The sequence below is a fragment of the Eriocheir sinensis genome, chromosome 56 (assembly GCF_024679095.1).
Source record: "Eriocheir sinensis breed Jianghai 21 chromosome 56, ASM2467909v1, whole genome shotgun sequence".
Classification (NCBI taxonomy): domain Eukaryota; kingdom Metazoa; phylum Arthropoda; class Malacostraca; order Decapoda; family Varunidae; genus Eriocheir; species Eriocheir sinensis.
Window position 1 is genome coordinate 6,942,247 of NC_066564.1, and position 140,000 is coordinate 7,082,246.

The 140,000-nt window shown below is 42.5% G+C and overlaps 5 protein-coding genes and 1 long non-coding RNA gene across 7 annotated transcripts; 1 reads left to right on the plus strand and 5 right to left on the minus strand.

The window, feature by feature from the left end:
- Positions 1 to 5,647: 5,647 nt before the first annotated feature.
- Positions 5,648 to 19,718, minus strand: LOC126984220 (uncharacterized). 2 transcript variants are annotated; one of them, XM_050837750.1, is made up of 7 exons: positions 19,596 to 19,718; positions 17,424 to 17,597; positions 15,969 to 16,114; positions 15,058 to 15,148; positions 14,723 to 14,856; positions 12,015 to 12,134; positions 5,648 to 7,157 (listed from the first exon to the last, which is right to left on the minus strand). In XM_050837750.1, exons 2-6 carry the CDS (start codon positions 17,577 to 17,579, stop codon positions 12,059 to 12,061), a joined length of 603 nt encoding a protein of 200 aa, XP_050693707.1. In that variant the 5' UTR covers positions 17,580 to 17,597; positions 19,596 to 19,718; the 3' UTR covers positions 5,648 to 7,157; positions 12,015 to 12,058. The 2 variants fall into 2 exon arrangements, with proteins under 2 accessions (XP_050693707.1, XP_050693706.1); XM_050837749.1 differs by lacking the exon at positions 5,648 to 7,157 and adding an exon at positions 10,049 to 11,297.
- A 3,035-nt stretch (positions 19,719 to 22,753) lies between these two features.
- LOC126984221 (mediator of DNA damage checkpoint protein 1-like) lies at positions 22,754 to 33,810 on the minus strand. The gene is made up of 5 exons (XM_050837751.1): positions 30,854 to 33,810; positions 29,091 to 29,202; positions 28,508 to 28,660; positions 26,578 to 26,733; positions 22,754 to 24,473 (listed from the first exon to the last, which is right to left on the minus strand). The coding sequence occupies exons 1-5, from the start codon at positions 33,263 to 33,265 to the stop codon at positions 24,271 to 24,273; spliced, it is 3,036 nt and encodes a 1,011-aa protein (XP_050693708.1). The 5' UTR covers positions 33,266 to 33,810; the 3' UTR covers positions 22,754 to 24,270.
- Positions 33,810 to 43,141, minus strand: LOC126984121 (uncharacterized). The gene is made up of 8 exons (XM_050837506.1): positions 42,731 to 43,141; positions 41,848 to 41,955; positions 40,373 to 40,474; positions 40,109 to 40,201; positions 38,924 to 39,016; positions 37,560 to 37,680; positions 36,625 to 36,776; positions 33,810 to 35,585 (listed from the first exon to the last, which is right to left on the minus strand). Exons 2-8 carry the CDS (start codon positions 41,932 to 41,934, stop codon positions 33,810 to 33,812), a joined length of 2,424 nt encoding a protein of 807 aa, XP_050693463.1. The 5' UTR covers positions 41,935 to 41,955; positions 42,731 to 43,141.
- A 16-nt stretch (positions 43,142 to 43,157) lies between these two features.
- LOC126984222 (alpha-1,3/1,6-mannosyltransferase ALG2-like) lies at positions 43,158 to 48,621 on the plus strand. Its single transcript, XM_050837752.1, has 3 exons — positions 43,158 to 43,279; positions 43,902 to 44,147; positions 45,857 to 48,621. The coding sequence occupies exon 3, from the start codon at positions 45,897 to 45,899 to the stop codon at positions 47,133 to 47,135; it is 1,239 nt and encodes a 412-aa protein (XP_050693709.1). The 5' UTR covers positions 43,158 to 43,279; positions 43,902 to 44,147; positions 45,857 to 45,896; the 3' UTR covers positions 47,136 to 48,621.
- A 1,564-nt stretch (positions 48,622 to 50,185) lies between these two features.
- On the minus strand, positions 50,186 to 114,593 carry LOC126984122 (collagen alpha-2(IV) chain-like). Its single transcript, XM_050837507.1, has 27 exons — positions 114,471 to 114,593; positions 109,072 to 109,141; positions 104,959 to 106,742; positions 95,531 to 95,665; positions 94,250 to 94,357; positions 91,645 to 91,869; positions 90,849 to 91,007; positions 87,763 to 87,897; positions 85,124 to 85,288; positions 83,139 to 83,331; positions 81,067 to 81,161; positions 79,502 to 79,688; positions 77,746 to 77,939; positions 75,873 to 76,077; positions 75,418 to 75,638; positions 70,625 to 70,784; positions 68,737 to 68,859; positions 65,455 to 65,607; positions 64,937 to 65,062; positions 64,551 to 64,774; positions 63,775 to 64,032; positions 62,087 to 62,228; positions 57,629 to 58,623; positions 55,367 to 55,568; positions 53,915 to 54,086; positions 52,156 to 52,270; positions 50,186 to 51,979 (listed from the first exon to the last, which is right to left on the minus strand). Exons 1-27 carry the CDS (start codon positions 114,591 to 114,593, stop codon positions 51,725 to 51,727), a joined length of 6,924 nt encoding a protein of 2,307 aa, XP_050693464.1. The 3' UTR covers positions 50,186 to 51,724.
- Positions 97,292 to 104,952, minus strand: LOC126984223 (uncharacterized). Its single transcript, XR_007736500.1, has 2 exons — positions 101,108 to 104,952; positions 97,292 to 100,945 (listed from the first exon to the last, which is right to left on the minus strand). It is a non-coding gene; the product is annotated as an uncharacterized LOC126984223 (long non-coding RNA).
- Positions 114,594 to 140,000: the final 25,407 nt, after the last annotated feature.

Below are 140,000 nucleotides of genomic sequence, written 5' to 3' on the forward strand. Positions count from 1 at the left end.
CACCATTGCCTGAACGTCTGGTTGGTGGCGTCGGCTTGCAGGATGGGCGGACTCTGAGCCACAGGTTTGCCCGTGAGGGGCCCGGCGGTAGGCGTAGGAGACGTAGTCATGATGACACGTGGTGTAGCGGCAGTAGTGGCAACCGTGGCGGCAGCTGGAGTAAAGTGACTGTACCGGCGGCTGCGGCAGTGGGTAGAGTTGCGACTGCACCCGCAGTGACAGGTGTCGTAGTGACTGTAGCAACAGCTGTCATGGCAGGTGGGGTCGGCGCGAGACCGGTGACTGCAGGGTGATATGTTGGGGCGAGAGGGGTGAGTATTGATAAGGGGCCAGGTGAGTAGGTTGGGGACGGCAGGTGTTCAACGGGCACTGCCTGAGCCGAGACCATCTGTAGCAACGCCATGAAACGCTCGTTGTCTTCCCTGCGTCTCGTTTCCTCGGCTTCCCTTCTTGACTCCTCCGCTCGTCGCCTTTCCTCTTCTTTTTGTCGTCGTCGCAAGTCCTCCTCTCTCCGTTTGTCTTCGTCCTCTTGCCTTCTACGCAGGTCAGCAGACAGACGAGACTCCTCCAAGTACTTGATAAGTTGTAGAATATCGTCCTCCCGTGCACGAGGAGGCGGGTGGGGTTGTGGCAGGAAGGAGTGGGGCAGGTGGGGGGTGAGTGTCGGTGGCCCGACGAGGAAGCCGCCTCGCGCCCCGCAGGGACTGCCAAGGTCGTGTGATGACTCAATGGCTCCCTGCTGTTGTTCGCTGTCTTCGCCCTCCGACGAAGGACGCGAATCCGACATGGTGATCTGTGAGGACCCGTAAACCGGCAGGAAGTGTCCCCACAAATACAGGGAAAACCCTCCTCCAAGATTTATCCCCTAGTATCACTAGGGGAAACGGGCCCTTATCCGAAGACGGCCCGTTAAGAGGGCAAAAATGCTTCCTCCCTGCGCGGGGGAGCACGGACTTAGCCTAATGGTGGCCCGTAGCAGAATGCCGACAGATCGACTCTATCGGCGATCGAAATCTAGTCGACCGAGTCGGTCCGTCGACGAGGACTGGCGTGTCTCTGAAGGAAAACCCGTGGGACTCGTGGGAGGCTGGGTTTTATAGAAAGTGACAGCGCGTGTGTGTGTGTGTGTGTGTGTGTGTGTGTGTGGCGGTATCTGGCAGTTCACTCGTCACGGCCCGCGGGCCGCGTCGGTGCCTCCGATGCCTCGCCAGAGTCGCCGCCTGCGCCTCCGACGCCTCGGTGGGCTGCAGTTACCCGATGCGCGCTGAACGAGGGGAATGTAATGCGCTGGGCTCTGTCTCCCGCCCAGGGTGAGGCGCCCCCTGGTGGCGGCGTGAAGAGACACGAGTACGCAAAGCACTGCACACACTGTCACAAGTCACTGCACACTGTGGGTCCCGGGGAAGGGCGTGAAAAGGCAGCGGAGTCTTGGCCGTGGTGTCGATGGGTGACGGCAGGGAGGCGTCGGTCCATGGGTGGCGGGCCCGGCGTCGTTCCTTGCCTCCAAATCCTACTCACTGCGCCATGTGGGGTGTGGTAACTGTCGGGACAGGACAACCATGGAGTTGTAGGGTCGTAACAGAAACACGTGCAGATTGTGGTTTCTATATTGGGCCAGGAACAATCGGACAAACGGCGGTCACCCCGGAGCGTGTGACCACCTACGGGACGCCGACCAGACTGAGGACAACAGGGTTGCCAGACGTATAAGAATGGAGGTATAATACGATACATGGTGCACCGTGCAGTACATTACATTACATATCCACAAAGTCCAGGGCCATGATGTTCAAGGCCGCCCCCCCGGATGCCCAACTCCTCGCCTCATACAAGACGTCAGGCTGGCCTGGACCCCCGCCTACCAGTACTTAGGGGTGTAGCTCGACAAGGGCCTGTCCTTCATTAAGCAGGCCACATATCTGAGGGAGAGGACTCAAGCGAGGCTCAGCGTCATGAGGGCCATGACGAGATCGCACGCAGGCGCCACGTTCCCAGTCCTGCGTCTGTTCTACGTGCAGGCTGTGCGGACACTCATTGATTACAGTGCGCCCCGGCCTGTACTCATTGCGCTGTCCCCCACACAGCGGAAGAGGATCGAAGTCATCCAAAAAAAGGCCATGAGGACCATGCTCGGGGCGCCGGGCTGGGCCAGCACCTGTGTAATGCCTTGTGCCCCTGGCCAGCAGGGTCCAGCAGATCGTTAAATTTTAATTGCCTGCCGCGTGGCCAAGGTCCTCCACCAAGACAGGGAGTCGGTGGCACGAGTGGAGCTCTGCAGAGTCTTGCCACAAAGGCGGGGCCTGTTCACCGGCAAAACCTGGCTGTTGAAGGTGGCTGAGGCTGCCAGCCCCCTAACCCATCTTGACCACCTGCGGCGGGAGGGGCCTGACCATTCAGCCGCCGACTACGTCGCTCCACCTCCGTGGCAGCCCCCCACCGCCGAGATCATCATAAGAGACCTGCCTTCCAGCAAGGCGCTGTGCACACAGGGGGAACCCGTACAGCACGCGCTCATGCATATGGTGGTGGATCAGGCCAACGTGGGGAGCTGTGCCGTCTACTACACGGTCTACACCGACGGCTCAGTCGATCCAGCGTTGTCACCGGAATAGAGACGCTGTCGTGGAGGACGCCAGACCACTGCTCCACCTTGCAAACCGAGCTGCTGCTCATCAAGCATGCCCTGGAGCACGTCCTGCAGCACCGGGAGGGGCCTGTCGTGCTGCACACCGACTCCCGCTCCTCCCTGCAGGTCCTGCAGCAAAGGCGTCCACCAGCTGACAACGTGCGGCTCGTCACCACCATCCTAGGCCTCACCCAGAGCATCGCCGCACAGGGGCGGCACATCAAACTCAACTGGGTGCCCTGCCACGTGAGCCCGCGCGGGAACGAGGCAGCTGACGCGGCGGCCCGTGCAGCTACCAGCATGCCAGCCGTAACCAGCAATATCCTGCCCACCCTGCAGCAGGACAAAGTGCAGGCCAGACGCGCTGCCTCCAGCTCCGCAGAGGAACTGCACAGTGAGCTTGAGCGGTACTCGCGGCAGGGAGCCTGGTACGCCAGGATCACCGACCACCAGCCTCTTAATTCATCCCGGCCGGGTGCTGGCTAGGGCGGAACAGGTCATGCTGCACCGCCTTCGGCTTGGCTACCGCACGCTCCAGATGAGAAACGACTTCGTGGGCTGGCAGTGTGAGCACTGCGAACCAGTCGTCCCTCGTTCCCTGGTCCATACCTGCTGTGTGTGACAGCGAGACAGGGAGAGAGGCAGAGGTGGGCGGAGGTTGAGAGGCAGCCGGCGAATCAGCGAGGAGAGCGACGCGTGGCAGGAAAACCGTGCTACTTCTCATAAATATGCGGCCCTGACACTCCCCCAGCGGCGGGCCGTTGCCCGCTCATCGACATATTCGTATTAAATTGCACTATGTAAGATGTAAAAATAAATAAAGAAAAAGAGGGAGAGCAGAGCAATATGATTATAATAGTAGGCTATTGAAGGGACGCACGGATTGACTCCACCGTCACGGCCGGCTTATGTTCACAGGCGATTTTGACCCTATGTATGTTTTTACCTCGGGACGTCCCCTACACCATCAGAAGCAGAAAAGCATGCAGATTTAGGATCTGTGCTTATAAAAGTAATGCGACGAAAACCAGCTGAGTGCTAAGGAGTTAAAGGGAAATAAGTGCTAGAAAATGTGTACTCCCTACTTCATATAACTCTGATTTTCGTATGTGTATTCTTACATTATTGTTACAATTTTATGCTAGTGTAATGCAGAATTTTCTCAGGAAGATGATAGTGGTCTCAGTCTTTCTTAAAAATGGATGTTGGGGTCAGGAAACAGGGTGAGATTGAAGTGTGTGAAGTCATTAGTTTTGGATGAACTGGGCACACCCACAGCCCCAGGCCGGCTTCACTTGGAGGGCCTTGGCAAGCAGTCTAGTATGTAGTCTGGAGATTCGACAGTCGAAGGAGTTGATTTATGGTACAGCCGTAAGAGAGGATGACCAGAGTCAGTTAAGAAAGCAAGACCAACAGTGGGATGCCCCTTGTGAAACCCATACTGGTGATCAGATAGGTCAGAAATTAATAAATGCTAATAAATCTATTGTTAAAGATTGATTCAAAAGCTTTAGATAGACTGGAAAGTAAAGCTACTGGATGGTAGTTTGAGGGATTGGAACAGTCACCTTTCTTGGGCACAGGCTGTATGTAGGCATACTTTCAGCAGGAAGAAAAGCGAGGTAGATGTTGAAAGGCAAGTTACGTCCCGACTCCACCTGCTCCACAGGTCAAGCAAGGGGCCAAATGCCTATGGATCACCTCTGCCTAACGAAAATAAAGTACTTCAGACATGATGTACACAGCAAAAACAATGAGTCTGTAGAGCTAATGGCTTCTGTCCATTTCAGAAAGGATTGTTAATTTCATCTTCTGCTCTGCCCAGGTTGATATAATGCTTTAGAACGAATATAATGTAACATGCAGGTTAAACCAAGACTGTATGAAGGATTTTTTGCATGTCTAGGGCAGATGGGGAGGGGGGGGGGGGTTCACAACCATCCATCACCTGCTGCAGTGAAGCACAGAAAGCTACTTTCTTCTGCCCTGTGAAGAATTAAGTTAACTTCAATGAATCTTGGCTGGGTAGGCAGTGGCTGAGTGGTTAGCATGCGGGCCCCGCATTCATCACACCATGGACAACATCGATTCGAATCTCCATGTTACCACCTGAGATTTTTCAGTCACCGCCGAGTGGCCTAAGACCACCCATCAACTCGGACCCTAGAAGAAACCGTCCAAGTGAATCAAAAATGAGTTCCGGGGGGCAGCATGAGCCAAGCATAACTGGCGCCACTATAAAAATTGCCTGTGCCATGATGGGCTTGGGCCGACCACCAGGCCCCTGAAGAAAGCCTACCGGCACTATAGGCAGATGTAAAAAAAATATAAAAAATAAAAGAATTTATTGGACAAAACATTCACACTATTGTAGGTATGGGCCAAAGAGCTTTTCTCAGAAACAGAAATATCAATTATTGAGGATAACTTTTGTGACACTACAACCAATTCCATCATTGTGGATAGACAGACACACATGCACATAAACACACACAAACATTAAAAAAAAAAAATAAAAAAAAAATCTGCCTTTACATGAATTATACTCTTCTTTTAAATTTACCGGTCATCTGAGAACATAAACAACTCACTAATACAGCTAGTATATAAGGAAATAAAATGGATCTTGTAAAAAGACAAATTTTAAATCACCACATGATAGATCTGCAATATAGTAGGGAGTAAAGTCCAGTAACAAAGATGGAAACTAAAATGTTTTAAATCTCACAAGTAGACAACTTTACATCAATGAAGCTTCTGATGCATGCCAGTAATAGGTTTTGATTGTTTACATTCACATTGGTGCTATTTTTCTTGGATTTTCTATCAGCATGAGGCTGAAATTAATAGTTAATAATTAATAGTAAACAATCTGTAGGTAATGGGAAAAACTTGCAGAAAAAGTAGTGGATTGTGAGGTACGTTTGGTATAGTTATAGTTACCTAATTTGCTGGGAGAGAGGGAGGTCAGTGTACAACCCTTGCAAATAGCAGAGATCAACTGTAATAAAAACAATAACAGTAATAATAATAAGCTTTATTGATAACAGTGCAATGACAAAAACTTACAAATTTAGGTGCCTCGTTTAAAATGAGTGAATGAGTTTAAAATGTGTGGCTATAAGCATGATAATCCTGTAGAGAATGTTTGTGTGTGTGTTTGTGTGTGTGTGTGTGTGTGTGTGTGTGTGTGTGTGTGTGTGTGTGTGTGTGTGTGTGTGTGTGTGTGTGTGTGTGTGTGTGTGTGTGTGTGTGTAAAATTCATGCAGCAGAGACCCTAGCCACAACCTACGCTATGCCTCCAGCACCCATAAAGTAATATTCAGAGCCACACAGTACTTCCATGGAACCTCTAGGAGGCCTACAGCCACTCTAATAAGGCACACTTAACATTCTGCACTGACACCTGTATAAAGTCAGTTTGTGGAATGTTTTTCAGTGAGACAGCCTTGAGTGTGTGGGAGAACAATGTGGTGGGAAATTAGCGTCTTACTTTCCTGAAGATGAAGTACATGTGCAAGGACACTCACTTAGGGACGGAGGACAGGCAGTAAACTTTCGACAAAATAGGCACTGACATACATTCAGGCATGATAATGTGCACACACACACACACACTCTCTCTCACACACACACACACACACACACACACTCTCTCTCTCTCACCCACCCACCCACTCACACCCACACACACACAGTGGATTCATTACCTCTACTAATGATGACACAAACTTAATATCAATGAAGTCAAAATGGTGAAATACTCTCCCTACTCTAATTATTAGATATCTAAAATTATTTAAAGACTAGTTATGAAATTAGGCCTCAAAATAGTTTTTGGGTGAATAGTAGAATCTCTTGGCATGGAATGAAACTTATATTAGGAATCTCCATCAACAGGAATGAATGCTCACTTATGAAGTTACGTGCAGTGCTATGAGAAATCCCTTCTTCAATCACACACTGAACCAATGACTGAAGCTTTTCTGTCTTGCCAAAAGATAAACTTATCTTCTAAACATTTTGAAGCCTGTTATGTTAAAGCAATGGCAATTAATCAAGATCAAAAATAGTCACACAATTACATATGCACTTCTCTTTGTTATACTTCCTTGTTTCCTATACCCTGACACATACATTAATAGCTAATGCAACTAGAGTTCCATAAAACTCATCATCATAAGCTTTGTTTCCAATACGACGGTTGAGTTTTTCAATTCAATTATTTTCAGGGTAAAATTATCAGCCTAATTGAAAATAATTCAACTCCACAGAAACATGTGCAAAGAATTCTGCGAATATAAAAGGTGTGCCACGCATACACGAAAATATAAATGTATGCATGCACACATGCACTCATGTACTCACATACGCACACACGCACATAAACACACAGAGTATAAAAGAAAATCAATCAATAATCATTCCATTTGCCCACCAACTTAAGTTTCCTTTGTTTTCTTAAGCTAATATCATTACTCGGCCAGATCCTCTGTTTAAGTTCAGGTCCCACTTGCCTTAACAGCTGATCCTGAAAAGTGCAATTATTCACAACAGTGGAATGTATATCAGTATCCTCTCTACTCCAATAAGGAGTAAAACAACACTCACTCTTTGCAGCACATATGAGGGTGCTTCATACATATATAAAAATACATAAATATCAGTATCTACATAACAGAATTGAAATATTAAAATACTTTCCATTTATGATATATATTGTACATCATATTTTGAAACTATATATATATATATATATATATATATATATATATATATATATATATATATATATATATATATATATATATATATATATATATATATATATATATATATATATATATATATATATATATATATATATATATATAGTCACTTTAGTTTCACTTTAAAATAAAGTCACTTGTGGAATGGAAAGGAAATGCAAACTACATACAAGAAACTCTCACCATATAATGGACGGTTTTCCTGGAAAAGCTTCCAAGGTATATTTCTAAATGGCAAGTATGTTACTGTAGTGAAGTTTCAGTATCAATAGACTCCAGAATTTAAATAAACAAATTATACTTTGCAAAAAATTATGTGAATAAATGGACTCTTTAGAAGGAAAAAAAAATGCTTTGGCAACTTAGCAATATGCCACATCTATTTGCACAGTTGGGGTTTTAGTGGCTCTGTGGACACAGTGCTCAGCTCTTGATCAAAAGGTTGTAAGTTTAAACATGGCTCAAGGCAGCTTCTTTGGCAAGCGAGATAGCACTCTATTGTAACACTCGCAGAGCTATATGGTCTTGGATACCTAGCTCAGGAGGAGTTTTAATTTAATTACTTATTTTGTTGCACAGTACAACAAACAACATTTTGACTGTTATAAAATTCAAACTGCACCCTGGTGGTAAGGTGATCACAGATCTGAATCCTGGACCAGTTAGACAACTTGCTCTGGTCCTTTAACAATGTAAGCCATATTTTTAACAAGTTGAAGATATGCAGCCTTACTTTGTGACTAGCCTGACTTGCAGGTTTAGATAAAAAAAAGTTGCACTAAGGCATTTTTTTCTTAGTAATCTATAGCTCTGACACTTTGCTCTAGAAACTCCCCTTAAAAGGGGATGGACATGACAGAGTAGTTTCAGGGTACCTCTTTATACTCTCCTCCTTTGCAAAACTCATCCTCCTCCCTCCTTTCTCCTTCTTGTATTCTTTAATTCTATTAATCCACCTTAATGGCAGTCTTCTTCCCATCCTATTTGACTCATAAACCCTTTTCTCAAAATCACCATATTGAATCCTCAGCGTTTATCTCCATTTGTATAAACCTTCACCTATATACACCAACTCAAGGAGAGCAAATTACATGAAGTTGAATGATACAAGTCATTTACTTTGAACTTCTGGGTACCTCCCAAAGTGCTTATCTTCATTTTGAACCATGGAGAAGAGTTGTAACAGGAAAATGATTGAGATAAAAATTGTGGCAGAGGGTGTTAAAATAATAACTAGTTAGATGCAATCTTGGGATCATATGGTGAAGGTTTCCTGTGTTTAATTTTAAAGTCGGGTTCTTATGGGCCAAAAAAAAGCCTTTCGCTCCACCAGACATGATGCAAGTGTGGACATGGTCTTATCTTACGTAATTTAGGGCAATGATTTCAGAAATCACCCGTCCAAGCATCCTTCTCCTGTCAGTGATGCGCTATTCGACAATATATGCATGGATAGCCTTGGCCCACTAAAAAAATATAAAATGTTAAGCATTGTGCAGCATTGGCAACATTATTCAAGCTGGGGAGGAATCACAAGTGACCTGTGACATCAAGATCAATATCAAGACCAAGTGTAAACCATGTCATCGCAGTCCATTCCTTTTGCCATATGGCGATAGACAGTGAGTTTGAGGTTTCCTCATCTGAAGAAGACGTGGGAGCACTCTCAGACTCTGGTTCGGACAAGGATTGTGTGCCAGATGAGGAGGATATAGTCTATATTGAGCCGGCTTTGTAACACGAGATTCTACTGTCCTGAAAATTCTGAAAATCCCACACTTATACCCCATGAAATGGTGCTCTCTGGAATATTCTACACCTGTGTGCAACAAAAATGGGCTACCTGGCCTCTATCACTTGTCACATCCTCCATAAACCATCGATCACGTACAGGGGCCGTTTCCAGCCACACCATGGTAACACTTCGTGGAGTTCTCCTGTGAAAAGTAGGTTTTTTTCTTCTTTTTTCCACTTTTCCCATCACATGGAGCATTTAAAAGCAAAAAAAAAAAAAAAAAAAAACACATATATATATATATATATATATATATATATATATATATATATATATATATATATATATATATATATATATATATATATATATATATATATATATATATATATGTAGGGTACGCGGTGGGGTAGTGTGCGGGCTCCACATTCACTGCGTGATGGACGGCGCGTGTTCGAATCCCCTCGCTACCACCTGGGATTTTTCAGTCACCACCGAGTGGCCTAAGACTACCCACATGCTGTCCTGAAGACCACCCATTAACCCAGACTCTAAAGGAACTGTCCAAGTGAATCAAGAAGGAGTTCCGGGGGGCAACATGAGCCAAGAAAAGATGGCGCCACTATAGAAATTGCCTGCGCCATGACAGGCTGGGGCCGATTACAATCCAGGCCCCTCAAGAAAGCCTACCGGCGCTATAGGCTTACACGTAAAAAAATTAAAAATATATATATATATATATATATATATATATATATATATATATATATATATATATATATATAATTGTTATGAATATGTATATATGATTAAAATGCTACTTATATAACGCTTGTATGATTTTCCGTTAGAAATTGCATTTTTTTCCAATTAATGAAAAAAACATGTACATTAATATGTTCCGACAGAACAATAATATTCTTTTTTATTGATAGTGGCTGTGAATAACTTTCAAATGATACCAATATATAGACTGCATGACTTGCCGTTCAAAAGTTGTAACATTTTTTGCAAAAAATTAAATACATATACATTTATTGCCGAATAGTGCATCACTGACAAGAGAAAAATGCTTGGACGGGTTATTTTTTAAATCAGCGGCCAAAATTACATAAGATTAGGCCATGTCCACACTTGCATCACGCCTGGTGGAGCGAATGTCCCGTAAGAACCCTACTATTACATAAAGATGCATTTTTGAATGCTGTAATAAAAGAATGAGTGCTAAATCAGTTGTGCAAAAGAATACCAACACACTTGTAACCCTCATGAATGAAACACGAGCAATACTACTCTCCATAAACACAATGAAGATTCTCTGCATCAAGAACCTGAGCATCACGGATGTCTGCTGAGCATGTAATGTCTCATGGGACCTGCTGACCCTGTTGCAATGCTTGCCTAAACAACAAACAAATGCAATGACAGCCATGGCATTTTTTTTAATGAAAACCACTTCAAGTAACAATCAAAACTTTTCACATTTAAAGTATATATATTTATGAAACATTCCACCAGTGGTAAACATTAATGCTCAGCTTTGGTACTAAGAACCTTAATTGCATAAATGTTGGAGAAGGCATTGTACCATATTATTTTCTTGTCATGGATGATGCTGGAGTCAGTACTGAGAGATTGCACTACCAACATGTCACAGGCACAGATCGACAAAAAAAAACTGGCCCAGCTTTTGATCGACAGAAAAAAAAAAAAAAAAAAAAAAAAAAAGGCCCAGCTTTTATCTTGACAGCAGTTCCTGTGAAGTTCTGGTAATAAAAAATATATTGAAAATGTAATGGAATTGATAAATATACTGTAATACATTATAAATATAGGGTTCATATGATCTACCATGAACGTTCATACTTCTAAGTTTATGTTTCATACTGAATCGACATATGCATAACTAGTTCTGAGCATAATTCATAAACATTACCAACACTGCACATTTCCAACTTATAATAATAACGATAAAGCATGAGAAAAGTGTCGTGCATTTCTCTGAACAGAGAGGAAATGCATAGCATTCACAAAATTGGCTGAGAAGATGCCAAGCCTTGGTCTGAGATGAGGAATGTAGTGAAGGCCAGCAAATTCTCTTGCAGCATGGCAAAGAAGTCTTGTCCCCTGGCAGCCCTCCTCCGCAACAAGCTCACCATACAACGAGCTGGACATACAATACACAGGGTGAAATTGGGTTACTGTGAGGCGAACCAAAAGCTACATTGAAAAGTGTCATGCAAAAAACAATGAAGACATCATACCAATTTTATGCAAAGCCAAGGGTTGCCTCCAATGGGATGGCCTCTTTCTAAAACTAGAATTCCACTCCAATCCATCAGGCCCATAAGCCTACTGAGGATTGAGGCTAGAGGGGGCATAGAAAAGATCGCCCTTAAGAATTTTAATACCAGACAAAGTGGAATCAGAAGGGATATGAGTGGGAGGAATATGCCCTGAATCGTCCAGTGGAATTTTTAGAAGTTTGACCAAGGAGTTCAGCCTTAGAGAAAGATGTGACAGTTGTGCTGTGGGAAAGATCCATAAGTAAATTTGTTGGAGATATTTCTAGTTAGATAACAGAAGTCTCCAGAAAAATTAGAGAAGGTAAGATTATGATATTTTCTATTGATGGAAGAATTTTTGGTAAGTCGGAGAATAGATTTGGCACGATTTCGGGCAAAATCGTAAAAATCATGATTAGCAGGAGTGCGAAGGCTCCAGAACCTTTTGTGAGCTGCCTCTCTATCTTTGACAGCACAAGAGCAAGCATGACTGAACCAATGCTATTTTTGCAACTATACCATATTACTCGATTTTCCTTCTCTCCTTTCTTTCTATCTTGTAGAAGTGTGTGAAAATCCATGTGCACAAGCTATCTTACCCAAGGCGAGGGGGTGGTGTTAGGCACTGAGGGGACGGGAGAGTCTAGCACTCCTCATGGGGCTTGAGAGGAGTCAGCACAATGCGGGGGTCCTCCTCCAGAATACGTTCTGTGTCCTCTCTGAAATATGAAATTTCAGGCATATCATCCAATAACTTTCATACTGTACCCATAAACTGAGCCCTTAATCCCAAGGTCACAAGTGTCAATTTAAAAGTGAAAAAACTCATTTTACTCACTTATTAGTTTTGGCCTGTAAAATAAATTTAACACCTCCAGCTACACCTCCATGTGACATTAGCCTTGTTGCTGTATACTCTATTTTGACCATGGTGGGGTTCTTGTGACCTTTTGATTCTAGAGGACTTAATTATCAAATAACTTCAACATAAACATGCTCATAAATGACCACCACCCACATCGGTAACCAAAGTCCTTCCTTACTATACATATTCAAAATGAACACTTGACTTCTTTCATTGAACAAGTCAACCATGTGTCCATTTAAAACCAACAGTAGTCAGCCACTGCAGTATTTTAGTTACCCTCAACCAGTCTCCAATCCTTACCCCCAATCACCCCACCTTATAGGTGGTATACACCAGCTTTTGGGCAGCAACATGGATGACAAACACATTATTTATGTTGTCAAGGCAGCTTCCTATGTCTTCATGTGTTACACAAATTTAATTCTGTGGGCCCTCCATTCCTGAGCCTCTCTCCAGTTACAAGATCTTCAGCCTACCCAAACTCATTTTCACATCCCTTAACTGGTCTAGCAGCCAGACAGCCAAACAACTGCAACACATGGAACATGTACTAAAGGGTACTCTTAAAACACTTTTCAGTCAGTTGTACACTAGTTGCCTGCCATCCTCCAAACCAGTCTAGCCACCCTTATGGCATTTGTTTTTGGCACCACTAATTTACCCAAATAGTTTGAAATTCATACTCATGTAATGACTAAGATATACTTTACACTCCTTGACGAAGTTTTTAGAGGTGCAATTTTTTAACAAAATTTTGTTAGTTTCATTATTTTAAGATCTAAGTAAAGGGCGACAAGTCTCAGGTCTCCCTGATGACAGGCGCCACCGCCCGGGAGTAACTCATGTACATCACTCTTCAGACCCAAATACTCAAAGTGCACACTGTTGGCAGTAGAAAGATGGAGGAATTCAACGATTTGTTCCAAAGGGGATGACTACAGATCACCTGTGCTTTATCCTTTGTATATGCCCCTTATCCAGCGGCAGACGAATTCTCTGTGGCAAGAGTTATGTTTATAGTTCGCATGTATGAGTTCTGAGCCAACTCTAATTTTCTCCCTGTTTTAGCTTGATGTCAATTATAATATTCCAAAATTATATATTTCCTCGCCCGCACATGATGATTATGTTAAGAGATGGTACAAGAAACGCACAAACATATGAAAAAAATAGCTCTGCTCCGGGATTAAAATCATAGCCACGAATTAGAGTCGGACAACGCTGCCTAGGGGTCAAAAAGATGCGAAATGTCATCAGAGAAGGCAGCATCTTCCCTTCTTTCCCTTGCCTTATGGCATTTTCAGGTTGTTTTTAATGTGAAATGACAAGAAAATAAATATTTCTTTATACAACACCAACTTTCTGGGTCTCAAAGAGCATTATATTCTATATTTTAATCTTCAAAACATTCCTACGGGAACTCGACTGGTGTGGTGGTGTGTGGTACTACTTGCTGATTGGCCGATGAAAAGTGTTTGCGATCGTTGGCTGGCAAGAGCATTTTGGGCAAACATATCCCGTAGCATGTTTGACCCCGTTCTCGTCTGTATGCCGTCGTTTGAGTTGACGGTGACACTACTGAAAACGCCTATAAGGAAGTGTAAAATTTCAAACTTGAATCTACTTCAATGTTTGTTGAACACATATATAAAGTAAGAATGTTAAAAGATAAGCGCAAAATGGAAAAAAACAGGCACTTGTAAATATCGAATAATAACCTAACTTTTTAATATATTGTTAATATAATCCAAATATTGTTTGTGTTTATCAATCAAACAAAGTTAAACAGTTTTACAAAGAAGGTCTTGTGGGTTAGTTTAGTTAGCTATCAGATAGTTTAGATAGCTAGCGGGTAGTCTACTTCACTAAAGGCAACTGAGTCAGTTAGGCGGGTCCCTCCACTCTGCCAAGGTGCTCTATGTATCCACAACTGCCTGTACTCGTTTTCACTAGAATAGAATCTATTTAAGAGACTTGTGTGTTTCCGTCATCCCTCAAGTCATACACAGACCCTACAGGTCTGTCTTACCTTAATGATTCCTGTCTACTAAGGAAACGTAGCGTGTCTTACGTGTGTTGTCAGGTTAGGTGTACAATCGTCCACTAGTTTGTTTAGGTACAAGCATTAAGTCACTTAATTTTCTTCCTGACTGATGTCATTTTATATGAAGTAGTGGTAAGTACTACCGTTATACACTTACTTTAGAAAAGAGTTGCCGTTGTTGCTGTAAAAGCGATCGTGACCTTGTTAACGTTTGCGGAGAGGTTTGCAGTTTAATATAAGTGCCATTGCTGCATTAAAACTTCAATAGCCAATGACCCAAAGCTGAACCTTGACCTTATAAGATGCAGGGTGATTTTCAGGGACATTTTTTTGGAAAAAAAAGGGCACCTTATAAGCTGTCAAATATGGTATACAGTAATGCAAGAAATACTCACCCAAGGTCAACCTTCTCCTCCATGAGTCTCTGTTCCTCTGACACATCCGTGTAAGGTGGTGGAGGAGTGTTGCCCACACCAGGCTGGGTGGGGGGGCAGTACTGGGCTGACACTGGCTCCCCTGCCATTACCAACTGAAGAACAGATTTATATTTTATCTACTTCCATAGTTTTCAAGAAAATTATATGGTATACATATGCAAATGACAGCCGTGGCTGTGCTCCTTGAAACGTAAGGCAACAGACAGTCAAAATGCACATGAAGTCAGAAATAATCCTAAATTTATTCATAACAGATAAATTCATCCAATACCAAGAAAAAAAGATGAACATACCTGCCCATTAACCATCATCTGGTTCTCATGTAAGCGTTTCCTGATGAGAGCAATCTTGCCCGGACAACATGGAACATAATACCCCATGTTCCTGTGTGAGGAGGCAGCTGTTAAAACCATATAAGAACAGAGCATGTCTTATATAAAGCTCCAATCAACCCTAATCAGCCATGATATAATGTCAAGGCAGTTACGTTTACATAAAGGCTACTTTGTAAGTATTCATTCCTTTAAATATTAACTTGCTTGAAGGCAATGATTAAATGCTGCATTTCAGGGACCATCAAGTACAGTACAAATGAAATTTACTCAAAGGAGCCGTTATCAATAACTCCCGTCAGTCGTCACATGCAAAATTATACATAGTTTTATGTAACGACTGCCTCAGTATTTCAGTATTACTATCGTTAACCAAGTGGTATGGAAGGCTTGTAAGTCAGACAAGTATCTGGACCACTAAGAATATTCAAGAACATATTTATCTTCAGGAGAAAACACTAACAAAAGGGTATGAATATGTGAAAATCACCTTGGGAATCTAGCTGGTCTCGCAGGATTCAAAAGTTACTTTCTTCTTAAGAACACCATATTGCAGAAAAATTTTCCTCTTTCCTGGAGCCCTCAATCAGACCCAATTCCCTATAACTTGAAATAATGATAAACATTCTCTAATGGAAGCCAAAAATATCTGTCATAGCACCGTATCAACCTCTACTCCAGTCACTTGCCATTTTCACAAAGGACTTTCAAAGCAGCTGTTATGAAGAGAGCAATACTGTCTAAACAGGGTCCTCTACATACAGCATCACTGAAAGTCCCCCTATTTTTTTGTCTCTTGCTTAGCAATTTCCTGACTTATTCCATAAGGCTATTGCACTTTCCCTAACCCTTCTCAACAGCCCACAACTGACCTCATGTAGAATATGATGGCCAGAATTGCCGCCACCTCCATTAATACCCCAAGGCACAGGATGATGATATAGGCAGTACTGTTCACCTCCTTTAGAGACCCCACCTCCAGGGACTGGTACGAGGTGGCCCCCACGATGATCATTACCTGACAAAGAGACTTGCATTATGCAAAATACTGCTTATAGGAGAGCAATGAGTGACATCTATAATAATAATAAAATACAGAGGCATCAGAGCCATTGCTTGAATATGTTACATACCTTATTTCCTGCCATATAAGACACACCAGCATATAAGACGCACCTATAACTTGGCAAGATATATTTAGAAAAAAAAAAATCCACATTTTCCGTGAACTAATGTGTATGAAGTATTATATGTGGCCATATTACTTACAATTATGACTATGATACTGTATGCTGCTTTATGCCCTTCTCTGTGTTCAATGTGTTCCACTGTTGGTTGAAGAATTACAGTGCTCTTACCACAATATTGTTCCGTGTAATAGCCGCTTTAACCATCACCGCCAAGGTACCCGGCACACTGGTGACTGGTGTGCCACGACGGTGTTGTGTGTTGTTTCGTGTTCACACCGCACCTTGGCTCCCACGTGTGGTGCATCTTCTTCTTGTGACCTGTATGGTCATGTACTCCTCTTCTCTTCTGTTTATTCACACTTTCCTTTTCTATTGTATCACACTGTTCATTATTTAATTAAATCAATCATAATTTGTACCTTCGGCATATACTGCGCAGGGGTAACTTTTTGGCATTTTCCGAGTGAAGAAAAGTGCGCATTACATGCCCCAAAACACGGTATATATCATTCTGGGGACATCTGGGAACTATTGTGTCAAATGGAGGTGTTTTGGGTGTTGGTTTCATACCAGTAACAATAACCCCAAGGCCTACCAAAACCTAACCATCGGCATATAAGACGCAGGGTGATAATTCAAATCTTCTTTTTTGAAAAAAGTGCGTTTATATGGCGGGAAATACAGTATATACAAACTTACATGAAATGCTTATTAGCCATTCTTCTTGCAGTAGTGGGGAACTAAGAAGTAGGAACTGTAAGAACTAAGCAAAAGGTAGAATCTAGAGCAAATTTTGGTTTGCCCACCTACGTGCAGTGTATAAAGGTTGTGTAAAGAAGTACTTGCAGTTTTGGCCATTTATGGGGATGTAAAGAACATAACCTCCACAAAAAATGGGGAAACACTGTAGTTTGGTATGAACAGTTAAAGACTTTCTCTTTAAAAGAGCATTCTGAACTATGCTCTGGTGTTAAATGAGACACAATGAGGAAATAGACTATGAGGACATGGGAGGGTCTTCAACAGGTTTGCAGCCCCCTCATCCTCCATACATACTTCACTGAGTGGCTTTCACCATTTGCTGCAGGTGTCTGGGTGCCTAAGCCTTAGAACAAAAAACAAAAATTTAGTACTCACAAGCCCCATCACAGCAAACATGACAGAGATGACGAGCACCAGTGTTCGAGACCACATGCTTCCTGAGGAGCTCTGAGCAAGAAATGAGGGTACCCAGTTCTTGCCACGGTCATGGGCCAACGTGGTGGTGGTTGGCTGGTACACTTGGTCTCTCATAGTGCTGTTCTCCACTCTCTGCAATAGGATATACAATTAGCAATGGTCAGTAGTGGGCAGAGTTCCACTGATCTGCTAACTGATAATTAGCGGAACTAACCTTTTTGCTAGCAAATTAGCGATTTAGCTAATTTTTCTCCATAATTAAAATAAAAATAAAAAGTTATTTGCATAACATTTAAATACTATTTCCTCTTTCTTTTGACCTAGAGAATCAGCAAAGGTGAAAGTCAGGTAATTATGGAGAATCACTATTGTTTGTCACAAATATAAATCCTGCTTGGGTAGGTCCGAGCCTGTCCACAGCGCTGCCACATCACCCCCCAATAAATCATTCTCGTTCACCTATTTCAACTTAGACATGTCCTCAGCAAATGAATCTCATTGAATAAAATTTTAAGAAAATCATCTGTATAAGTCGTCTGTGAAATCAGATTATGATTTGGGCTGACTGTTTGGCTGGAATTCCATGATTCTCAAAAAATTCCAACTTCTGGTTCCCACTCCTTTGAACACTCCTGTGAACAAGATATTGGTTAATCTGCATTCTAGAACATCAGGTAAATCAGTGGAGGTGTCAAGAGTACACTCAGCATGCACACGATGAGCAGAAACTAAGGGAAGACCGCCAAAACAGACTGGCAGTGGTTAGTCCAAGACACTCTGAAGGTCCCCAAGGAATTATGGTCTTAACCCCTTCACTACAGTCGGGCCCAAACTGCGCCCTGTGCCGTATCCGGGATTGCCACGCGCGCCAAATTTCAAATGTCGCTATTGAATATAACGAAGTTTTCAGCCATAAACTCAACATAATCATCATGTATCATATATGAAAACATGCAAAATTAGATGGTGCACATAAAGAAACTCACTACAGCCAGGCCAAAACAGCACCCTGCGCCGTATCCGAAATCGCCGGGCACGTCAAATTTCAAATGTCGCTATTGAATATAACAAGTTTTCAGCCATAAACTCAACACAATTATCATGTATTATATATGAAAACATGCAGAATTAAATGCTGCACATAGAGAAATATAAATTAATTGATAATTTTGAGATGTAAGCATAAATATAGATAAAATAACTCGTATATTGGCTAAAGCGAGCCAGGACACAGTATGCGTGTCCACACCACGCTAACCGGATCGTTGGCAACACTGCACTTGCGTTACTCATCATGTCAGCCCTAGCTCAGTGTGTGACGAGCCGTCAGGAGGGGGTGCTATTAGTTGCGCTTCAGTTACGTAACTTATTATTCTAATTTCAACATATTTTTTAGATCATTTCCGATGCTCAATAGATTAATCTGAATACAATGAAGTATAAACAATATAGAATATATGTCCATTGTGCTTCACAGACCACACCTACTAATCCTACATATTAACCCATGACAGGTGTGTGGAGGGTAGAGATAGTCATATAACAGGTGTGTGGAGGGTAGTCATATAATAGGTGTGGAGGGTAGTCAAATAACAGGTGTGTGGAGGGTAGTCAAATAACAGGTGTGTGGAGGGTAGAGATAGTCATATAACAGGTGTGTGGAGGGTAGTCAAATAACAGGTGTGTGGAGGGTAGTCATATAATAGGTGTGGAGGGTAGTCAAATAACAGGTGTGTGGAGGGTAGTCATATAACAGGTGTGGAGGGTAGAGGTAGTCATATAACAGGTGTGTGGACAGTGGAGGGTACATTCAGACAAGGCAGTTGGTGCATAGACTACAAAGTTGGTGCATTCGGTCTGTGGCTAGATTCACAAAGGCTTAGTGGGTAGTTCTGGTCCCTTAGTGCGTAGTTTTGCGAACATTGCGCTACATAAAGCCCGCGCGGTAAAGCCTTCAGGAGACGGTGCACACGTCCAACCTCCTCCCCAAGTAGTAGGAAGAGATGTGCCACTACCAATGAGGCGCCCAGTGCTTCCCACGTGGCCCACAGCGGCACTGGACGAAGCCTCTACTGAAGAACTATTTAACTCTGATTCCTAAGGCCAGGTGAGGGCATTGGCTAGGCTCACGTGTGGGGTGGAGCGCAGGGAGGAGCAGGTGTGGCGACAAAGGCGTCAAGTGAGTCACCTCTGTTTACACGCCGCAGCGCCGCCACCGACGCCCGAGGGAACTACTGATAGGCTCTTCCTCTTCTTTTGACCTGTAGAGCTTTGTACAGTCTTAATTCTTTATATTCTTCTTTTGACCTGGAGAGCTTTGTACAGTCTTAATTCTTTATATTCTTCTTTTGACCTGGAGAGCTTTGTACAGTCTTAATTCTTTATATTCTTCTTTTGACCTGGAGAGCTTTGTACAGTCTTAATTCTTTATATTCTTCTTTTGACCTGGAGAGCTTTGTACAGTCTTAATTCTTTATATTCTTCTTTTGACCTGGAGAGCTTTGTACAGTCTTAATTCTTTATATTCTTCTTTTGACCTGTAGAGCTTTGTACAGTCTTAATTCTTTATATTCTTCTTTTGACCTGGAGAGCTTTGTATAGGTCTTCTTTTTGTCTCGCTTCTTTTGACCTGTAGCAGGGCCTGAAAGCTCATCAACGGTAAACGGTATCGCTCTGTACAGGGGTCTTCTAAATATATCTCTTGTATCGCTTTGTATAAGTTTTCTTTTATATCTCTCTTCTTTTGACCTGTAGCGTTTTGTACAGGTCTTCTTTATGTCTCTTCTTTTGACCTGTATCGCTTTGTATAAGTTTTCTTTTATATCTCTCTTCTTTTGACCTGTAGCGTTTTGTACAGGTCTTCTTTATGTCTCTTCTTTTGACCTGTATCGCTTTGTACAGGTCTTCTATATGTCTCTCTTCTTTTGACCTGTAGCGCTTTGTACAGGTCTTTATGTCTCTTCTTTTGGCCTGCATCGCTCTGTACAGGTCTTCTTTATGTCTCTGTTCTTTTGACTGTAGCGCTTTGTATAGGTCATTATGTCTCTTGACCTGTAGCACTTTGTACAGGTCTTCTTTATATCTCTCTTCTTTTGACCTGTAGCACTTTGTACAGGTCTTCTTTATATATATCTCTTCTTTTGACCTGTAGCGCTTTGAACAGGTCTTCTTTACATCTCTGAAACTTCATAATCAATTTGAGACCTGAGTGTAGAATTCCTGTATTGGCTATTTATTTTCTGGGAATTTTCAAGCAACTGGATTGCCTGAGGGGCATGACATCCAAAAATAGATCTAGCTTCCTTGTATAATTTCGAGGCTGCTCCCCTATTACGTCTTGAAACAGTTGGTGGTTTAGTTTTCCATGGTGGCTCCATTGTGGGAAAGCATTTATGTGGTATATGTTCTAATGTGGCATTGGTTATAGTCTTAGTAAACTCAACGTACATCTCCTCAACTGACAGATGTGCAAATAATAAATCCCAGTCAATAATTCCCAGCCAATCATTAATTGCCCAGAAACTACCCATGTGCCACTCCAATCTATGTTTATTATATGGTCTCTTCACTAAATTCTGGAAAATATAGCTAAAGCAAACAGGTGAGTGACCACATTTTGGAAAGGGAGGCAACACTTCCACATTACCAATTCTATCTTCCTCGCTAGTTAGGACATTACCAAGAATGTTTCCAGAACTTAAATATGTTGGCTGCTTAATCCGTTGAGTCAGGCCTAAGAGGGTGAAACAGTCAAGAAATCTAAAGTCAGTGGGAGAAGACCTAGAATTATCCCCATCCCATTTCAAAGTTGGAAGAATAAAATCTCCCATCAAAATTATCTCCTTACTATTACAAAGACAAAATATCCCTAGTGAGATCATCATCCAGAGCTGTTGTGTTAGAAGGAGGGCGGTATACCATCATAATATGTACATTTAAGTCTCTCAAGTGAACAGCAATTACGTTAGGACAAATGTAATTGTGAACTGTTCATTTCAAAGAGTTAGAAACAAAAAGACACACACCATGCTTGTTGATTGTACTATTTGAATCACATCTGATACCCTTTAACTGATACATAAGAATCAGGTACATTATTGCCTAACCAGGTTTCACTTATATCAATAATATCCAAAGCTTTTTTTCTGATATAAGGTCCTTTACAAAATTAAGTTTATTATGCAAGCAATTTACATTGACATGGCCTATACTGAAACTAGTAAAGGACTTAGAGGACAATTTGATTATAAATTTGAGGACCGAGAGATCTGGCCCTGAGACTCGCCATGGTTATCTAATAGATTGTGTTTCACTTAAAACATCTCATGCCCAAAACCCATGTGAGCATGTACAAAAAAATATAAACCACAAAACAAGAGTGAAGCTAACCCAACGTAACGTCTGAGATGGAGGGTGAACGAGTCAGTCATGTCCACGAGGGTATACAAGCCGCCGAGGCTCACACCCCATTCCTGTTGCAAGCATAGTATCCGCTGTTCCTGTTTTCTTCTTTGCAGCACCATCCCTTTTAACCATCTTTCTGGGGGCCATTGTTAAAGCACAAAGAACGCACACCATAGTGTTGAAAACACAAAGATCGCACACCAAAGCACGAGTGCAATCAGACACAAGCGCACGGGTGCTATCTCTACGAATTGACAACGTGGTCTGAGACCAGGGTTGGCAACTTGCCACCCTTTCCTTAAAATATGAAACACCATTTGTTCCGTATTTAGTTGTCTGAATGGTTAAGCAGATGAAGTTCTGTATTTCAAAACTGTAGTCAGCGCATTTTTCGTTGAACCACAAAGGAAGAAAAAGGAATGGTGATCAATACAATCTTGTTACTGTAATATTTTATACAAGAATACTGTGTGTAACATTTTCTATATGATATACAGGCAAAATATCCTTAATATCTTATCAACCTATGAGCTAAATATATCAAGTGTGCTTCAATATTTACATCATCAAGGAGTTTTCTGTTATTCTCATCATGTTTAGTTAACCCTTTCACTCCGGCCAGGCAAAAACCCGCCCTGCCCCGTATCCGAGATGGCCGTGCGCGCCAAATTTCAAATGTTGCTTCTGATTATAACAAGTTTTAAGCCATAAACTCAACATAATCATCATGTATTATATATAAAAATATGCAAAATTGAATGGTGCACATAAAGAACCATAAATTAATTGATAATTTTGAGATGTATGCATATATATACAGAGAAGTTTGTGTTATGTGTAGATGACGTGTGTCTGCTGAATTTCCTTCTGTTAGTGTAAGAAAGAGAGAGAGAGTCAAAAGATTGACACCTCACCGATACGAAGGGAGAGGGAGAGAGATTTACATAGATTTACATAGAAAATCAGACCACACAGACCCCATGGTCCAGACTAGGTGGTCTGTCCTTAAACCTAAGTGATTCTACATTAATTAGATGGCTCCAAAATGTTGCATTTCATCTCTAGTTAATATTAAGTTCAAGGAAGTGACGGTCGAGCTTGCTTTTAAAGGAGTCAATCGTGTTACACTGGACCACTGAAGGTGGGAGCTTATTCCATTCTCGCACTACAATGTTGGTGAAGAAAAATTTGGTGCAGTCTGAATTTACTTGTCTACATTTGAGTTTTATGCCATTGTTCCTGGTTCACAAAGTATAATTTTGTTACCCATATTGTTTTCTCTAAAACCATCCATGTCCCAGAAAACGTATCCCTGCTATGGCATACTAAAATTAAACAGGACTTATATACACGTCTCCCGTATGTGGCGCGAAGCAAGTAGGACGTATAGACAAGTCCACCAGATGGGAGCGGTTGGCCAAAGTTAGCGACCAGGAGGTGAATAAACGTTCCCCGGGGTGAAAGGGTTAAAAACTAAAGGTAAAGGTAAAATTGGAGGCATGCAATATAGCTGCGAGATGCTCATCTGTCCCATTGGCCCTTGAGCCTGTGGTGGGTGATGGTTCATTACTCTAGGATGTAGGGCCAGTGTAACATCCAGGTTACCACAGTTTACCTTCCCCAGGTTTCCCCAGGTAACCATTTCACTGTTTCTTTACTTTTGCTTTTACCGAGTTGTGACTACAGTCACTGCTGCATTTGATGGTGTCAATTAAAATTGTCTATCTTGTATAAGGGGTGAGATAAGGTAAATACATAGTTTCAAAATATTAATCACCAAGAGCATGTGTGAGTGACTGTCGCCTCCACGAGAGCCAAGAGAGGAAGCCAGCCAATCAGGGTGAGAGCCGAGAGGGGAGGCCAGCCAATGTGGTGTAGTAAATGCTGCTTAGGTGCCAGAGGAAGACTTGGTTTGAACAGACTATAGCTATTAATCTATGGCCCAGGATTGAATCCTGGCCCAGGCAGTCGGTGTGCAGCTCACCCAGCTGTTCATCCTCCCTTTTGGGCTGGTCGATAAATGGGCGCCTGGGGAAACCTGGGGAAGGTAAACTGTGGTATCCTGGATGTCACACTGGCCCTGTGTTCTGGGGTTATAGCTTCTTACTCAACACAGGCCAATGCAACAGAGATGAGCACTGTGGCCATGCCCATCTATAGCATATGACCCCAACTTTACCTTATCTTCTTCATTGATAACATTTACTACTGAACTGTAGCAAAACTCATCATCATTATATGATGATATAAAACGTAGACAAAAAAGCACTAGCTTGAACTAACAATAAAATCATCAGCAACATCATTATGGAGCATTAACAGTAGTCACCAGGCACATAGTAAACACTTACATTAACTTAAAGATGCAAGGTCACATAGAACCAGTAACAATGCAGCTGCTTTATTCTAACACAAACTCATCCAGAAGTAGTTCATGTCTCAACAAGCCTGTCAAGATGAACTCCACCCCAAGAATTGGTATTCCTAAGGATGTGAATGCTGGCCACAGCTTCCTGTCTTCTGGGCAGGATATTATTCTTATTTGTGGCTCATACTTCTTGGGCGCAGCATGAAGGTAGTCTCCACCAGCACACTCTATGATGTCTGCAAACCAAAGAAGACTGAGAATTGACAAGGCTAGTCAGACAATACTTTTTTTATTAAAGTTTTAAAGCCAAATATTCTCTCCTATCATAAATTTATCCACTTATTATTATTATTATTATTATTATTATTATTATTATTATTTTACATTTTAAATATGAAGGTCTTACTTAAACAGTAACCTCTATCTCATTTATCACATTTACTGACATACAAGGGTTATCTCATTTATCACATATACTGACATACAAGAGGAGCAGGTTATCTCATTTTTCACATTTACCGACATACCTCATTTACTGACATACAAAGGGTGCAGGAAGAAACTTTCATATTTCAAGCAATTTTCAAATTAAAAACTTATGTCAACATTTACTTAAAAAAAAAAAAAAAAAAAAAAATCAGGTGGGACATATCACCATAGGCAGTTGACAAAGACACGGTACCATGTCGCAATTCATCCACCCTTTGTTTGTAAACAAATCCCGCGCATGCGCATATTGGATGGGATGTCTTAGGATGCGTGGAAGGCAGATGACACCACACCGGGCTTAAGTTGGATAAGTTCAGGTTCAACAAAGACATAGGCAAGAATTGGTTTACCAACAATGGTGGATGAGTGGAACAGACGTAGAAGTCATGTGGTGAGCGCCTACACGATAGATACATTCAAGAAGAGGTTAGATAAGTTCTTGGATGGGAGGGGAATGGGGCGTTAGTTTGGTGCCGTGGTCTGGGCAGCATGTTGCGCTGTCTCGAGAGACATCCTTCCTCCTCCTCCTCCTCTTGTTGTGGGGTCCGGGAGCCCAACGGGTGGGAGGGGGTCAAAGGAAGGCAAAGCCCTCCCCCCGGTTAAGAAGGTGGGGGGGTCGAGGCGGGGCGAAGCCCCCCCTTTTAGCTTGGGTCTTGTTGGTTTCCCGAAAAGGAACTGACGCTGCCGCCATTAGAGGGTGGGAACACTGCAGCAGAAAATGCATAACTGACAACTGGGGCAGGCCACTTGGTTACTGGAGTGAGCAGAAGTCCATTACTGCAGCCCACACCACACTGTCATGGCGTCGTGTAACAAGTCCCGCCAAGCAAATAAAGCGACTCTGCACCTGCGCGTCTCGTTCACGATACCTTACCAGGATTAAATAAATTAACGATCAATAATTATCACTTAATTTTAAAAATAAAGACGTTTATTGAAGTAACTATTTAGCAACGTGTATAAAAATAATTGTAAGAAGTCCGCAGTCACTTGTTGCCATGACAACGTTGACCACTTTCTTTTCTGTGATCGGTGATCGGAAGTTAGTTTGTGAAGTTCTGATCGCCACAGTCCGATTACCTTTTACAAAGATGATCCAATCTTTGCATTCCGATCGCCAATTGCTGTTCCAATCAGATCGGAAGATCGGACTGATGATCGAAGTGCCCAGCTTTGTCCGTGTTACACACGGACAAAAAACAAAGGAGGCTCGCTTTCTGTCAAGATGCCTGGCGCTAAAATGTTTTTGATGAATTTTGTCAAAGGCAACACTGATGCACCCAAAGCAGGTACTCAGCATATAATGTAATGCTAAGGATGAATATACCCCATACAAATTTCCCGCACTTTATAGTCAACAAGGAGCTACATCTAGCAGGATTTGGGAGTGTTAGCGCAGGCGATCACTCTCGGTCGCCAAGGCTGGCGAACACCGTCACTGGTGAAGAATGGGTGTTTAAAGTACAGCCTTCCTTACCAACACGATCGCCAAGCATAACTTCCCCAGGCATTCGTCGACCTTGGCAGATGATTTTAAAGTACAGCCCTAAGAATTAGCCTTTCTAAGTAGGATTCCTGGGTATTTCCTAAGAACAATTATAAATATGGGCCTCTTAGTTTATTAAGTATTATATATGGTCCAACACATATATAATAAATGGGGTAAGATAAAAACTTTTTGTAGCAGTAAGCATCCATCACAAAAAAAGGAAGCTGCATAAAATGGGATATGGAGCCACTGGAAAATCATTGATAACCTGAGCCTTCTTTGCCTGACACAAGTTAATCATAGTATTTTATAAACATAAACATGCCATTCTGTGTGCAAAGAAATAAACAGAAGAGTATTACCTCTCATTTGGCAAGGGGGTGGCTGCACTGACGGTGTGGCATGCAAGGATAGGCCTTCAAACAGCAAGAAATTGCAGGCAGACCTAATGGTGGCCTCCAAACAAAACCCATACTTCTCCTCAGCTTCAGGGTCTTTCAGGAGAAACTGCCAGGGATCTGATGGAGTAAACACACACTCAGATGTAGCATATCCAATTAATTTTGTCAGAAACTGTTACTGTACAGTAAAGCTACCTTAGACAATCAATACAAATTATGGAAAAAAAGGTGGTGAGTGATTTTTAAAAAATATTTATTCATTCATTTATTTTTAAGGTTTGGCCTATGGTGCTGGTGGGCTTTCTTGATGGGGCCTGCTGTTTGGCCCCAGCCCATTAGTGTTGCAGGCAAGTTCATCATGGCACCATTTTGCTAGGCTCATGCTGTTACCTGGAGCTCCACTTGATTCTTTTTAGAGAGTTCAGTAGAGACCAGGTTGATACATGTTCAAAAAGATAGCCTGTGGGTAGTCTTAGGCCACTCAGCAATAACTAAAAATTGTCAGCTTGTAGAGGTGGACAGGACTTGAACCCTGGTCCTGCAGGACACTGTGCCCGACCACTGACCACTCACCCACTGCCTCCCCACACACAAAAGGAAAACGTATGAAAGACTAAATATAATACAATAAAGCATCAGAAATTTAATAATCATTTAATACTGACAAAGAGAACTTTGCATGATGAGTTGCAGGGGTTCCATAGGCTTTAAGGAGTGCCTGTAAGGCTTCTTTAAAGGGATCATTTGGGGAAATTTTGGTTGATTTTACAAAACAATACAGTTGATCCATGCTATTTGTGGCCTAGTCATTCACTCACAAATTTGTGTATTCACATATTTATGGGGGAAATTAATGAAAAATATCACATAATAATATAGCTTGCATTTTTTCCCTCAAAGATGGTTGTAGGGCAGAGTAAAAAAATGCCAGCAAATCACTGCTCCCAAAGGCTTGGTCAATTTAGGTTGGAGAAGTCTTTTGATATGCCTTTCTTGAAGTGTGCAAATTGTAAGAAGAAAGAAATACACATGAGAGAAGCTTTTCTTAGTAGTTCATGGAGCTTATTTTGCATGTTTCCAGTGAAAAATGTCAACTACAGTCAAGCCTTGGTTATGAGTTTAATTCGTTCCGGAATTTTACTCGCACACCAAAACACTTGTAAACCAAAACGAGCTTCCCCACTGAAATTAATGTAAATCTCATTGATGCGTCTCATATCTCAAAAAAATATGTATATAAAAATTATTTTACATGTTATTTTTTACAGAATTAAAGTAATTTTAGTAACAAATAGCAATGGTAAAAAATATGAAACACAAATCAGTGTGTTCCAGTTATTAGGGAGACTCCCGCAACCGCTAACTAAGCTCGAGGTGAAGGCTTCACCCGCAATTTCCCTATTCTTGAGGCACCGGAACTACGTTCAACCACCAATGTGAAGCTAAACCGACGTATCGTCTGAGATGGAGGGTGAATGAAAAACAGTAAGTATTTTGAACTGTTCAAAGAACAAAATGACAAATAATAGGGGTTGTGTGTACGGTACATGAGGTTGCATAGTATAACCTTTGGTTGTATTTATGAAAAGGTGTTTATAAGTCCAAAATATATTTATCTGCGAAGCACAACAAAAACGGTATATACAAGCCGTGGACGAGACGAGTGACGAACGTATTAATGTCGCGACTGCCAGCTTCTTACTGGCTACAACTGGCAGAGAGAAATGCAAGCTTTACAAAATTGTATTGTCACATTCCGTGCATAACAACAATAAATAACAATTTACTGTAAATCGTATCCTCTTCAAATGACAGCATAAAGCTACTCAGCTCCAGAACTCACCTGAAACATCTAAATTCTAAACAAACCAAAATAAGGAGAGTTTCTTACCTACAAAGTTGCCAGCCGTTTTGGACATTGTGAGCCAGTTAGGACTCACTATGGTGCGTCCTCTCCCAATGGCAGAGAGCAGCTTGCAAGTCCGTTTGAGCTTGGTAGTAACCAGCACAGTGCAGTCTAGAGGTGTCTCCACCACTTTCCCTCCTTATTATGGAAGAGAGATGCAACTTCAGGAAAAAAGGAAAAATCATTTAAAATCCACATTATAACTTGAAAAGGACCATCCATCAATCATCGAAAAATATATAAATGGAAGAAGAAATACATCCGGGTGGGTTATAGCGCATCGTCCTCTTTTGTGATTATTGTAGCTCCATTTGTTTAATGTCACTGCAGACTAGTTAGTATTATGCAATAAGGTCACCACAATAAGAGTAAGCATCATGGGTAAAGGAACAGGTAATGGTTGAAGATATTTTTATGCTGATTAAGAATAATGAGTGGGCTTCTAAATAATTGCAGTAGTTACAAAAATGTGAAAACTGCTACTCTTTTACAAACCAGTCTAATATGAATATACAAAGAAATATAAATAACAAGTGTTATTACTATCATTGTCTTGGCTACTTCTTACCCAAGTCCGTGACAATTTTGTGGTCAGCCGGGTCATGATAACCAGTGAAAAGCACGCGGGGCTTAGAGCTGGCCTGACGCTGCCTTTTTGATGGTGACCACAGCTCAACATCCTACAGAGAACACAAAAGGCAGAGACTGCATTGAGTTTCATTCTTTATACATTTCAGTTTTGTAGTGAAAGGAGACAGAATAAGACATAATAACATGATGTTTCATGCAGGTAGAGGAAACAATAAAATTACATTGTGCTCTAGGTAACAAACTACTATTACTACAGCATTATCAAAATCCCAATTTTCATGCAATAACCTGTTCTTCATTCATATATATATATATATATATATATATATATATATATATATATATATATATATATATATATATATATATATATATATATATATATATATATATATACGGAGTATGAAATGGGAGATGGAATTCAATGTGAAATGTCATGTAATGGAAATTGGAAAGAGTGAAGGGAGACCAAAATGGACATATAAAATGGGAGATGGAGAAATTTTAAAGAAAGTTCAAGAGAGAGATCTGGGAGTGACAATACAAGATAATCAACAGCCTGAGAGTAATGTAAATAGGATATTCGGTGATACATATAACATGGTGAGAAATATAGGATTAGCATTCCACTACATGGATAAGGATATGATGAAAAGTTAATAACCACCATGATTAGAACAAAATTGGAATATGCGGAGGCAGTGTGGTCTCCCCATAAGAAGAAACACAAAAAACTAGAAAGAATACAAAGGATGGCAACAAAAATGGTTCCAGAACTGGAGGAATTGACATATGAAGATTGAAGGAAATGGACCTACCAACACTGGAGCAAAGAAGAGAAAGGGGAGACCTAATACAAATTTATAAATTATTGAGTAAAATGGAAGAAGTAGACAATGAGGAATTACTACTAAGAGAAGGAATAAACACCAGGAACACAAGAGGACAGAGTAAAAAATTGAGGAAGGGAAGATGTTTGAGAGACATATAGAGGTTTGGATGTAGTATCGGCGAAGAGTGTGCAAAACTTTAAGGACAAGTTGGACAAATACAGATACGGAGACAGGACCACACGAGCATAAGCCCAGGCCCTGTAAAACTACAACTAGGTACATACATACATGCACACACACACACACACACACGTACACACTGAAAAACTTTGTGAAGGGGGAAGGAGGAGTAGGTCGTTGAGTGGGAGGAGGAAGAGGAAAAGCAGCAGCAGTAGGATGTGGAAAAGTAGGAAGAGGAACAGGGAGCAGGGCGCGGCAAGGGTGATAATGTAGGCGCGGCAATGGAGGAGTGGGAGGAACTACAGAAGGGAGGGAAAGGGTGAGAGAAAGCCGAGTACTGGGAGAGCTGTCGACCATATACCTTTAATACAGTCTTTCCAATGGTTTCTACTTTGTGAATTAGCACTTTATGAAGCTATTTGTCAACCATATTCTCAAAAAGTAGGAAAATCACCTGTACCAAAATTAGATGATGAAAATGCCAAAGGGAGTGCATTAAAGTTAGATAGAATGGGATGTGGTGGTTTGGAGATCACCCATTGGCTGAACTAAGAGATGTGGAATGAATAAGTAGGAGGAAATAGGATGGAGGTGATATTATGAAAGTATATCCACATGAAGAATTGGAGACTTTTGCCACGGCCATCTCCTGACTGGTAGCATCTGGAGGGAACAGGAGTCAAGTTTTAGACAGACCTAAATTGAGGGAGTAGAAAATTTGGCTTACCTTGTTGCTTCTTGTAGCTCTTGATGAAAAGCTGTTGTTGCTGCTCAAGGAACCAACATCTGAGACATCAGAGCTGCTCCTTTTTGCCCTTAATCCAGAGGACATATTTTGATTTGATTTCCTTTTGCTGTATGATGCACTTGGTTTCTTAGCTCTTGATTCTATTATGCCACTTTCAGAAACCCCGGGAATGTCATCATCACTTTCTTCCTTTGGTATAACCTCTAATTTGATCTTCTTGGTAGATATGGAAGGTGCTTGTTGGGCAGACCTGCTTGTGGAGGGTCTTGATCGACTACTTTTCTTGGGAGGTGCATCAGTCTCAGGCAACGCAAGACAAAGTGGAGCAAGAGACTCTGAAGGTTCTTCTTCAGAAACCTCTGGCTCCTCCTTTACCTTCACTTTCAAAGTTAATTTCTTGAGGGTACCAACAGGTATGCCTACCTCTTCCTGCTCTTCTGGTTGTGTGGTAAGTTGGACCCTTTGGGAACGCCGCTGCTGTCCTGGGGCATTGCAAGAACCCCTTTTGCCTCCCCGTGTTTTAGATGTTCCTGCTCCTTGGGTGTTTTCCCTCAGCACTCTTTCCATGGGTTCTGAAGAGGGTAGACCTTTCTTAGACCTTAAATTTAATCTCTCAGGAGAATACCTTGCAGGTTTGCGTCGTGTTCTTCTGGAACGGTTGCTCTCTTCCTCAGAAAAGTCATCATCAGGCTCCTCTTTGATAGGAATTTGGGGGCATGCAAGAGCTTCTACTTCTTCTTTCTCTTGTTTGATTGTGATAGGGGTGGTCATCTGTATAGGCTCATCCTCACTAGGTACCTCAACTTTTATTTTCATCACAGGTGGTTTGGTTGATGGCCTTCCTCTCCTGCGCCTTGTAGTGGGAAGCGTGATACTTGTGTCAGTAATAGCAGCTATGGATGGCTGAGGCTGAGCACTGTCAGCAACTACTGATTCTGCCTCTGGATCTTTCACATCCAGTTTTGACTGAGAGGTGACTCTTTGAGGTTGAGTCCTTTGTCTAGTTTTCCTTTTATGTGTTGGTGATGATGTGGTATCAACAGTTATGGATGTGGTAGTGGCAGTAGCAGTGGCCATAGCTGTGGCAGGGATTACAGTGGTGGTAGATTTGGCAGTGGTGATGGAAACTGTAGTGATGACTTCAGCAGTACTACATTTTTTGTTGTTATTGGTAGTGCTAGCAGGATCATCTTTATTTATGCTCCTTTTGCCATACCTTCTGGTGCGAATGGAAACTATGGCTGAATCAGTAACAGGGGTGGAGGTTGAGGTTGTCTCTCTTACACTTTTAATTTTCCTTCCCGGCCTCCTGGTGTTAGGAACAGGAGCAATGCATGGAAGAGAGTCCTGAGTGTGGGTTGGGGTGGGAGTAGAAGTCAAAGTGCTAGTGTTAGAGGTGGTAGTTGGGGACAAGGGCTTAAGAGGGGAATGTGAGGTTGGAGTTATGGAAGGATTACAGGCTTGAGCAGAAATAAGTGTGGTGTGAGGGCTAGACACTGAGGCAGAAGGGGATGAGACAGAGACAGCAGCAGTGGAGCGAGAAACTCTTCTGCCTCTTCTATTTTGTGAAGGGATGCCTCGAGGAGAACAAAGTCTAGCAGATGTCCTCCTGGTGACATTCTCCTCAGACTCATCGTCACTCATCCCCTCGTGGTGCTTTGCTCTTTCTTTATGTGGTGTTATTGCAAGGATGTCTTTACTACTCTCCTTGCTGTCTTGAGAACTAGACTTAGATGTTGTCTGCTCTGAAACCTGAGTTTCAACACTTTCAGCTTTTTCTTTGTGTGGTGTTACTACAAGGATGTCTTCACTACTCTCCTTGCTGCCCCGAGAACTGAGTTTGGTAGATGTTATACGTTCTTGAAACTCGGTATCAGAAGGCAGATCGAACAACCTGAGTGATAGATTGCAAGAGCCTTCCTCTGACTCACTCTCACTAAGCAAACCAGACTTTCTTCTTTTTTGTTTAAATGGTGTCTTTAAATGACCATCTCCAGCAGGATCTTTGGTCTGAAGTGACTGTGATGGTGCTGCTTTCCCACCAGTTTTACGACTCCTCAAGACCACAGCCTCTGTGGGTGTGTCTTCAAGGTCAGAGCTGTCATCCGAGTGATAGTTTTCCTCTCTTAGCTTATGATCGTTTCCCATATCTTTACCATGAATAGAATCTGCCTCATCTTCTTCATTAAATAAGCTTTCAGATGCATCAGAGGCTGCATCATTTTCATGACACTTTCCCTCGCCTGGGTCAGCCAAAGAAATTTTGTTGGTGCTCAGACAGGCAGTTGACTCTAAGTGTCCCCATGCCTCTATAATGCTACTACTGGGCCTTGGGGCATCAGCACAGAGGTCTGAGTAAGGCTGGGTGGAGGGGATGTCAGCATCATCCATATCACTCAGAATGATTGGAGAACTTGGAGGATCATCTGTATTTGAGACACTATCAGCAGATAATGGACAAGTTTCAGATTGAAGTTTATCCTTAACATAGCCTGAAGCCTTATAAGAAAACACTTGTGTTGGTGCATCAACGTCAGTGTCACTTGGTGCATCACTGGTGAACACTTGTGTTGGTGCATCTGGGTCAGCATTGCTTGCTGGTTCACTGGTGAACACTTGTGTTGGTGCATCAATCTCAGTGTCACTTGGTGCATCACTGGTGAACACTTGTGTTGGTACATCTGGGTCAACAATGCTTGCTGGTTCACTGGTGAATACTTGTGTTGGTACATCTGGGTCAACATTGCTTGCTGGTTCACTGGTGAACACTTGTGTTGGTGCATCAATCTCAGTGTCACTTGGTGCATCACTGGTGAATACTTGTGTTGGTACATCTGGGTCAACATTGCTTGCTGGTTCACTGGTGAACACTTGTGTTGGTACATCTGGGTCAACATTGCTTGCTGGTTCACTGGTGAACACTTGTGTTGGTGCATCAATCATCACTGGTGAATACTTGTGTTGGTACATCTGGGTCAACATTGCTTGCTGGTTCACTGGTGAACACTTGTGTTGGTACATCTGGGTCAACATTGCTTGCTGGTTCACTGGTGAACACTTGTGTTGGTACATCTGGGTCAACATTGCTTGCCGGTTCACTGGTGAACACTTGTGTTGGTGCATCTGGGTCAACATTGCTTGGTGCATCACTAGTGAGCACTTGTGTTGGTACATCTGGGTCAACATTGCTTGCTGGTTCACTGGTGAACACTTGTGTTGGTACATCTGGGTCAACATTGCTTGCTGGTTCACTGGTGAAGACTTGTGTTGGTGCGTCTGGGTCAACATTGCTTGCTGGTTCACTGGTGAACACTTGTGTTGGTACATCTGGGTCAACATTGCTTGCTGGTTCACTGGTGAAGACTTGTGTTGGTACATCTGGGTCAACATTGCTTGCTGGTTCACTGGTGAAGACTTGTGTTGGTACATCTGGGTCAACATTGCTTGCTGGTTCACTGGTGAAGACTTGTGTTGGTACATCTGGGTCAACATTGCTTGCTGGTTCACTGGTGAAGACTTGTGTTGGTACATCTGGGTCAACATTGCTTGCTGCATCACTGGTGAACACTTGTGTTGGTGCATCTGGGTCAACATTGCTTGCTGCATCACTGGTGAACACTTGTGTTGGTGCGTCTGGGTCAACATTGCTTGCTGCATCACTGGTGAACACTTGTGTTGGTGCATCTGGGTCAGCATCACTTGGTATGTCATTGGTAAACAATTGTGTTGGGGCATCAAGATCAACATTACTTGGGGCTTCACTAGTAAATACTTGTGTTGGGGCATCAAGATCAATGTCACTTGTACATACTTGTTTGTGAGCATTAAAATCAACACCACTTGTAAATACTTGTGTGGGGGCATCCAGATCAACACCTGTGTCATGGGTAAATACTTGAGTTGGAGCATCCAAATCAACATCATTTGTAAATACTTGTGTGGGGGCATCCAAATCAACACTTGTGTCATGGGTAAATACTTGAGTTGGAGCATCAAGATCAACTTCACCTGTAAATACTTGTGTAAGGGCATCATGATCATCATCGCTTGGAACATCACGTGTGGAAACCTGCCTTGGAGCATCAGGATCAACAGGATGTGAATCTTTAGTGGAGAATAAATGTACAGGCACAGCCTCTTTGGCCTTAGAAACCAATGATGACTTTGGAGAAAAATGGTCAGTGGGAGTCCTACACGTCTTGGGTGTGAATGTTGTAAGAGGCTTTTTGAACACATCTTCATCATTATGGCTTTTTGTAGACATGTCATCCTTCTGAGTCATTCCTAGTGTCTTTACCACAGTGTCAGCAAGGGAAGAGTTTGAGGGGGTTTCAGATATGGATGTTATTTGAGAGGGAGGTAATGATATGTTTTCTCTTTTGAGTGAGAGAGGAGAAGGACCTGTGGAGGTTTCTTGTATAGATCTGTTAGGGGTGGAATAGTACTCTGGGGTTTTTGATATTAGAGAGTCAAAAGATGGTTGTGCTGGTGTTTCTGGTATAAAAGTACAAGAAGCAGAGTCTGTTGGAGTCTCACACTGGGGTGCAGGAAGACTGGGCTCATGTGTAGTATTGTCTTCCACATCAGTACTTCTATCACTGTCGTAGTCCTCTTGAAGGGACTTAGGAGTGCAGTTGGGAGACAGTGATGTGAAGTTTCTCCTTGAGGGTGACTGTGTGGCACTTATGACACTGCTCTCAGCATCACTTGGCTGTAAAAAGATCATAACTATCATTACTATTGATCTTCATATATATAAAATCATCCTTCTCCTCCTTATACCCATCCTCCATCTTTTACAATAAACTGTATGGCACAGGTCCATTAATCAGATTAATAGCAAGCCAACTTTATCATCTGGATGAGAATAATTTTCTGGCTGTTGAATGAATGGAACATCAAATTATCATAAACATGTAAATAAGTGGTGGGTAACATTGATCATCAAAATTGGTAATCTGTTTATCAACTCTAAAAACTTAGAACTCTGTTTTGAATGCTTTGATACAGTGTTGTTCAATCAGTCAACCAACAGGAACATACACCCGAGCACTTTGCATTTACACCTTTTGATATATCGGATACTAGGTAGGCTGGACCCCATGGTGGATTAAAAACAAGAGTGAAAAGAGAGAGTGAAAACAGATGTTAAACGAAATGATGATGATGATGATGGATACTGGCAGCATTACTTTTCTTGACACTTTTCATATTTTGCTATTATGTTGGGTGGCACATTGGGCTTCCTAGATTCACTGCACATGGCAAAATTTAGGTAAAATGAACAGATCACAGAACTCATAATGTCGGGGCAATCAAGAGAACACAAGAACATTTTCCAATCGACTTGCTTGGATTTTAAGAATTATTTGACAAGTCAGTACTTTTAAACTTACTAGTTACTGCAATTCACAATTTGAACAATTAGTTGTTTTCTTTTTCTCTCCCTATTTCTCAGGATGGGAAGGGGGCCTGCATGGAGACTTGACCAGAGGGGCCACCGGACTTGGCGTCATAGGGTGGGCGAGGTGACGCACCCCCTGGCAAATGCACCCGTTGATTGATTGACTGATGTTTCTCTCCAAGATTTCAAACAATTTATCATTTTCTGGGTCATAATTTCTTTGTAGTTTCCTAATTACCAACAATAATCATCTGGTTTACAGTAATAAACACAGTGAATTCAAAGGATACTCAAACTGGGGTTGAAATCATCAACAACAATCCATTTAAGACACTAATATGTGCACCTGCAGAAATGAGACTGAAGTCTGGAGGAGTGATGTACCAGGGGAGGCCGAGGGAGGTGCCCCTTCTGACTGAGGTGTGTGGCTGCTCTTGGCAGACGCTGGAGGCACTTCAATGCCATTCTCTACTGCTCCTTGTTGAGCATCCTGTGGGACTGTACAAATGAGAAAAGGAAATCTTTTAATTGACTAAAATTACCCTGGAGTTAGAGGGAAACACAATTACTGTCATAATTTTTGGCCATTACAAGTCTTGGCAGAACAAAAGCCTTTCCTCTTGTTGCCAACCCTCTTCTGTCTGTACTGTATTTGACAGCCTATAAGACACACTTTCTTTTCCAAAAACTGTCCCAGAAAATCACCCTGCATCTTATAAGGTCAAGGGTCAGCTCTGAGTTACTGGCTAGTGGAGAGTCCCGATTCCCTCTCTCAAACGCAGCCCAGGGAATGTTTTTATGCGGAGCACTAATTTTATACGGATTTTAGAAAAGTACGAGGGTCCTGGGTCCCTAACCCCTGTACTATTTGAGGGACGACTGGAGAGAGAGAGAGAGAGCGAGAGAGAGATTTTACTGCCCACACTTCCTCTATAGGAAATGGAGTCAGATATGATGACGGACTCGTTATTTAAGCTGGTTTATAAAGTATATAACAGCCATTTTCTTTTTAATCCCCAGGACCCAAACTGATATTAACTCTGCATAAAAGCATTCAATTTGAACTTATTTATAACCAGTTCAATTTTAACCAATGCTCTCTTGTAACTAAGCCATGATGAGGGGTAAGAATATAAAAAGGCAAAACAGCAACATGATAAGAGATGAAACACCTGTGAGAAGGAAGAGATGATCAGAATACAAAAAATTCAATAAAGTAAAAGATGAAACACGATCAAAATGCTGAGGAACATCAATAAGACCAGGAGTTGTGAGACATACCTTGATAGTCAAGCCTGGGAGCAAAGATCGGTGATGACGACCTTTCCTCCTCCTCCTCCTCTCCCATCATGGGAAGCAATGACTCAGAGCAGGTCTCTGAGCCACTGTCATCATCACACATCTGCAAAAGATAATTATTATAATATACAGAATACATAACATTATGAATAGTGACTAGTGCAATGCATACAGTACCCTCCCGAGTTTCGCAATCCTCGAGTTATGCGCCCAATCCCAAATTCTTACCATCCCGACTTTCGCGCATTATCGCCTTGAGTTTCACGTTGCTTTGACAAGTATGGGTCATGTCTACCTACCGTCGGTGTCACGTGTGATTCCTTAAGGCAGTGTCACACTGGTCGTTTTACTCAAACCGTTGGGGCTACTGGAAACCGAGGTTGCCTGTGTGCCACACCGGGAGAGAATTGTTGGTTGTCCGTATGGATGTAAAACAGATTGGGGTAGGTACAAGTAACCGCGCGGCTGTATGTAAACAAACAGACAACAGCAGTGGCTGAGGAGTGAGGAGCATTGGAAAATGGCCAACCAAGAAACTCGTTAAGTAGACTGGCAGAGCTGCTTTGTTTACTATTTAATTGATACAGGGTGACTGCTTTGTTTACATTGTGACTATGGACAACCAACCTTGGCCATGTGTGACATACACCCGGAAAAGTTGGGAGTTGCTGGTCACCCCTATCATCAACTCGATTAGAGGAAAAAGACCCAGTGTGACACCAGCAGCTTAAAAGCGTGGTCACACAAGCTAGTTTCTCAGGAATTTCTCACCGAAATTATCTCCCGACAATTTTCTGCCTCGAATTTATCCTCAAGTTTGGTCACACAGAGGACTGTTGCATTCTGGGATATATCAGCTGAAAAACAAAACAAACAATGGATTCAGATGTTACAGTTTGCTTTGTGGTGTTTGCTGAAAAAAAAAAATGAAAAGAAAGCATTTGTTGGTTCGTGAGTGGTTAGCTCGGAGACAAAGGAGAGTGTGTAACAGCTTACTACCGTTAATTAAATGCCACGAGAACTTACCAGTGAGGACCAAGGCATGATAATGCAGTGGCTTCGCTTGGACAAGACTCAAGTCCAAGACCTGCTCAACCTGGTTACTCCAAGCTTATCTAGCTTCGTGGAACTCATTGTGGTATTGGAATAAACACGCGGATAGCTACTGAACCGATCAGCTGATACGCTCTTCTTCTTGTGACCACAACTTACTGACCTCACGAGAAAATAACCGACTTGCTGGTGATTGAGTTTCTGCCTAGAATTTCGATGAGTTTCCCGTGAAATGAAACTGACTTTGAATCTCTGTAGAAAATGTCATGTGTGTGTGTGTGTGTGCACCTTACCTCTGGTTTGATAGTGTAGATGGCTGCCACATTGCCGAACCTTATTTTCTCACCACCTTGCAGTGCATACTGGACATGGGGACGCAGTGTCATCTGTGGATATATCACAACAAGTGTTAATAGCACAAAAACTGTGCTAGATTGACGTCGCATGATCCTCCAACACACCCCCAACAATTTATAGTACTGAAAAGTAAAGATGACACCACTATAAACACTTGCCTGCACCACAAATGGCTGGGACCGACCATCAGGCCCTACTATGAAGGCCTACCAGTGCCACAGGCCAAGACGTATAAAAAAAAAAAAAGCTGACTTTGCTTATAATGCCATGTTGTAGGGTTCATCAGTGCTAACAAATGTTATTATACAATGTCATGTCTACAATGCATGGGTAAGCCAGGAAAACAACTTGGAGAACAACAACAACATCACTAAGAAGATGGACAATCTGTTGATCGGCGTCTGCGATGGCAATAATAATGGACATCATAAAAGGAAGAGGGGAAAGGGGAGGCAACAGGACAAGTCTCCAATTTTGACTGAGAGGAGGGACAAAGTAGTCAATGGTCCCTCATTTATTCTTTCTTTATAAAATGCAATGTGAGAGAGAGAGAGAGAGAGAGAGAGAGAGAGCTTTCTCACTATCAAACAGGTAATAAAAACAAATAAGTCATTGTTGTGTATGAAGTTATTTACTGTGCAAATCAGCAAAATCCATAAACTTAATAACTTATTGATGCTAATTACTTCAAAATATTCACCCTTAAACTTGACGGATAGTAACCTATCACCATAAAATCATGAAGGCAAGATCAAGACATACAGAGCACTGCTTGGCAAAGAGCCACTCCCTATGAACAAACCACACGGATGATCCAGTCAAAGACAGAGTAGGGTTACGTTGGCAATTTTTTACTGTACATTGTCCATCGAGTTCAAATCCATGGCAGAAAAGAAACAAAGGCATTGCTACATCATAAAATTTAAACTACAGGTAGTAGATTAAGCCAAAAAAGATGATTATAGGGCAGCTGTTTGGTGTAAAGGTTACCCAACAACCAAGAAAATGGATGGTTATTTTGCAATTCACTCCTGTAAATACCAAGGTTGTTTGATTTATATCATTATTTTTTTTACATCCTGGCCTATGGAGTTGTTAAAATAGTCATCCTTCAAACTCACCTTCCCGAGCCGTGTTTTATTACTACTATCCAGGTCAGCTAAGGTGTGTGTGCCTGCCCTCACCTCCACCACCGCATGCTCCTTGGAAAGAACCTGCCACAAAATACAAAAAGGTTTGTTAGCATCCTTATATGAAACTTAATTTACAATTAATCATAATAACTTCAAAGATGAAGGCTCATGTAAACTGTCAGATTTACTACATGATAAAGTTAAACCAAGTTCAATGATTTACTGAGACTAATAACTTCCAGCTACACTCACCTTGCTTGGAATAAAAACCTTGCATTTGTCTGGGTCTCGGCCAATTATGTTCCTTCCACTGAAGATTTCATGCCTGTTTCCATTGACTTCTAGCCAGGCAACCTGGAAAATTTCAGAAGTATAGTCTTTCTTTCATGGAATAGGATAATTTCCCACCTTAAGTAGTTCAGTACAACACATATGATTAATTAATAAACAAACTCTACCACCACTTTCTTCACCTTGATATTCACTAAAGCAGAAATGCAACATTTATGTGGCCGTTTGATGTAGTTTCACTTAGATTTAAAGACAGGCCATGTAGGGGAGGTGGTGGCTGAGTGGTCAGCGTGCTGGCACTGCGTCCAAGAAGACACAGGTTTGCACCATGCCCGCCAAGGCAAACAAGCTAGCAATGCTTCGAATAAAAAAGCTTAGAGCACATATCTTTAGCTGCCTTTGTGGAAAAAAAGAAATTATGTGTCCGAAACCGAAATAGCCTGCCCAACTGACGACTGAAATCGAAGGTCGCGAACCCTCCCTGCACCAACCCACACACTTGCCGCTGCATACATTCACTCCTGTCTTAAGCCTCAATCAGTAAAGATGGAATAGGCAGTGAAGAGCAAGCGAGCAGGCTCAGGTGGAGGCAGGGCCGCGCGTGTGGTTTGTTATTGTTTAGGTAGACACGGGGGACAATCTCAGCCGCAGCATCATTCTCAAATACCATTTATGATGAAAGTAAACTATTTATGGGTTCTGTGTAAATGCATATCCTTTAAAATATATAAAAAGAAAAAATAATAAAAACATTGAGTTCAATCCATCAATACATAAAATAATAATTTGTCCCAGGAAAACAGACAGTACCAAGAGCATGAAACATCTCTATACAATTATTCCCATTATTAAAGTCTTTATACCATGGAGTAATGTGTAAAAGTGTTGTAATTACTCTATCTTTCCATTAAGTGATAACAATGTACATGGAAAATAGAGATCCAGTTGTCCAACTTGTCTGTGAAATATTATTCTGTCTGGTGAATCAGACAACTGCTGACTGAGTTAGTGGCCTTGGCCATTACAAATTTATACTAATGCAATGCAGAATTTTCTCAGAAAGACAATACTGGCCTCAGATTTTCTTTATATCAATAATAGTGTTAGGATATCAGGTAAGAGTGAAGTTTGTTAAACTGTTGCCTTGGAGTGGTGACATCACCCAGGCCATACATCCCAGGGTCAGCTTCTGATGAACTCATCTAAAACTTGAACTTTATGGAAAGTAACTCCTAAACAGTTCTCTGGGTGGTCAAATGTGGCACTACAAGTATAGCTAATGTGGTCTCTTGAATTAAAAGTTGTAAAGCATTCGCAAAATGAACAGAGTCAGGGATTGGATGTAGCTAAGAAATTAAAGCCTATTGGATCAACACAGTAACTAAATAATACAAAAAAATGCAACTCTTGCTCAATGGAATGCACCTCCAACTTACCAAATGGTGAGCCTCCTCCTCCTCCTCATCATCATCCAGGTCACAAGGTATTGCCTGAGTGCAGTCCAACAGCTGTGTATCATCCATGTTTCTAGGCAAGTACTCACCCTGTAGGGGAATATATAACAGTATTTGCCTCTACAATGGTGCACCAAATTTAATGCTCTACTCGCTCTGCAAAATGAGTGAGCAAAAACTTGAATCTGGGAAAGCTGGGCTATTGATATTGTGCAAAATATTTTTTTTATATTTACAAGAAAGGAATCAGCTCACAGGCAAACCACAGAAAAAAAAATGGAAATAACCAGGGCCCAGCCTCACAGGGGGGCCAGCCACCAGGGCATGATGTGTGTAAATTAAGACACTCAGGGGCCCAGAATTACTTGCAGCACCAGGGCCCAATGGTAGCTCTATCTGGCGCTGCTCTTCGCCCAATCTAGCAACACTCCTATGTACGAGTAGGGTAAATCACAAGGTAATACCTAATCTAACGTAACGTAACCTAGACTGAACTGATGTAACCTAACCTAACCCCTGTGGGTGAAACTGCGTGATTTCCGTACATGGTAAAAAATCCCTGGATGTAAGGAGTTTACCTAAATCTAGGGTATTTTTCAAACCCCCATAACTCTAAGACTATGTGTTTGCGACACATTGTGTTCCTACAACATTCCCCACATGCCAGTTTTGGGTGAGAGGGGTATGGACACACTAAAATAATACCTTTAATCCTCCCAGAAAGCCATAAGAGTGTGCACAGATCAAAACAACTAACTGTAAGATGGGTGTCTTTGACGTCAACTAACAATCACGGATATGCCACTACAGACTGCATGTCATCCTCAGAGACAACTACCAAGATACCGATATTCACTGCAAATACCTTGAAGCCGTATCAGATAAAGTCGAAAAACGGTGGTATTTTGTCTAAGTTGTTGTTCATTAAAGGGCTGCCACTTATTACTGCCGTGATTTGGGGTCTGTTTAGGCCATGGGACCACGGCCTCGAGAGCCCCACCAGTGCAGATTGCTTGAGGCTCTTGCTGTCAATATATGTGCCCCGGGGTAGATTCCTTTTGGGTTGGCCCGAGTTCTGCAGGACGGGTGTCGCCACTTGAAGACTTGGAAGGCAGTGTTGGGGCTGACGAGGTCACCGCCCAGCAGGTCCTCTAGAACTGGTCTACGTGTTAAGCCTGGGCGGGGTGCTGGCAAGGCCTGGTACTCAAGGTAAACAAAACAGTTTCTTCTTCTTCTTCATGGGTGTTGCCTCTATCGCGGCGGGACATTTGCGCGCCAACACACCAAGACCAAGACCGGAACGAATGGATGACGCAAGACTGGCCCGGAAGGTTTACTTGTGGAGTGTGCATGAGAGCAAATGGATTAAGAACTGCATGAGAATGGTTGGTGACAGTGGTATATAGCGAATCAGGTGGGTGAGCAGAGAGGAAGGGAGGCGTTTCTTTGAATGGAAGGTGACTGACAGGAACAGTGATCGAGGGTCTAGAATGGGATGTGAGAAAGTGAAAGAGAGAGATAGACAGTGAAGTGAAAGGTGATGGTCTTAGGAGGTAGAAACATGCGATGGAGCGTAAGAGTACTTTGGAGTGGTACAAGGAAAAGGAAGCCCCGCAGTGTGTCAGCTGATATGATGGAAGCTTGGGTGGTGATCTTCTCTTCCAAGCTCGAGCGCAGTGTATGTATGTGAATGCAAGAAATTACAGGTGGGATCTGAGTCCCGCAGCAAAGTGTGTCAGATGTGTGACAGGGGTGTGGATGAAACTGTCGTGCATGTGATACTGGTGTGTGGGAGGTACCGGAGAGAAAGGACGGAGATGATGAGGGTGGCACTGAGTGAGGTGGGCTGGGATGTGAATGGGAGGATTGCAAGGACAGAGAGGGAATGGATGCTGCTGCTGCTGGGACTGAGTGATGAAGCAAATGAGAGAAATATAGAAGCCATGAAGAGTTTTCTGGAAAAGATATAGTGTGTAATAAATAGGGAATAGGAAGATTTTTAATAGATACTGCTTTTTTTGTTTTTGTTTTTACAGGTTGTGCCGATATGAAGGCCTACTCCAACGGGTCACCTATAGGCTATACAGCAAGAGCAAGAGCAAGAGAGGAACACGACACCCGTGACAGCACACATTACTCTTCCTGCCGAAGTCGATTTTAGTCGCCAGGATCAGCTCTATCCCGGGGTACACCTTGACATCATCAGCCACAAGCAACCTGCACTACCGGAGCTTTAGAGGACGTGGTCCCATGGCTTAACCAGACTCCAAAACGTTGAAGAAGTAGGTATAGCTTGAGGTGTTGACTCGCCAGTAAGTTCCGCGGAGTGATTACCCTTCAGGTATCTTGATAATTAATGCGCAGCAACTGTACAGGTGCCTAACACGCATATTAGGGTTGGCTGCTGGGGTAACGAGGAGTCGGGTGTGCAGGGGAGGGAAGTGAATCAAGTGTACTTGTTAGTGTCTGTGTTGTGGTGGCAAGTGAGTGTGTATTTGTTTTCTGAATATGTCTAGGTATTCTGGTGGGTGTCCATACTCACCCCTCTCACTCAGAACTGGCTAGGAGGCCTGTGGGGCTGTGGGAACACGGAATGCGATGCAAGCACATAGTTTTTGAGTTTTGGAGGGTTGAAAAATACCCTAGATTTAGCTAAATTCCTTACATCCAGGGATTTTTTACCACGTACAGAAACCACGCAATGTCACCCACAGGGGTTAGGTTAGGTTACTTGAGTTCAGTCTAGGTTATGTTGCATTAGATTAGGTATTACCTCGTGATTTACCCTACACGTACATAGGAGTGTTGTTAGATTGGGCTGCACATGACTTTGTGGGCTACTTCTTATTAATTTGCCCTATCTGTTAACATGATATGGGTACCTTGTTTTGAAAGCCATTGTTATAGTACAGTACTGTCTCCAGAATTGCGAGTTTCAAGTTTGCGATAGGGACCCAAAAAATTTGATTTATATTGAAAACTGAAATTGTGATATGACTTGAAAGGAAAAGGAAAAGGCTGCTAAAATTGGGTTTTTTCACACCTTGTTGTGGTCCTTGATTCCCAGTCTCACTTTTACCCGCCCCCTGGGCCTTTCCATTGGCCGCGGGAAGCATGATGAGTGAGATCCAGGCAGCCAGACGCGTGTGTGCGAGCAGCCCCAACAGCACGCTGGGCTCGAGCAGCTGATGATAGTGATGGTGATGATGAGCATTGGCAGTGCGGCCCCCTCATTGGCATCACCCAAATGGCACCTTCATCGGGGCCTGTGCGTGTGTGGCTGTGCCCATTATGGGCCCAGGCTCTTCAGTCTGCCAATTCCCACCTTCCACATGTTGCGCAGGACCTTTTTCTTTTCTTCCATCTCTTCCTTTTCAAAAAGAAGAGATGGAAGAAAAGAAAGGGGTCCCGTACAACATGTGGAAAACAAGAACTGGCAAATTGAGAATGAAACACTAATATCCTTGAAAATATCCCTGTAAAATAGGGGCTGTCTTTATTTATTTATTTATTTATTTTTTTTTTTTTTACGTTGTTGCCTGTTGCGCTGGTAGGCATCTTCCTGGTGGGGCCTGATGGTCGGCCCAAGGCTTCTTCCAGGTGGGGCCTGATGGTCAGCCCAGCCTGTTCTGGTGCAGGCGAGTGTTTATAGTGGCGCCATCTTGCATTCTTATGCGTCTTATGCAGAGGTGTGACTTTTCCACCAGCAAATACGATAAATAAAAGACCTACTGGGTCATGGCTTACAGTCTGGAATGTCTCATCAGATTATTTCTTATAAGAGGTATACTGTAGGTAAGGAGCAGTAAGGGTGAGTGAGGATGCAGTAACTAATTCTGACAGTTCTGTTCCGCAAAGACAAAATTATTGTAATTGCAGCATATAGATATGATTATAGCACTAAGTAGTTTTATGTCAGTATTATTATTCACAAGTTTTATGTTAAATGTAGACCACTTCCTCATGTCTTTTTTTTTCACCCTTGCTGCAGCTGGGGTATTTCAGGAGCTGTGAGTGTGTATTCTACATCAATGCTCAGCAGGATGGTGGTAGTGGCATTTCTCCACCCAGACCTGGGCATTGGTGGGGCTGAGCGTCTGGTGGTAGATGCTGCTTTAGCACTGCGCAGAAAGGGTCATCAGGTGCATCTGTTCACTGCCCACCATGACCCAACGCACTGCTTCCCTGAGACCACAGATGGCCAACTGAAGGTAACCTGTGTTGGAGATTGGCTGCCACGCTCCACTTGTGGTCGTTTCATGGCATTTTGGGCATACTTGCGCATGGTATACGTGGCACTTTATCTGGTACTGGTGAGTGACCTGGCCTTTGATATTGTGTTTGTGGACCAGGTTTCAGCTTGTATCCCCTTCCTCAGGCTGAAAAGACAGGCCAAGGTATTATTTTACTGCCATTTCCCAGATCAGCTTCTAACGCAGCGCCACACGCTTCTCAAAAAGTTGTACAGGTACTTCTTGGACACCTTGGAGGAGTATACCACCAGCCTAGCAGACTGTGTCTTGGTCAACAGCCACTTTACAGCCTCAGTGTATCATGAGACCTTCCACTCTATAAGAGCTTCACCCTCTGTTCTGTACCCATCACTGGACTTTGACAAGTTTGACAAGTATTCTTCTCTCACCTTGCATGATGTTGGTCTTGATATTGATGATACGTGTATGTTTTTATCTTTAAATCGTTTTGAGCGGAAGAAAAATTTGAATCTTGCTTTGGAAGCCTTCAAATTGTTGGTGGAGAGAAGTGAAAAGCAGCAGTCTTCTATTAATTTGCACCTGGTTCTGGCTGGTGGCTATGATCCCCGACTGCAAGAAAATGTTGAACACTTTTCTGAGCTGGGCAACAGTGCCAGGAATCTGGGTATTGCAGACAAAGTTACCTTCCTTAAATCTCCTGAAGATAAGGTAAAGGTAGCCCTGCTAAAGGCAGCCATGTGTTTACTTTACACTCCAGACAAGGAACACTTTGGCATTGTGCCAGTAGAGGCCATGTACATGGGCACGCCTGTCATTGCTGTCAACAGTGGAGGACCACGAGAGACTGTAGTGAGTGGAGAAACGGGATTCCTCACCCATCAGACTCCAGAGGCTTTTGCTGAGGCAATGGAGAACTTTGTGACAGGCAAGAATAAGAAAAAGGCAATGGGCACTGCGGCCCACAGTCGTGTGGTCAAAAATTTTTCTTTCATACAATTTTCTGAACATTTAAACTACATTGTACAAGGCCTTATGGATGAAAGAAAGCAAAAGTAATTGATGGAATAAAAGTACCTTTCTTGGGGCATTCCAGTAATATTAAGGTTTGGATGAACTTTTATTTTTGGTTTTGGGTTGTTAAACATACAAAATGGTTTTGATGCATTATGGGTTTTAAGAAATATCAGGAGCCAAAATGATTCATTGTATCATATCTGCCATGTTGCTTACAATAAAAGAATATGAAAAATGATAACATCATTACATCAATAAATATCATTCTGCAATAGAACTATGAATTGTCATTTCATTCATTATTACGATTTTGTGTAATGTAATTTCAGTGACACTTGCCCAGAGTGAGACACTTAGAATCCACTGGGCTGGTATTCCTTGCTGTACTTTTGTTTCCTCTTGTTTTTTGTCCTTATCCTGGGACATGTAGGATTTGGTGGTGTCAGGATTAGTCCAATATTGGTGCTTCATCAGGTTTGCGTCATGACCAAATGCCCCAGCACGACAACTCATACTATAAAGTTCACTCAAAGCGTTCTGCGAACTTTGCTTTGTATATCATTACATGTTTATCTCAAGAGTATTTGTCAGGTAACAAATTGAAGCAGAGTTGAAAATATGATAGGAGTGTTTGAAGTTTTATTCTGACTTGCAGCTGTCATCTCTTGCTTTCAGCTGCAGATGTCAGATATCTCTAACAAAAAGAAAGCAGAGGAGTACCTAAGTCCTTCCTGATGGTACAAAGTCTCTTCCTTGTCAAGACCTTTAAGAATGGCTCCTCATGACACCCTCGATAACTGGGACCGGCTATATCTTTGGAGGATCTCGGAGCAGGTTGGAGCTCCAGAGGTGTTGTGTGCATGGCCCACCAATCCAATCTGGGCAGGTGGGGCTCGTAGCCATGGTGGGCAATCCATATAGGAGAGGGACAGCTCTGACTTCAAACCCAGGCAGGTGGGACTTGTTAGCCATGGTTGGCAATCCACCTAGAGCCTTAGCTGAAAACTGGGGCTGCTTGCAGGAAGGGCATCTGAGGAAGGAAAAGTCCCACTCCAAGCTGTGGTGTAAGTAGATATTTCGGGTAAAAGGTAGTTTAGACTCATAACTGCTCATTTGTTTAAAACTGATTGAGGAAAGTTGAGCAGTTGGCAACACTTAAAATGATGAGGGAGCCATTTTCGGCAATGCTGCCCTAGTCATCTGTTGGTGTGGTTCGAGATTGTAGGTGTGCAGTTGTGTTGGACGTTATATGGTGACTTATGGTCGTGGTAGCGGACTTGTTGTCTCTCCTGATGGTGTGATTGATGTTTTGTTTCTTGGGCTGCAGTCTGCTTCATTGTATTCCCCGGTCTGGGCCTGTTGGAGTGCTGGTTTGTTGTGTGGTTGCCGGCAGAGGTGGGCGCAGTACTGAAAAATCGGTAGTGCGGTACTTTTTCCGGAGGGAGCGGCTGGTGACGGGAGCGCGGGGTGAGGACGGATGGTGGCCGACGCAGGTGAAGAACAAACTTAAATAAAATGAGAACGTGTGTTTTTGTTGTTTCCGTGACCTACTAATGTATTAATAATGTTTCATCGATGAAACTTGTGTTAAATCGAACATATCGCGTTAGTTAAACACATCCTTAAATATCAACTCGTGTTAAACCAAAAATGTGTGACTACACCTTTCGGGGAACGGGATACGGCCCCAGCTGTCTTTAACTGTTATTATTGGGGCCGCATACTCAAAACATTCAAAGGCGCCTTTCGTGGCATTGGCGCCCTTCCGCACCACTGTTCCCTGAAAGGTGCTTAAACAAAAGCTCGGCAGGACGGTGCCATCTTTGAAAACGGGGCTCATAAGCACCTTTGAGGAAAGATAGGGTCAGAGCTGCTGGTGAGGAGGCAAAGGCACCTTGTGGCAAGTCAGTGGAGGAAATTGCCTGTCTCCTAGCTCACAATTACATGAAGTACAACCTCAGAACTTGGTTTTGAGTTAAACACATAATTTCAAGAGTAATTACTGGGTGGCAGCACTGTAGTAAAGTTATATTACCTAATCAAATAAGGAGTTAGGAATGATTTCTAGGGATTTTGAATTGTGTTTCGTGGTTATATAATACCGTTTTATCCACTCACTGTGAGGTGGACCCCAAGTAACACTATAATAGGCTAGTAAATGGAGTTCCATTACTTCAGTAGATAAAAACAATTGGTGGTGTTATTATTGATAAGGGCTCACGGGAATGTGGCTACTGCCGAGTGTTAGGCTACGTGTTGTTTTTATTGCTTCTCAATGGACATACTTCTCACCCTCACTTGTATCCGCATGTTTTCTCCCTCCGCGCCATGCGAGGATTCTAGAATGTTCTCTCCACTCCTTGGTGCCGTGGCTGTCGGCTGCGGACAGTGCTGTGTGATTGGCTCACACTTCTAAAACCACAGTTGTCACAGGCGCTGTGATTGGTTGACTCATGAAAAGGCGCCTGTGAGGGAAATCCCACCTTTCAGCAATTCAGTGCACCAATGGCGCCTTTGAAAATGTTCGTGTATCGGGATCCAGCCGAAATGAAAGGGGCCGTTGGTGTGCCATTTCAAACGGCGGCTTTTGTCAACTGGCGCCTGTCAGCAAGGCGTGTTTTGAGTATGTGACCCCTGGACCATTGGGCCTATTATTTGGTAGGATAGGATGTATTTACTTTATTAGCAATTCTATTGGAGTTTTATTCTATTGGGGAGGTGGTGGCTGAGTGGTTAGTGCGCCAGTCCCACATTTCGCTGCATCATGGATGATGTGGGTTCAAATCTGTGACTACCATCCAAGAGTAGATGGCACTACTATAAACACTGCCTGGCCCATGATGGGCTTGGGCCGACCACCAGGCCCAACCAAGAAAGCCTACTGGCGTTATAGGAGTTAGTCTCAAAACAACAGCAAAACAGTTTATCCGGCACGAGTTTCACTCCGTTCATGCCGGATAAACGAGGTTCTACTGTAATGAATTTATGCATCACTGGTTTAATGAGTATTTAGGATAACTGACAATGTTTTTATTAAAGATTAACTATCGGAAGGAAATGCACATTTTATAGTAAAAGAAAACTAATTTGAGTAAAGGAGGGTAAATTTTAATTTTCTGTCATTACCCAGTATATACTGTACTGTAGTAATGTATTATTATACTTGAAATGTTATACACAGCTTTACCTTATGAACGGTCCAATTTGGAACCTAACATCTGCCTATAAGGAGGGATTACTGTACCGGAGAAAAAAGACTGGTGGTACAGCCATGTGATGAAAAGATACGTATAAAGGAAGAGATGGAGATACAGAGCAGGAAGGAGAGAAAGACTGCAGCATAAGGTAGGATTTGATAGAACAACAGTTTGAGGGTGATGTCGTAGTTGGGCAGGGTGGAGATCCGTCAGAAACACCCACATTATTGGGAGAGAATGTTCAGAGAAAATTTACAGTACAGAAGCAACCTTGCCCAGAGCAGGGTAGACTTTGGGGCAACTCAGTAAGATGTTTACATCAATCCAAACCAACACAACTTATGTTGATTTTTTGTTTTTGAGTATATCTTAAGTAGAACACCATGTTATCTTTACTATTTGCTAATTTTTGCAATTTTACATGTCATGCTATTATTTCCTCACCTAGGACAAATGTGACTACCAACTGAAAATAGTTATCAGTAAAGTTGGGATGAAATATGTCCATGGAAAGGTTATGTTAGGAATGATTAATAGAAGGTATAATCTTTTGTATTTTGTTTTATTAAAAAAAATGAGACAGACAATGTCATGCATGGGCTAGAGGTTGACAGTGATACAAATGGACATATTTCATCAAGTTGATTTAATTTTATATTATGGCAGTGACATGGAGAATAAAGAAAGATCACAAGATTTCCATATACAGGTAGTATTCTGTACAAAGTATGCACTTTTGAAATAAAAAGTGCAACTTTCAGAATGCCTAACAAGAGTGAGTCTCTTAAAATTATATGAAAAACCTCACACAGGAGGAGGTTCTCGATGGCAGTGTCACTCTGAATATTTCTAAAGATAAAAATATGAACATTGAGTTAATACTTAACCTAGACTTATCGACATGTAGCACCAGGAAAACATAACAAGCTAAACTATGATAATTTATCAATAAAGGGAGTTGTAAAAATCTTTTAAATACCCCTTGTAATAACTGCTACAATGAAGGATAATAATATACTTTCATAAAAGAAATATTGACAGCAAGAATATAGTACGTCCCTTTGAATCCCAGTAGGGCCCGCCTGGGCACTTAGCACTTGAGCAGAAACAGGCGACACAGGACACTGATAATAGAGGGAACAGGATATTTGAGACTAGTAAGAGTTCTTGGGTGATAAGCATAATATAAACTTTAAATAGCAGTTTCTAAGTCCGTTTTAATGAACTTCAAGAATGCATTCTGCAAGAAGCTGTGTAGACTAGACATTGACAAAATTTAATTACACAAATTTTCTGTAAAGTAAATCTGCAAGCAAGGAAACTCACAATGGGACAGTAGAGCTTCTGAAATTTTTGCCACATCAGTCATTTGCTTGTGCTTGTTTTCTTTTTTTTTTTTTTTTTAAGTTTTAATATTTTTTTATCCTTCCATACTTAGTTCCTAATGCAAACTTGGCATCTTGAAACTCTTGTGAGCAGACTTCCAGCCTTGAGAGTTTCTGATACTGGTGATGAAAACTGATTTCTGTCTTCTATTGTGGCAAGCCAAAAACTGAGTTTGTTTGCAAAGTAGTGACACGTCCCTCCATATCCATTGCACTCAATAAATGGTGTTGCTCGGAAGTCTTCAAGGCAGGAGCCAGGACTTGCTAAGGACTGTCCACCACCCTCAGCACCAGCTGCAGTGTGCTGCAAATACAATGGTATTAGTGTGGACATTGTATTTTAGCAAGCACGGAAGCAAAGTAAAACTATGCCTGTGGGCTGAAAAAGGCACACTATAAGTTACTATCAACATAAAAAAGTACCTTAACACTATATCATTGTCAATTAATTTTTTCATAAATAAGAATGATCAATATTACCATGACAAAGGAATAGCCAATCCACATGCTGCTCCATCCCCGAGGGCAATCAGGAACTGAGAGGGATTGACTGTGAACTGCTATCACATTGGATGGTGCCTCACAGACAACACATCTGAAAGTAGAAAGGAGCAGTAAGAAACAAGGGAACTAAAAATGTCAAACTACTGCTTGAGATAATCAGGAATTTCTTATACATACCTATTTGAATCGACATGACTTTCTATTTGCATAATTTATATTTTTATTTGTTCCCACAAAACTGTCTTTCAAAGACCTTCGGTACTGCTGTTGCATTAATGAACCTGTGCTTGAATATAAATGAGCTGTAGAAAGAACATTTGATGATACAGAATTGTGCACTATGTTCATGAATAATATGAGCATAGTAAGCGAATTTGTAACCTTCCAAGTGTAGTTTGAGTGGAATGACTGCACACCATTGCCTTAGAGCAAGTGATTTAGTGCACATCCTAAGTGAGAACAGGACCAGAAAATACGGAAATTTTAAGTGTTCTACAGCAGTTGAAATGCAGTGAAAAACTGACAGTAATGGTGACATATGTGCCCCACACACAGCAAGCTGGACAAATGGAAGTTATAACAACCTGTTAGAAGGTGCAAGTAAAGCATAAGAGGAAGGAGACCAACTGTAAAAATGTCAAATGGGAAAAGTTTGAAGTGGAAGGTGAAGAAAATACATGGGGAGCTATAGTATTAAAATTGGTCACAGATAACCTCATGACATAGTGGGCAGGGCATGTAGTATGGTACGGTTCTGTACAATATGACGGTACAGTACGGTTATTTTGGGGCAAAAAGTATGGTTCAATATTTATTTTATTTATGTCTGGAAGCAAAGAAGAGGAAAGGTAAAGCATGGAAAAACTTAAAAAGGGAGCAACAAAGCTGGTTCCAGGACGAAGAGACTTAACATATGAAAAGATTGAAGCAGCTGAACCTACCGACACTGGAACAGAGGAGGGAGAGAGGAGATCTGATTGTGGTATACAAGGTGCTGAGTGGGATGGGAAAAGTAGACAAAGAAGATCTAATAATAATGGGACACAAAAGAATCAAGAGGCCATTGAAGGATTATGAAAAAGGAAGCCTGTAAAAGAAACATAAAGAAGAACAGCTTTCCATGAAGAGTGATGGAGGCCTGAAACGGCCTGGAAAGAGATGTGGTCCACACAGAGACGATTCATGAATTTAAGGCCAAGTTGGATTATTGTAGATATAGAGATGGGACAGTGCGAGCGTATCTCTTCTCCCGTATACCACTAGAAAAAGGAGTCATGTGGAAGGAGCACATAGTATGAAGTTGGTGAAAGGAAAGTGCTTAAATGGTGTCAAGAAATCCAGTTTTCTGTATAGTGGGAGAGACATGTGGAATGGATTAAGGGAAGGTGTTGTGATGGCAAAAAGTGTCAAACAAGTGAACAGTCGCACCCACAAGAAAAGTGTCTATTATACATATTAAATAGTAAATTTGCACACACTTGAAAAAAGATTGCCAAGCCTGATCTGAGGTTTAGAACAAGTAGTAGTGTCAAGGGAAGGCTGAAAGGAGGACAGGAGGTATATCAAAGCAAGATCAAAAAGGCAAAGTGACAAGTAATATGATTTTTCCCAGAGGTAAGCAATGATTTCCCTCTTCTCTGGCACCACTCTCCCAAGCTGCAGATCTCCCTGCTTAGAATGTGCAATGATTATCCCCTCTTGATTGATCTTGGCAAGGGTATGGCAACTGACTCACCTAGATATGAATGGAAGAATGCCAATGTCGGAAACTGGCATCATCGGAATAGCTTCGCTGGTGGACAGCCAATAAGATTTATCATTTCTTGAAGCATAATTGCACACATTGTTGAAATCACAGAACATGAAAGGCATTGTACTGAATCTTCTCACACAGGAACCAGCCAGACCTGTTGGTAAATAATGATTGTCATACATGAAATTAGCAATTATAACTTATTCATTCATACTTTTTGAAATAAAACAAAGAACCTGTGGGAAATATCAACTGTTTCCATAACATGCTTCATTCCTTTCCATGGTTTTCAATGTCTTATCTGAAGAAAAATATTAATGATATAAAGTCTACTGATAAAAACTATGTGGAAGATAGAATTTAGTCAGGAGAATATGTATAAACAAGAAAAAAATCTATGTCAGGTACAGTATAGTGTAACACAAGAGGCAAACTCTAGGCTGCTGTGTGGTTATTTACTAAACATAAGAACATAAAATACAAAAAAAAATTATGTAGATCATCAACCTAAATAAGACACCCTCTTTGGATTTAGTAGTATCTGTCATTTTCTTTTACAAACCCTTTAGCTTCTTATTGCCTGATTGGACTCAGCATACTTGTAGTGGACTTGCTGATTACACTGGGGGTTAAAGGTCCAGAGAGAAGACATTGTCCCCACAGTCAAAAGATTATTAATTTGGTAGAGATTTTTTACTACGTTTAATCATGAATTTATTAGAAGTGATTTTAAGATAGCTTTGTAAGGGAAAACATATGAGTTGGTGCTTGTAAATATAGTATGAACTGGAATCAAGTACAAAATCACCATTTTTCTCAGTTAATGGCTGACCAACATACCGCACAGCTGCCTTACTGGCATGTTCTTTGGTGTAGTCTAGAACCTGTAGCTTGAATTTAATGTAGTAGCAAGGCGTTGATTCCATTATTCCATTTCTGCCATGGATTTGAACTCTGGACACTTAACAGGAATAAGCTAATGTAACTGTACTCTACCTTTTCCCAAATCAGCCGTTTGTTCCTGATATATATGGAGCAGTGAGCAGTTTTGGTTTAGTCTTGCTATCAGTGTTATATGGTGATAGGATTATATAAAAGGTTTTTGACAGACAGAAGTGTTAGTTTGATGGGACATAGCAATCATTCTTCTCGGGCAGAGGTTGTGTGTCTAGGTCTTCATTAACAAAGAAATACAGATATCAATGGGCAAGGATTTTTCCCAAGATGGAGACTCCAATACAATTTTAATAACACATAACTGTCATGAATTTGAAGCAAAATTTTGAGATGACATGTGTTATGCATTCACATATTTGTATGGCTAGGATAAAATTATACTAGACTGCTGAACAATCTGCTGTTATTGAAACACAAATAGGAAATAGTCAGAAAGAATGTGGAATGAAAGTTTGTTTTCTTGGAATCTGAGCTTACCTAGATCCTGGTGGTGGGCTTTTTCATTTCCTTCCACATACAATAAAGAGTAACCTTCCCATAGCCTGTAATGTCCAGCCTGACACTGTGGCACAAGTGTAGATTGTGAGTGCTTCACCACAAGTGTACCAGAGTAGTACTGCTGCTGCTCTCTGCAGCTTGCTCCAGCCTCACCCTTACTTCCATCAAACCCTGGGGGACCCTGCAATCAAATATTTCAACATTGTTTACTTTATATGTGTTATAAAATAACATGGGCCTGGAATAAAAGTCAGAGGTCTAGAGTGCAGGCAGTGGAAATGAGTTATTTGAGGAGTGCATGTGGTGTGAGTAGAATGGATGGAATGAGTAACGAAAGTGTGTATGAACGTTTTGGAATGTGTCACGTGGGTGAGGGGAAGAAGTGTGGAGTGGTGGAAGAAGTGGAGTGTCAGACTTTAAAGTGGTTTGGCCACATGGAGCGAATGGAGGAGAGTAAGATGACCAGGAGGGTGTATGTGAGTGAGATAGAGGGAGGGAATGCTAGAGGACGACCTCCAGTGAAATGGAGAGATAGGGTGCAGGAGTATGTCAGGGAGAGGGGTGAAAGATCCTTGAGAAACTCTGAGCAGGCAAGGAGGGAGTGTCTGGATAGAGAGAAATGGAAACTCTTCTGCCGTGGCCATCCCCTGGTGGGAGATCCTAGGAGCAGGCGTCAAAGATGAATGAATGAATGAAAAAATAACTTGGTACTACTTTCCTACCAAAATCCTCATCCACTCTCTCTTTACTTTCCCTAACCAGCCTCTATACCAACATCTTACTCTCCCTGTACTTTCACCTCATAAACCTTGTTCACTCCTGCTGTGTTCTATCCCTGTTCTTGCTCTTCCAAATATTTCCTCCACTTTCCTCCTATACATCTCCCTGTGGCCATTGTCATATGATGCCACTGTCATTGTCACTTGCTAGTTCCTTTCTACCCTTTCCCCTCTTCCCATTCCGTCTGAACTCCCATTTCTCTTTTATCCTAATATTGGCTAATACCATGAAGTGATCAGATCCACCATGCATTCCTCTCACAACCTTTGCATCCACTACATCCTGCCTCAACCTTGTATCCACAGCTATATAATCTATTAGACTCTTCATGTCTCCTGTACGTCGCACCAGTAATAAGTTGGAATTTTGGTGGAATCTTGGAATTCCAGCCAAATGCAACAACCTAGAAAATGAATTTCACAGCAGGGTGTGCCAGAAAATTTTCTATACAACACCTTTTATGATGTTTTCTCAGTTTCAAAGTTAATTTTCCGCTGACTTTTGTGTTCAGGGGGATCTCCTGAGAAAAACTTTTGTGGTCAAAGGGGGTTAATGACTAAATGATTAAAGAGAAGAAAAGGTCTTAGACCAATGTTTACAATATCATTGTGTATCATCACTATACATTTTGACCAAGAAATCTTACAAGAGATGAGTTAAAGAGTGACATTGTGTAGACTGTAGTCTAGAACTTTGTAGGAGTAGGAAAAGTAGGGAAAAAAAATCTTGCCTGCACAGGCCTTCAAAATATCAACCTTACTGCTTCAGTCACTGGATATTGTCTGTTTACGTGCAGTTCTGACTTACTAAGGATGAATGTCATTCAGATTTATAAATAATAGTGTGACACACATTACATAATAAAGATGTCATAAAATTAATTCTTATCAATATAATCTGGTACCTTATAACTCTAAAAGGGTTTTGCTAGGAATACAAAGTCAATTAACTGCGCGTTAGAAGAAGTTAACAACAGGCTAATGAGTGCATGAGACCATCACCCAAGCAATGATGCCTTGTCCACAAGTCCTTCCCTAAAAGTGCCCAGTTTCGTGACACTGACTATTTCAAGTCTAGGACTTAGGACTTCTCATGCAGAGATTAAAGGAACAACCTTCCAATGCTTTAGAAGAGAAGGAAGGAGTGGCTTGATTATGATGCTCAAAGGAATGAAGGGATAAAGGAAAGTCAACAGAAGATTTACTGTTGTATGGCAAAGGAAAAACAAGAGGGCATGAGGTTTAAGTTGAAAAAGCCTAGTGGTCAATATTTTTTTGTTTAGCTTCTCATCCAAACTGTTGAGAAATGGAGTAGTCTAAATCCAGAGGTGGAACATTTACAAGTTTAAAGATAAATTGGATAAATATGGATATGAAGTCAGAACAATATGATCATGAACCAAATCCTTAAACCATATAAATACAAAAAACAAGTAAGATTTCTTGTGGGTTTACAACTTACCTGAAGTCCAGGTGCTCCAGCAAAGCCTCTGTCTCCTTTCATTCCTGGAGGACCCCCTGCTCCTGGCAATCCATCAAAGCCACGGTCTCCCTTGATACCAGGCATACCAGGCATACCTGGGCTACCTGCTGGTCCCATGGGTCCTATTAGTCCAGGTGGGCCAGGTGGACCTCGCTGGCCCTTTAGTCCAGGAATTCCAGGGCGACCCTCGATGCCTGGGAATCCCCTCTCTCCCTTTGTTCCCTGCAGTCCAGGTCGGCCATCAATTCCTGGCAATCCATCAAATCCTTTGGGACCCAGATTGCCTTTCTGCCCAACAAGACCTTGCACACCAGCTATTCCCCTTTCTCCCTTGGCTCCTGGAGCACAGGGCTGACCTGGAGCACCCGGGAACCCAAGATCACCCTTAGGGCCCTCTGGGCCACGGGGACCTGGCTGGCCTGGGAAGCCCCTCTCTCCAGGAGGTCCTAGCAAACCTTTTTCACCTGGAACACCAGGTCTGCCATCTCGTCCTGGTAACCCAGCAGGACCAGAGGGTCCACGGTCACCCTTTGCTCCATCAAAACCTGGAGGACTTGGGTCACCAGCGGGACCACGCTGTCCAGGTAATCCTGGGTATCCCACTTCACCTTTAGAACCCTTTTCTCCAAATGATCCGTCTCTTCCAGGTTTGCCAGGAAGACCTGGGAGACCCTTTTCACCCTTCATAGTTCTTCCAATTTCTCCACGAGGTCCCTCAGGCCCTGGGTTCCCCTTTTCTCCCTTAGTGCCATCAAGGCCTGGCTGTCCTGGCACACCAGGAAGACCATTGTCCCCCTTAGGGCCTTGAGGTCCAGTACGTCCATCAAGACCAGGAATCCCTGAGGGCCCTGGTGGGCCAATTGGGCCAGGCTCACCCTTGCTGCCCTTCTGTCCTGGCACACCTGACAACCCAGGTGGTCCCTCAACTCCTTTGTCTCCAGAAAGGCCTGGTCGTCCATCTAACCCTGGAGGACCTGCAATATAATGAAGTGCTGAAATGATAATCTATCATACTATTTTGACCAACAGTTTCTCTCACAAGTGAGTATAAATCTTTAACTTATGGGACAATCTGTCAGGTTTTTAGATAATGTCTTAGATAATGTTAACTGTTATTTATATATGTAATATACTTTTTCTAATGACCTAATTAAAGCTTCAGATCATCCACTTCTTTTCTTGCCACACTCCTTTATTTCTGCATCTATTGTTTTGAAAAATATCAATATTTCTTGGATGAGCATCCGCTATTTTTTTTTACTTTTTTCTATTTTAAAATAGAAGTTACTTTTTCTGGTTTTGAATGCACTGTAAATACTTGTTATTTTCATATCATGCTTATACATGCAAAAAATACATAAAATATCATTTATATTTATTGAAGTTTTAGGAGATATACGATTTAAAGCTGTAACATGAAAAATCAGACCAGTAGGAAGAAAACTGGAAACATCCAACTTTGTGCTTCATGGGCAGTCAACCATGTTTGTCTCCACTATGTCACCAACTAAAATTCCAGTTCTACATATCATAATTAACAGGAATTTTGTCAATGTAGCATAAATATTTTTCAGTATAATAAAAACAGGACTAGTGAGACATGCAAGCTGCAGCCCTGCTCTCTGAAAACAAAACGGTGCCAGGTCATGAGCGAGGAAGTTTCAAAGTTTTGTATCATTATACGTGCTACATAGTATCTATATACAATAGAACTGATGCTGGATAAGGATTGTTTGTGTCTCGAGCAACAAAATGGAGGATAAAACACATAAGCATCTAGTCTTATCTGTAATCAAAATGGCACTGACAAGCTGGATTAGATGCAGCACCAGTGTTCACTGCGGGAATATTGGTTTTTACTCGAGATCACACAAGTTATTAATCTGAGTCAATAATCTTTTGGCATCAATGGACATCTCTTCCTTCCTATTAGTACATTAAACCAAGGTTTTAATGTACATTCAGAGAGTATGGAAGGATATAACCTAATATTAAAAGGTTTGCCAAATAAACAGAGTTGTCCTTTCAATACCTCATCATTCATATTCTTCAATAACTGATTTTTTTTAAGGTGCTGCTAATAGCACCAGTAGGCTATCCTGAGGGGCCTCTGGGATGACCCCAGTCCGTTAGTGGCACAGGCAATTTTATTTATAGTGGCTACCGTGATGTATGGAGTCTGGCTTGGACCATGCTGCCCCCCGGTGCTCCACTTAACCCGGTAGCAGTGGAGATCATGTTTCTTAATGGTCCCTCCAAGCGAGAAAAATGAGAAAAAAAATCATCCCTCACACAAACCATTTCATAATACATATCAAAACATTTGTGATCAGATTATATATCATCTATTTTGGGGGGTTAATATCATGGCACAAATTTGGCCCGTCGCTGCTACCGGGTTAAACAAAGTCACTGAAGTTAGGGATGACTGAAGATCTGGGCAGCATGTGGGTCATACTCCGCCACTTGGCGAAGGTTAAAAAAATCAGGGTGTTTCGGTGGAACTCAAACCCAGGTCCACCACGGGCTCATCACGCCCACATGCTGACCACTTGGCTAATGCCTCCCCAAGCTGTACCTTACCACTGCTGTCAGTCAGGCATACATAGCTAGGCTTGCTTCACTTTTCACATGCTGCTGCTGGTGGTATGTGTAACCCATAAGCATTTTCATGATACTACATATGGACTGTACTTTATATATATGTTTATGTAAGTATACAGTAAAACCTGAGTCAGTACAATTGGGGCAGAGGCCTTGCCAACTCAATTGAATTGTGAAAGTACTCTTCCGTTCAGTGGAGCAACACCTTGACTTCCATAATGCAATGATCTAGTAAGGCCATGATAAAGTCTCAATGATACTTTAACACTTTAGCTGCATTTGGCATTTCAACGCACTCACCCACCCCTCGGTACCTTCTCTTCACCACACTGACAGTGTACGCTGGACTTTTGTAGAGAGAGAGTTCCCCATCCTACAGAAGTGTAAAATCCATGGTACAAATATGTAATGAATTGCGGATCACTGATATTTTTTTCTCCCATCACAAATTGGTGCAACGGTGTAGAGAAGGCCTCGGTGCATTTGTGTAGTGTTTCACAACCCAATACCTTCTTTCTCTGCGGTTCAGTACATTGGTGTATCATTCAATTACCTCAATATTTCTGCATTTTATGATGTATTATGCATGTGAGTATCAATACAGTATGACTTTTATTTGAATAAGCTGTACATTTACACATTATTATGATTATTATTATTATTATTATTATTTTTTTTTTCAAGAAATAAACCCGGTAGCCTTTTACTGAACACAATCGGTTTCTTCACAAAGCTTATCACATGGTTCAAATTTTGTTGTGAACTAAGATGACACAAATGATGACCTGTCTGAGGGCGAGTAGGAAAATGAGGAGGAAACATGGAAAGACGGGCTCATTACGAGGTTGCGTGCTCTAGAGCCGTGATCTGCCTGACATTCACTTTGTGTCTGTATAGCAGATCAAGCACTTCAGTGCATATGTTCGGTTTACTCCTGTTGTCATGAAGTAATGGTCTATGTGTTTTTTGAATGAGTTGATGGTTTCTGCACTTACTACTTCAGCAGGGAAGTTGTTCCAATGGCATATGACTCAGTTAGAGAAAAAACTTCTACCAATGTCTATACTGCACTGCTTCGCTTGAATGGGTAGACCATTGTTTCTAGTTCTTGAGTTGGTCTGTGGTTCAAAGTTGGACTGGCCAACATTACTGAATATTTTGGGTACTTGAAGACCTGAAACATACGTATTCCCCTTTAACCCTTTCCATCCGTGAAGCAGACATCGGCGTCACAGTATGGAAAGGGTCAAGAGGAAATGGAAGAGGATTAATCCTCTTCTAAACCTCTCAATCCTCCTCTAAATTCCTCTTAATCCTCTTCCATTTCATCTTAAGAGGTTTAGAAGAGGATTAAGAGGAAATGGAAGAGGATTAAGAGGTTTAGAAGAGGACTAACCCTTTCCATACGGTGACGGCGTCGGATGCCTCAGAGTGGAAAACAATGGCAATGTGACATTTGTGACATGGTCACAGTTTCTGCTCTCTCCATCAGGGATGTTGAAACTATAGTCTATTGATTTTAACTTGAGCCCTTTGGCGCGACTCAGTCTCTCCAATCCCAAGCCATTCATAACACCGTGCAGTCGTATTATGAATATATATATATATGTTCCATAAATAGATAACGTACAAACTAACAGTGAGACAGATCACCATGAGCAGGTCATTGCTAGATCTGTAAATAATGGCGGTTTCCCCGGCCAAAACCACAGGGGTCAAGTTAGAGTAGATGGACTATAGTCTTCAGTAAAATTTGTTAATATGATCTTTTATGAGAAAAATTCAGGCATATAAGAAAGTTAGTGTACATATACAAGAATTTAGACACCTCACCTTGGGGTCCAGTATTGCCCTTCTCTCCATCACGTCCAGCGTAGCCTGGATCTCCTTTAGGGCCCACCAATCCAGGTACTCCAATGGGGCCAGGGATGGGGTCACAGTCCTCTCCAGGGGATCCAATGAAGCCACGCAGCCCCTGGGAGCAAAAGTAGAGTTCCACAAGGGTTGATGCAGGCTCCAGTTATGTTTACAATTTATATTAATGACATGACATAGGGAGTAAATAGTTATACAAGTCTGTCTGCTGATGATGCCAAGTTATTAAACCCCTAAAGGGCAGGGATGTAACATGAAATCAGTTCTCCCCATACAGCAATGATCTGACGTTTTCCTGAAAATTGCTCACTTTCCATTATCAATTTCATAGCTCTGCCCAAGCCAAGAGCTTTAAATTTATGACCATTCCCTTTATCCATTTTTTCTCTTCAATCTGCCACAAACCTAAAATCTCTACCTCATGTGGTATTTTTGTGATGACATGATGAAGTACACTAACTTTTTGCTCACAGCAGGCCTTTGTTTGGAAGGCTGTGTAGCTTGTGGATGGCATGATGTAGCTAACAGCCCTGCCACTCCCAGCACTCGACCCCGCCACAAAGCCCCTTTATTACCCTCATATTATTCAACTGATAACCCTGTAAGGTGGTGGGATGCATCCTCAAGGGCTTAAATATCACTTCCACCATCACTGTAAAATGACTGATCTACAGCAGGGCTACTCAACTACTATAAGCAAAGGTCCAGTTAGACAAGTTTAAATATATGCAGAGGTTCCGATATGTATTGTAGCTGGACCCCAGGCTGCAGGAGTAGAAAGATATAATAAAATAACATGAAGGTTCTGGCAATGGATTCTTGCAAGTGTATTTCCTGGAGTGACTGTGAGGCCTACAGTCACTCCAGGAAATACACTTGCAAGAATTCATCGCCAGGACCTTCATGTTATTTTATTATATTTTTCTACTCCTGCAGCCTGGGGTCCAGCTACAATACAGCTATTCCCACAAACTCCCCTGAAAAACAGCCTAATTGCACGGTATAACAATGTGTATAACAGTAGTACTTAGCACTACTTCATGTAAAATGACACCAGTCAGGAAGAGAATCAAGTAACTTAATGCCTGTACCTAAACAATCTGGTGGACGGCTGTACATCTAACCTGACAACACGCGCAAGACACGCTGCGTTTCCTTAGTGGACAAGGATCAATGAGGTAAGACAGACCTTCTTCATAAAACTGTTTAACTTTGTTGGATTGATAAGCACAAACAATTTATGGATAATACTGAATAGATATTGAAAAGATTGGTTATTATTCTATATTGACAAGTGCCTGTTTTTCCATTTTGAACTTATCTTTTAACATTCTTACTTTACATACGAGTTCAACAAACATTGAAGCACATTCAAGTTTAAAATTTCACACTTCCTTAAGTTTTAAAAATATACTAGAATATTACAACAACTAGACTTATGATGAAGAATAATAATAAAGAAATATGATTCATGAACTTTATACCCATTACCCCTCTGGGCCTCACCACCCTTGAAGACCGAAGGATTAGAGGTGATATGATTGAGACCTACTGAAAGGTTAAAGATTACCTTGAAATTATAAGTCCATGTTACTTGGAGTTTTTGGAAAAAAAAAGGGGGGGGAGATAGAGGAATGTCAAGTTACCTTGTCTCCTTTAGGTCCTGGTAATCCATCAGTACCTGGCAATCCTGGGAATCCATCCAAACCTTTCAAACCTGGGGGACCAGGAAGCCCTTGCTCTCCTTGGGGTCCTGGAGTACCAAACCCATCACGGCCCTTTGGTCCAGGAAGACCCTGAGGTCCTTGAGGACCTGGACGACCAGGCAAACCAGGATTTCCAGGAGGGCCTATGCTGCCCTTTTCTCCTTTTTCAGCTGATGCTCCATGGATGCCTGATGGGCCCTGGAAGTAAAGAAAGTCGACTATCTTAATTATGTGGAAAATGGGGAAAAATTATGGTTTCTGGTGTAACCAGAAAAGGCTCAACAAATTGTTATACTCTTGTTTTATTGTATAAGCAATGTGGATCTGAAATAAATACGCAACGAACCCTTATCTTTTCTGTAACACTAAAATCAGCACATGATTCTTTTTTATGTATTTCGTGGAAATGTTTTTCTCACTTGAGAAGAATAGTTCTATATTATCTGTGAACAGCACAAGAGAGTATGCCCAGATATAGCAACAGTAACAAGAGCTCCAATAAAGTGTTCCTCTATAGAGCCTGTAGACAATTGAAAAATTTTCATGCCCTCAAGTGGTAAAATGGTCACAGAAAAACTTTCATGTACCCTTTCACATCAACAGCTACCTCTCCAGTGATATAAAGGTGTTTTACTAACATAATTTTTTTCCCATTGAGTTCTTGGATTGAAAACAGGAAAAAAATCTATTCAAGAACATATATATGTGATGCTCACCGAGAATCCTCTTTCACCCTTGTCTCCCCTTTGTCCTTCAAGTCCAGGGACTCCAGGCTCGCCACGAATTCCTGGCAAGCCTGAGGAACCTTTTGGGCCAATCTGTCCTGGCCGACCAGGGCGACCAGCAATACCTGGGCTGCCGGGGAAGCCTGCAATACCCATGTCACCCTTGGGTCCTTGTTGACCTGGCCGACCATCATTGCCAGGACGTCCAGACAAACCTGAAGAGGGAAACTTTGTGAAGTGGTACAAGGAGGAATAGGACAGACATCTGCAGCATGTGAAAAATAATGTGAATTTGTGTGATGACATGGGAGGAATGTGACCAGTGTACTTATAAGTTGCCATGACTTGATAACCATGTGAGAGACCTGTCTTATTACCTGGCAGACCAGGTGGTCCAGCTGATCCCTTGAGACCAGCAAAGCCTGGTGGTCCTCTGTCACCCTTGATGCCCGGCATGCCAATCACGCCACTGGGGCCAGGGACACCAGGTAGTCCATCAGAACCTGCAGAGAATCACTGACTCATTGGTACAATTTTGTGGTGCTCAGTCAACAACAATCACATGCTTCATATTCATCACTCCAATATGTTTTCTAGCAATAGGTTGAGTACATGACCATGAATATGGAACTATTGAAAGAAATAATGCTGAAGATAGATCATACAATAGAACAGCTCATATAAGTATTGATGCACCATTCATACCCTCAAATAATATTTCAGTTCGCATACACATGCATAAGCTACTAGTACCCTGCCAATTTTAGTGTTATCATGGAAGGATACAAAAAATGTACCATAACTGGAAAATGCCTGAAAAGTCCATTTCAATGTAAGGAATATGTCCTTAATAATAAAATTTGTATTGGAAAGAAAACTACTGTAAGGAACCTACCTCTCTGTCCATCCATGCCAGGACGGCCTTGGGGTCCCGTCTGGCCAATGAGTCCTGGGAGTCCAGTGTCACCTTTGTCACCTCTCATGCCATCCAGACCATTCAGGCCAGGAGTTCCCTTCTCTCCCTTGAACCCAGGCTGGCCAGCCGGGCCTGTACCAAAACACACATGTATACACAAATGAAATGTTTAAAAATGCTTGCTGCGGTCAAATAGCTTACTATTTAATGCTCAGTACTTTGGGAATCTCAACCAACTTGCATGATTTTGTAATAACCTGTAACATTGCAAGAGTCAGTTATATGAGACTAATAGCCTCTTCCATTTAGCGTAACCCGTTTCTGGGTCGTGATCTGTAGAGTCCCTTGATAGATAAGAGTCCCAACAACCTAAGATTTGGACGCCATTATTGGCCCTGTTTTCGCCGCGAGAGCATGTGGTAACGTTTGAAAAGCACGGCAAAAACAGGGCCAATAATGGCGTCCAAATCTTAGGTTGTCGGGACTCTATAAGGGACTCTACAGATCATGACCCATAAACGGGTTACGCTAAATGGAAGAGGCTACAAATGTGCATATCAGATAAACAACAAATAAATAATCTTATGATCAGTGTATGGATATAGAGCAGAGCAATGGCTGAAGAAATATTGGCTTTAGATTTCAGATTTCAGATATCCTGAAATAAAAGTTGTTTTACTTCATTACGTCATTCCTCACTCTTAAAGATGCAAAAATTCACCCGCTTTTTTCGCTTGAACTCGAATGGAAAATTTTCGAACACAAGTAACCTGCGTTTGAACCTGCTTCACACGTTTGTACGTGGTACCAAACCTGCTTCACGCGTTCGCTACATGTGTTGGCAATATTTAGTTGACAATATATGTCTGGTTGACAATATTTGAGTGATCTGGCCACAGGGCACAACATAAACCCATAAAAATGTTAAAAAATATGAAGATTTTAGGGCCTGGAACGGATTAATTTTTTTCTACATTAATTTCAATGGGATAAATTGCTTCCTAATTCGAACATTCTCAATTCGAACAGCCCAAATGAACCATTTAAGTTCGAATCATGAGGTACCACTGTATGTTGATCAAGGGCACTTGCACCAAGTTATGTTTTTACCTTGTTTTAATGATTCACATTTGTTGAATTTGTATTTGGCAAACTTTCTCTAGCACCAATTGATCACCAAATGTGAGACTTTACTGTATTTACTTCTGCAGGGACTATCCATGGCTTCAGTATAGTGACCATTATTTTTCCTAATACGGTCAAACCTCGGTTCACGAGTGAATTAGTTAACGAGTGTTTTGATTTACGAGCAAAAGAAAATCACAAAACATGCCTTGGTTTATGAGCATCCTGTTTGTACGTCTTTTTTTTTTTAATTTGTCCCCACCTCAAGGGTGGGGACACGGGATATATGGAGGCCGTCAGGGTCAAACGCATACATCCCTCCGAGGAGGGACCACAAACCCTTGCTGGGTGACGGCTCATGAAGGGGAGGGGAGGATGCCGATAGACTGACTCTATCGGCTGACGTCAGCCTGGCTGACCAAGTCAGTCTTTCGACGAGGACTAGCGTGTTTTTTTGTATAAGTCGAAGACGTGAGAGTGGGTTCCTTTTATCCGCTGCAAGACGAGAGTGCTCAGAGAGGAAAACAATGGGAATAGTGTTAGTTAGGGTTGCCACCTTGAGCTAAAAAAATATAAGGAAAGCAACATCCCATTCTCCAATACAGAATGAATCCATATTTTAAGGAACGGGTGGCAACCCTAAAATTTCTCTAGCTTGCCATGACTGACAGCTGCTGCCTGCTGTTGGTGAAGGCAGGAGGAAGAGGGAAGGGAGATAACAACGTGTATTTTACACGTACAATAATCCCTCGTTTATCGCAGGGGTTAAGTTCCAGAACCCCCCGCGATAGGCGAAAATCTGCTAAGTAGCGACCTTATATTTTTTTATTATTTATATATATATTAAGGCTTTATAAACCCTCCCCACACTCTTACAAATCTTTCCCACACTCCTATTGACCTTTCCCACACTCTTATAAACACTTCGTACGACGTTTCGTTGTTACGACGTGGTCTCAATAAATGATTCTATAATTCTTGTTCCGACTTTCGACATTTGCTTCGTAAATACGAAATTTGCGCAGGAATTAGTTTGGTGGGGCGAAAGAATACTCAAAGAAAGGACAATATGAGCGTAGCTCACTTCTTTTATATCACAATTAGGTAAATATGGAAGGGGAAAGGGAGGAGAGGGACAGAATGAGTCATGAAAAAAATACCGATAGAGGATGTAAGAAGGGAGAATAAGGAAAAGTAGTGGAGGAAATAGAGAGATAAAGAGGATGAAAACAAGAAGGGTTTGGGGAGGGAGCCACTGTGGGGAGAGTCATGTCAGGTCCTGAGGGAGAGTCAGGTGAGGTCCTGAGCAGTCGCAGGGGTCTCCGTAACATTAGTAAAATTACTTTAATTCTTCATAAATAACATGTAAAATGATTTCTATATAAATATTTTTTTGAGATATGGGATGCGCATTAATGAAATTTACATTAATTTCAATGGGGAATTTTTTTTTGGTTTACAAGGGTTTTGGTGTGCAAGCAAAATTCTGGAACGAATTAAACTCATAAACTGAGGTATGACTATGTATGCACCCATTTGAGGTTCCAGATTTTCAGAACATATCACAGGGTTAATCAGTCCAGGATTATGAGAATCTATTCATTCAAAACAAATATATAGACTCAGGTGCAAGATTTTCAAAGATCGTGTCTGACATTCATAACTATATCCCTACCTGACTCTTTCAAGAAGCTAATAATTATTAGTAACCCAATGTATCACAAAAACAAAAACCTGGGCAATTTTTTATGCTTATGTTTTGATATTCTCAGACAAAAGACAATATCTCGATATTCATTTTTACTTTCAATGAGACTGTTTTCTCTTATGAGGTTGTCTGTCCCTATGGCAACAATAACAGTAGCAAAACATGGACAGCATTTATCTCTCACAGCACACAAGCTCCTCCATCCAGTGAATGATGGTGAAGTCACACATGTGGAAACTGAATTCAAAAGATGTTTCTCAGTACATTGCAAATAAAGAGACATTTATATCTTTTCTATGCAGATCAGGAGCTGAGAATTCTGAATGCTGAGTGTGTGAAAAACATAATTTTATGTCTTTGACTTCTTTCCACAGAAAAATATATAGAATACTTATTAACTAAGAAGTCATGAACAGTAACAGTCATACCTGGGGCACCATCAACTCCACTTTTGCCAGGCAGTCCTGGCAAGCCTTGTTCTCCCTTGGAGCCATGGAATCCAGGTACTCCAGGTCTGCCAATCCCTGGGCGTCCCTCATCACCTTTGTTGCCTGTAAAGGGTAAAAAAATAAATCACGCTATTATGAGTCATGTGGTACATTTTTAATTATTGCATATGCACCCAAGAGTGCCTCCTGTAATGTATGAGGAGCAGATAAGATAAGATTAAGTTGTAGAAATGCATTTGTAGGCACTAAAGATGTAGAATAGTGGTAGTGAACAACAAAACTGATAGAGATATGTGGCCAGTTGTGGAACCTTAAGTCCTGCCATTGTTGTTATTTTGATCTGCTGATCTGGCTTGAGGCATTCTGTTTTCATGGAGTGAATCCAGATCAGATTCTGATCAATGATCTACAGCTGATCAGTGTTCTAAAAAGAAGTGGTCATTCTTTAGATTTGTTGATGTTTACTGGCAGTCGGGAATGGATTGATCCATTTTACATTGTTTCCCATGGGAATGTTAGTTTCAGTTTACAAACAAATCAACATTTAGGAACAAATTGGGTTTGAAAACCGAGGTTTCATTGTATAGGAGAGTCCTATTAAATAAATAAAAAACAGACTACTACAGGGGTAATATTAAATAAAAAAGACAAGCAAAAAAGGAGTAAAACATCATTAAAACTGCTAAAGAACACCAGGGCTGGAAAGAAAAAAATGGGTACCAGGAACTGTAAACCTGAGGGAGATTCTGGCGCAGCAAAGGAGAAAATACAGAAAAGAGTGGAGAAGGAAGTGATTGAGGTGCTGGACAGAAGTCACTTATAAGAGATGTATCAGATAAAGATAAGTGTGGGATAATTACACTGCTGAAACAAGCACAATTAAATGCCAATAAAAAATATGAAGGGATAATGAAGAACTGAGACTGGCTAAAGATATAGTACCTACAGTCTTGAAAGGCAATCATGAAGCCAAGGAGATCAAAGAGATGTTAAAATTGGAAAGGTAAATGGAAGGAGGAGCAAGATTAGTGAAAGATTAGTTTCAGACAAAAAAACATGATAAAAACATAATTGGCAGAACTTTGAAACTAGCAGGCAGGGAGAGCTTCAAAAATGTTTGGATAAATAAATAAAAGATGCAAATGAGGAAGAAAGTGCAGAAGTAAGAAGCTAGTAAAGGAATGGCTAGTAAAGCTAATGAAGAAAATGACCAGTGAATGGAAGAAGAGAAGATAAGGTTCAACTGATAAGTGTTAGATCAAAGGCTGAAGAAGGGGAAAAGGTGAGAGGGGAAAAATAGAGATGAGCAAAAAATGTTTGAGCAGCATATCCAACTTCAATGGTCTAACCTCTTAGAGGCTGGAGATAGATAATTTCTAATTAGAAAAGAAGCCAGACTACCCATATTTTGTGGAGACCTAGTTAGGCATAGATATCAATATCAACGTGGGATTGTGGAGGAGACAAAAAGGATAAGTCAGAGGAAGAATAGTGATAGCAGAGAAGAGTATTAATGTTGGATAGTGTTGGTGGCATATTCTCAGCTGCATGAGGTATTGGTATTCAACTATATCTACATCTATCTATCTATCTATCTATCTATCTATATACTGTATACAACTATAGATAAATACGTGTAATGTTCACAAAGTGTTGTATCTCCTAGAGCACAATTAGTTTAGATAAATGAACTTTCAACATGTTCTTTCAAGTAAAGATTTAAGAAAAAAATTGAAAATATATTACAGATTTTACTAGACACTATTTTGGACAAACTATCAAAGGAAATCCAGAGCCATTCCATCTTTAGTTTTCCATTTATCAAGTAAATATGGGCTTGAAAATCCAAGTTTCCTGAATAAGTTACCTTTGGTTCCTGGCCTGCCAGAGAGGCCAGGTGTTCCAGGTTCACCCTTGTCCCCAGGGGGGCCTATTGGACCGATGACTCCTTTTTCTCCTCGAGGGCCTGGCAGACCTGTTATGCCTATACCTGGAATTCCTCTTTCTCCTTTTGAACCCGTTAATCCCTGTAGAGGCAACACAGAATAATGATGAGAAGTTTGGGAGCAATACAGCACAATATTAGGTGTAGCATTACTGAGATATGTAGACCACACATGCTACATAGTTCAACTCTTGTTATTTGCTCTAAGCCTCAATGTTAAGTAGATAAAATAAAATACTGCAATAGTACCTACATAGATGCCAGCTAATTTTAAGAACTGATGATTGCTGCTTCTTAGTGCTAATTTCTTAAAATATAGACCACACAGACCCCATGGTCCATGCCAGTTGGTTTCACTTTAATTATCATCAGAAACTGCAGATTACTGATCTAGACAGTGCCTCAACAGTGTAGTGGTTAATATGACTAGCTACGAATCTGCAGGCTCTGGTCAAATCCCAGCCTGGGCAGGCAGCAGGCAGCCTACCAAGGTACTCATTTTCCCTTTTATGCTGGTCAGTAAATGGGTACCTGTGGAAACTTGGGGAAGGTAAACTATGGTAACCTGGATGTCACACTTGTCTTGTATCAAGGGGTAATGGGTTTCCACCTACAGCCAGCTTAGGGACCAATGATAGAGACTAGCACCCAGGCCAGGCACAGCTACAGTGCATGAACTAACTTTACCCTTAAACAACATTCTCCTCTATTAAATTTGTATTTTGAAGGCTACATGATGGGCAGCAGTAAGACCTCAATGGAAAAAAGTTTTAGAAGAAAATAATGAGATGTCAACCCAAGTGTAAAAGTGTTGGCCTTATAAGGATACTTAGAAGAAGGAAACTGATGATGAACAATACTATGAAAGGGCACAGAGGGAAGGAAGTAATGGTAAGATTCCTAGGAAAGATGTAGAGCACCAATTTTCAACTTTAGTTGCTGAGCATTTTCTAAGAGGTCATAAAGACTATGAAGTACTTTAAATGATAAAGAAAGCTTTTGTGTATAATTTCATTAAATTGAATTGCTTGATACAGGCATACAAAAAAAAAGAAACATACCTCTCGCAGAAAAGCTCAAGGTGTTCAGAAGGAAGTTTAGGTTGTGGAAATGAAAGATTAAATGGGAAAAGTAACTAGCTATTTCAAATTCTGACAAGAATTTTTACCTGTAGTGTCTATCTATGTTGCATTGTGATAATGTCAGATATTTTTATTCATGCTTTTTCCTGCAGTAAATCTCCTATTCCTAAGACTTCTAGTATAGTAAGTCAAGTAGGGTATTCAATATTCCATTCTAAAAACATATCAAGTTTGAAGTCATAGAAAAGGGATAATGTAAATAGAGGAAGGTGGATCTAGAGTTTAATGAATGAAGATGCTATAGTCTGTTTCATTCCATCTGTTCACTCCTGAACATAGATGTGGCACCTGCGTACTGTTAGTTCGTGATTGTGTGAAGATTATGGTAACTTTTTGTTTTCGTTTCGGTATATACTTGAATGTTTGTATATACAAAGAACCCTCAAACCCTCTTATAGCACCTACATGTTATTAAACGTCCTGTGGTGCGGCACTGCCATGGTGTTGCAACACATACAGTCACACATTCACATGTACATTATAATATATACATTACACGCGCGCACCAAATTTCAAATGTCACTATTGAATGTAACAAGTTTTCAGCCATAAACTCAACATAATCATCATGTATTATATATGAAAACATGCAGAATTAAATGGTGCACATAAAGAAACATATATTAATTGATAATTTTGAGATATAAGCATAAATATAGAGATAAAATAACTCGTATATTGGCTAAAGCGAGCCAGGATGCAGTATGTGCGTCCTCGGATATGGAACGGGGCACGCAAGGACGCAGTATACGCGTCCTCTTGTTGAAGGGGTTAAAACAAATAAAAGTCCGGGACCTGACAAAGTATATCCTATACTACTTAAAGAAACAAAGAGTGAAATACTCTCCTCTCTCATGACCATATTCAATATGTCCTTGCGACAAGGCATCGTCCAATCGGATTGGAAAAAGGCTAACATAACACTGAGTTTTAAGAAAGGATATAAAAAAATAACAGGCAATTACAGGCCCATTAGTCTAACTTCAGTTGTAGGCAAGCTACTCAGGAGCATATTTAGAGACAAAATTGTGAGTTACTTTGAAAGCCACACATTGATTAAAGATTCACAACAAGGCTTTCGTAACAAAAGATCCTGCCTATGAAACCTACTGACCTTTTATAACGACCTCTTCTCAGTTTCTTTGACGTAACCAAATCACTGGATGTAGTCTATCTTGATTTCCAGAAAGCATTTGATAAAGTTCCACACAATAAATTACTTTATAAATTAAAGCAAATAGGTATTGACAGTCAAGTACACCAATGGATTGCGAATTGGTTGAGCAACAGACAACAAAAAGTGGTGATCAACGGATTTAACTAAGAATGGGTGCCAGTCACTATTGGCGTCCCTCAGGGCTCGGTTCTTGGCCCAGTGCTCTTCATTATTTACATCAACGATGTGGATGTTGGAATCAATAATCTCATTAGTAAATTTGCAGACGACACAAAGATTGGTAACTCGGTTGTCACTGACGAAGACACACAAAGCCTCCAAGAAGATTTGCATAAAATTTCAGCTAGGTCTGATAGATGGGTGATGCCCTTTAATGTAGATAAGTGCCAGGTTCTTCAAGTTAAAACAAGAAATAAAAGGTTCGATTACAAAATGTGTGGCATTAAACTCAAAACCATTCAATGTGTCAAAGACCTGGGTGTCAAAATCGCGTCAAACCTCAAATTCTCACAGCAATGTATTGATACAGCAAATAAAGCAAACAGAATGCTGGGCTTCATTAAAAGAAAATTTTTATAAAAAAATAAAGAAGTAATACTTCCGCTTTACAATTGTTTAGTCAGACCCCACTTGGATTATGCGGTACAGTTTTGATCTCCCTACCATGCAAAGGACATTGCTAAATTAGGTGTTCAAAATCAGGCAACAAAAATGATCCCTTCCTTGCGAAACAAACCTTATGACGAGAGGCTCTCAACCCTTAACATGTTCTCTCTTGAAAAACGTCACCTCCAAGGAAAACTGATCGAATGTTCAAAATACATACTTAATGGCTTTACGAATGTGGACAATTCAAAATTGTTTGTTATCGATGACACTTTGCGGATGAAAAATTATGGCACAAAAGTTAAATGTAAACAAGTAAATTCAGACTGCACCAAATTTTTCTTCACCAACATTGTAGTGTGAGAATGGAATAAGCTCCCACTTTCAGTGGTCCAGTGTAACACGATTGACTCTTTTAAAAATAAGCTTGACCGACACTTCCTTCAAGTTAATATAAACTAAAGTAGAAATGCAAAGTTTTGGAGCTATCTCATTAATGTAGAATCACTAAGGTTTAAAGACAGATTGCCTAGTCTGGACCATGGGGTCTGTGTGATCTAAATTTCTATGTAAATCTCTCTCTCTCTCTCTCTCTCTCTCTCTCTCTCTCTCTCTCTCTCTCTCTCTCTCTCTCTCTCTCTCTCTCTCTCTCTCTCTCTCTCTCTCTCTCTCTCTCTCTCTCTCTCTCTCTCCTTGTTTCTTTCTTTCTTTCTCTTTCTGTTTCACCCTCTCTCTTTCTCAGGAGATCATGGGAGGGGGGATATGGGCGGTGTAGGTAAGCACTTCGTCTGGACGGAGGATGGCTCATTAATGCTTCATAACAAATAGTTAAGCTGCCATGTCTATATTCTGCTGTAGGCTAATTGCTGTGCAGCTTCTCTCCTTCTTTGTGTCTTTATATTCTCTCTCTCTCTCTCTCTCTCTCTCTCTCTCTCTCTCTCTCTCTCTCTCTCTCTCTCTCTCTCTCTCTCTCTCTCTCTCTCTCTCTCTCTCTCTCTCTCCCACCTGGAAGCTATTTATGGATGACACTTGACAGTCAGGCCTCCCATGGGAGGAGGGGAGGGGACAGGTGTTGCCACTTCTACGCCAAGTGAGCGACAGATGCGTTGTGGTGGGCTCAAGACCAATGGTTACGATAGTACATAAAATGACATCTGGCTCTGCAAAGAATTTTGATAATTTGTTGCAGGAAAATAACATGGGTAATATTCGAAATAGCCTGTAGCATCACATTCAACTGTTATTATTTACTATTTCATGTTATTTCGAATATTAATCGTTATTTACATGCAGTAAATTATTACATTACCCTTTATTTGTACTTGCAGAGCCATATGTCTTCTAATGTACCTGAAATGAGGTGAATTATAGGCATTTGAGAGGCCATAGACTGTTCAAGTATGATCTGATTAAACATTTGACACACACTTGTCTTTTCATGTGCTTGTACGGTGTATTATCAATGTAAATCGGATGTTTGGAATTTATAAAGACATTTTTTTTTTGTATACATAAACATTAGCTTGAATATCAATCACAACAGTTGATTTTCACATATTCACGAACTAGAAATGTGCAGGTGCCACATCCATCAAAATTCCCGCTTTGTTGATGGACAGATGAAATGAAACGGACTATAATAAACTAGCATAAAAAAGATGGACAGCTTAGGAATGAGCTTAAGTAAAAACTATTGTATGGATCCTCTGAGAACATCTTATTCCTTCCTCTTACTGAGCAATGGTAACAATAATGATGACAGCTATGAAGTACAAGGAAGTCTGACTCACTGTAAGGCCAGCATCTCCTTGTTCGCCTTTTTGGCCTGGTTCTCCAATATCTCCCTGTGGCCCAGGAAGTGGTTTGACGCAGAGTTGATCAGCATGTGCATCCGCCCCACGTGCACCCTTTTCTCCCTTATCTCCTTTGCTACCCTCTCTTCCTTTCAGTCCATTCTGGCAGAATGCTGGAATCCCTCTGTCACCCTTGGTTCCATCCAAGCCTTTATATCCTGCAAAGAAAAAATAGGAAGTTTAAGGCACTGACAAATGTTTGGCCAACCTTATGTTTGAGATCTTACTGTATCTAAGGTTTAATCTAGATATCAGTAATGAGGTAAATCTTTTGTTAATACCAATCCTGCTGTTGACCAGTCACAGCTGCAACTGCCTTGGGCAAGCTATGTCTCCTTCTTAATATTTCGTTACTGTGAAACCTGGCTCAAATAAACAAGTCAAACTCTCACCTCGTTCCCCTTTATCACCCTTTCTTCCGGGAATGCCTTGGAGACCATTTCTTCCAGCAATGCCTCTCTCTCCCTTCTCTCCACCAATGCCTGGGAGACCTCTCTGACCAGGATCACCTTTGGGGCCTGGAGGTCCTGGAAAGGCTAAGGCACCATCGCCCTTGTCTCCTTTACTCCCTGGCAAGCCTGGCTGACCTGGTAAACCCTGGAAAAAAACATGTGTTTCAAGAAATGCCAATGTACTTTCTGAAGTATTTTGTAAGTACATCTAATCCTCTTTACAAATTCCATCAACAAAAGTAATTTGTTATGCTACTGTTGTACATGTAATGCAACTTGGGGAAAAAAAGGCAATAGGTTTTCAGTAATGTTACTAATCAGTCTTTTCAGGGCTGCAAAATAAATGGTGGGTAATATATGGGAGGAGCTTTGCATAGACTGTGTTAAAAAGACATTCAATAGAATGTAAAACAGAAGTTTGGAAATTGGAAAATACTCAAAACTCAATTTCCCCATCTATCAAGTGAACACAATTCTTCAAACTCCTAGCTCCTATTCTTCAATAACATTCAGCTCTCTCCTTCCTCTACATTGAACAATTTTGGTCTATCTTTAACTCAAAATCTGAACTAGAAACCTAATATCTCATCTCTTGAAAAATTAGCTTCCTCGAGGTTAGGCGTATTGTATTGTCTCCAGCAATTCTTTTTGTCCTTCCAGTTGTTAACCCTAAACAAGGGTCTTTTCCGTCCTTGCATCGAGTATGTATCTCATGTATGAGGGAGTTCCACACACACAGCACTTTTGAACAGAGTAGAGTCGAGGCTTTTCTCCTCATCAGCTCCCCTCCTTCTACTGACTCTTCTACCTCTTAAAAGTCAAGCAAAGTCAAGTATAGGGGTGAACTATTGGATCAGCTTGTGCACAGCCCAAAATTCCACTTTCCGCATCAGCCACATGACATCGGAAAGTCATGAAACATACGAGAAATTCATCCAGAGCAGGAAAGGGTTTCTGGAGTTGTAGTTGTTTTTTTTTTGTGTTTTTTTTTTTATTCTGCTTATGGTGCCAGAAGGCTTTCTTGGTGGCCCGTGGTGATACAGGCAAGTGTTAATAGTGGCACCATCTTGCTTAGCTCATGCTGTCCCTTGGAGCTCATCTTTCATTCTCTTTTTAAGAGAGAGAATCTAGAATTCACGTCGACAGGTGGTCTTCAGGACAGCATGTGGGTAGTCTTAGGCAACTCAGCAGTGACTGACAAATACCAGCTTGTGGCAGCGGGCGGGACACAAACCTGGGTCCTCCTGGACGCTGCACCCACATGCTAACCACTCAGCCACTGCTTCCCCCACTCCTTTAACCAGGTGGCCAAAGAGGTACCCTACTCAGTGAATGACGGGCCATATGAAGAAAGATTGGAACGCATGAACCTGCCAACTTTGGAACAGAGAAGAGAAAAGGGAGACTTGATAATGTTGTTTAAGTTGATAAGTGGTATGGATAAGGTAGATAGAGAGGACTTGATGGAGAGAGAGCATGAGCCAATGCAAGATGGCACCACTATAAACACTTGCCTGCACCACAACAAGCTGGGGCCAACCATCAGGCCCTATCAAGAAAGCCTACCGGTGCCATAGGCAAAAACGTAAAAAAAAAAAAATTAAATAAAAACTGGAATCCAGGAACGGATTAATCCATTTTATATTGATTCCTATGGGGAAAATAGCTTCGGTTTACGAACATTTCGGGTGACGAATGGCCTTCAAGAACGAATTATGTTCGTGAACCGAGGTTCCACTGTAGGTAAAACTAGGTAAATACACACACACAGAATATTTGATCCTTCATGACATCCTCACACTTTGCTTCTTACCTCCTTGCCAGGCAGTCCTGGTACGCCCACCTGACCATCCTCACCCCGCTCTCCTGGGTAGCCAATGGGTCCTGCTGGTCCTCTTCCTCCTTGGTACCCTGGAGGGCCCTGAGGTCCTGATACACCCTTCACACCTTTCTCACACTCTCCACATTCGCATGCCAGGCCTTCATCACCTTTCTGTCCAAAGCGGCCTGCAATATAAGCACTAAATGAAGCATGTAGCACAAAACTTCACTCAGAGGATGCAAGAAACACTTGAATCATGACCTCTGAATGATTCTGAAAATTAAACATCAGAAGAAGTCAATGCAGTTCAATATCAGAAACCATTTTAAATATGAGACCACCCCCTCTAAAATATCCTCTTATCTTATTACCAGTACCACCTTACAACACACATGACCACAACCATTACTACTATGATTACCACCACCACAATCACACGCTTACACATTTAGGCAAATTGCCACATCTGCTCTTATTTGCCTATTTTGGAGGTGTTTGAGTGATAATGCCTATTTTACTCAATGGGCCCAGTGTGCCATTTTTGTAGAAATGATTGAATCAAGAACAGTTTAGACCAGGTGTTCCCAACTGGTGGGTTGTGACTCCCTGAAGGGTTGCAGAGGATTGGCTGGGGGGTTATGAAGCCGCTAGAAACGACTGAGGTGAATGTTTTGAGATTGTTTTCTATGCTCTTCTTCTGTTGGTGGTGTGTGCTCCTGCTGGTGAGTGTTAAGAGGGAACATCAGGGTGTATCTTGGGGCATGTCAGGGCCGGGTGTAGGTGAAAATAAGTATAAAAAATGTGTTAAACTGGTGATCTCAGGGGGTTGCATGGGCTTAAAGATTTTGGGAAAAGGGTAATGAATGCAAGGACAATAGGAGCCACTGCTCTATGTAGACCTAAGATGCAAAGTGTGACTGGCTGCTGCGGTGCCACACGGGTGGCAAAATGAATGACGTGGGGATAGTGGGTAGTCCTACTGAGTGTTGCCATATATTACATGATCCAGTCCAATTTCAGCCATCTAGACCTACTGGCGCGGTTTCAGTACGCGTTCAAAAATCGCGCTCAATTGAGGCTTGTCGCCTCTCCTTGGCAAGCCTCAACTGAGGTCTGTCACCATTCTCAGGTTAACTGCAGTAACAAGTCCATAATTTGAGTAACAGCAGCACAAGACCATGACAGCTCTTACTTTTGCAAACGACACCGTGTGGATATAGGGCGACTGGTTTCTTTATGTTGTGGATACAGGCAAACTGACCATGGTCATGTGACAAACACCCAGAAAAGTTGGAGGTGCTGGTTGTGCATACAGCCAAAGTGGTTGGTGGAAAAAGGCCCAGTGTGACACCAGCTTGAGACCCCATTCCTATTGTTTTCCGCTCTGAGTGCTTTCATCCTGTGGCGAACAATGGGAACCCACGGTCACATCTTCAACTCGTACAAACAGGATACTTACACCAAGTCACTGCTCATAACCCAAGGTATTTTTTAGTGATTTTTTGTTTTTTTGCTCATAAACCAAAACACTTGTAAAGTAAAGCACTCATAAACCAAGGTATTACTGAATATGATTTAACGAGAGGTAATTTTATATACAAAGGTTTCAAACAACAGCCATGCACAAATCATGTTCTTGGGAAATCCCATGTATTCATGAGCCTCCCACCAATAATAGTCTGAAAATCTGTGAATGTGGAAGGATAACTACTTCATACATTCTTTGGTACAACTACACTGGCCTCACCAGGTATGCCATCCCTTCCAGGGGTGCCAGGCTGGCCAGGTACACCATCATCTCCAGGCTCTCCAGCCGGACCAGGAATGCCATCTTTGCTGTCTCCAGGAATGCCTCGAAGACCTGTGGGACCGGGTGCACCCCGCGGACCATCCTTCCCTGGGATACCTGATGCTCCTGGAGATCCTGGTTCACCCTAAGAAAAATCAGAGTTTTTACATTTCTTGTAGCTAAAATATATATATATATATATATATATATATATATATATATATATATATATATATATATATATATATATATATATAATATTATATATATATATATATATATATATATATATATATATATATATATATATATATATATATATATATATATATATATATATATATATAGATAGATATATATATATATATATATATATATATATATATATATATATATATATATATATATATATATATATATATATATATATATATATATATATATATATATATATATATATATATATATATATAATCACTTGTCTAATTCCATACTTTGCATTATATTACAATAACTTGTTTGACCGATTAATCAGGGACGATTAGTAATTTTTTTCTCTCTTTTATAATACAATGTACATAACATGATATTTATAATGTTAATGTAAGGATGGTGATGTTATCAAAACTCTGATACCTTTCCACAGCATTTATTTCATACAAGTCGCTATGCAAATGTATATTAGGTAATTCAAATTTATATATAAAATTATGATATGAACTGAAGTACCGGTATTTGCTTCAACTTTGATACTAGAAAAAAATCAACATATTACTTTATATTACAACCAAGAAAAATTATATACCTGTTTCAACTTGCTTAGTACAGTAATTGAGTAATATCATTCACCATGCCTGCCGTGCATAAGGAAACAAGTTATTATATCATGAAAAGTATGGAACTAGACAAGTGATTTTTCACAGTACTTTAAATACTCACTGAGACACACTGACTGACTGACAGGCAAATGATAGTCTGTGGCGTGGGTCTCACGGACTCTCATCGAGTCTCACCGTACTGGTACTGGACTCGTTCGGATACAGACTTCGTACGGTACACTTATACCATTTTCAGTTTTACCTAATTGAGGGACATTATTCAACTTTTTCATCACTGTAGCTACGTAAAGTTAGTATTTCATATTAATATAACCCACGCCACAGGCTATCATTTGCCTGTCAGTCAGTCAGTGTGTCTCAGTGAGTATTTAAAGTACTGTGAAAAATCACTTGTCTAGTTCCATACTTTTCATTATATTACAATAACTTGTTTCCTTATGCACGGCAGGCATGGTGAATGATATTACTCAATTACTGTACTAAGCAAGCTGAAATAGGTATAAAAATTTTCTTGGTTGTAATATAAAGTAATATGTTGATTTCTTTCTAGTTTCAAAGTTGAAGCAAATACTGGTACTTCAGTTCATATCATAATTTTATATATAAATTTGAATGGTCACATCTTTGAGAGAGGTTTCCATGTGGGAGAAGGGCATCAAAGACATAGATAGACTATTTACTTACTGGAATGGAAAAGCCTCTATTTCCCTTGAGTCCTGGGAGGCCAGCTTCCCCACGTTCACCTGGCAAGCCAGGAGTCCCCTGCAGACCTGGCTCTCCTGCAACAAACAACAAAGGCCTACTTCACAAACTTTATACTGCCTTAAGGGGACTGAACATTCTAAACATTCTAAACAGCAAATATTCCATTCAAATCAAACAAAATACCTTAACTTCAATTAACTGCCTCATGCTAAATAAAATTAAATTTTCAATTGATAATTCACAGCTGTTTAGTCTTAATTGTCCATACTTTATAATCATATATTTATCATCTCTTTCTTAGCCCGAGAACGTCGGCAGACCCTTTTTTGGGCTTTCACACGTCGTGACTGTGGTACAGTGGACCCTAAAAAGGGCTCGCCATAAAACGCATAATTTGAGCTGATTGTAGGCGGTGGTGGCATAGCGCAACCCACCATGAATGTCCTGGATCAATGTGGTGGGTGAGTGATCTTGAGGTGGGCTTTTTTGTCATGGGTGGTGCTGTAAGGTCATGGCAGACTGAATTAGCTATCCATACAGTAATCACTTGTCAAATTCTCTATAGTACACAACAAGCGACTCTCAGCTAGATGCCAAGCATCATGAGACTGTTTATTTTGTAACAATCACCACCCAAAAAGAATGGAGTTTGAGTATAAGTAAATATTTTTAACGGCTTTATGGTTATGAGAGGAGTACTCTGACGTACGTTCCATGCTCTTTTCTTAGTCTCAAAATGCAGAGTAATTTTGTCGTTTCTCGGGCACTTCTCGGCTTTCCCACAGCCGAAGCCCACATGTTAAATGGAGGGAGTAAATAGATGACAGTTTTCAAAACATGAAACAAATCAGCAGGAAAATGAAAAAAACATTAAATTTTGAAAAGGAAAGAAAAAAGTGAAATGTGAATTGGAAATTACCTTTGCATCATCAGCAAACAGATCAGTGTCGCTATTTACCCTTTCAATCATGCCATTTACGTAAATCAAAAACATTACTGGGGCCAACACTGATCCTTGTACTTGTTAATCTAGTCCAATCTGACTGCTTGTTCCTTTGCCTCTTCATACTCTTCTTCCATTTTCAATCTTCTGATGCCTGCTTTGTGTTTCATATTTCCATTGACATCTATAAAAAAAAAATTGGGTTCTTTACATTTGTATGATATTTCCCTCAAAGTTCTGTTCTGCCTCTCTGTGGATTTGCATGCTGTTATTTCTTGCTACCTATGTTTACCCTTGTTCTGTTGTTCCTGCTTCATTTGCTTCAAAAGTTATCTTTTTTTTCTTAGCTGTATCACATCATTTACTGAATCAACCATTTTTTCATCTTTCTTTTCCATTCATCTTTGGTAGCTTTTTCTTAAGCTTCTTCTCTGTATATTAGGAAACACTCCCATCTTTCATATACACTGCTTGCCTCACAATAGTCCAGTATGCTTCCTCATAGAATTTCATAAATCCCTTCAAATTAGCTTTCCTGTTGCTGGGAAGGGACTTTGGTGAATAACTAATTTTCACAAGCTACCATGTGTAGGTCGTTTGTCTTCTCGTAATCTCCTTGTATCTTACTTGAACTACTGAGTCATTATGTAAGTAAGACAAGTACCTTGTATCATAAGCTTGAGAATGTATCATTGCATACATTTTAACAAACTAGCTTCACTGTGCATTTGTTTTCATTCTAGCATTACCAGTTTAGGTTTGACTTTCTGAGGGGTGATGGGATTGTCAGTTGACTTCTCTCAGTTTTCAAAATGTATTTACCAACAAATTTCAGTAGTTACTCTAGTTGTTCTCTTGGATATTTTTTTATTGCGGTCATTTGCGATGAGGAACAAACATCTCAAAACACAACTCTGATGATACTGGATGATATAATAAATGATTAATGAAAGCAATCCTATTTATCCACATCAGCAGCACGGGCTGTCAGGCTCCAGGTGGCCCCTCCTAGCATGGGGGGGACTCTCGCCACTGAAGTGTATTTTGAATATAAACAGTCTAGTACTTCAGGGTACTGCCAAGATATCTCTTCTGTCAAAACACCCACCTGGTCGACCACCGGTACCCTTCTCTCCCTTTAGGCCAGGAGGACCCTCTCTTCCAGGAGTCCCAGGTTCCCCAGGACCACCCGGCACTCCAGGAGGTCCACGAGGCCCTGGCAGACCATCATTGCCATCCTTGCCTCGTGGACCCTGCAAGCCACGCAGTCCCTGAGGACCAGGCGGGCCTACAGCGCCACCCTGCAAAGACATACCATTAAGGAAATAATTCAGCATTATCAACTATACAGTTTGGGGGGTTCCTGGAAATAAATAAAAACACAATTGATGAAGTGATTCTTATGGGTGATTCTGAGATGCAAATGTGAAATAATGTGATGCTTTTTACTCCATTTGTGACAACTGTTCACCCTCCATCTCGGACGATACATTGGTAGTTGGATGTGGTTCTGGTGCCTTGAGAAAAGGGAAACTGCCGCTTCTAAACCTCGGTGCGAAGCCTACACCTCAAGCGGGAGTCTCCGTAACAACCGTAACACACTGATTTGTGTTTTATATTATATATTATTGCTATTAGTTAGTAAAATTACTTTAATTCCGGATAAAACAATATGTAAAATGATTTTTATATATTTTTTTGGAGATATGGGATGCATTAATGGGATTTACATTAATTTCAATGGGGAAATTTGTTTTGGTTAACGAGTGTTTTGATGTGCGAGCAAAATTCCAGAATGAATTAAACTCATAAACCGAGGTATGACTGTCCTGTTTCATTGGAATTTTTATATAAATACCTTGTCCTGTGGGAATTTAAAGATGGCAGCTGCGGGATTCAAGATTTGCATGGAGTTAACCAATCCAGTTATATTAGAGATCAGTGGATTTGACAGAAGAGCATTAAAAACAAAACTTTTCAGCTTTGATAGCTATTTTTTTTATTTCTCTGGTTTACTCAGCTTTTCTATTCATAATTTAAATTCTGAATTCATGAGGAGTCATCTGAACAACGATACCTTCAGATCTCTTTATGCAATACCACAAATTTATTCTCTTTTGATATCCATCTTATCATTTCACTTCTTACTCAACAAAACAATCTTAAGGAACTGCTATTAGTATGTATTCCTGTACACTATGTTTACTATAATAGGTGTCATGCATGAGAGTTGATAGGGATAATCCTTCATGGGTGGACTCGCAGGCTTGGCATCTTTGCTTGGGTGATGGTCTGTACTGCTCATTGGCCTGTTGTCAGCTAGATCTAACCTGCGGCAAATTCTGTTTGCTGTGACATAGCCTACTATCTCTCGCTCTCTGCTACATCTTTAAATTAGCACTGTTGGTATCTAAATGCATTTCCTTATAAACACTCTTCTTTATGGTTATTTGTTAGTTTATTACCCATAAATAATGAACATACATTTCAGGATTAATGATATCATGGTGGAAGCCCCATTGTCTTAGGCTATTGTTTACGTCATGACTACGTAGCACCACTGCACATTATGACTAAATCAGAACTAAAAATATATCAAGAAATCTTACAATAAATGAGTTAATGACTTGACACTTGTTTGATGAGCCACCCCAAAAAGCCTATAGACCCCAAAAAACATGCACTACATGCTTCCAGTCCTGCTGCTGCTTCACTGCACACGGCCTTTTACTCAAGTTCAACCCACTGGTGTCCATCTTTATAGTGAAAGGGTTAACAAGTATTTTCACGTAGGGTATATATCTTTGCTAAGAAAACAATTTTAAAATTTGTATTTCCCACATAGTCAATGTAGTAGGGATCAGGTGAAGCATTCCTGTATAACAAAGTATTTATAGGCAAGGGAGGAGGGGCTGTTCAGTGAAATGTGTCACATTCTGTGTTTACTTGGCATTCAAATTGTTCATATTTTTTATACTGGCCAAGAATTCTGATTCATGATATAAAAACCTGTTCTATAATATTCATACATTGCTTTTCTCAAAAATGGAAAGGAGACTATAAATAATCAACATATGTAACGGCAAAACTCACCACTGAGGGTCCTGGGGGTCCTCGGTCACCCTTTTCACCATCGCGCCCTGAGTATCCTGCTGTACCTTTGTCTCCTTTGAGACCTGGTAAGCCATCAAGGCCATCAACACCCAGGTCACCTTTGTACCCTGTGGGACCAGGAGGCCCAGGGTAGCCATCACGCCCCTGAAAAATATTGTAATTTAATAATATTTTGAAACACACATGAAATGTAAGGCATTGAATATGAATTAGTGACAAAAAATCAAGCCAAATGAAGTTGACTGAGGACATCTGTGCTTTATGGCTTTGCTCTTGCTTAAACATTAGTTTATTCTTCAGTTCCTAAATAAGAGAAACTCCTATTTCTATAGAACATTTTCTTATCAAGTTTTATGTGAGAAAGATTCTTGTTCAAAATCAGACTCCCTTCAAATCCAACTTTTTAATAGGTCTGCAATTTACAGAAACTCTACTCATTTTAAATTAACCTGGATCTTGCCTTGCTTGTTTCCATAAACTGTGAAAAGTTAACCTGCAATGCCAATGCTATGTACTCCACAGTGTGCATAGAAACCTAATTTTACCAAAAAATTACAATATCAAATTGTTTAAATTTTATTTCTTATTTCTGTTCTTTTGTTTGAAGTTAATTATGTACAGCATTTGGCAGCATACAAAGGGCAAGGGCACATAATATACACCCTAATTTTGGCAGTTTTTTTCTTGAAAAATTAAAAATTACATTTTTGCATGACATATGTAACCCTCCCCATCCATTTATATCAACCCGTTTCCTCTAGAGTCTGGATTGATGGATGGTCTTCAGGACAGCATGTGGGTAGTTTTAAGCCACTCGGCGGTGACTGAAAAATCCGAGGTGGTAGCGTGGGGATTCGAACCTGCGTCGTCCATCACGCGGTGAATGTGGGCCCAGCACGCTACCACTGAGCCACCGCCTACCCTTGTGTGGTCATATCTCCAAATCTATATTTGTCCAGGTTTTCCTTTAACTGCCACTCACTCTTTGCCTCCACCACTTCTTCTAATTCTTTCCAAGTATTATAATTCTATAAGGGAATCTGTACTTTTTTTGTGTCATTAGACTTACCTTACTCAGTTTTTTTTGTGTGTGTCCCCTTTAACTCCCTAATTCAATTCCTCTTTTCAATAATAGATCTTTATTATCTCATTCCTCTAAGTTATTCATTAGTTTATATATTGCAATCATGTCTCCTCTCTCTTCTTTCTTACAGTGTTATCAGTTGTGTTTCATTCTTCCTTCACAAGTCAGGTCTTCCATGTCTGCTAACATCTTAGTGCTTATTCCTTGTTTGCTTTCCAGCTTCTTCGCCCAGGAAGAATTAGAAAAAGCAAAGTTTTGACATTTTCTATTTATGAAAGAGTTTTTGGTAAGTCGAAGAATAGATTTGGCACGATTCACGATGCTAAGATCATGGTTAGCAGGAATGCAAAGGCTCTGGTACCTTTTGTGAGCTGCCTCTCTATTTTTAATACATACTTGTTAGGGACACTGGTCTATAGTGTAGTGGCTCTTGTTTATTTCCACTCTAATAGAGTGGAACCACATGTGCCTTCTTTCATTGCACTGGGACTTCTTGTCTAAATGGAGCAACTTATAACGGCATGAACTGGTTCTAATAACTGTTCACTGCACTCTTTCAGTACTTGGCCTGATATTTCATCTGGACCCACTGCCTTCATACCATCTAATGACTTCAGTAGACCCAGTATCTCTTTATCCACTTTTATTTTCCATTCTTTTGACACTTCTCTCCTCATCTCTCTCTTCAAATTTTGTCTCTTGGGTAAATGCTTCCTGAAAGGTGTCATTTAAAATTTCACTTTATTATCATTTTCCTTTGTATCCTCATAGACTTGGTCACCCACTTTGATCACATTCACAGCTTCTTTTTTCCTCAGTTTTTATTTTTTGTCTATAAAAAAGTTTTGGGTCCTCCTTACATTTGTCTATTATATTCTTTTCATGCTTTCTTCTTCTCTCTGCACTTTAGTGTAATCATTTCTAGCTTGTCTATAGCTTTCCCTGTTAATGGCATTCCTTCTCCTTTTTTAAGTTTCTCCATGCTCTGTCTTTCCTCTTCTTTGGTTCCAGACATCTTGTATTAACCACTCTTTTTCCCTTCTTTTCTTTATCACACAGTAGGGTACCCACTTAACTACACCTTTATTTATGTTTTAAAAAAGTAGTCATATTTTTGTTGTACTTTTCTCAGCTTTTTAATTTCTGACCAATTTATACTTTCCAAAAAAAACCTCAAATCTTTATACAGTACCTAGCTTTATTGTAATTTCTTCTTCTCTCTTGATGGTTCTCTAATCCAATCGCTTCACATTATTTATCAGTTTCTATTTGTAATACTTCATGGTCACTTTTTCCTAGTGAGCACTCGTGTTGCACATCACCTGGCAAGTTTATTCCTTTAGTCAAGATTAAGTCCAATCTTGCTGGTTCATCTTCTACTCTAAATCTTGTCTCTACCTTTACCCACTGTGTTAAGAGTTTTTCTGTGGCCAATTTTATTTTATTTCATTTACTTATTGTTATTTCTGTGTGTGTGTGTGTGTGTGTGTGTGTGTGTGTGTGTGTGTACATAGGAAAAAGGCTCAATACCTACAGCAGGGCCAGGTAGGCCAGGCAAACCCTTCTCTCCAACAGGGCCTTGAATCCCGTTGTCACCTCTGGGGCCTTGGTCTCCTTTGTTGCCCTTGTATCCTTGCAAACCAGTCATTCCCTTTGCTCCTTTTCTGCCCTGTAAAAAGGTTTTGGCATTGTGTCAGGTACTCACAAGGTACATCAAATTTGGCATGCAATGTCATCACACTAACCTTTTGCTTGTAACATTTGACATTCAATAACTGACCAACATTTTGTGAAAGTCACTAATAAAAAAATTTCCTTTTGATACTTCCTTCTTTCAGTGAAATGCTAAAAGGCTTTCATTAAGAGTTTTTGGTCACCCTTCCTAACATTATTTTTAATATTGCAAGTTACTTATACTCAAATGAGTCATAATTTACATGGAAAGTTGGGAAAATGAATATCCCTAACATTCAAACCAAAATGAACATTACTCATTTTGGCTCCAATGTCAACTGTATCATTATCAATTTATCTGTGGCTCGGATGCCCTGCCCTCTCTGGGGACGGCCCTGAGCCAGACCATGGCAGAGTAGTTTTCAGCACATTTCTTTCACCACTCCTTTAATGGATATATATATATATATATATATATATATATATATATATAAATATATATATATATATATAAATATATATATATATAAATATATAAATATATATATATATCTATATATATATATATATATATATATATATATATATATATATATATATATATATATATATATATATATATATATATATATATATATATATATATATATATATATATATATATATATATATATATATATATATATATATATATATATATATATATATATATATATATATATATATCCTCAAAGAACCTCAATTAATACCTTTTCACCCTTTGAACACTGAACTCATCCATCCCCATGTTGTTAATCCACAAGCTCTTCTTAAGCAGCTCATTTCTAATGCACAATAACACATATGTGATTTGTTCCATGACTGGTTTTCATATGATCATAAATCCATAAATTTTTTATACTCTCCATATATATTATTGCCCCTCTAGAAGAACATCATGGTTATCATAATTTCTATTTTTCATCAGTATATGAAAGAATCTGTTCTTGCAAATACAAGTTTAACCCCTGAAGGACAAGTGACCCACAAGTGGAAATTTTGGTAGGTTTCATAAAAGGACTTTTGTCCCACGTGAGGCCTCTGTTTTTTTCCCTTGTTTCCTTGTGACCTTTGCTATTATTCTTAATCTGAAATACACTTATCGACACCCTTAGGCCTAAATACTAGTATACATAGTGTAGTGCGGCGACGGCCTGATGAGTGAGCCTCCCATAACCCATTCAGCGAATGGGGTACCTCTTTGGCCGACTCGGTAAGGAGTGGCTCTCCTGTCACGCTGGTTGTGGGCTCAATCCCAGGCAGCCAGGGAATACCCTCTCCTTGTTGTGATTAATTTCTCGTGTGTTTCGATACACGCAGAGGACGTGTGGGACCGAGAGAGAAATAGAAAAAAGAGAATAGAAAATCTCATCATTAAAATAGGGCTAAAGGCTCATTCAAACGGCTAGTTTTGATGAATAAAGGACAATTTCTTGGATATATCTAGTGAGTTTGCCTTGTCCAGTAACAGTGACTGAGATGCGGATGATCCAAAGCTCTCATCATCAGGTTCTGACCTTTCTGACAATGGTATTTTGCCTCCGGGATTCACTTCAATCCCCATCAAGCCACAAGCCCCTCGTCCAGCTGCCCCGCCTGCCCCACTCATTCAGAAATTTTCCGACTCAGATGATGACAACACCCTAGTAAGTAGGACTTATCGCACCACCTCAAAATCAGGCATTAAAAGATGTGAAAAGTTCAAAAGCCGCTGAAGTACACATGTATGGGCACGGCTTGCCATATTGCACCACTTCCGATTTTTTCTCAAATTTTACATTTTTGCTTTTGTCTTTTCGATATAAACAACTTTTGTTCTATAATTTTTTGTCTGATGTATATGAACATTGGACTTATTTTCAATTTATCATAATTTACAGAGTAACTACAAAAATTATTTATAAATTGTTTATATCATTAGAACCTTCTTGAAATCCTGTAAAACATTTATTAAGTGAGCTTTTACAAGAAATGTACTTGAAAAACATCTGTTTTTTGAGTTCTCTGGAGGCACCCCTTAGATTTTTTTGCGTTTTTTCGGGGTTCAAACAATTAACACATTCACAGACCAGATCATTCAGCTACAACACAGTCAAGTATGGTAAAACAGACAGCAGCTTCTCTGAAAGTAATGAAAGCCTTTAGGGAGCAAACACACACACAAAAATGATTAATATGTACTACAAACCTCAGTTAACCCTTAAAGCGCGGTTGTCGACAATAGTCGACAGCTGGTGCCTGGGCTCAAACCATGGGTGTCGACAATAGTTGACAAGGCATTTTTTTAATTAGCACGCCGTCAAATTTAATTTCTTTGTGTGAGCAAGTTGTTTTCTTTCATATAATACCCAACCATGCTCCCTTGACTAATTAATGGTCAGTGTATGCCTTGTGTTAGCTTTGAGAAGATGTCCGCAAGACATCCCACCTCTTCTCACCTGCCAGTGAATTCCATCCACAAGATGGGGGCCATTTGACCTCAACATCCATCAAGGGCATCAGGAAGGCCCAGAAGTTAAGTTTTTATGGATGTGTTTCACATAAACTGTATAAAATTTATGCATTTTATTACTAAATCATAGAAAGGAAGTCCACTAGCAGTGAAAAACTGTCTATAAAAATGTGTTTTCAGTGATCCTGTTCAATATTCTGTACTCGCTCTAGCAACGGTCATATAGACTTCAAATTAACGTCAAAGGACAGTCAAGGGTATGTACTTTACAGTGATACTTCATTCAGTCACATGAGGTAAGTAGAAGTGTAGATATAAAAGGTTGATGTGAGCTTTGTTTTTTCCTGAAAATGCCTGCATGGGAGGACAGGCACAGCAAACAACCCCGCGCTTTAAGGGTTAAGAAACAAATCTCATAATCAATATCTATTCATCAACATGGGGTAAAAACCAACCCGGTAAAAAACTTCCGTGCAGTTTGGGCCTGCAAATTCTACGCTGCAATTACGCTCTTCACCCTTTTCTCCCTTTTGCCCTTTTATTCCTTGAGGGCTTGTGTAGGCAATTCCCATGGGTCCTTTTTCTCCCTTAAGCCCTTGGTAACCTTTTTCTCCCTGGAAATAAGACAAAACTTTAATTTGTTTCTTGGTTGAATAAATTGATGATGTGTGCCTTGAATTCTGTAAATTACAAAACAATCATTGAATTAAAACTCCTACTATTCAAAGACCATTATCTTACTTTTGTGAAATTCAGATTAAGCATGCTTTAGAACTTGAAGTTCACAAATGCAGCAAACAGCCTTCAACTTTTCTCCTAAATGCTTATGTGTTGTCATTATAGAGGCAGTATTCTAATCTACATAATCCTCTTCCTTTCTGAACCTTCTTCATTCTTTATTTTTCATCCCTCTTTAAACTTTTATTCAAGTTCCCAAATGAAGTCAGTAGGCTGAATGCTGTTTGCTTATCCCCTCCTGTAACATGAGAGCAAACAAGGCAATGCATGCAGTAAGAGGGAACCCATTTCTTGGAAAAATAATTTGAAACTAGAAAGTTCTGGTTCCTTTTTTATATTATTCTGTAATTTTCTAAAATTAGTTGTGTTTCCATTTTTTAACACTTTTGAGCTACTTTCTAGGATGTAATGTGATATGTCCTGGGAAAGGCATGTTGCACATATATATAAAAAAGTAGATACAGCTAAACAAATGCAGAAGGATGGTGAGGTAGTGGTGGGAACGTGACTCACCTTTTCTCCATCTCTGCCCCGAAAACCAGGCTCTCCTCTGGGTCCAGGCAGGCCTGATGGCCCTTGTAACCCCTGTCTGCCATCACGCCCTGGGTCTCCTTTCTCTCCCTTTGAGGTGGGACAGGGGCTAATGGCTGGCTCTCCCTTGAAACCCTTAGTGCCTTCTGGTCCTCGGAAACCTCTTGGGCCAGGTGGTCCATGTTCGCCTGGCAGGCCTGGGACACCCTATTGGGGTAAAATGTATCAAGGTCTTACAATAACACAAACAACAGAAAATTGCAAACTTCTTTCATACCCTACAATTATAAAACTAAGGAATTTCAATACAAGAAATGTTAAAGTGTGGAGATGTAGTTACTAAATGGATGGTCAAGATATGTGAAGTGGCATGGGAGGGGGGGGTGCTAGCAGACTGGACAAAAGCCATCATTGTCCCAGTTTACAAGGGGAAGGGCAGGAAAGGGGAGTGTGGGAGCTATAGAGGTATAAGTCTGCTGAGTATACCCGGAAATGTATTTGAAAAAGTCAAAATAGAGAGGGTGCAAAGACTTACAGAAGAGAAAATCAGTGAAGAGCAAGGAGGCTTTGGGAAGGGAAGGGGATGTGTGGATCAGATATTTGCCTTCAGGATGGTGGTAGAAAAAATATTAGAAAAAGGAAAAAAACTATACGCTGCCTTCATGGATTTAGAAAAAGCTTATGACAGAGTCGATTGGCTGGCATTGTGGGACGTTTTAAAGATACATGGTGTGGAGGAAAACTGCTTAGTGCAATAAAGTGTTCCTATGAGGATGCACCTGCATGTGTCAAAATTACTCTAGACTGGACTGCATGATGCTTAACCTCAGACCTTGGTGTTGGTGTGGGTGTGAGACAGGAGTGTGTGATGTCACCATGGCATTATAATGTGTACATGGATGGTTGTATGAGAGAAATGAAAACCAGAGTGGGGGAGCTTGGTACAAGAGTAAAAGTGAGAGGTACAGAGGAGTCATTGGTGGTGGGCCAGTTTGCAAATGATACAGTAATGTTGGCAGAAAATGAGGGGACACTGCAGAGGATATTGGATGAGTCTGACAGGGTGTGTAAGAGGAGAAAGCTGAGAGTGAATGCTGGAAAGAGTAATGTTATGGTATCTGAGAGGGCAAGAGAGCAGACCTTTTAATTTTGCAAAGCTGTACAGAGTTAGAGCAAGAGTACAATGAAATGTAGGATAAGGCTGGGGGAAGAGAGAGTGGAGGAGGTGACTGAGTTTAAGCATTTAGAGACAGTTTTATGTAAGCATGGAAGTATGAAAGGTGAGATGAGGGAAAGAGCAGTGAAGGGCAGACAGGTGGTAAGTGCATTGCAGAGAGTTATGAAAGGAAGAAATGTGAGCATGGAGGTAAAGAGGGGAATAAGGGACAGCATTATCCTGCCAACTTATTCCACATTATTGAATGCTATTACATTCAAATCTGCAGGAATACATTTTGGGCACAATGAGGCAAGTTTGTTTACATCTGCTGAATCTGTGCCCTGATGCACTGTGTGTTGGTCACTCATATGTATTGATTTATTGGACTATTTCACTAATTATTCATAACTAGAATGAATTATTCCATTAAATTTTGAAATATGAACTATTTCATTATATCAGGCGAAAAATAATAATAATATGCCTTCTTCAGAGAATTCATTAAACAAAATTCCACTTAATCAAGAGGAGTACATAACTGGAAAGTGAAGACACTGTTGTCAAACACAAAACATGAAACTATTCCTGCTTCCTACACCAGCTGAAAGATTTGAATACTCAAGTCTTCACTGTTCTAACCCTGGTAAAATGTTGAAACAGTCGACACTAATATTTTGTGTCCATAAAACACACTGCCATATTGCTTTTCCGTCACAAATTGAAGGGGGGTCAAGGGGGGCGAAGCCCTCCCATTAGGTTGGTTTGGTAAAATTAGGTTTGGTTAGTAAATTTCTATTCGGCAGGCAATGTGGGACAGCGAAAATACGCAGCACAGGTTGGGACATGGCGGCAAAGGCAGTCCAGCCAGTGTTGCGAAAAATGCCTCCTTGCAGAAATAAGTTGCTCTGCTGTTCAGTATGTATGCACACTGGAGGAATACACAGCAGGAAAAACATTAATATGCCTGGTTTTGTTCTAGTTTGTCCACTTGTGATCTCTGTGAGTGGTGAGTGAAATACAGAAACAGTAAGGAAGTTGAACCTCGCTGTGAGCAAGTTTGCGGCTGTGGTGGTGGGTGCACACCAGGCATTGAAAAGTCAATCATTTAGGGATTTCTGGAGAAAAATATTACCTTCATAATAAACAGCAACATATTTTGCCCAGAAATAAGCAGTCAGCATCTCAGAACTAGTAGGCTCCCCTCTAGTAAATAATCTTAATTCTATTTAGATTCAAATTGAAATATTCCAAAATCCAAAAAAATCCAAAATCCGTAACATCTTTGGTCCCAGGAATTTCGGATAAGGGATTCTTATCCTATAATAATAATAACAAAAATAGTAATAATAATTATAATAAAATAATAATAACAATAATAATAATAATTATAATAATGCAACATAAACAAGTACACACAAAGTGACTCACATCAGTGCCATTGCAGCCATCCAGGCCAGGTCTGCCTCTAGGTCCCTGCACCCCGGGGATGCCCGGAATGCCATTGATACCTGGGAAGCCATTGAGGCCCATCTTACCCTGTGGGGACAAGTTAAAAATAATAACACAAATTAAAAGATACACAGTGCAGCTGACCCACCTGATGGGTCAGCCTCCCATAACTCACTCTACGAGGGGTGTACCTCTTTAGCCGACTGGTTAAGGAGTGGCTTTCCCATTTCACGGGTCACGGGTTTGATCCCCAGCGCTGGCAAAACCTTCCTTGTCTGGATTAATTTCTCCGAGTGGAAGTATAGTAAAGAGAAAATTCTGGTGCTTCAGATAGACACTCATTCATGCTGCAGGTCTACTGCATGCATATGGCACTGACTAGGAAACTCACTCTGTTGGTGGTCAGCATGAGTACTGCTCTGACTGGGATGTTTCAAGACAGTAGCCTTGTACTTAAGTAAATATAAAATGTCTTGAATGACTTTTTCAAGGCTAGGTTTAGGGTTTGATTTTTACATGAAAACAGTTTTTCTTGGGAGGTTGAACATATTTCTTGATAGGACATATAGGCTTGGAGAGGTCAACTTTTCCATGAGATCAACCTTTATATGAGTATATACAGTAATTATTAAACAAGTTTTTTACAAATTGATTTGAAATAGTAAGACATCTTTCAACATATAGCTTGTCTAGTAAATATTAGAAAGCATATATCATATTCATGGCAAATCATCATAATGCTGTATGGGTTAAAACATAACATTACACAAAACTAAAGATGTTAAATAATCTAATAATCTTATTTATTGTTCATAAACTACTGTAACTGAATAACAATAGGGGAACAGATTTCCAGAAAGAAGACAATGACTGGCTATAATATAGATTAATCATCACTTTATGCTGGGTGTTAACATGACTATAATGAAGTCAAGTAATGGAAGACTTATTACAAAATCTTTCGTAAAGAGAAATACATGTTAATGTGTTAAAAAACCAAGTCTGTCTCATCATCCTGTATAAAAGATATATTCTCTCTCTCTCTCTCTCTCTCTCTCTCTCTCTCTCTCTCTCTCTCTCTCTCTCTCTCTCTCTCTCTCTCTCTCTCTCTCTCTCTCTCTCTCTCTCTCTCTCTCTCTCTCTCTCTCTCTCTCTCTCTCTCTCTCTCTCTCTCTCTCTCTCTCTCTCTCTCTCTCTCTCTCTCTCTCTTTTGAGATAAAGAAGTGTCATAGATTCCCTTACCAGTCAGTGTGTACTTACTCTGTCACCCTTAGGACCAGTGGGACCCTGTGGCCCTGGATCTCCTTTGTTTCCCTTAGGACCCATGAGGCCCTCCATGCCTTGGAACCCCTGCTGTCCCTTCTCCCCTTCGGGACCTGGTAGCCCTGGTGACCCCTGTGGAACACAAGTCAAACATCAAACAAGGCTATAGTGTCATTACAAGGCACTTACATCTTAAAGCAGTAAATCTGTAAAACTATTTCTTATTTCCTTTCAAGTTCCCTACAAACTTGGGGACTTGGAGGAATGTTATTTTTTGGTGGGGGGGAAGCACATATGACACTGTGTTAAAGAGTAACCTACTTCTTGTTGGATACTAACCTACTGTGTGTCTGTCCTGAACCATAGCACCTGTTAAGCTGTAGTTTCTTAAACTAAACAAACCTTAATTTAACCTAATGGATATTAACCTATCACCACTAAAATGGTAACTTAAAGTTGCAGAAATAGTTTGGTTAGGTTAACCTACTATTCGTTGGATAGTAATCTATTGAACATAGTAGTGACAGCAGGACCAAGATCAGTGTTATATTCCATCATCAAATTTGAAAATCTACTAAAGCTGACCTCCAGAATTCTGCAAGATTTCTCTCACCAACTTCATGGTGTATGTGTATATACTCTATTACACAGTTTGAAATTATAGAGGGTGGACTGTAAAGTTTGAAGGCTACCAAAGGAGTGATACTAGAGTGATAGAATTTGGCATGCATATAGTTCAAGTCTTTTTATCAGTGGCTGGATTGTTGTTTTCTAGGTAAAACCACATCTGATGGTAAAAAAAAAAGACATCAGACGTAAGTACAAGCAACTCCTCTTGAAAATGGACAAAATTTGGCATTGGGGTGTTGTCAAGTAAGGTGAGTTGGGGATGTACTGGACATTTCTTTTTTTCAAAAATTAAAATAAATAAATAAATAAATTGAGTCAAAACTGGAAAACTTTTATATGCATGACAAAATAAAACTTTTTGACTACAAAGAGTATCAGGCACAACTCTGGGAGCATTTTGCATGTAGGTAAAACAAATCATCCACAGGTGTGAATGATCTTTACAGATATAGATATCAAAAAGTAAAAGTATGTAAACTTTAATTGAAGGCATAGCTCCTTAATAGCAATGCAATTCATCAATTGGACCCTAAATATATTAAAATAATCTTCATTAAGAGTGATTGTGTATAAGGTAAGATAATGAATTTCAAAGGAATAGGAATATAATGATATTTGATTTACCCTCAGAAGTACCAGGAAATTATTTTTTCTTATATAATTGCCATAACATTAAGGATTTATTAATTCTTTTTTTATTTATTCTTTTTACGTGCCAGCCTATAGCGCCGGTAGGCTTTCTTGAGGGGCCTGGATGGTAGTCCGCCCCGGCCCGTCATGGCGCAGGCAAGTGTTTTATAGTGGCGCCGTCTTTTCTTGGTTCATGCTGCCCCCAGTGCTCATTATTGATTCGCTTGGATGGTTTTCTCTAGAGTCTGGGTTGATGGTTGGTCTTCAGGACAGCATGTGGGTAGTTTTAAGCCACTCAGCGGTGACTGAAAAATCCCAAGTGGTAGCGGCGGATTCGAACCCACGTCATCCATCATGCAGTGAATGCGGGGCCCACACGCTATCCACTCAGTCACTGACTACTCTTATTTCTTCCACATATCATTATGTTTATAGTTACTCAACTGGTGCAGTATATGCACTAAGGATGTATGGACAGGTTTTAATAGAAAAACACCAGCATTTCCTTGTCTTTATTCCGTAGAAGCAGAGAAGAAATGTTCCACACCCGCCTTGATCCCTAGCACTTCCTCTGTTTAATGTTCATTATATATTGATCTGTTAGGAATTAAGGGTTGTTTGGGAAGTGTTGGTAATCTATTAGCAAAACGAAACATTTAATAGCTGTTGCGAGTCGAATGCTTCTGAACCAATGGTTCAACAAAGTTCCAAAAGGAATGAGTTAACTTTCAAGCTCGCCTGCGAGCAGTCAGCTGTTAGCCTTTGTGGCAAACACACACAGTCAGCATTGAGCCTTCACGGCAAGCAATCAGTAGCCTCCCTTCACGCGGTGATCTTAACCCAGCAGCAGGCAGCTAATTAATTCCTACTACAGTAACTTCTATCTACAAGGCCGGCCACACACTGCCGACGTATTCAGACCACTATATCTGAAAACCTCTATATCAAAACGATTTTCGAGGTCATGATTCATAAAACATGTAGTTGACTGACGAGCGACGAGCGAGAAGAATGTTCGCACTCAGCTGCTAATGATGATCCTTGCCTGCCCTCACAGCCTGAGTCAGGTCACTCCCTGCCCGCGACCTCTCCCCACTAATGACCCCTGTCCCCCCCTTCCCTCTCCCTCTCCCTTCCCTTTCCCTCTCCTTGCCCTTGCTCACGTCAGGTCAAGAGGGGAGGGCTTATTTTCGGAAGTGAACATCCATATATGTTTATGTAAGATAGACTCGGAGGCAGATACTAAAAGAAAAATTGTCTCAAACATCCAAGGTATTTGATCCTAAATTTGAATATAGTACTTCCTGTCACAATAAGGGGAAGAATCCTAATGAGAAAAATATGGAAGCTAGATATTGGTTGGGATGGAAAACTACCCAAAGAAATAAGACGAAATGAAAAGTTTGAGCAGAGACTTGGAAATGTTGTCCGAACTTTCCTTCCCCAGACAAGCACTCAATGAGCAAAATTCTTATGGACTGCATATCTTTTGTGATAGCTCAGTAGAGTCCTATGGCTTTGTAGCCTATGCTCTGAGTGAAGACAACAAGGCCTCATACCTCTTTTGTAAGGCAAAGGTAGCTCCTCTAAATAAGAAAAATGAGCATAGCATTCCCACTCTAGGCATTCCCACTGGGTAGGAGGTGGCTGAGTGGTTAGCGTGCTGGGCTCACATTCACCACACCATGGACAACGTCGGTTCGAATCCCCACGCTACCACCTGGGATTTTTCAGTCACCGCCGAGTGGCCTAAGACTACCCTCATGCTCTCCAGAAGACCACCCATCAACTCAGACTCTAATAGAAACCGTCCAGTGAATCAAGAATGAGTTCCGGGGGGCAGCATGAGCCAAGTATAGCTGGCGCCACTATAAAAAAAATTGCCTGCGCCACGACGGCTTGGCCCGACCATCTGACCCCTGAAGAAAGCCTACCATCGCCATGGGCGGGGGATGTAAAAAACGAAAAAAAAGAATTGATGGTGTAATTTTAGCCTTTAAATATTTACGGTTACCAGTAAGTAAATTTATGTTAGTGTTAAGGACTATGTGTAAGACAGAAAATTAGTGGAAGTCACGGTGATGTATGGAAGAAGAGAGGGAGAGAGAGATTTGTGCAAGTCACATCAACAGGCATAAAGCAGATTGGCTAGGGTCAGTGGGCGGCGTGCGGGAGGTGCACGTTTTATGTCAAGTCAGTGAGGAGATCGGAGGAGTGAGGCGATGGGTAACTTGGCCGCCCGAGATATGTGTCGTGTCACGGTGATGGAAGGCGTGGGGGAGCCCAGGTCAGACCCAGAATGACCCAGGAGCGTCACTTCTGGTCAGAGACTCAGAGAGCGGAGAGATAAGGTTGTCTGCCGGAGTCACGGAGGAGGTGTTGGCGTAGAGTTGGGAGTGGAGGTTGTGGTGATGGGATAGTGTGTTGGAAAATTTTGGGAGGATAGGTGTGCTGTTTCTGCGTGGCGAGTGTGTGTGTGTTGCGTGTGTTGAATGATTTTGGAGAGATATGCGTGGTGTGTCTGTGTGGTGATGGGATAGTGTATATTGGGGGATTTGTGGAGATATGTAGCTATGTTGTTCTTGTGAAATGAAATCTTTTGTAACTTATCTTAACTCTAAATATTAATGTTATTTTAGTAATTGTGGTTTGGTTATACCTCCTCAGAGCACAGAGTGAAAAAAAGTCGGCCTAGGGAGTAGCATATATTGTCTACCCGTAACTGGGTTATTATCTGGCTACGTTACTTATAGTAAATCCTATCTAACGTAATCCCAGCCTAGGTCATGACAGCCGTTTTGGTGAAACTCTCAGTTGCGCTAGACGCATCGAAAGCCTTCGATAGAGTCTGGCATAACTCTTTGCTTTCTAAACTGCCCTCTTTCGGACTCTATCCCTCTCTTTGTTCCTTTATCTCCAGTTTCCTTTCCGGCCGTTCTAACTCTGCTGTGGTAGACGGTCACCGTTCTTCCCCTAATCCCATCAACAGTGGTGTTCCACAGGGCTCTGTCCTATCACCCACTCTCTTCCTGTTATTCATCAATGATCTTCTTTCCATAACAAACTGTCCAATCCACTCATACACTAACGACTCCACTCTGCATTATTCAACTTCTTTCAACAGAAGACCCTCTCAACAGGAATTACATGACTCCAAACTGGAGGCTGCAGAACGCTTAACCTCAGACCTTGCTATCATTTCCGATTGGGGTAAAAGGAACCTTGTGTCCTTCAATGCCTCAAAAACCCAATTTCTACACCTATCAACTCGACACATCTTCCAAACACCTATCCCCTATTCTTCAACAACACTCAGCTGTCACCTTCTTCAACACTAAACATTCTCGGTCAATCCTTAACTTAAAATCTTAACTGGAAACTTCACATCTCCTCTCTCAATAAATCAGCTTCCTCGAGGTTGGGCGTTCTGTATCTTCTCCGCCAGTTCTTCTCCCTCGCACAGTTTCTATCCATATACAGGGGCCTTGTCCGCCTTCGTATGGAGTATGGATCTCACGTGTGGGGGGGCTCCACTCGCACATCTCTGTTGGACAGAGTGGAGTCTAAGGCTCTTCGTCCCATCAGCTCTCCTCCTCCTATTGATAGTCTTCTACCTCTTAAATTCCGCCGCCATGTTGCCTCTCTTTCTATCTTCTATCGATATTTTCATGCTGACTGCTCTTCTGAACTTGCTAACTGCATGCCTCCCCCCCTCCCGCGGCCCCGCCGCACACGACTTTCTACTCAAGCTCATCCCTTTACTGTCCAAATTCCTTTTTACGCACGAGTTAACCGGCATTTTCACTCTTTCATCCCTCACGCTAGTAAACTCAGGAACAATCTTCCTTCATCTGTATTTTCTCCTGCCTACGACTTGAACTCTTTCAAGAGGAGGGTATCTGGACACCTCTCCTCCCGAAATTGACCTATCTTTCGGCCACTCCTCTTGACACTTTGTAGGAGCAGTGACTAGCGGGCTTTTTTTTCATATTGTTTCCTTTTTTTATGCCCTTGAACTGTTTCTTCTACTGTAAATTTTTTTTTATCTGGGAATGGACAGTGGCCCGGGGTGTGAGATAACCTGCACCCCTCATATATCAGTAAATGTGATGCGATAACCTGCACCCCATGTATGCAAATAAATGTGATAACCTGCACCCTTTGTATGTCGGTAAATGTGATAAATGAGATAACCTACGTCCCCTTGTCGGTAAATATGATAAATGTGATAACCTGCACCCTTTGTATGTCGGTAAATGTGATAAATGAGATAACCTACGTCCCCTTGTCGGTAAATATGATAAATGTGATAACCTGCACCCTTTGTATGTCGGTAAATGTGATAAATGAGATAACCTACGTCCCCTTGTCGGTAAATATGATAAATGTGATAACCTGCACCCCCTGTAGCCAATATTAGTAAATATGATAACTTGCACCCCATGTATATCAGTAACACACACACACTCGCCACGCAGAAGCAGCACACCTATCCTCCCAAAATTTTCCAATACACTATCTCATCACCACAACCTCCACTCCCAGATGTGATCTCTGAGTTTTTAACTGACAGGAAACAACGTGTTATTGTTGATTGTTCTTTCAGTGACTTTACCTCGGTGAAGTCCGGTGTTCCTCAAGGCAGTGTCTTGGGGCCTTTGTTGTTTATTTTATTTACTAGTGATATATGGGGTGGCATATCCTCTAAAATGTTGGCATATGCTGATGACACATCACTTTATACTACCATCTCCTACCCCCAACACGGAGAGCAGCCAATGTTTTGGAAGAGGATGTCTCCAGAATTCATTCTTGGTGTACTCAGTGGGGGATGAAGTTGATTCATTTGAAATCCCAGGATCTCATTATTAGTAGATCCAGGTCTCGTCTTTCTATCCACCCTGATATTGTTTTTAACAATTCTGTGATTAAGAATTGTAAGTCTTTAAAGCTATTGGGGGTGACGTTAGACTCTAAACTAACATTTGAGTCTCACTTGCGGTCTATCTCCCAGAAAATTGGTCTTCTTCGCAAGTGCAAAAAGATATTTTCTGACGACAGCGTTGTATTAAATTCCTTTTATTCATTTTTATTGCCACATTTTGAGTACAGCTCCCCTGTTTTCCTCTCTGCTGCAGACTCCCATATGAAGCTCTTGGACCGGTCGCTTGATCAGATCAAATTTTTGCTGAAGCGAGGCATATGGGCTCTCCCATGGCTGCTCCGCATGACAAAATATGTCATCTTTATAAATTAATGGCCAAAATGAAGTAAGAGGCCTCCACATCCAACAAGAGAAATTAGATGATCGACTCTCTGCCAAGTGGTCGGCGGACGGTCGCCGTCTAATAATGTTTAATCTTGGGACATGTTGCTAACTTGTCGGCAGTCAGTATCCCGCCAACATCCAGTCAACGTGTTAGCCAATACTTCTGAGCCTACACTCATCACGAACGTCCTTCATTAGACGAAGACTGTCGTCACGACAGTCTCTCATTATTTTTAGGTAGTCGGCACCGACGACTGTGCCGACAGGAAAAGGTCAGAATTATGAAATGGCCCCGACAGTCTTCACGACTGTCTCAGGACAAGCCAAGACTGTTGGGGACAGTCGTGACGACTGTCCCCGACCTCCCTCAGACCTCAATCAGAAATGACCGTTGGTCCAGACCCTTGTCGACTCTCGTCGTGGAAGTTTAACATGGAATACTTTTTTCGCATTAAAGCCCCGTTTATACTGTGCCGACTCTTGGTCACGATAACCCATCGACTTTTCGATTTGACAAGTCGACTCCCATGCTCCAAGAATGGGGGGGTTTTTTTTTTTTTTTTTGTGTGTGTGTGTGTGTGTGTGTGTGTGTGTGTTGGTGTCGGCAAGTGTGATTGCCGACGGTCGTCGCCTGTTTGGGACATTCGGCCAAGTAGTTGCCAGCATATCTGCGACATGCTGGCAACTAGTCTCAAGACGAGTCTTAACGGTCATTTTCTGAAGTGGCGCCATGTCTACGACAACCACGACTCTGCCGACCGATTGGCCGACAGTCGCAGACGGTCTTGGCAACAGTCTTGCAGACTCTGTGAAATGGTTGGCCGACCAGCTGGCCACCAGTTGCCAATGAGTTGGCCGACGGTCTTCGCGATTGTCTTGGCGGCAGCCTTGCCGACTGTCGCCGAATTCTACCCAAAATCGTAAAAGAATATTTTGGTCGCAGACATTTTAATGGCACTCTTCACGGGTCCAAGGGTATATAGGCTATAATGGGCCGTGACTTTCCGTTGTGTCTAGGGTTTCCACCCGTTCCTTAAAATAGGGAATCGTTCCGTATTTGAGAGCGAAATGTAGCGTTCCGTTTTGAACCAATACGACAGTCCCTCATTTTTCTTAAGTAGTCGGGACCGACAACTGTGCCGACAGGAAACGGTCAATATATAAAAAAAAGGCCCCGACAGTCTTCACGACTGTCTCAGGGCAAGCCAAGACCGTTGGGGTCAATCGTGACGACTGTCTCCGACCTCCCTCAGACCTCAACCGGAAAAGATCGTTGGTCCAAACCCTTCCCGACTCATGTGGAAGTTTAGCATGGAATACTTTTTTTGCGCTAGCCCTCACCACCCCACACTCCCCTTCCGACATCGGCTCAGCATTTGGCGACCGTTTCTAGACTTCTTTCAAGGTATACCCGACCTTTTCACATCAACACCCAAGACCTCGTGTACCCTAGAGTCGTAGGTTGTCGTGGCCCAGAGTCGGCACGGTGCCGACTCTGCCAAGCTTATTTTTCAATAATATATTTGAATGTTTATGTATACAAAAATAACAACTCAGTCATTTGCATCGATAATTATAATCTAACATACAAGCACACGAAAAGACAAACTTGTATCAAATAACATAGTCACATCATGCTCGAACGATCTATGGTTTTTCAAATTCACTGATTGATAGCTCATTTCAGGTTTAATATAAAGTGCATATAAAGGATATCTTAATAGTTTACTGCATGTAAATAATTATTAATAATCAAAATAACATGAAATAGTAAATAACAACTGTCGAATGCGACGCTAGGCTATTTTGAATATTAGGCTGCCCATATTATTATTATTATTATTATTTTTTTACGTTGATTGCCTATTGCGCCGGTAGGCATCTTCCCGGTGGGGCCTGATGGTCGGCCCAAGGCTTCTTCCAGGTGGGGCCTGATGGTCGGTCCAGCCCGTTCTGGCGCAGGCGAGTGTTTATAGTGGCGCCACATCAAAATTCCTTTTGTATAGACACTTCCAGAGTCGAATGTCACTTTTTGTACCTGAATGAGATGAAATATGGGTATCTGAAAGGCTATAAATCGAGTATGATCAGACTACACTATTTGATATACAAATTGTTCTTTCGAGTGTTTATATATGGAAGATTATCGATGCAAATCGGCACGCTTGTGGTTCATATACAGAGGCTTGAGGTTTTCTTCTATACACGAACATTCAAATATATCACTGAAATTATAAAGTTTATCTTCACGCAATCACGAACTAACAATGCGCAGGCGCCACATCTACTTTCGCGAGTGGGCAGATGGAATGAAACGGACCAAGGAGGCCATAGGTAAGGTGGTTGCATGTGGAGCGGAAGGAAACTGATTATACCAGCTACCTCCAACCCGATGGTAACCCCGTTGCGAGGGTGAACAGTTACTCTCGTGCACGCCACCTATACCTCATTCAATGCCACCTCAGTGCTGATGGCCTCGATAATTTGCAATAATTTACAATTATTTGTCAATGATTTGGTTTGATCATTTTGCACCTGTATGACGGGTCATTGAAACTTCTTAAACTAATTACTACCCGAACCATCCCCGCTACCCATGTAGTAGCCACTCACTGGTCTGGGCTTTATTCAGAGTGGCCCATTGCTGCTGTGCCCCGGGTGGCAAAAATTCAATATAGATGTGCCATCGGATTCTCCTGATATTGTGCCCCCAAAGGACGCGTGAGATGTGTTGCATACGCTAACGGATCGTTTTTTATAATTGTGAAATAAGGTATTTGCCTCAGACATTCTGTTGATTCACCTGATCACTATAAAGTCTTAATTAACAGGTATCGTAAATATTCTTAAAACTAGATTACATAAGTGTAACACGTAAAATAATGCATAGTCTTACCCTTGAGCCCTTCTCTCCGATGCATTTGCAACCACTAGTGTTGCAGTCCTCGCCGCCGCACTCCCTCTGCTGGTCGGCGTCGGGTCCTGGGTAGCCTGGTTGCGGCCGAGGCTGAATTTGTGGCCTACCACCAGCAACACCGCCGTAGCCTCCGTCATAGCCGCCTCCACCCACGCTGCCACCGTAGCTCCCACTAACGCTTGTTCTGTCACCACCACCGTAGCCACCACCGGCACCACCATCATAGCCACCACCGGCACCACCACCATAGTCACCACCGGCACCACTACTGCTGCCACCACCGTAACCACCACCAGCAGCACCAACACTGCCACCACCGTAACCACCACCAGCAGCACCACCACTGCCACCACCGTAACCACCACCAGCAGCACCAACACTACTGCCACCACCGTAACCACCACCAGCACCAACACTACTGCCACCACCGTAACCACCACCAGCAGCACCACCACTGCCACCACCGTAACCACCAGCAGCACCAACACTACTGCCACCACCGTAACCACCACCAGCAGCACCACCACTGCCACCACCGTAACCACCACCAGCACCAACACTACTGCCACCACCGTAACCACCACCAGCAGCACCACCACTGCCACCACCGTAACCACCACCAGCACCAACACTACTGCCACCACCGTAACCACCAGCAGCAGCACCACCACTGCCACCACCGTAACCACCAGCAGCACCACCACTGCCACCACCGTAACCACCACCAGCAGCACCAACACTACTGCCACCACCGTAACCACCACCAGCACCAACACTACTGCCACCACCGTAACCACCACCAGCACCAACACTACTGCCACCACCGTAACCACCACCAGCACCAACACTACTGCCACCACCGTAACCACCACCAGCAGCACCACCACTGCCACCACCGTAACCACCAGCAGCACGACCACTACTGCCATACTCAACACGCCCGTAACCACCACCAGCACTACCAGTGATGCTGTACTCATCAGTACTGTATTCACGACGGGCTCCACCACTGCTGCCATACTCAACACTACCGTATACACCACCAGTGGTATCACTATTGCCACCACCGTAGCCACCACTGGCACTTCCACTACTACCACCCCCTACCAAGCCACTACTGGGACCATTAGCATCGTATCTACCATCACCACCGTAACCACTTTCAGTTCTCCCGTAGTCTCTTCTCACTTCATTTTCATTAAGTCCCTCATCTTCGCCTTGGCCGTAGGCTTCCCTGTCACTGTGGCTGCCACCATCACTACCGGTGCTGCCGCTCGAAGAGGACCACCACGATCTGTAGCCGCTGGAGTTCTGGGAGCCGCCCGAGCTGTATCTTTCGTCATCAGTTGCAGTAGAGCCGTAGCGATCACCTCTGTCACTGTCACCACCCTCGCGCGTGTAATACCTTTTCTCACTACGACTAGCATAATCGCCGTCACCAGTTTGGTCTCCGTAGCTGTGGCTTGTATTGAACTGGTACCGCCTACCATACCTGTCCCTGTACGGTTCATCGGCGGCACTGTCACTTGAACCCTGAGTCAGAGTCAAATCACCGTCCTTACTAGCATTATCCACTTCATTCACGTCATAATAATCTTCATAGTTATGCCTCCCCTCGTCGTCACCTCGGAACGCCACGCCATCCAGCCCAACATCCGGCGTCTCAGCGGGAACATCAGTCGTGGTGTCGCCCCAGAGGTTCCAGTCCTGCAAAGATAATAGACAAAATAGATAACCATATTCAGCCTTTGGGGTGTAGTTTCAGCGCTTTAACTTTAAAAAAGTAAAACAGGCACAAACAGAGACGAGGGTTCATTGGTTGAACATGCATTGTACAGCAGTGGAGACACTGCAGTTCTTTTTAGTTGTAAAGAGGAATAATTTCGAAGGCGGGAATATGAACAGCAGGAAGGTGCAAGTTTCTGGCAACATTTTCATGCTGAATAGCAGTGTGCAAATGAAGTGAACAAGTTTTGCAAATTCTTCACGAACACCTTCCAATAGTATAGTAGTAGTAGGTATTAGTACTAGTAGTAGTAGTAGTAGTAGTAGTAGTAGTACTATAGTGAAACTACTAGACTGGCGAGATCGTTTTGTCGTTGGCTTCCGCGGGTCCTTTCCTCCCCGTCACTGTGCCACACAGTCCTAAAACTTTTTTTTTTTTTTTTTTTTTTTTTCCTCCCATAAGTTAGCTATGGCTAATATCTGAGAGGAGGAGATAGGTGTTGGAACTGTGTGGTAGAGCAGCCGGAGTGAAAAGACCCGCGGGAGTCAACTCCAAAACGACCTTTCCAACCTAGTTTCAGTGTTTCACTATTGTGGTAGCAGAAATAGTAGTAGTAGTAGTAGTAGTAGTAGTAGTAGTAGTAGTAGTAGTAGTAGTAGTAGTAGTAGTAGTAGTGTGTGTGTAAAATAATAATAATAATGATAAATGGTTTATTCATTTGAAGGCAGCCATAAGGCTGAAAATACACAAAAATACAATACAATGAATTTCATGTGATGAGTAATGCGGGAAGTGGGGAAGGGTGATTGTGTGTGTGTGTTGGGGTGGAGGGGTCATGTGATCATGGAGGTGTTAATGACCCTCACAAGCGTCGATATCGCACTAAACCGATATCTGTCCGTGCGAGTTTTGACCGGGACGAGAATATTAGGGTCTTGTGGGTCTAGTGGGGGGAGGGAGGGCGAGTTAGAGTAGGTCTCTATGACGGGGTTTGTGGGGGAGGGACTTGCCGAATTTGGTATTGGTTAGACAAGCGTTAGTTATTATCAGAGTGTGTCGATTCTCCTTCATTATTATAAAGAGCGTGTAGTAAATATTAAATATGGTTGTCGTGTTGTGTGGGATCTGATCATGTAATATTCTTTAGTGCCTCCGCACCCCAAATGTCCGTACATTTTCATTGGTGTTGTTGTTGTTGTTGATATTATATATTTAACTATTATCATAATCCACTCTGCATTACTCAACTTCTTTTAATAGAAGACCCACCCTTCAGGAACTTAACGACTCAAGGCTGGAGGCTGCAGAACGCTTAGCCTCAGACCTTACTATTATTTCCGATTGGGGCAAGAAGAGCCTGGTGTCCTTCAACGCCTCTAAAACACAGTTTCTCCACCTATCCACTCGACACAATCTTCCAAACAACTATCCCCTATTCTTTGACAACACCCAGCTATCACCTTCCTCAACACTAAACATCCTCGGTCTATCCTTAACTCAAAATCTCAACTGGAAACTTCATATCTCATCTCTTACTAAATCAGCTTCCTCGAGGCTGGGCGTTCTGTACCGTCTCCGCCAGTTCTCCCCTGCACAGTTGCTGTCCATATACAGGGGCCTTGTCCGCCCTCGTATGGAGTATGCATCTCATGTGTGGGGGGGCTCCACTCACACAGCTCTTCTGGACAGAGTGGAGGCTAAGGCTCTTCGTCTCATCAGCTCTCCTCCTCATACTGATAGTCTTCTACCTCTTAAATTCCGCCGCAATGTTGCCTCTCTTTCGATCTTCTATCGATATTTCCACTCTGACTGCTCTTCTGAACTTGCTAACTGCATGCCTCCCCCCCTCCCGCGGCCCCGCTGCACTCGACTTTCTACTCATGCTCATCCCTATACTGTCCAAACCCCTTATGCAAGAGTTAACCAGCATCTTCACTCTTTCATCCCTCACGCTGGTAAACTCTGGAACAATCTTCCTTCATCTGTATTTCCTCCTGCCTACGACTTGAACTCTTTCAAGAGGAGGGTATCAGGACACCTCTCCTCCTGTATTTGATCTTCCTTTCGGCCACCTCTTTTGCTTTACTTTAGGAGCAGCGAGTAGCGGGCTTTTTTTTATTATTGTTTTCTTTTTTTGTTGCCCTTGAGCTGCCTCCTTTGTTGTAAAAAAAAAAAATCATTATTATTAGTATTATCATTATTATTATTATTATTATTATTATTATTATTATTATTATTATTATTATTATTATTATTATTATCATCATCATAATTATCGTCATCATCATCATCGTGATAATTTTGAGCTATGGGCGTGAGTGTTGGTGTTGCTGTGGATATACGCGTGACTACGGTTGTGGCTGTGCCTTTTGTGAGTGTGGCTGTGGGTGGGGGCGTGACCTTGGCTGTTGGAGTGGCTGGCATGTGTTCCCCTTCCTGGGGGGTGAGGGGCCGAGGATGAGGTCCAGTTTATAATCACACAGGAGAGAATATCACGTTGGCACCGTCTCCGACAAGCTCACACTGGCCCCGGCCCCCGGGTAAGTCAGTTTCCTCGGGGGACCACTAACGAGACCCCGCGTGATGTAATACTAACACCCTCCTTCCACTCTCCCATCACTTCCTCTCTCTCTCTCTCTCTCTCTCTCTCTCTCTCTCTCTCTCTCTCTCTCTCTCTCTCTCTCTCTCTCTCTCTCTCTCTCCCACACCCCTCCGACTCTCTCATCCCTCCCACAGTCCTCTCCTCTTGTCAGCCCTCCAACATCCCTCACCTCCCCCTGCCTCTCTCCCACCCCTCCTACAGTCTCCCCCCCACTCCCACACCCCTCACACTCCCACCACTTTCACACCCCTCCCACATCCCTCACCTTTTCCCACCCCTCCCACACTTCTCCCATCCCTCCCACCCCCCTCCTCCCACCCCACCTCTAGCCCCGCCCCCCCCCCCCCTCTTGCCACTTCCCGCCACTCCCACGTTGCTCAGACCCTCCCGCCTCTTCCACATTCCCCCACTATCTGCAGAAAAATAGTACCTAAGTTGTCGAGCTTTTAAATTTCCTTTTAGATACCTGTTATATACTGGTTTTATTCATTTATTTGTTATACTTTTTAATAGTATATTTTATAAATGGATATGTACATTATGTTCATGTTTGATTAGTCTTTACTTTTTACTATTTCTATCATGGTTTACTTGTGCATTTTGTGATATTTTTTGCCCTACCTCTCTGTCCCCCACCCCTGTAATCTTCTATGTTATCTCGTCCTCTTACTACTTCTCTCATTGCATTCATCTTCATTTTCTTTTTTCCGGCGTCTGAGGTGTTTGGGGGCTGCTGAACAGGGAGCTTATAGTGTCCACACTCCACCCTCTCTACCTGTTTCGTCTCTTAATGATAATAATGATGATGATAATAATAATAATAATAATAATAATAATAATAATAATAATAATAATAATAATAATAATAATAATAATAATAATAGTAATAATAATAATAGTAACAAAAATAATAACCAACTAAAGCAAATAATGCTGTCTTCTTCATCCCACCCTTATCTCCACCATTACTCCTTCCTTCACCTCCTACGTCATCCCACACCCTCCCACAGGAAATATCATCGGTGCGCAGTCTCGGTCCATCCAGTGCTGACTTCATAGGTCATCAACTGCGCTCCCCGTCCCCCCCTCCAACCACGACCCACCCAAGGCGCTGCCGATTCAAGGCCATGAACTTGTGCCTCTGCCCGTACGTGGCATGAAATGAAAGCTCTCCCTTTAAGCAACAACAGCATGCGAGAGCGTTCAAGAATTCTCAAAACACGGTACACAGTGGACTTCGTGTGATATGAACATGATAGTTCAAGGCGTTCGAATCGCCTTATTTTTTTGTGCAGATCCTCTTGGAGGCCTTGCCTGTCTTCGTCAGTGAGAACCGAGTTACCAATCTTTGTGTCGTCTGCAAATTTACTAATGCGATTATTGAATCCAACATCCACATCGTTGATGTAAATAATGAAGAGCACTGGGCCAAGAACAGAGCCCAGAGGGACGCCACTAGCAACCAGCGCCCACTCTGAGTGAAATCCGTTGATCACCACTCTTTGTTGTCTGTTGCTCAACCAATTCGCGATCCATTGGTGAACCAATTCGCGATCCATTGGTGAACCAATTCGCGATCCATTGGTGAGAGAGAGAATTTGCTCCCTTTACTGTATCCTCACCCTCCTCGTCCTTCCTCCCTCTTCCCATTAAGAGGTAACTGACGATTTAACACACACACACACACACACACACACACACACACACAGAGCTGCTGCTGTCAAAATTCGGGAACCAGTATTACCAACATGCACTGGACACTGATGCTGCCAGCTGTCAGTTTGTTCGTGATGATATTGTTTAATAATTACACTGCCACTATATTATGTTCGGGGGCACGTGTGGGGTCTCTATTACACTACTACCTTCAGCGTTACCATCACACACTCCTTGACGCTTCATATCAATCATTCATGAGTTCCACGCTTCACAGTCATTCATTATGTTGGACCCCACCTCACCACTATGTCATCTTCTATAACCGCATAATAATCAACTAGGTCATCGAACAGCTGACTGGATCATGACTCACCTACGCCCGTGGCACAGGTCAGAGGAAAAGGAGGAGGAGGAGGAGGAGGGGAGTGAGAGGAGAAAGGCCTGTGATGTAACACTTCCTCGGCCCTCCTCCTGCTTACCCTTTCTTCTCTTGTTTTCGCATCTGTGGCGTAAACATTACAAGACAGGAGATCCGGTGAGATATGGAGGAGGAGCAGGAAGAGGAGGTGGAGGAAGAGATGAAGAAGAAGAAGAAGAAGAAGAAGTAAACTCAAAAAACAAAGAAAGAAAGAAAGTAACAAGGGTAAATGTGAACGAGGTATTTGGTGAGCAGTGTTTGGGAAGAGGAGGAGGAGGTCGGAGGAGGAGGAGGGGGTCGGAGGGGGAGGAGGAGTGAGATGTACCGGGGGTGGGAGGGAGGGGAAGGGGATGGAGTTGTTGTGGTGGTGGTGGTGGCGGGGGGTGAGAGGACCCCAGTCAACCTGTATGAGGGTAGAAAGTGAAGGGGTGGGGGGGTTGGGTGGTGTATGGATGGCTGGTTACCAGACAGCCATGGAGTGTGGCGCAGGCAGGGGATACGTAGTAGTAGTAGTAGTAGTAGTAGTAGTAGTAGAGACAAAGAAAAGTAAAAAGAGTGTAAAGAAAAAGATTCCGGGCTCACGGTCTGGCCTTACGAGATCACCTGCTCTGCTCACCTGCCTGCGGTCATCATCTTTCTGAGACACGCACTGCTTAGAGCAACAGTAAGGGTGGAGAGGAAGGATCAGCTTCAGTCTCTTAATAAATGTTTAGTCTCGTTTCCCTCGCCTGTGAGTGGCTTGCATCGCCTGTCACTCCCCTACCATTGTATCTTTTTAGTTTCCTGGAGCTACTTCCACATATATCCTAAGTTGTATAATCACACTCTGTACTGCCTGGGGGTTGGGATGGCATGCTCCTCCCTTCTCCTTTGTTGTTTACTTGCAACAATAAACTATCAATCAATCAATCACTTTCCTTTGCTCTGACGCCATGAACGCATATTCCCGAACTCTCTACTGGTATGTGGCGCCCACTCTTGAACAGTGCAGGTTAGGTTAGGTTAGGTTGTAGATAAAGTGAGATTGAAGAAACGGTGTAATTTTGAGTGGGAATCCCAAATTTATAGTTTCGGAGCTACAGCCGAGTATCTTTACTTGGGGAGTGCATACCCGTAGAGAGATCGGGGATATGCGCCTCTATCCTGCTGCTTGTTTTACTCTACTAACTAAAACATGCTTGAGTCTAGGGTCGGTGTTCTCAGACGCTTCCGCCTCTTACATCAACTATCTCCTAAGCCCGAGCAAGATGAGTGTTTGTTCACGTTCCTGATGCAGGAAAATGGTCAAACTACTACCAGTTATAAAACTACCCATGCATGGAAATGCCCAAAACCTCCACGAAAAGCTTGTCAATTGTTTGTGCTTGGACGCCGAAATTTTAAAGAATATGACCCAAAGTAGTCTTGCACAACACGCTCCTTCGATGCTGTGTAAAAAAAAAAAAAAAAAAAAGTCCATGAATGGAGCAAGTCCCCAAATCAAAGTGTTATGCAACGTTATCAACACACACACACACACACACACACACACACACACACACACACACACACACACACACACACCGAGCTCTGTAGAGGTTCGCGCGCTCAGGTCATAACCGGGGGGGGGGGCAGACTGTCTAACCTCCCTGACGGGGCGAACCCTTTGACAGGTCAAGGCGACTGTGCAGACACAGCAGGGCTGATGAGGGACTCACGTGCTGCTGCCTGAGTGTACCACTGTACTCACACGGGTCACGGCAGTTCTGATGTGGATTCTTTGCCACAACACTAGGACAGTCTTGGATATTAAATCGTTAGATTAAAAAAAAATACTGTAATACAATGTTGATGAATCTTTATATCCTTCATGGGCTGGTACTGACTATTTACTGAAAGGTTTTATCCCTTGCCATCTGGTATACTTTATTAGTTGCCTGCATGGGACCCAGGCCAGGTGTTTGGGGCGAGAAACTTCCGTATGTAGGCCATGTGATCAAGTCGTAAGAAGGAGGAAACACTATGGAAACTATCCTAGGGGTGGGAGACTCGAAAATTAGCTGGACTCGACATGACTAGACCTACAGTCTCAGGAGACAAAGTTTGCACGGCAAGGACACCTACAGCTGCACCCTTGGCCCTCCTGCAACCTGTTGACTGCCTGTACTGAAGGGCCTCGGGGCGGGGCGGGGCGGCAACAAACTCTGCGTAGGGATACTTTTTCTTTTCGGTTATGCCAGGAGCCGAGGATGATCAATAGGACGACTGTGTACGCTGAATGTGAACAACAACAACAACAACAACAACAACAATAATTACTACTACCACTATTACTACTACTACTACTACTACTGCTACTACTACTACTACTACTACTACTACTACTACTACTACTACTAGTGATGGTGCTGTTGCTTTTACTCTTGGTGTTTCTAGTTAATCCAGTACTCCGGGGAGAAAAAAGGGGAGCCAACACATTAATTCTTGTACGCGACTCTTATCTAGACCTTTCCCGCCTCCCCCCCCACCCCCCACGCCATTCACTTAATAAATATGTAAATAAATTTAGAAAATAGATCGGAAGATAAGTAAACAAATAGATAGATATACATATGTAAATGTAGATAATAAACATATCTATAGGCAATAAATATATATATATATATATATATATATATATATATATATATATATATATATATATATATATCTATATATATATATATATATATATATACTCATCTAGCTATCGATTAATTTGTCTATCTAGCTGTCTAAAAATACGTATATTTATGAATATTTACATATATTCATAAATATTTATATATCTATACACCTATCCATTTCTTTGTAATTTTAATTTCATGTGTGTGTGTGTGTGTGTGTGTGTGTGTGTGTGTGTGTGTATGTGTGTGTGTGTGTGAGGGGGGTAGAGATCTAGATAAGGGTCGCGTACATGAATGAGTGTGTTTGCTGCAGGTCCTCGCTCCCCGCCCCCCGCCACACACCGCCCGGCCAGGCAGCGATGGTGAAAGTTCCGGCACCCCTTAAGGCCTGCTGCACGACCTCCCATCCCCACCTCACACATGACCAGCGCCTAGGCCCACCATCTGCTGAAGGCGCCCCAGCTGTGTCTCCTCCGTGCTGTGGCCCCCGCACCCGCCACCGGCCGGGCCCTGCACACCCTCGTCAGTAACTGACCCTTCAGAGACTTGTGTTGCAGGGGTCATTCATGGCAGGCCGTGGCCAGGACGGGAGTCTCTATCAATACCGTGTCTTGATACAGTCTAGTTCACGTTTTTTTTTTTTTTTTTTTTTTTTTTATATTCGCGTCGTTACTATTTCATTCTTGGGAGAGTTCAAAAATAATGTTATGCCACCTTGTTTATCGACCTGTCTCTGAGACGCCTCTTTTTTTGCTGCCTGCTGCGAGGTGGCCGCGGTTACCTGCGTGTGACCTGTTGACCCTGGGAGGCAAGCGGCTAGAATGACTCCTACAAATGCCTGCTGGTTTGTGACAGGTACGAAGTGAACGTGTTTTCATTGCCATTCACTGCAGTATCCCAATGCTGGGGTCCGCAAGTACGTACGTGACAGGTGCATAATTTCCCCCACGCTGGGAGGTGGACACAGATTTCAGGAGTATTTCAGGAGTAAGATAAGAAATTGAGCTCATTTGTGCCCGTCATTTAAAAGCACTCTCGCCAGTTGTTCCCAGAGAAGCAATGTAAGTTGTCTGAACGCGCTGTGGCGATAAAGACAAGAGAAGTGACTCGTCCACTCCTTCGGTTGCCTAACATGGAAGACCTTCGCGACGTGCCCTTATTTGCTGTCGGCTTCTGTGCTCACTGTGGAGTGTCTTGTGCAAATTGAACAGAGTATATTTTTTTGTGTCACTCGTAGCTTTTTACCTTTGAATTAGTTTGTCATGTCAGTCTTGTTAATGCGTGTAATATTAGCAAAAACCCAACGTTTGACGTAAACAAAACATAGGGAAAGGGACTTTTCCCACACGTATCGTACTGCCGCTGAGTGTGTCGCTGGCTGTTGCTGAACCCTCGCTGTGTGCATGTCTCCGCTACACTCGCTGAGACGCCCGTCCTTCGGGATCCCTTAGCCAAAGTACAGTTATTTATACGGATTACCAAAGTAATAACTTATTTATATCTATTTTCTCCTTATTTATATTTCGAGGCTAATCGGACCCCTTTTTTCTGAGGGATCTCTGTGACTAGTTGGTGTCATTCATCATGGTCTGGTCACGCGCTGGTTTCGCAGTTCCTAACCAGGACCCTCTCCGAATGAGATTGGAGCTCAGGTGACGGATCTTTGGGTACGCTGGAACTTTCAACAACCCACCCCACACCCCTGGGAGGCGGGACACCGACCCCGACTGACAGCCGGCACACATTCAATGTTGGGTGGACAGAGGGCACAGATGAAAGGAAACTACCAATCCATCTCCATTCGGCCGGGAATCGAACCTGGGACCTCTCGGTTGAGGCGAGCTTGCTAGCCACTGCACTACGTTATGTGTGTGTGTGTGTGTGTGTGTGTGTGTGTGTGTGTGTGTGTGTGTGTGTTCTCAGGATGACACAAGAAGGTGCTTTGAGACTACCAGGAACGGCTTTCAAGGAGGGAGTGGGGGAGAGAGGGACTAACCGAAGGTCTGAGACGGGGACTTGGTGAGGAAGGAAGGAGGAGAGGGAAGAAAGAAGGGGAAGGAGTGGAGAGGGGTGACTAGGTAGGGGAGGCAGCTTTGTGTGTGTGTGTGTGTGTGTGTGTGTGTGTGTGTGTGTGTGTGTGTGTGTGTGTGTGTGTGTGTGTGTGTGTGTGTGTGTGTGTGTGTGTGTGTGTGTGTGTGTGTGTGTGTGTGTGTAATTCACCACGGCCTGATCACGTGCTGGACTCGTAATCGCCAGCAGGTACCCTCCCGACATGAGCAAGTGCTCTTTATCGTCGATCTCTGGGTACTGCCAGGACCTCACACACCACACACCCCATCCCCCTTGCTCAAGGGGGGACAGTAACCACTCTTAGTCAACGGAAAGAATCCGGCCTGAGCGGGCTCGAATCACTGCCCTGTCAGAATGTGAAGCCTGGCAGCGCAGCGCTCTAACCAGTTGCGCCACGGAGGTGTGTGTGTGTGTGTGTGTGTGTGTGTGTGTGTGTGTGTGTGTGAGAGAGAGAGAGAGAGAGAGAGAGAGAGAGAGAGAGAGAGTTTTTGTTTTCCGAACACAGTGGCGACCAGAGAACTTTAAATTGATTGGTAGGCATCACGAACACACACACACACACACACACACACACACACACACACACACACACACACACACTCACATCTGCTACCCTCACTGACAGGCCCCTTTCACACGAGCGGTTTTTGCCGCTGCGGCACATGCCGCACGGTCTAGCTTTACATGACCTATGGGTGCATTCACACGAGGTCGGAGCGGTAGTCTTGCCGCTCCGGCAGCCGCACCCTGTCGTACAGCCAGCAAGACCGCAGCGGCAGAAATGCCGCACAACGGTTTCGGTGGTCATGTGTTGCTATGGGCGCCTCCACACATCCGGTGTTTGCCGCGTGCGGCGAGGGATAGTTGTCTGTCAACACTGGGAGAAAGGGCACGCGACCACTTTGTCTGCATCATTGGAAAAGCTGGTATGCACTATATTTTCCATCTTATGAACTCTCAATTAATGTATATTGAAAATATAAGTGTCTTACATAATAATTCTGTATACTTCCGTACAACAAACATCTGCATTTAAATTTCAGGGTTATGGCTAATTTAAATTATCATGACATGGAATTGCTGATCTCCGAGATTGAAAGACGGCCTTGTTTGTGGGATCCCTCAAGAGAGGATTACAAATATGACTGAAGGCGATACCGAAGCGGATGCGGCAGACACCGCACTCGACCGTGGATGTCCAGGTGCCATGCGGCTGCCGTCCGACATGTGCCGGAGCGGCAAAAACCGCTCGTGTGAAAGGGGCCTAGTCACACATTACCATCCCTCCATTCCTCCTTCCTTCCTCCTTCCTTGCCTCTCCTTCCTGACTCCCTTTTCCCTACCTCCCTTTCCCCAGCACTCAGCCCGTTCCCATACCCCCGGTCTCTCTCGCCTGGTTCGCTGGCTCTCCCTGCCGAGGCGTGATGGAGTTGCCTGGGTCAATATTCTCGAACATTTCCGCCTCTAACACATCACTTATTCCCATGGCCGAAAAGGATTAGAATCGAGTCCTTATGAGTGTTGCTTTTCCCACTTTCATAGTACAGAAGCCTTGTCAACCTACCACCTAACTTAACCTAACCTAACAGACACCCTCGCCATAGACCGATAGGTCTTCTGGTGTCTGTTCTTCCTATGTATTACCTACCTAACCTAACGTAACCTAGCCTATTCATGGGAAGGCCCACAACTCCTCGGAAAGCTTTATTGAGTGTAAGTCAAAAAATGTTAGACTTTGTTAGGGCCGGCGTCAAATATAGAGCCAATTTCACAGTCCAACACGGTGGCTTTGTAATCGCCCAAACCAAACTATTTAATCTTCTACTCTTCACAATGGTTGAGTTTTCAAGGCAACAACAGATACACAAGAGATTTCCCGTATGGTTTCCTCAACTTTATTCACTTTAACATGAACGCAAACTACTACACAAGGAATTCTGGAAATCTTTGGTATTGGTTTGGAAGCTTACGAACCCATCATGGCGAACTGTAAAAGTGGCCCATAGAGACGAGGGGAAAAGATGGTATGGAAGTTGAAAGGGCGAAGGGTACCTACACTTATTCTCCATCTTCAACCCTACCACAACCACCACCACCATTATTACTTCTCGCTTTCCATCGTAACTCACCATCATCATCACCATCACCACTGCCATCACTGTTAGCGTCATAAAGATGAAAAAAAAATCATGAATGTCAATGGTGGTAATAATAATGGTGCTGGGAACGATTGTGAGTGTGATTCTGGTGGTGATGGTGATGGCGGTGGTGGTGGTGGTGCTGGTCTTATAAAGTTTCATCAAAATAATAACAAACGCCTTTCTCTCTCTCTCTCTCTCTCTCTCTCTCTCTCACACACACACACACACACACACACACGCACACGTATATGCACATAAAAGGGAAAACTTTCTCCCATGATGAACTTTGACCTCGAAGAGAGAGAGAGAGAGAGAATAACGTTGAAAATGCTGCAATCACTCTTTACATCACGTGGTAGTTCTTTGAAATTCCTTTAGCATTGTAGCTTAAACTTCTAGACGCGGAGTGACACTTGCTGGCGTGAGGCGGCAACAGGATGTAAGAGAATGGACTGTGGAGCTACAACTATTGAAAGTCACGTTTGGACGTCAACAATATTCTACTTTTGCTATCTCCAAGTCTTACTGTACGGCAAGAGCGTGTTTTAAGCATTGCAATAAAGATAATTTTGTCTGTTCCTTCGTACCGTTCTTCTATAGGGTAAACATAGGTGGGGGGAGCGAGAGGACAGGGAGAGAGGATAAGAAGGGATGGAGGAAGAGAGAGAGAGAGAGAGAGAGAGAGAGAGAGAGAGAGAGAGAGAGAAAGGATATGGAAAAAAAAATGAGATCGGGGACGAGAGCGATGGGGTGGGGCGGAGTGGGGTGCGGAGAGCCAAGCCTGCACCTGCACATCCCTCTCAATGGTGCCTCTGTGCTCGCGCCTCCGCCGCCCCCTTGCTCGCCTTACTCTGCAAACTAATTATGCGTGATCGCGGGGAAAACGTTTGGCCACTCCCTAGCCGGCGTTTACTTTGTGGCGGTTAATTATCCCTCGCCGACTCCACTTTCCGGTTTCCCATCGTTAAAATCCGGAGGGAGGGAACTGCGCCACGCCTGCTCGTAACTTCACTCACCCTGCCTCGTGTGGGTTGTGGAGGCCGCGTGATAACTGGCAGTCGTTGTTTTGCTGATTTTTCCCTCGGTAGCATCATATGAGCCCTTTAACCGTGACTCTTCAAAGCAGATACGGGTCGCCACTCCTTCACAAATTGCTAACTTACCAGACGGCGGGAGGCGCACAGCTGTGGTAATTCTCCAGAGCCTTTAACATGGGTCGAGTGGGCAATGCTTATAAACATTTCTTTACAGGCTGCAAGGACCATATTTAAAAGGCGAGACGGTTGTTGAGGATTAGCTTACTTATATCTCTGACGAGTTGTTGCTGGATAATGCAGTTCTGAACCCTGTTAGCTATTCAAAATATCTTCGTCACAGTTTTATAAGACAATTTGAAAAAGTGAGAAAACTAAAGCCAGTGTTTGTTTCATCTATACATCCTAAGAGTTGTTATTATGCCATGCAATTTTGGCGCTGATAGCTAAAAATAAAGACTCAAGTCACACCTCAGAACGAGATGGAGGAGACCTGACAGAATCTCTTACTGGTGCGATCCCTGTCTTGTCTGAAGTGGCACTTGAGGCCTTGCCATTCATAAGATCACAAGAGCATGAATCTGCAAGAGGCCAGTTAGTTGTCTATACAAAGGGCAGCTCCCACAAACACAACGCCACCTACGTATCCTCCCTATCCGTATATTTTTCTAACCTTACTCGAATGTGTCTATCGTACAAGCGTTCACCAGTGTTGCCAAGCCTATTCCATTCCTTCATCAACCAGTCAGTCCGTACACTAATCACTGTCTAGGTTGGTGTGGAAGCCGGACTGATCTAAGTATTGGCGAATTGATTTAATTATTGTTGAGAGAGTCTTGCTTTACACTGCGTAGACCACTTAGTGCATCTCACTGTTGGATTTATGGATTTCCTTCCCTTGATGTCCTTTCAAGGATCTCACTAATAATATCAACAACAACAACAACAATAATAATAATAATAATAATAATAATAATAATAATAATAATAATAATAATAATAATAACAATAGTAATAATAATAATAATAATAATAATAATAATAATAATAATAATAATAATAATAATAATAATAATAATAATAATAATAATAATAATAATAATAATAATAAAGTGGTGCGTGGGTTCGTATTGTATGTAAGGTGTGCCACGCAACACACACACACACACACACACACACACACACACACACACACACACACACACACAAGAACCCGTTAAAAAAAACAGCCTTCCACTACAACATCCTGCGTAATGAACGTCGACAACAACTCCCTGCCCCTCCCCCTCCCGCAGCCTCCCACGCCCTGCTACACGTACAAGATGATGCAAGTAATTCTCACAACACGGTTTTAATTGGCGGCGCTTCTCTTAAAATGATGCAGTAATGTCGAGGGGCATTAATTAAAACCCACGTGAAGACTTCCTTGATGATGTCTTCCCTTTTTAGGTTCGTTTAATCTGTTCCGTGGGTGCGCTGATCATAATTTTAAGGGGCTATTACACTGGGCAGATTTTCCGTGGATCTTCAGTCAAGCCACGATTTCCGCTAGCGTGGTTCTCATTTGTTTCTTGTGATTGCTTCTGCTGATGATGGTGAGTAATACCGTCGTCCTTCAGTGAAATCTACCGTAGCTTTGGAAGATCATGGACACATCAGAAAACCACGGAAATATGAGAACCACGCCAGCGGAAATCGTGGTTTGACTGAAGATCCACGGAAAATTTGCCCAGTGTAATACCCCCTTTAGTCTCAGGTTTTATGAGTTACTTAATTGATTTATATGTTTCTCGCAAAAAATCACAACACCAACATCTGTACGTGACAAAAAAATCGGTTACACGTCATCGCATGCACACTAAAGTTACTAACCCACTGAGTATGAATGGTAGGCAGACACCAGAGAGTTACAAACACTAACACACATGCTACCTTGTCCGGACTCCGTTACTATAGCCGCCTGCTTTTTTTAAACGTATTACTCCTCAGCAACAATAATGTGGATGATATGTCTTTTCTGGCCCGATTTTCAAGGCGTGGTTAGTTGGTTTTGTCATTTTTTTATATGTATTTTTTTACGACTGTGTTTGTAATATATCGACTTAACTCTGAAAATCCAACACTTCTGACTCCGTCCTAAAAACTGAATTACACAGCCAAACAAGCCACACGGCTGTTGATAAATATTAGTACAACGTTTAAAAACTTAGCCGTAAGAGATTACTGTTTTTTCCAACCCAAAAGCCAACGGCAACTTCCAACCATTTTCTTGCCTCAGTTGAAATCCATATTACTTCAATTTTAATTACTCTTTTCTGAGCATACTTATGTACGTCACCTCATTACTAACAGAGAAATATAATAGAATAGAAGATATTTATAGAAACTAAATAAGGAACGGGGTCTGCATACCGATATTATTGGAATGAGGAAGGGAGAGCTTGTAACATCAGCATATATAGATAGGCTCATTGTAGGACAGATAGATAGCAACATAGGGAAAGATCTACAGACACAACGAGACTGATAGATTCCCTCTCACTAATAATCTAAGCCATGGAAACATTTCATTCGTTACGGTTTGTGGACTTTGCGATGCTTTCAACACTAACAGTTATGGAGAGCAGCGAGAGCGAACCGTTAGATGCTTGAAAGAGGCCTTGAATCATGCATAAGTCTTCTGTTTGTTATTACGTGTTGAACTTCGGGGAGGAGGAGGAGGAGGAGGATATGAAGTAACTGAATGATTTAGGGAGGAGGGGGGGGGGGGGTTAATTTGCTTTCATTAATTGATAAAACCGACTCTTCCGCTTCGTGTTCATCCTCTGAGTTATGCTTGATTAAGATGTAGATGTAGAGCGCGTAGGAATCAGAGGGGAGAGAGAGGAAGGAAGGGCCGGGGAAGAAGAGCATGGCGATCAATGGGCGGAGAGAGTGAGGGTAGAGAGGAAGACAAGGAAGGAGAGCACCGGGAGAGAGGTTAACCCGTCCGCTGCGATTGGAACGGATTTGGCTTTCACTAGTAGCCTGGTAACATATAGTCCCAGGTCATTCTCTGCCTCTGCGGTGGATAGTGGAGTATTTCCCATGTGGTATTGGTATACTGAATATCCCCCCAAGGTGCAGGACTTTACAATTTTCTTCATTTTATTGTAGCAGCCACTTTTTGTTCCACTCCTGTAGCTTGGTGAGGTCTTCTGGTAGGAAATCTGCAGTCAAGGGGTTAGGCAAAGAGGGAAAGTAATGCGAGGGGAAGAAAATAAAGAGGGAAGGGAAGGGGAAAGGAAGGAAGAGGACAGAGAGAGAGTAGAAGTAAGAATGGAGGAAGGAGGGAAGGAAAGCACAAGGAGAGAGCGGCTAGGGAAAGAGAGTAAGGAAAAGGAGGAACAGACAGAGGGAAAGGTGAAGGAAGGAAGGGGGTGGAGGGAAGGGAGGGAACAGAGAGAGAGAGAGAGAGAGAGAGAGAGAGAGAGGCCGCTACACCCATGCCGCTTCAACAGAGCAAGGGTCAGTGTCCTCCAATCCTCGACCCATGACGATGACCTCTGAACTCTCTCTCTCTCTCTCTCTCTCTCTCTCTCTCTCTCTCTCTCTCTCTCTCTCTCATATTTAAGCCAATGTGTTCAAGCTTTTCCTGCATCGACCTATTTTCATTTCAAGTATTACCCTCACGACCATGCAGAATGAACCCTTACGTCAGTGCCAAGATCCGCGTGGCACTTGGTTATGTTTGTGAAGAAGTGACGACCCAGTGAAGTAGTGATGTTAGGTGAGGTTAGGTTACGAAGGAAGGGAGGCAGGAAAAGAGGAGAGGGAGGACCGAATCGGAAAAGAAAAAGATGAAAGGGAAGAAGCATGGATGAGAAAGACTATTATAAAGCGCGGCAAGGAACGAAGATTGAGAGGGAAAGAGGTAAAAGAAGAACGAAGGGAGAGAGGGACAGGGGAAGGAAGAGGGAGGAAGGAAAGGGGTGAAAGGGGGAGAGAGGGAAAGAGGAAACGGAGGAACAATGAGGGTGTGGAAAAGAGGGAAGGAAGAAGGAAGGGTCAGAGGGGAAGAGGCAGGGGAGGAAAGAAGGGATGGAGAGAGAAAGGGAGGGATCGAAGAGAAGGAAAGGATCAAGGGAAAACAGTACTGAGAACCATGTGCATCCTGCCCACTAGTATTTAATTATTGGTTTCTAGATAAAATAGCGAGCCGTACTCAGCTCTAAGGTACCGCTGGGGCAGGATCAGTATGTTAATTTTTCTCTGCATGGGAAAACTAAAGACGACCATGTGGGGGAAGTGTTAGAACTCACGGGTGGCGGGCATGCTAGGCCGTGCACCGCGTACATACCTGGAAAAGAAGAAACACGAGTTAGACGTTGGTAATAAAAACAAGTGATAATAATAATAATAATAATAATAATAATAATAATAATAATAATAATAATAATAATAATAATACTCATCAAAGCTAAGAGTTTGAAGAAAATCAGTATGCTGTTTTTCTTAGGTACCCCAAAGCTTGCATTGACATAAATAATTCACGTCTTCTGGCAAGAGCGTCGTTCTTTTACCTCTAACCTGTTTTCCGTGACAGCATGAGATGGCCAACCTCGTTATTATGTAACTTCTCAGTAATCATCAATCAGTTACAAAGTGCTGATGAAGAAAACTACTGGTTTACTTCTTTTTCCCCTGTTGGCGAAAATATGTCAAGGCGCCGTGTTATAACATTGCCTAAAAGACGACGTGATCGAAGTTGTTGTCATATTGTGAGCCTTGTTTTTGTCAGTCGCTGGAACGGATAATAAATGTTTGATATTTTCTTATAGTGTGTCAATACTCGTGATGTCCTTTTTACAAGACTCAGCGGCCATGTAAGGACCAGCGCGCCATACCGGTTGGAGAGAGGAGTGGATTTTTATATTGGTATGCAAAAATTCTCTTTTGAAAAGCTAACTCAACTAACAGCTCTCGGTCCTTTTTTGTATGTGATTGGGGGAGCACGGCCACAGGAGAGAGATTAACCTGGTACAAGCGACGGGCCAAATTTGTCGCTTTACCGTGTACCAGCGTTTTGACACACCGAAATGAGAGAAGGTTGAACTGTACTTGAAGATGCCCAACGATCGAAGATGTGTGTGTGTGTGTGTGTGTGTGTGTGTGTGTCCCCGTCACAGCTGAAAGGCAAGGGCAAGGAGCAAGCCACCCAGACAACATTAAGGGACGTATTAACCTTTGTTTTGTGTTCTAGAGGTGAAAGCTGCCAGTAATGACCCATAAAACACCTCAAGAGATAAAGGCTGTCGGACGGAGATAATGACTGCACGGGGGAGGCTGGCGAAGAATTGGATGATGCATGAACTATATAAAAAAGTCCGTTTCATTCCATCTGCCCACTCGCGAAAGTAGATGTAGCACCTGCGCATTGTTAGTTCGTGATTGCGTGAAGGTCAACTTTATAATTTCAGTGATATATTTGAATGTTCGTGTAAAGAAAAAAACCTCAAGCCTTTTTATATGAACCACAAGCGTGCCGATTTGCATCGATAATCTACCATATAAGGAGACGAAAGAACAATTTGTATATCAAATAGTGTAGTCTGATCATACTCGAACGATTCATAGCCTTTCAGATACCCATATTTCATCTCATTCAGGTACAAAAAGTGACATTCGACTCTGGAAGTGTCTATACAAAAGGAATTTTGATGTGGTGCATGTAAATAACATGGGTAGCCTAATATTCAAAATAGCCTAGCATCGTATTCAACAGTTCTCATTTACTATTTCATGTTATTTCGATTAATAATCATTATTTACATGCAGTAAATTATTAAAATATCCTTTACATGCGCTTGCAGAGCCAGATGTCTTTTAATATACCTGAAATGAGCTATTAATCAATGATTTTGAAAAACCATAGATCGTTCGAGCTTGATGTGACTATGTTATTTGATACAACCTTGTCTCTTCCTGTGCTTGTATGTTAGATTATATCATCGATGCAAATGACTGAGTTGTTTTTGTACACATAAATATTCAAATATATTATTGAAAAATAAGCTTGAATGTCTATCACAACAGTTGATTTTCACGTATTCACGAACTACAACTGCACAGGTGCCACGTCCATCAAAATTCCCGCTTTGTTGGTGGACAGACGGAATGAAACGGAATGTACCTCCTTTCTTGGCCCTGGTGTGTGTGTGTGTGTGTCATCCCCACCAACACTACCACCACAACTTACAATATCAATACCTTCACAAACTATAACGAAATCGACATGAAAAACAACCGTTAAAACAACTTCAACCGAATCCACAACCTACAACAACAACCAGGGAATTCGTTCTTCCATAAAAGAGTACAGCAACAACATAAACGACTGAATCTCAACGTCACGTTCTCCTCTTTCTTGCCCTTATTCACAGCCTCCCTCCCCTTCCAAGGGTCGTGTGTCGTGTCCGCCGTCGCGCCCTGCCGGAGCGTGAGGTATGCCCTGCAGCCCCTCAAGGACACTGAAAAGTACACCCTCGCTGTCTACCCTTGCAAGACATCGCTGCTTGCCTCGGTGCGCATGTTTGGGAGAGAGGGATATGCTGGTTCATCAGGAGGGGCTCTCTATGGGCTAAGGGCTGCGTTCTTCTCGGTACTATCAGCAAGTTATTTCTCCCTTTGTCGCAGCTTCTTTATAGTTAAGTAGATAATCAAGTATAAGACGGCGGGAGGCACACGTCTATTAGTACTGCTCTCCCTTCCTCCCTTTTCTCTTTTCCTCTCCTTCCTTCTTTCCTTCCATCACTGAGCGCTGTGCCCGTGTGTGAGCCTCCTGCCGTCAGATATTTAGTTATTTATTAGTGAAGGCGTAGCGACCCAGTGACTGGTAAGGTTAGTTTAGGAAGGAAGGAGAAAGTGGAGGAAGGAAAGGAATAGAAAGACGGAGAAAAGAAGCTACGTCTGCTATCGTTCTATTTGTTTGTGAAGAAGCGACGATGTAATGAGCAGTCTCGCGCCCTTGTACTGTGCCTGTATCTCGAGGAACCCTGGACCCATATTCTCAGACGCCTTCGACTCCCACAACTAGTACAGCACAAACATGGAACACAGAGAAGATTAGCCAGTTAGCAGCGACGGGCCAAATTTGTGGCTTTACCGTGTAACAGCGACGGGTCAAATTTGTGGCTTTACCGTGTAACAGCGACGGGTCAAATTTGTGGCTTTACCGTGTAACAGCGACGGGTCAAATTTGTGGCTTTACCGTGTAACAGCGACGGGCCAAATTTGTGCCATGATAAAGACCCTCCAAAATAGATGATGCATAAACTGATCACAAATACGTTGATACATATTATGAAATGGTTTGCGTGAGTGATGATTTTTTTTTTCTCATTTTTCTCGCTTTAAGAAACCCTTAAGAACCTTTAAGAAACATGATCCCCGCAGCTAGTAAGGTTCTTACGAGTGTTTTTTCACGTTCATGGTGCAGAGGCCTTGTCACACGACCACTAGGCTCATAAAATTAATCATGGAAATATCCACAACCTCAACGAAAGTCTTATCAAATGTGGGTGTGTGAGCCACGAAATGGTTGAGAATATGGGTGTAGGAGACGGTAGGGGGCAGCCAGTGAGGCGTCGGGGTATCAGAAGGCTTCAAGATTATGATAGAAAAGGGGGAATGGAAGGAGGGAAGGGTAGGGCATCAGACTACACATTAAACTCCTTATAGTGACCGTGCGGGAGGAACTGACCATGCTGGGGGAACGCTGCGTGGGAGTGGCATGGCCGGGAGGGGAGGGGGTGGGTGCGGCAAGGGTGTGGGGTGCCGCTGAAAAATAACAAGTGCTCTCAGCCAGCCAACCATGCAGTGTGTGTGTGTGTGTGTGTGTGTGTGTGTGTGTGTGTTGACATTTTTTTTTTTTTGATGGGGCCTGATGGTCGGCCCTATCCCGTTGTGGCGCGGGCAAGTGTTTATAGTGGCGCCATTATGCATTGGCTCATGCTGTCCCCCGGAGCTCAACTTTGATCCTAGAATCTTGAGTCCGGGTTGATAGGCAGCCTTCTGGACAGCATGTGGGTAGTCTTAGGCTACTCGGCGGAATAAGAGCCGGGATTTGATAAGAAAAATATGCTAATTTTATGTTGATGTTATTTCTCTGGCGATGCAATGTTGAGATAGAGCAAAAATAGGACTGTCTGACGTTCTAAATCATGCAGGAGAGAGAGAGAGAGAGAGAGAGAGAGAGAGAGAGAGAGAGAGAGAGATCCGTTAGTCTTCAGCATACACGCGCTAGATGCAAGCAAGCGTCTACTATTAACACATTACAGCATACTGGCGCCGCACACCCCGCCGCCACCCCTTCATTATGTCCACGCCCACGCCGCGCGCAGGGACGGGCGGTGGCGGAGGCGGCGGGCTGAGTGGTGGCGCGGGGCTGAATGTGTACACTAGGGAGGGAGTTCGCCGCGGCTTCTCTCACGACACCCCACACAGAGGACATTAAAGGGTCGGCTGGAGGTCAAGCGTCGTCTGGGTAGGGTGGGAGAGAGAGAGAGAGAGAGAGAGAGAGAGAGAGAGAGAGAGAGAGAGAGAGAGAGTTACGGCATATATCCGTTCTTTTCCCGTCTGCATTTTTCTTGCTAACCCACTTAGAGAGAGAGAGAGAGAGAGAGAGAGAGAGAGAGAGAGAGAGAGAGAGAGAGAGCACCCCACCTTGCAGCTCTCAAGCTCCCCGCGCCCCCAAGCCCCATACACTCCACCCGAGCAGCACCCCACATGCAGGAACAAGTGCCAGTACCCTTTTCTAGGACAGAACACCACTTCCGCTCCTTTCAGCCCCGCTACAGCCGCCTGTGGAACCAGCTTGTTCGCCACACCGACCTCCACCATCGCGCGTCACTTCAGGACTTCAAGCGGGAGGTGAACAGCTGACTTAGGACCTCTAGGCAGTATCTCATTATGTGTAACTTGTATATAGCTATAGATAGATGAAGCTTAAAACCTTCAACTTTAGCACAATCTTTTGTAAACCCTGTTTAAATAAAAAAAAAGGAGAGAGAGAGAGAGAGAGAGAGAGAGAGAGAGAGAGAGAGTGTGTGTGTGTAGTCCACTGGTGGACTTGGATGGTGTGAAAGGTGAGAATGGGTTAAACGCGTGAGAAAAATGAGAAAACGCCAACGAGTTTATTTCATCCATGACTTGTGGCGTTGGAGGAGGAGGAGGAGGAAGGGTAGGTGGTGTGGTGGAAGGAATGGGCGCTTCAAGGAGCAGCTTGTGAGTGGTGGGAGGTGGGTGGCCGCTGCTGGTGTTTGCTTGGCATACGTGTGTGTGTGTGTGTGTGTGTGTGTGTGTGTGTGTGTGTTGTACCTGCACCTAACGCTCCATTCAGCCCGGCCATGACGCAGCAACCGCCGTGCCCCTCAGAGGAATACACAAATTCCAACCCTCTCGAGCCAAGTCCGAACCCATACAATCTACAGTGGTGGTCTTCAAACATTTCCTCCGCGATCCAGTTTAATTTGAATCACTGCCTTCACGACCGAGAGTGAAACCCCGTGACAGTAATATATGAGTTGTGTGCCTCCAACCTACTGGTTATAATGAGATTTGTGAAGTGGCAACTCATAAAGTAGTAGGTTAAGAGAGATAGGAATGTGGAAGGAAGGAGAAGCAGGAATGAGGAAAGGGAAGAAGCAAATTATGGAGTGTGCACTAAGTGTGCTTCCCGCCTTCCGTATTCAGTTATCTGTTTGTGAAATGGGCGACCCTGTGTGTAGTAGGGGTAAATTAAGAGAGCAAGGTGGGAGACGGGAACGAAATAGAGGAAATAGAGGGAAGGGAAGACATCCTTCGGCACGACTTGTACTCTGAAGAACCCTGCACTGCACCCATAAGACTGCTGGCATAACGAGGGAGAGAGACGACCCAAAATCTTAACTGAGAGAACAAAAGTCATAAATTTGTGAAGTGAACGACAGAGACGAGCGTGCGATGACTGCTGAGTTGGTCACGCCATTCGTGACTAATGAGATCCCGAAGGCAAGAACCGAAATGCAGCCATAAAATTAATTTATCTTAGCAACCACTGTCGATAACTTTATATAGTTTAACAGTCACACACAAAAATATCGCTCTCCAAACATTACGTAAATACGGTCTTTGTCTTTGTCAGTTGGCGATTTCAATGCATTACCAAATCATATCTTGACAAAGTTTACCAAGTTCACATCACCCTGTCGACCAAAAAGAAGAACAAATCCACGGAAAACAAAATAAGACAACTTCCACGTATCGCCTTTGCTTGCCACTATTGTATTTTACTCGTTACCTTTTGGGCTGAAATACTCGAAATATCTGAAATATCATCTAATTCGAATACCTCGTCTCGAAGGCGGAGAAATGTTTTCTTCTCTGTCGACCACTGTTTACCAAATTACTTTCCGTGTGTCTATTGATTTTGTTTCTTTTTTTAAATTTTTGGTAAACTCAGGAAGACTTGAGTCCTCCATCTGCATTTCCTACTTATAAGACTTGAACATTTCTGCGACACTTTTCTAACCTAAATTGAAGATTCTCTCGGCATTTTAGGTATTATTTTTTAGAGTAGCAACGTTTTATTTTTATTTTTATCCTGCTTTGCCCCTGACCTGCCTCCTTTAGTGGACAAAATAATGCCGTCCAACCCTTTCTTCACGTTCATCTTTATTCATTTTTTCTAACAAGTAATGTGGCTATAGTGCCCCGGTATGCACAATGGCACACCAATTTGTCTCGAGTGGCCTCACTCCCTACTTCTACGTGTCATCCTCCATAACTGCCTTTATAAAGTACACAAGGAGCTGTGACAAACGGCGGCCTCGAGTGCCTGGCGAGTACTGTGTGAGCGTCGTGTCGTGTGTCCGTCCAGCCGCGCCTCAAGTAATGGCATGAAGGGTGAAGGGGCGTCACGAAGATGGATGGGCGCGGAGCAAGGGGCTGCTATACTTGGCTAGACGGAGGCAGCGGCGGCCGCGAATATTGTAAAGGCAGCAACAAGGAACAAAAAAGCGACACGTTGGATATTGTAATCTGTATGCATGATAATACAAAGAGGTATTCACATGTTAAATCGCAATGTCGCTTCCCTTGCTGCTCATGCTCATAGCTCACTACTATTGAATCCAACTTCCTGATACAAGCGTTAAATAAAATCATCATTCTTTCATATCTTTCACTGCATGTGGTATATACAAAAATATACCTTTTTTATTTCTTCATTCCTAGGACTGGAATACTTTCAGAGAGGGAGTATGAAGATGCATCTCTAACTTGAAATGATTATTGTTCTGGCTTTTACTTCTGTCATTCTTTTGCAGGACCAGTGACTTGCCCGTCCCTTTTTGTCCTTGGCTGCCTTCTTCGCAGCTCAACGAAAAAAAGAAAAAAGAAATAAGGAGAGACGACGTAAAAGAGCACTGAATCAACTAGCTTGATGTCCCCCAATACTATTTTAACAAAATCTCTTGTTTTTAATTATATATTTCTGTCTCGTTTTAACTGTGCGTCTGTCATCTCAACATGTAGCTTTTCTAGACTGGTGTTTATTTTTCCTTAGACAATACGCTTGAAGGACTTTCTAAAACTCCGTCCGCATAAAGTTGGGTTGCCCTTAACGCTGCATTGTTCTCTGTGAAGAGGATACGGAACAGTTCCCAATCCCTGCCTTATTAGCACGGGGTGGGGGGCAGGGCAGCAACAGCCACAAAAACTGCTCGGCCAAATCTTTCCTCCCCCTCCGCTTCCCATCCAGTCCTACAGTGACAGAAAACAGCCCAGACCTCAATAAACTGTAAAATATGCGAGTGACATCACCCCTTTTGTCCCTCTAACTGGCAGTCCCTAAACGGCATGAGCTCACAGTCTGCCAGCAAAGTAAGTGATCTGTGACAGCCGCCAGCACGCCGCCACGAGGAGAGGAGGTGGTGGTGGTGGTGGTGGTGGTCGTCGTGGTGTTATTGTTGTTGGTGGAGGTGATGACAGTGACTGAGTACGGTGGTGATGGTGATAGCAGTGGTGATGATGATGGAGGTGGTGATGGTGATGGTGGTGTTGGTAGTAGGACTCAACACCACATGCACAGACCACACCACAACGCCACTATGCACAGGAGTCGTGGGTTTGGGGAGGACTGGCTGGCTGTAAAATGTGTTCTCTCACTCACACTACTTGAGCGGCATACGAACATATTAAGCACACTTTACCACTCTTTATCTCACACATAATTCTCTTTAAGACATGCCAGTATTAACCCCAACAGGGGGCTCTAGCTCCTAGCACACGCACACAGCTGCAAGAACATCATCGCTTTATTTCTGGGCTCTTTAAGTCTCTATCGCATCTCAACACTTGGAGACTAATGTTTGGCTTTGCCGCTTCTTCAAAAACATATAACTGAATCCCAGACGGTGGAAGGTTTAGACAAAGTTCATAATACTGTCAAGAGGCCTCAGAGAAGACACACGATATAGCCACGCGTAGCCTCGGTGCTCATTTACGTCTCACTGGTGCTTGAGCCTTGGCGAACAAGAAGCCAATACCCCGGAACACAGGGCCAGTGTGACATTCAGGTTACCAAAGTTTTCCTTCCCGGGCTTCTCTAAGGACCCATTTATCGAGAAGGCCGAAAGGTGGCATGGCTGTGTGCTGTGCGGTTGTGCTCTGACTGTAGTGTCTAGGTCAGGATACGAAGTCCAGGTACGGATGTGTCCTAACATCCAGCGCCTTTCACACACGGATGAAACTTTCCGGGCCATGGCTCGTGTGAAGGCGTGCAAGCAGCAAGCGAGGGCAGGCAGGGGCATGGGCAGGAGCCATCGGTGTTAAATTCTCGTACTCCAGAACATTGTAGTAATCGATTTCACACCCAAAATCTCAATAACTGCAACACTAACGCCATTCAATTAAAGATAACGAAAAAATCTTGATAAATTAGGGTCTTTAGTGAGAGCTGGGCATCAAAAAACTGGAAAATACAAGGTGCTGCGTACGATATAATCTGTCAACAGTGGCAGGAGCACACCATACAGCTGATCTGGAACGTTTTGGGGCTTACACAAATATTTTAGAATGCTTCTGCAGAGGTTATGTTGGTATTTCCATGGGTAGTTTTATGAGCCTATAGTGATAGTATGACAAGGCTTCTACACCACGAATGTGAAAAAATACTCATGAGGACCCGACTAATATCTTTTGTGCTCTTTTGAAATATTTGAGGGGAGCCGAAAGCGTCTGAGAACACGGCCCAGTATACTTTGAGGCGCCTAACACTCCCTCAGTCACTCTTGGGACGATCCTCCAACAAGCACAAAGTTAACACTTCCGCCCACACCCACCCACTGCCGCCGCCACCTGTTCCACCCATCGCTGCCTTCCAACAACGCCCCCCCCCCCTTTAGCCTCCTCCTCCTCCTCCTCCTCCTCCTCCTCCTCCTCCTCTTCCTCTTCCACCTCCTCTTTCTCTTCCTCACAAACACTAGCTTTTCCTGCAGTCTCATCACGCATAAATAAAGTGTGTATGTGTGTGTGTGTGTGTGTGTGTGTGTGTGTGTGTGTGTGTGTGTGTTATAATAATAATAATAATAATAATAATAATAATAATAATAATAATAATAATAATAATATGCCCTTTTGGCTGATAAATGATGCCAGTGTGGAGTTTTATCCCCTCGAGGCGGGTCTAGACATAATGACCACTAATAGCCCCAACAAGTCTCCCGCGAGTGACGGCCACTGATAACTTGACACACAAATCCGCCGCTTGTCACGAAAAATAAACACGAGAAAATATCCTGCGCAGAGAGAACGAATTAATCTGATGATCTCCTCGGCCAGCACCACGCGGAGGTCAGCACCAGTACCAGCACTCTTCTCGTGTGTTGACGCTGGGAACACGCCAGAGCCTCATCAAGCTAAATAATAGTACGCAGAAAGGATGGCTGGACGGACTGCCGGAATGACAACTGGAACCACACCACCGACGTATTTCTATACCACCGACCACACCATCAGCCGAGTGGTCAGCGTGCGGGCCAGATGTCCTGGAGGTCCTCGGTTCAAGTCCCGCCCGCCGCTACAAGGTGATAATTTTCAGTCATAGGCTCATCACCGAGTGGCCTAAGACTACCCACATGCTGCCCTGATGAAGCTATTTAGGGTAGGCGGTGGCTGAGTGGTTAGCGTGCTGGGCCATTCATCACGCCATGGACAACGTCGATTCGAATCCCCGTGCTACCACCTGGGATTTTTGTGTCACTAAGACCCACTTGCTGCACTTGCGAAGACCACCCATCCACCCGGAAAGAAACCGTCCCCCAAAAATAAAAGTTCCGGGGGGGGGCATGAGCCAAGCATAACCAGCCACACTATAAAAGTTGCCTGAGCTTGCCCTTGTTGATGACGCCCCCTCTACCCCCCCCTGAAGAAAGCCTACCGGCGCTATAGACCGAGATGTAAAAAAAAAAAAAAGAAGAATCAACGCGCGCACTAGCGAAAGTTTCTTAAGGGGATGAAGTGGAGCTCCGGGGGGGGCAGCATGAGACATCCAAGATGGCGCCACTATAAAACATTTATCAGCGCCACTAATGGGCTGAGGCGGACTAGCAAGCCTCGTCAAGAAAGCCTATCGGCGCTATAGGCCGAACGTAAAAAACAAGCTCCTTCGATAAAAAAAAACTCTCCTTTGTTAATAGTATTATGTATTAGGGGCCCACTCTTCATTCCAAGCACTCCCACGCCTTTACGAGCCGCGCCTCCTGGAGGGGCAAGGGAAGAGTGACTGGCAGAGGAGCGAAAATGATGGATCACACGGACAAAAAGTGGCCGCGCGTGAAAGTCTGACGTAACGTAAACACGCTGATTGAAGCAAAGAGATGAGCAGATATGTAGATGGCCAGATAAGTAGATAAATAGATAGATTGATAGAAGATAGATAGACATACAAAGATTGAGGCAGACAGACGGAGTTGAATATAGATACACAGACAAATACAGATACAGACATTGATAAATAGGTAGATAGACATAAATAGATAGACAGATAGATAGACAGGTAGATAGATGGATAGATAGGTAGATATAGGGTAGATAGAGGTAGATAGGGTCTCAAACAGATAAACAGGGTCTCAAACAGATAAACAGGGTTTCAAACAGATAAACAGGGTCTCAAACAGATAAACAGGGTCTCAAACAGATAAACAGGGTCTCAAACAGATAAACAGGGTCTCAAACAGATAAACAGGGTCTCAAACAGATAAACAGGGTCTCAAACAGATAAACAGGGTCTCAAACAAACAAACAGGGTCTCAAACAGATAAACAGGGTCTCAAACAGATAAACAGGGTCTCAAACAAACAAACAGGGTCTCAAACAGATAAACAGGGTCTCAAACAGATAAACAGGGTCTCAAACAGATAAACAGGGTCTCAAACAGATAAACAGGGTCTCAAACAGATAAACAGGGTTTCAAACAGACAATCAGGGTCTCAAACAGATAAACAGGGTCTCAAACAACAAACAAACCTTCACACTGGCAAAGAATAAAAAGGATCTCCAATAAATAAGCTCAGAAACAAACAAGAAGAGGAATAAATAAAGAATAAACGTGTACACCAAAAGGGAAACAGCGAAGAAATTAAACAGAGAAGCGGACACAAGGATGCGAACACACACACACGAGAAGAGAGAAGAGGATGACCAGAAGGTGAGAAACGCAACCTCCATCAGAAAAAAAAAAAAAAAAAAAAAAAAAAAAAAAAAAGAGACATACAAATTAACATGAATATAGGAAAACAAAATGACACCCACACACCCACCCACCCACACCCACCCACAGAAAGACTGAGACGAACAAACAAACAGGAAAATGAGCAAGGCAAATAAATGTAAAGACAAGGAAATTCATCCCTCCCTCCCCCCCCTGACCCTCACCCCCCCCCACACACACACACGCAAAGAGAAAACAAACACTCAAGATTACAACACTAGCAATCATACAACAACCAGACAAGCCAACACAAACGAGGGCACCTAGTTCTTGGCAGCGATAACAACGGGGCATAACAATACTCTGACGGCACAAAAATATAAATAACACCACTGGGAGGAGGACGAGGAGGACGAGGAGGAGGAGGAGGAGGAGGAGGAGGACGAGGAGGAGGAGGAGGAGGACGAGGAGGAGGAGGAGGAAGAGGAGGAGGAGGAGGAGGAGGAGGAGGACGAGGAGCCTATTTTCCTTTCTCCTTCCCAACTAGTAGTATCTCGTGCAAACAGAAGAACAAAAATTGCTTCAATGAAAACAAAAAGTATATACGACGACAACAACACCAAGTCAAGGAGAAGAGAAGAGAAAAAGTAAGAAAGTATATATAGAGTTATATTATATGAAGAAGAAAAGAAGTTAGGAAGAATATCTTGCATGAAATTAAATAAAAAGAAAAAAAACAGACTGAGAAGAAGATCAATATGAAGATGTTAAGAAGAAGTTCACGATGAGGGAGCGCAGTAGGACGAGAATGTATTGCCCTGAATCAACAGTTTATGTTGATCCTGGGATTGCGTGGCCTTACAAATCATGAGACTTAAAAGGGAACTCATAGCTAAAAATTAATCTCTCTCTCTCTCTCTCTCTCTCTCTCTCTCTGTCCAGTCTGTCTGTTCAGCAAGTGTGTACAGGCGGCGTGTCCTGTGTACGTGTACAATGCGGTGTGTCCATTGTGTGTATCTACAGTTGCGTGTCCATCATGTGCATACACGAAGGTGTCTGGTGTATTGTTGTGCACTCAGGAATAGGGACAAGGGGCCGACGTGTGTGTGCATCCAAGTGTTCTACTGGGTGTTTCCAGGCTGCGTGATGCACACAGCCACGGCCACACGTATAGGGAGGTGACGGCTGACAGGCAGTGTTAAACGTTCAGGTTCTCTCATTTCCTTGAGTTGGCGGCCCCAGCGAGGCTGTGCCGGGCGGGGGCGTGACTTATTTGTTTGGGTAAGGCGTTTCCCCACCGTCGGGGTAATGGGTAGTGGCGCTGATGCTGCTGTGGCTGGTTAAGGGGATGGCGGTGGAGGAGGTATGGGTAGGGAACGGTGTGGGGGGCGAGGCTGACCACCTCATGGGTCGTTAACCCGACCACAACCACCACCACCACCACCAGAGACAGACAGAGTGGGCGTTGAGGGCAGGGGCGAGGGGACTGGCGGGGCGGGCAAGGAGAGAGAGGATGTACGACGCGAGGGAGCGGAGGGAGGGAGGGGCAACCAGGCGCCATGAACTGAGGGGGAAAGTGAACTGACAGACGAACTGGGTCAGCAGGAAACTCGAGGAAAGTGAGTGGGGAAAAAATGCGATGATGAATGAGTGCACGGCTAGTGGGGAGCTGGGGAGGAGGGGAGGGCAGGGAGGAGGAGGGGGGCGGGGGGAGGAGCAGGGTAGGAAGAGGAGGCGATAACTTTGCTGCTGGGAGTGAAGGGAGCGTCTCTCTCTCTCTCTCTCTCTCTCTCTCTCTCTCTCTCTCTCTCTCTCTCTCTAATTACTTCTTCCCCTCTTTTTCATCCAATACTCCTTCAGATCTTACATTTTGTTCGATACACACACACACACACACACACACACACACACACACACACACGCAGCTGCCCACATGTGTTTCAGTTTTACACACAAAACTCTAATTACAACTGTGACCTTTGTGCTCCCGTTTCTTCTTCCCCGACAAGAAGACAGCGAGGCCCTTGTTGGCGACGGAGGGAGGGAGGGAGGGAGGTAGAGGCGAGCGGGGCGGTGAAGGGGAAGACTCAAAAGGGAGGGGGTGAATGAGATAGGATGGTGAGGACGGGAGGATAGAGCTGTGTGTGAGGTTAGGGGATGGGAGATGGATGGAAACGCATGAGGATAAAGAGGAGACGAGGAAAGGGCTTATCTCTAATGTTAAGTGTGTGTGTGTGTGTGTGTGTGTGTGTGTGTGTGTGTGTGTGTGTGTGTGTGTGTGTGTGTCGGGGAAAGGGGGGTAGCAGACAAGACCACCTACTCACTGCCCTCTATTTCTCCTTTCCTCCTTTCCTCTCTCCTTTCCCCTCCCGTACCCTCGACTTCCCTCCTCCCATCCTCTTCACCATCCCTTCTGTCTGGTGGGTCGGGGGGAGGAACAGGGGTGAAGAGGAAGGAGGAGGAAGAGGAAGAGGAGAACAAGAACATAAACAAAAAACACCTAACAACAATAACAAGAACAAGAACAAAAAACACCTAACAACAATAACAAGAACAAGAACAAAAAACACCTAACAACAATAACAAGAACAAGACAAAAACACTGTGTGGTAACGAGAACAGCTGAGCCATTCAATTTCTCGCTCTTCTGATGCAATGGTTTTTATTTTCTTGCAGGAAGCTCATTTTACTTGAAGCGTCCCCACCCTCACGACCCATTTAGAAGTTCCTCGACAGCTTGCAACGTACTGAGACCTGTAAAAATTTAGCTAAAGAGATGAACAGTTTAGAATTTGCCGTTGTTTTCTTTTAGCTGTTAATAAGACTACCAGTGATATCTCAAGGCAGCGCAGATTACTACAAGTCCCTTTTACACCAATTTAAAAACCCGGCAACGTCTAAACTGTTTATTGCCTTCGTTAAAGTCATCTTACATTAGTTTCAATTGTAATTTCTAATGGCATGCTTGCGCCTTACTATTTTTCCTTCTCACTTTCGACTGCTGCTCCTCAGTAAGCTTATGTTTGCCACTCCTCTCCAGTTACTCCCTCTTAACCCGGCAGCAGCGACGGGCCAAATTTGTGGCTTTACCGTGTAGCAGCGACGGGCCAAATTTGTGGCTTTACCGTGTAGCAGCGACCGGCCAAATTTGTGCCATGATATAAACCCCAAAAAAATAGATGACACATAATCTGATCACAAATGCTTTGATATATATTATGAAAAGGTTTGCGTGAGGGGTGATTTTTTCTCATTTTTCTCGCTTAGAGGGACCATTAAGAACATGATCCCCGCTGCTACCGGGATAAACACCGCTTTTTTTATCTTACAATATACCAAATACTTTCGACTATACAGAATTTCCTCCAACCCCTCCTCTTATCTTTTCCCTGGTCTGACTTGAGAACGAAGCGCAGAGTGCGGGAGGGAAAAGAGGAGATGAAAGAAGGGGAGGAGAAGCAGAGGTCAGTGAGTAGGTGGTCTCGTCTCCAGCTGCGTCATTTCTTTGCGACTCTTTTTATTTTTTCTTACTAACAGAAATTTTTTAGTGTTGGATGTCGCCATCAACCCATCAAGCGGTTCCTAGAAAGCTCACAGGGAACATTGTCAAGACTACTGATATTGTTAGAAGTGATCTCAAGGGAAAGGCCTCGGAAGGGAGAGCTTGTACTGAGGGTGCAATAGTAGCTGTGTATGAGCCTCCCGCCCTCTGTTTTTAGTTATTTTGTTGGTGAGGACGTGGCGAGCTGTGCGGAGTCTATCGCGATGACTTTACGTTTTTCCCGTCATGACCTTCATCACTCCCTCTTCTTGCCACTCCTACACACACTTGTCTTAATTCATCTCTATTCTTTAACGTTTCCCTCCACACAGGCCCCTCTCCCCTCCTCCTCCATCCACTCCTCCCGTTCCTCCATCTTTAAATGCTACTTTCTCTCATCTCTCTCCTTTGCCTCTATCTTAATCCCGTCACACTCCTTCGCGCAGTATATCTTGAATCATCAGTTTGCTGGTGATTGAAACGAAAAACTACAGTATGATAAAAAAGAATTTGAAACACACTTACAGAAGAATCAAGGCAGCATTTCACTCATAAAACCGAGGGACGAACGACAACACCCCCCCCCCCCCCCACATACACACACCCGACGCATAACGTTGAGTATAATGTAACAAGGCGTGAAAGGTCTCGGTGTCGTATGCACAAAGTTCCTCCGTGCAGAGAGTACGTGCGCACCATGTAAAGTCTTTTTCTTTGCAAAGTTAAGACACTCGTGGATCTCTTCATCACATAAAATGGTACAACAATATACAAGACGCCGTACTTTTTCATTATTATCACCCCTTATTAAATGGAAATGGATGGTGTGTCAAGCTGAAAACACGTCACTGCAAGGAAATGAATTTGCACTGACATGGTTGCCTGCTTAAACTTGGCGGTGCCTGGCTGAAAGATAAGGCATTGGACTATTTCCCTAAAGCATGGATGCGGCTCATCAATGAATGTCTGGCAGGTTTTTGACAACTACAGGAGGGTACTATTGTTTATGTGCGGGTCACGGCTGGCCCTGGCATGTCTTGCGTCCGGGGAGTAACCGCTTGTACAGTAATTGTTGTTATTGTTATTATTTATATAAGCATTATTATCTTTATTATTATTATTATTATTATTATTATTATTATTATTATTATTATTATTATTATGAGTGGTAGTAGTAGTAGTAGTAGTAGTAGTAGTAGTAGTAGTAGTAGTAGTAGTAGTAGTAGTAGTAGTAGTAGTAGTAGTAGTAGTAGTAGTAGTAGTAGTAGTAGTAGTAGTAGTATCATTATTATTATTGCTGTTGTTATTATTGTTGTTTCTTTAAGCACTGTTATTGTATTCATTTACCATTATTGATATGAGATTTTTATTATTGTTACCCATAGACTCATTTACTTATTTATTTCTTCTCTCTCCCTCGCTAACAGTGCGTCCGGTGCTCTCTTGGTCTTCACG

Excerpts from the sequence above, each read along its gene's own strand:
- LOC126984220 (XM_050837750.1), bottom strand. The coding sequence starts at position 17,579 with ATGAGAGACCAAGTGTACCAGCCAACCACCACCACGTTGGCCCATGAC. Across the intron at positions 15,149-15,968 it reads GCCATCATATTCTACATGAG|GAACATGGGGTATTATGTTC; the intron begins GTCAGTTGTGGG and ends CTCCTCACACAG. Across the intron at positions 14,857-15,057 it reads AGATGATGGTTAATGGGCAG|TTGGTAATGGCAGGGGAGCC; the intron begins GTATGTTCATCT and ends TCTGTTCTTCAG.
- LOC126984221 (XM_050837751.1), bottom strand. The coding sequence starts at position 33,265 with ATGGATGATGCTGACATCCCCTCCACCCAGCCTTACTCAGACCTCTGT. Across the intron at positions 28,661-29,090 it reads CAAAATTGTCACGGACTTGG|GAGGGAAAGTGGTGGAGACA; the intron begins GTAAGAAGTAGC and ends TTCCATAATAAG. Across the intron at positions 26,734-28,507 it reads AACGGCTGGCAACTTTGTAG|ATCCCTGGCAGTTTCTCCTG; the intron begins GTAAGAAACTCT and ends TTACTCCATCAG.
- LOC126984121 (XM_050837506.1), bottom strand. The coding sequence starts at position 41,934 with ATGGATGATACACAGCTGTTGGACTGCACTCAGGCAATACCTTGTGAC. Across the intron at positions 37,681-38,923 it reads TCTACACTATCAAACCAGAG|ATGTGTGATGATGACAGTGG; the intron begins GTAAGGTGCACA and ends TATCTTTTGCAG. Across the intron at positions 36,777-37,559 it reads TCCCAGGCTTGACTATCAAG|TCCCACAGGATGCTCAACAA; the intron begins GTATGTCTCACA and ends TCATTTGTACAG.
- LOC126984222 (XM_050837752.1), top strand. The coding sequence starts at position 45,897 with ATGCTCAGCAGGATGGTGGTAGTGGCATTTCTCCACCCAGACCTGGGC.
- LOC126984122 (XM_050837507.1), bottom strand. The coding sequence starts at position 114,593 with ATGACCCCTGCAACACAAGTCTCTGAAGGGTCAGTTACTGACGAGGGT. Across the intron at positions 62,229-63,774 it reads CAGGACCTAAAGGAGACAAG|GGGCTGCGTGGCTTCATTGG; the intron begins GTAACTTGACAT and ends TTTTGCTCCCAG. Across the intron at positions 52,271-53,914 it reads ATTCTTCCATTCATATCTAG|ATGTGTTGTCTGTGAGGCAC; the intron begins GTGAGTCAGTTG and ends TTCTACTTTCAG.